Source organism: Phascolarctos cinereus, unplaced genomic scaffold, assembly GCF_003287225.1.
Source record: "Phascolarctos cinereus isolate Bilbo 61053 unplaced genomic scaffold, phaCin_HiC Scaffold_4;HRSCAF=312, whole genome shotgun sequence".
NCBI classification, from domain to species: Eukaryota; Metazoa; Chordata; class Mammalia; order Diprotodontia; family Phascolarctidae; genus Phascolarctos; species Phascolarctos cinereus.
Window position 1 is genome coordinate 450,035,045 of NW_027555847.1, and position 144,179 is coordinate 450,179,223.

At 38.6% G+C, this 144,179-nt stretch overlaps 1 long non-coding RNA gene across 2 annotated transcripts; it reads left to right on the forward strand.

The window, feature by feature from the left end:
- The first annotated feature begins 19,490 nt into the window (after positions 1–19,490).
- LOC110200820 (uncharacterized) lies at positions 19,491–100,543 on the forward strand. Of its 2 annotated transcripts, none has more exons than XR_002322313.2 (3): positions 19,491–20,091; positions 92,220–92,361; positions 98,191–100,543. It is a non-coding gene; the product is annotated as an uncharacterized LOC110200820 (long non-coding RNA). The 2 variants fall into 2 exon arrangements; XR_002322311.2 differs by lacking the exon at positions 98,191–100,543 and adding an exon at positions 94,840–96,702.
- The last annotated feature ends 43,636 nt before the right edge of the window (positions 100,544–144,179 follow it).

Below are 144,179 nucleotides of genomic sequence, written 5' to 3' on the forward strand. Positions count from 1 at the left end.
CTCAATATCTTGTAAAAATGAATGCTAAAAATTTTCTTGACATAAAATTGGGAAAAATATAAAATACTATTAAACTTAAAAAAATATATCCACATCATGTCTAAGGTAATGTTTGAATCTAATCTCTTTCAAAGACAGTGTGCAGTTGTAGTAGTATGCAAGGCTCACTGATTAATCAGTATCATTTATTAACCCCCTATTATATGCTAGACAGTGTGTCAGATACTGGGGATACAAAGACAAATATGGAAGTCTCTTCCCTCAAGGGGCTTGCATTCTGTTGGGGGGGGAGTAACACATATACGTTTACATCATAATGATAATTTTGAAGTACTTTAGGAAATGCATTCACTCTAAGAAAGATTAAGTTGTGTTTAGCATAATTTTAAAGTTGCCTATTTTTTTCTTGTATTTTCTTTCTTTGAAACTAGTACTCTTATTGTACAAAAGATAGGAAAGAATGCTAGATGTGGAGACGCAAAACTCAGCCTTGCACCATGCCCTACTCCTCACTACTTGTGTGACCTTGGGCAAGCTACCCCATTTCCCTGTGCTTTTTTCTTCCTTTGTAAAATGAGGGGATTTACTAGTTGAGTCTGTGGTCCCTTTTATCTACCTTATATGCTATTCTCCTTTATTCCTACTTTCTTCATTATTTCTCTTTAGATTTTACCTAGCCATATAAGGTATTGCATTGGTATTTTGATTGGAATAGCAGTAAACATGTAAATTAATCTAGGTAGTAGATTCATTTTATTGTATTGTACTGACCCAAGAATAATCAATGAATATTCTTTCAATTATTTAAGTCATTTTTAATTTCTTTGAAATGTATTTGGAATTATTTTTATGTAAGTCTCAAGTGTTAGTAGATTTACTCCCAGATATTTTTATGCATTTTGAAATTATTTCAAAATAGGCATTTCTACTATTTCCTCCTGATTTTGTTACTGCTATATGGAAACATCACTAATATTGGTTGATTTATTTTGTACCTTCCTATTTGATTAAAGCTATTAATTGTTTCAGTTTATTTGCTGATTCACTGGGGTTTTCTAAGAAATCTGTTCCAAGAGTTAGACCATTGCACATTTGTTCCAGCAATGGTACTATTGCTCCAGATGCTTTTAGAACTGCTTTCAGAAACTTCTACATGTAAAACAATATATCATCAGGGTTTTTTTTTCTTTCTGAATTTAACAAACACCAAATAAAATGAGCATTTCCATATATAAAACAGAGAAGAAAATGAAGATTGTACATGAAACCACATGCCTAGCTTGCTTTTTCCGTTAAGTGTATAATAAATAAAATGTAACTTTCAAAGCTTTCCTGTATGTGTCTCTTTCCTTCTGAACTTTATTCATTAAAAAAAAAATACTTCAATGACCCTCTTTCCTTTCTATCATTTTCTTCCTTCCTTTTTTTTTGGGGGGGTGAGGCAATTGGGGTTAAGTGACTTGCCCAGAGTCACACAGCTAGTAAGTATTATGTGTCTGAGGCTGGATTTGAATTCAGGACCTCCTGAGTTCAGGGCCGGTGCTCTATCCACTGCACTACCTAGCCCTCTTCTCTTCCTCCTCTTCTTCCTTCTCCTTCTCCTCCATGTTTGTATTACCTTAAGTAAGTCACTTTATTTCTCTGTTTATCTTCCCAAATTGAGGGGAAAAGAAAACAACCCTTGTAATAAATATGCATATTTAAGAAAAATATATCCAGGGGGCAGCTGGGTGGCACAATGGATAGAGCACCAGCCCTGGACTCAGGAGGACCCGAGTTCAAGTCCTGCCTCAGAAACATAACCTTCACTAGCTGTGTGACCCTGGGCAAGTCACTTAACCCCATTGCCTAGCCAAAACAAAAACAAAAACGTATCCACAGATTCACCACATCTGAAAATGATCATCTCATTCTGAACCTTGGGACCATCACTTCTCTGTCAGAAAGTGGGTCTCATGCTTCATCATTGCTCCCCTGGAGTCATAGCAGGTCTTTTTATTGATCATATTTCTTATATCTTTCAAACTTACTTTTCTTTACAATGCAGTTGTCATTACACAAATAGTTCTGGTTCTGCTCACATCACTCTGTAGCAGTAAATTACAGCTCACGTTTTCCTGAAATTGTCCATTTCACAATTTTATGGGACAGTAATATTCTAATACATTAATTTGCCATAATTTCTTGAGCCATTCTCCAACTGATAGGCACAAGCATAGTTTCCAGTTCTTTGCCACTACAAAAAGAGCTGCTATGAATATTCTTGTACATAAAGGTTACTTCTATCTTTATTTGAAGGTTTACACATTTCAGTGGTTTGGGGTATAATTCCAAATTACTTTCTAGAAAGATTAGATCATTTCCTACCTCCACTGTCAGTTTATTAGTGTGTTTGTCTTTCCATAGCCTCTCCAAACATTTTCATTTTTCTTTTTTGTCATCTTTGCCAGTCTGATGGATGTGAGGTGGAACCTCACAAATGTTTTAATTTGCATTTCTTTAATTATTAGTAATTTATTGCATTTTTTTCAGATGGCTGTAGATACCTTGAATTTCTGCCTTTGAAAACTGCTAGCTCATACCTTTGAACGTTTATCAACTGGGGAATGGCTTTCCTATGTTTAAATCAGTTCCTTATATATCTTAGATACAAGAATCTTTTTAAGAAGCACTTTCTATCACTTAACCCCAATTGCCTCACCAAAAACAAGAAAAAGAAAAAAGAAAAGAAGTACTTGCTAGACCAATTTTTCTTAGTTTCTCTTTGATTTTAACTGCATTGATATTGTTTTGCAAAATTGTTTCAATTTTATGTAATCAAAATTGTTCATTTTATTTTTCTGTGATTCTCTCATCTTGTTCCATTGATTGACCTTCTTGATTTTTTATTATTCAGTTGTTTTAGTCATTTCTGACTCTTTGTGACCCTATTTGGGTTTTTCTTGGCAAAAATACTGCCATGCTTTTCTATTTCCTTCTCCAGCTCATTTTATAGATGAAGAAATTGAGGCAAATAGGGTTAAGTGACTTGCCCAGGGTCACACAGCTAGTAAGGTTTGAGGTCAGATTTTAACTTAGATCTTCCTGACTCCATCCCTAGGGCTCTATCCACTGCACTACCTAGCTGCCCCTGCCTATTTTTTAACCACTGCCAAATAATTTTGATTATTCCTCTGTCGTATATTTTGAGATCTATAACTGGTAGGTTCCCTTCCTCCTCACTTTTCTCCCTTATTTCTTTTGAGATTCTTGTCCTTTTGTCCCTCTAGATGAATTTGATTATTATTTTTTCTAACTCTATGAAATAATCCTTTTCTGGTTTGACTAGTATGGTACTGAATAAGTAAATGAAATTAAGTAGTACTGTCACATTTATTATGTTGGCATGACATAACTGTAACCAAATAATATTTCTCCAATTATGTGTCAGTCGTAGCAGTTTGCAAACCTATTTGGCCTATCTCCCTCTTTAAGAAAAATTACTCAGCACCCTCCCTGGGGTAGGTTAACCTTTATTTTTATTCAATGCCCCCCAATTGTACCCAAGCCTACTATCACCCCCCTGAATTGTTCCAGCACACCCCCCCAGGGATGTTATTGTCTATTTTGAAAACCTATGACTGCTAGACTATGAAATATTTTATGTATTCTGTAGTTATTTTATATGGAAGTGACCCAAGCAGGAATTTGGACATAATGACTGCAGCAGCAGGATTTGGACTAGTGTGATTAGTCTTTCTACATTTATTATGATAGTGGATTTAAAAATTTTAATACCAGTTTTATAGCAAAGATCTGAGAGATTTAGAAGAGTAAGTACGGAAGAAAATGGCCTCAGTTGTTAGTTACTTGTTGGTAAGATACATAAATGGGAAAAAAAATAGCTCAAATAACTTGGAATATCTCATCAGAACTTTTAAGTATTACATGGTTTTGTTGGTAGTATAAAGAAAAGCTAATGGCTTTTGTAGATTTACTTTATATACTACTACTTTGCAGAAGTTATTTCAATAGATTTACAATTGTATCTTTAGTGTTTGCTTTTGATTTTGTTAATTCGCCTTTGATTTTCAGAACTTCTATTTTGGTGTTTAGTTGACATCTTGGGAGTATTGTTTTTCTAAGTTTTTGTTGTTGTTGTTGCATGTCTAATTCACTGATTTGTTCTATTTATCTGTTGTGCTGTTTAGAAAGGGGTTTTTTTCTTTCCCTTAAGTATTGCTTTACTATATGTTAAAAGTTTTAGGATGTCTCGTTGTTTTCATTTTCTTGGATGCAAACATCTATTTTTCCTATGATTTGTACTTTGAGCTATCAATTCTTTGGATAAAATTATTTCATCTCAAATTAATTTTTAGTCATCTCAAAGGTCCTTTACTGAATATCATTTTTATTGCACTGTGGTCAGTAAAGTATGCTATTCTGCATTTGTTTACGAGATTTTTATGCCCTAATAAATGGTGAGCTTTTGTAAAAGTGTCATGCACCAATGAGAAATATGTCCATTTCTTTCTGTTCTCATTTAGTAATTATCAGGGAACCTTCCTATCTAACTTTTCTAAAATCCCAATAAGGTCTTCAACTTCTTGATGTTTACATTTTTGTTATTTTTGTTTAAATTTGAAAAAGGCACATTATGTCCCCAACTATGATAGTTTTACTTCCTATTTCTCCCTTTAAATTGCCAAATTTTTCCTTTAAGTATTTATATACTACATCATTAGATGCAGGTATATTTACAGTTGATATTCATTCATTGTCTATGGTGCCTGTGAGACTAATGCTTCCCTGTTTATCTTACTTAATCATGTCCTTTAAAAGAAAAACAAACTATTTTCTTATCTGAACTCAGGATTGCTACCCCTATTGTTTGAGTTATTTGAAGCCTAAGTCCTGTTGTAGCTCTTTATTTTAATTCCGCATGGATTTTTTTGCTTCAAATGTTTTTTATGATAAACATACTCTTATATTTCTGCTTTCTAATCCATTCTGCTATCTTCTTCCATTTTATAGGTGAGTTCATCCCAGTCACATTCATTTTTATTGACAGTTTATTGTATATTTCCCTCCGCTCTATTCTCTTATCATTTTACCTTTCCTTAACCCCTGCCCTCTACTCTACAAAGAATAATGAAGTGAAATAAAAAAGAATATGCTCAACTCAAGTAATCAATGTGTTTCTTTTCCATTTCCCTTCTTTTCTTCCTGCCAGCAAACACAAGTTCTTACCCTTTCTTTCTGTGCTTTAGATCCCCTCTTCACAATCTACCCTCCACAGTAAGTTTGTTTTGCCTATAACTAATCTCTCACTTATTCTACCCCAACTTCTTAACCTCTCTTCCTTTTTCCATGTTCCCAGGCATTTCCCTCTTGAATTTAATGTGTTTCTACACTAAATCTAGACATATGTTTGTTCAACCTCCTTTGTCCAGTTCAGATGAAAATGAGATTCATGTGATGTCTGTGTTTCCCACCCCCTTCTCTATGGTGCTTCTCCCCCTCACACACTCTAATTATGTGAAATTGTTAAATTTCACTCTCCTTCTTGCACCATATTCCCAAATATATTCCTTTTCCACTCAAAACAGAATGAAACTACCCCCTATTTTCTCATTTGATTCCCTCAAAAAACCTTAAAGCAGCACTTCATAAACTGTGGGCCATAACTCCATATGGGATTGCGAAAATTTTGGCAACGTAAAAGGTTTCTGAATTCGGAATGACCAATAGTTAATTAAAAATCAAACACATAATGAATCTGAGGTGTTTCTGGCTATGCTTACCAGTCTTGCATCACACAACTTCACCACTGCCTAGGTTCTGAACACGAAACAAATACACTTTGCACTGTGCATTCCCTCAGGCCACACAACACCAACAAAAGCTGCTAAAAAGAGAAAAGGTGTCACCTGTGGAAAAAGTTTAAGAAGCCCTGCCTTAAGGGACCCATTAAAGTCATTAAAATTTTTTTTAAACCACACCAAGTCCTTGCCCTAGAGATATCATAGAGGGCAGAATAGGACTTACTTGTTTTTTAAAGGCATATATTTTATTTTTTGTTCAAGTAAAAATGTTTATATTTTTTTCCCAATGACATATAATAACACTTTTTTTTTAAATGTGAGTCCCAAATTTTCTCCTTCCCTCCCCTACCACCTCCTTGAGAAGGCAAACTATTTGATAAAGATTATACATGTTCAGTCTTGTAAAACATTTCCATATTTGCCATGTTGCTTAAGAAAACACAGACCCATTCCAGAGGCCTCGGGATGGAAAATGCTGTCCACATCCAAAGAAAGAACTATGGAAGTCGAATCGCTATCACTTATTTTTACCTTCTGTTGAGTTTTGTTTCATCTCTCTGATGGTTCCTCCTATTGGTTTTAATTTTTACTTACAACTTCACTAATGTGAAAATATGTTTAATGGGTATGTAAATGTAAAGCCTATATCAGATTGTGTGCCATCTTGGGGAGGGTGCGGGGGAAGGAAGGGGGAGAAAAATTTTCAACTCAAAAGCATATGGAAGTGATTGTTGATAAATCAAAATAAATGAATAAAAAAAAAGAAAACACAGACCCCCCCAAAAAAGTAAAAAAAATATATACTTCAATCTGCATTTAGACTCCATCAGTTCTTTCTCTGGAAGTGGACAGCATTTTTCATCACAAGTTCTTCAGTACTGTCTTGGATCATTATAGTGCTGAGAATAGCTAAGTCTATCAAAGTTGATCGTCATACAGTATTGTTATTTATACAATTTTCTCCTGGTTCTGCTCACTTCACTTTGGATCAGTTCATATAAATCTTCCCAGGTTTTTCTGAAACCATCCCACTCATCATTTCTTAAAGCACAATAGTATCCCATCACAATTATATGCTACAACTTGTTTAGCCATTCCCCAATTGATGGATATCACCTCAATTTCTTTGTCACCACAAAAAGAGCTGCTATAAATATTTTTGCATATATAGGTCCTTTTCCTTTTTTTTGGGGGGGGGGGTCTTATAGAGTCATTGATTTGATAATTTTAATTTTCCTGGAATGTTACTTGAGTAAGATTTGGTACCTTCTACCCTAAACTATTTATTCTCTTTCTAATTATTTTCTCTCAAGTTCTCATTTATTTAATAACATTATTGTTGTATTTCTTGTTTCACATCTTCAAGGAATTTTAATAGACTTTGTGGGCAAACCATACCTTTATCTGAGGTTCTGCCCTTTGGCACTACAGAGTCACTGTTTTCCTCAAGGCTTGTGTCCTAGACAGTTCTGGAACCATACAATTTCTTAATCATTGGTGTCTTTTCTGTTTATTCATATTTTCAGCTTTACTTCCTGAGTTGGAATTTTTTTGTGTGTGGTCAGAGTGAGACTGATTATTCCTGCATATTTGGGTAAGATTGGTCCTGGCCTGTATTGCCTGGGATCCTCCCATTTTCCCTCCCTTCTACCAATGTCCTCTGTACAAACAGAACTAGCAGGTTCTAGGCTTACTTATAGGAATAGAAGTCCTTATCAAAGGCTTTCCTAAAGTATAACACTCAGAACTAAACATCATATTCCAGATATGGTCTGACCAGAGCAGAGCATAGGGTGGGTGAGAACTGTCACCTACCCAATATTGGAGACTATTCATTGTTCAGGCAGTCCAAGGTTACATTAGCTTTTCTGGCTACCACATCACACTGTTGAATCACATGAAGTTTGTAGATTGTTTTCAGACAAGTTAATAAAGCTAGAGCTCTTACCTTTCTCATCTTATACTTATGAAGCTGATTTTTAAAAAATCCTAGTATAGGATTTTTCCTTTTTCCATATTACATTTCACCTTACTATGCTCAGAATTCTAACCAGTTGAAATCTTTTTAGATTCTGTTTGTCATCTGTTAGTTGACTATCTTGTCAAAATTGTACCATCTGCAAATCTGAGAAGCAAACCTTCTTTTCTTTTACTTAAGCTAGCAGTTTTCAAAGTTTTGGTGCCCATTTGTACTCTTAAAAATTATGAAGGAACCCAAAGAGCTTTTGTTTATGTGGGTTATATCTTGCAATATTTGCCATGTTAGAAATTAAAACTGACAAATGTTCACTTCAATATTAATTATTAAAATATTAATTCATTTGAATATAATAATATTGAATCCACTGCATGGTAACAAATGACAATTTAAATTAAAAATAACTACATTTTCAAAAAATTTAGTGAGAAGTAGCATTTTTAAACTTATTTTTAAATCTCTTTAATATCAAGATTAATAAAAAAATAGCTAGAATTTCATATTTGCTTCTTCATTTAATCTGTTATGATATATTGTTTTAGCTGAAGTATATGAAGAAAATCTGGCCTCACACAGATATGTAGTTGAAAAGGGAAGAGTATTTTAACAGTCAAATAATTCTTTAGTATTATTATAAACATAGTTTTTACTTCACAGACCCACTAAAAGAGTATCAGAGACCATCAAAGGACTTTGAGAACTGTCAATCAAACCATTGATAAAATTATTAAATACAAGGTCAAGCACAAATCCCTGAAACTAGAGTCCTCACACCAAGTTGACATTGAGCTATCAATGACCTTTCTTTGAGTCTAGACATAAATTGTTCTTCTGGTTCATACAAGTCTTTCTGTGTCTCTTTGAAACCATTTTCCCCCTCATTTCTTACAGCACAATAGTATCCTATTATATTTACATAACACATTTATTCAATACCATATTTGTTCATCCCTAGAAGTTGTGTTTGACCCTTGGGGAGAAATGACTACTCCATTTTATCACTTATGATAAAAAATGAGAGGAAAGCTGGGCATGGTCTAACATGGCCTTAGATGTCTATACACAAATACATGAAGTGTAAGTAATAACCAGGGAGTTAGAGATTGTAGTTCAAGGAGATAAATTGATTCCTTCTTTGTCTATTAATATTTTACCATCTTTTGAGGCCTAGCTCAAATGCTACTTTGTCCTTGATCCCAACCCCCTCTTCTATTAAAAAAAAAAACCCATTTTTCAACTTCAAATTATTGTGGCCTTATTTGTTTATAACTCTAATATACACCAATCACATTCCCATATCTATTCTAGTACCCTTGCTATCCTTGTTAACAGGATGGAAAGCAATAGGCTAAATGACAACACACTAAACTGGTTTCAAAACTGATTTTTTCAAACTCATCTAAAAGATAATAGCTTTTGTTTAAAATGTTTAACAGTAACTGATAAGCCATCTTCCTTCCCCCCAGGATGACCCTTTGCTAAGACTCTATTATTGATCCATGACTACATTATATGATTCCAAGGTAGATCTTAGTAAAATTAGGATAAGATAGGGACCTGGAACTCTGATTTCATTGATAGAGGGAAATCCTAAACCAGGGAGTTTCCTTTACCAGTGAGCTGAGCACTTTCTCTACAATTCATAATCTTAGAGAGCTGCCTGGTCAGAAGTGGATTTGAACTCAAAGTTTGCAATTTCTATCCCCTTGCTATCTCTAAATATTATGAACTTGTACTCTAGCAGAGAAAACAAGGCAGACATACAGAAAAAGACCCTTCCAGAATTTGAAAGTAACATTTTTGTTAGTGTTCTCTTATCTCCCTTTCTTTGAACCTTTTTCCTTCTCCATATCCTACACCTTCTTTCCTCAGACTGGCAACCAGTACCTCTGCCACCCAGCCATCTGCCTCCCTAGACACATTTGGTGGGGTGCTTCCTGCTCCAAAGTTATCCCTTTTTTCCTTCTCTCTACCCTATTCCCAACCTCACCCAAACTCCCATGGTGTTAGTGCAGTTTATCTAAACTGAGCTGGTAAGAGGAAAGCTTTCACTCAACTGACTCACGCTGAGTTATGAATGACTGATCTCCTGCGTGATGCAGTTGTATCCAGGAACCATCTTGCAGATTTACCTTCATGATTATTGTGCTTGGCTGTGGGTCACCTAAGAGGGCATATTATAGAGAGGGACTTTTCGACTGAGCTAGGATTATAACTTGGCAGTTCCTGGTCCTCTGTCTTTTGTCATACTCAACTAAACCCTACACAACTGTCTTATACCTACAAAACAAACTGGAGACAGAAAGTGGCCTATGAGGAAATTATTGCCCTTGTTTGCTCAACCGTGTTCTTGACAAAGATAAGTGATCAATGGACAGAAAAGAGGCTTCTCAATAGGATTATTTTCTTTTCATATATGGAGCAACACAGTGAAGTTTCTAATCAATCTTATTTTCCCTGAGTACTCCGATGACATACAGAACACCACCAAAGTCATATCAATGTTACATTATCTTGAAACAATAGTTATTCTATTGGCAAGGTAATTACATGTATGTACGTATATGTGTGTATATATACACATATATATGTATACACATATACATACATCCACACACACACAATTTGTGTATATAATATATAAATGCATATGTAATATATGTATATAATATACACATATATTAGAACTCTTTATAAAATTGCCTCTTAAATTAAAACCTCCTGAAAACACTATTCACCATAAAATAAACCTATCTTAGAAATAATGATAGTGATTCCCACCTCTTTTTCAAAAGAGGATGGGCTAAAGTATAGAATGAGATAGACATTTTCAGACAAGGACAATGTGTTAATTTGTTTTACCTGAATATACTTATTCATGACAGCAGAGATTATTCATTGGGGGGGGAGGTAAGAGAGTTCTAGAGGGGAAGGATAGTAATAGTGATACAGAAATAAAAGAAAGGGGAAAAGTGTCAATGAAGCATTGTTGCTGTTGTTCAGCCTTCATTCTTGAAGAGGACCACCACTAAATGAAGCATTAAAAATACACAAAATGGATTTCAAAAGGGGACACAGACGAGCAAGTTAGTTGTGATAACATCAATACCTGTCAGGGTTTCCCACTTTTCCTCACCTCGGGCTAAGCTAGATTTTCCCCAAAAGGTGACAAAACCTGGACTTGACTGGTCCTAGGGTTAAAGGCTTAAGCTGCCTCTATCTTTAGTTTGGTTTCCTGGTCAACTAAGGGCATAAAAACACCCACCTATACGGGGTATAAATCCTTCAGATTTGGTGGAAGACTACAGGACTCACCTTACCCATACCCTGCTGATCAGATTGTTTCTGGTCAGCACATGGTAAATATTTCCATATTGAGACAAGTGCTACTATATCCTTGTTGAATATCATTTCTATGTTAGGGCTAAGTGAAACTCCTTTTACTTACTTTTCAATGTCTTCATTTCTTCCCAATAATGCGCCTGAACTAATAGGGTACCAGCCTGAGTCTGGCCCTCACCTAACAATAGTGTATGTACTACTGTATTAATATATACACACATACACACACACACACACACACAACTGTATATAATAGAGACTCATGTCTTTCTATACAATCATCTATTTTTATCCTTTGTAAATTGAAACGTTCATGCTGATATTTGCCAAATATAAAATAAAAAAAGAAAGCATGATAACCTATATGTATTTACAAGATACAGGGCTTTCTGGTTACAAAGTGATTTTCTAGTCTTTATTTGATTTGATTTTTACAATAAACCAGTGTGGGTTTGGATTTTATTCTCCCCATTGTGCAGATGAGGAAACTGAGTCACAGAGATATATTGCAGTTCTCTGCAACCCACCACTGTGTCACACACATACTGGGTCACTCTTTACCCTGTGGTGAATCTCCTGGGATTTTACCTTGTGCCAGTTAGATATATAACACCTTTTGAGGCTTTTTCCCCCCCTGTATCCCAAATGCTAGAATCATTCTCTGAGGATCTTTACTAGAATTCAAAGCATTTAGGGCTCCTGGGTAGATTATTGGCTAGGAATACTTTCTCCGTGTATGCTCTCTTAATTCTCAAACTCCATTTCCTCTAAATGAAATTTCATCCAACAAAGCACCCCCAAAACCTCTAAGGACCTACCTCACTAGGTCTATAATGCACCCTTCAATTTGCCCAAGGATACGTATATGAACCCTCACACGGCTGAGCACTCCCTCAGCTCTCATACACTTATGTTAATACATTATTTGTATACATTTGTCTCTGTTTTCACAGGTCACAAACAGTAACTAGAGACCCCCTTGCTCTGTACTTGGTCACACTCTCTGACCAGCTTCCAATTTCCAGCGTCAAACATCATAGCCTGGGGTGGGGATGAGGAGTGGTAATTCCCTACTGTGTGCAGTTGTGAACCTTCTTGGCTTGTTGCACAGCTGCTACCTTTTTAAAGCTTATCACCCAGACCCAGAGAGATCGTGATTTTCCCCGGGTCACTAGTTCAACTACTATCATCTAGAAGGTGTTCCTCTGGCAGGGACCTTGAGGGAGCTTCAGAGTGTAATACATATGAAATGATTTATTTCATCACGTTCATTCAATAAGTATTCATTAAGTGCTTACCATGTATAAAGGACAATGCTTGGGACCAGGGAAGATAGATTTCAAAAAAAAATAACCAATGTAGTCACTGTCCTTACAGCAAATAATCTAGTAGGGAGAGATAAGATGCATACAGATAAATATAATACAAATTTAAAGAGACATAAGATATATGAAGGTAATATCAATAAACACACATTTATAAAGCACTCACTATGTGCCAGGCATTACATAGCCTCTGGGGAGACAAAGGGAAAAAAGACAGTGGTCCCTGCCCTGAAGAACCTTGTGTATATAAATATATACAGAATAAGTATTGTGGGAGGTGGATGTCAGTAGCTGTTGAGAGGATTAAGAGAAGGTGATGCTTGAACAGAGTTATGAAGGACATAAGGGACTATAATAAGTAAGCAGAGGTGAATTGGAAGTGAATACTAGTCATGGGGCACAGCCAGAGCAAAGATACTGAGATGGGAGATGGAGTTTTGTGTGTGAGGACCACAAAGGAGGCCAGTTTGGCTTGATTGTAGAGTGAAGGAACGGGAGCAATGTATAATATGATCAGAAAGGTAGAATGGGGCCCAGTTGTGAAGGACTTTAAAATAAATAGTCAAAAGAGCTTGAATTTGATTAGAGGCAATGGGAGCCATTGGAACTGATTGAGTAACAGGATGAGAAACATACTTTAAGAAAATCACTTTGTGAGCTTAGTGGAGTATGAATTAAAGAAGGGAGAGATTTAAAGCAGGGAGGCCAATGATAAGGGAGAGAAAATTTCCAGGGTGACCTCTTCCCTCCTTTGCTATGTTTTTTTCCATCTCCTGCCTCCTCCTCCTCTGACCCTACTGGCAAACAGTTCTTTTGTGCTGCTCTCTGCCTCCTCAGTCACCTCCACTGTGATGACTTGCCTAGTTCTATTAACCTCAGGGCACAGTCTTGTGCTTCAAAATTACTCTTCTTCCTCCTCCTTCCAAACCCTACGAAAGTTTTAGCTGCCTCGGAGCAGCTTACCCTGGGCTAGCTGTTAGGAGGAAAGCGTCCTTTAAATTGATTCACATTAGGGGCAGCGAGGTGGCTCAGTGGATAAAGCTCTGGCCTTGGAGTCAGGAAGACCTGAGTTCAAATCCGACCTCAGACACTTGACACTTAATAGCTGTGTGACCTTGGGCAAGTCACTTAACCCCGATTGCCTTGCCAAAAAAATAAAAATAAATAAATAAATAAATTGATTCACATTGCCTGGCACATAGTAGGTTCTTAATAATGCTTGTTGATTGATATGATGTAGATGACCGATAGGCTACTGTGAAGGTAGGTAAGGCCAAGTTTGCAGATTTCCCTTCATGATAGTTGTACTTGGCTTTGGATCACTTCCTCCTTGGGTCCTTCCTTGAGTCCTTTTCCCACTGGAGTTAGAGAATGAATCAGGGAAGGCTTCATTTAAATTTGGCCACGAAGGACAGACAATCAACAGGTAGATGGGGAAAAAGTGATCTCAGGCTGTACGGAATAGTATGAAGCAGGAAACTACAGGTCTTGTTTGGGGACAAGAGGTCATTTTGTTTCATAGGATTGTCAATTTGGAGCTGGAAAGGTCCTTAGATAACATTGATTCTAACGCCTCCTCATTTTATAGATGAGGAAACTGAGGTACAGAAAGATTAAGGGACATGTCCAGAACCACACAGCTAGTAAATGTCTAAAGCATTAGAAGTTAGCACCCAGGAACTCAGGGCTTTCTGACACAAAACCCAGCATTCTATGCACTGTGCCACCTACCTGCCTATGAGAAGGAGGTAAAACAAGATATGTGGAATCATCACTTAAAACTAGATTGCGAAGGACTCAAAATGCCAAGCAAAAGGAGTTTGATGTGATAGGCAATAAGAGCCACTGAAGTTTTTTGAACAGCAGAGCAACATGTTTATATCTGTGCACCTAGAAGACCAAGCTGATAGCAGTGTGCAGAATGGATTGCAAGAAGGAAAAACTGAAGACAGAGAGACTTATCATATGAGGCTATTGACATAATCCAGGTAATGAGGACTGAACTAGAGGGATGTCAGTGGAAATTATGAGGAAGACCTTGAAACTGTAAGTATAATGTGAGAGATAAAAATATCATCCTCTCTCCCCATTCACTGTCAAACTTATAACAAGGCCTCCATTTGCTGTCTCCGACTCCTTTCCATTCACTCACAGAATTACAGAATCTCTGGAAGAGTTGGAAGAGGCCTCAGAGATTATCTAATTCAACCTGGACTTGGACATGAGTCCCTTCCATAATATTTCTTGACCCTTTGCAAGTTGGGAGTGATCTCTCCCTTTTCAAAGTTCTCATGGCACTTTTTTTGAATCTCTACTTTGAATTTCTCTCAATCTGTCATGTATTATGGGTTTTTATGTACCTTTATTTCCTATCTCTGGGACTGTGCTATACACAAGAGGTGATAAAGGCTTGAATCGGGGTTGTAGTGGAAGTGGAAAGAAAGAGATAGATAGTGGATTCTGTCATCACTGCCATCACCAATGCCAACCTCTGACTCACAGCAAGAAGAAGGTAAGCCCAAGAACCCTGAAGATAATATCCTCCCCACCTCAGCACCCAGAACTACTATTGTTTCCAACCTAATCCCATAGCCATTATTTAGGGGAGCAATACTTGTGGAGAAGGGCCTCCTCATCCCTGCCATCATCACTACCACCAATAACCACCTACCATCATGGGGTAGATAAACCCCAAAGTCCTGGGAATAGCAGTGCCCCTTAGATCACCAGCTCTGCTTCCAACCAGTAGCCACTGTCCAGGGGAACATGCTCTGTGAAGAAGAGACTCTACCATCATTGATACCGCCAACCCCTGGTGAGGTCCTCGACTGTTACTAACAGGCCAAGCAAGCCAGTCTAGCTGAAATAATGAAGGAGGGACAAAGGGCTTTCTCTCCTGGTCCCTGAAACTATCCAGACAAGCATCCTCTATGGAGGCAGGTAGGTGGCACAGTGGATAGAGCGGTGGGCCTAGAGCTAGGAAGACACGTTCAAATCTAGCCTCAGACACTTACTGGGCATAACCCATGGCAAGTCACTTTACCCTATTTGCCTCAGTTTCCTCATCTGTAAAATGAGCTGGAGAAGGAAATGGCAAACCACTCCAGTATCATTATCAAGAAAACCCTAAATGGGGTCACAGAGAGTCAGACACAACTGAAACATAATATGGAAGAGTCCATTATTCCCGCCACTACCAAAATAGACTATTAATAAACAGGCACTAAAGGCCAGATAAGCCCAAGAATTCCAGAAATAGCAACGCGCGCGCGCACACACACACACACACACACACACACACACACACACACACTCCTTTCTAGCCCAATCCCTGCAACCATCATCCACAAGAATAACCCTTGAGGAGATATGAGACTTATCAGCTTCTTCTGGTGCTATAACTCCTGCTTCCTCAGCTACCAAAGACCCAAAAAAAGAAAGTTCTTCAGTCCAAATTCATTGACACAGTTAAATGGTTCAATGGATATGGTTTTTATCAATGGAAATAACAATAAATAAAATGCATTACCATCTGTTTTATCACCGCACACTAAGGACCACTGGACCTCTCCATTTGACTTGCAGTTGAAGCTTACTATATTTTGTCTCCTAATAACATTATGTGAGGTCCTCAGGAGCAGAGACTATTGCTTTTCTATTTGTATCCCTAGTGCTCGGCACATAGTAAGTGCCTAATAAATGTTTTTTTCATTCATTCATTTATTCATGGATGTGAGGTATTATGGAGGTAGCTTCAACAGGATTTAGTAACTAATTAGACATGATAAGTAAGGAGATGGAAGAATCAAAAAAGGCTGGATTTTTTTTTCTAAATGAAGAAGGTAAGGGAAAGGGTGGAAGTGTTGGGAGGAAGATGTGTTCAGAAAATGGGACCTTCAGGAGGTGATATCCAGCAGGCAATTTAATTCAACAGATATTTATTAGGCCTTACTATTTTCAAGCTCTGTGATAGGAACTAGGGATATGAAGATGAAAAAATATGGCATGGTCCCTGCTCTCAAGAAGCTCATGGCTTAGTATAGGAGATGTGACCTTTACATGGATACAAGGTAGAATATGATAGCCACAGAGGTGTCATTCTGTCAAAATTCTCCAGAAAATTTTGAGGCAGTCAGTTGAAAATATAGCACTGGAGCTCAGAAATTGATCAGGGATGAATGGAAAGATTTGAGTGTCATACACAGAGTTAATACAGAGACTATGGGAGTAGATGAGATAAAAAGGGAGTGAGTATGCAGAGAGAAGAGAGTCATGGACAGAACCTTAGGAGGAAACTCTCACCTGAGGAGTGAGAAGATGAAAAGCCAGCAAAGGAAACAGGAGCAGTCAGTGAATCAGAAGGGAATTCATGAGAGGACAGTGTCACAAAAGTCTCTAACTTATAGTGCTTTAAGATCAATGCATAGAACTGGTAGAACGTTGTACACAGTAACAGTAACATTGTGTTATGATTAACTGTGATTGACTTAGCTCTTCTCAGCACTACAATGATCCAAGACAATTCCAAAAGACTCATGGTGGAAGATGCTATCCATACCAAGAAAAAGAAATGATGTAGTCTAAATGCAGATTGCAGCATACTATTTTCATTTTTTTATGTGTGTTTTTCCCCCTTTTGTTCTGTTTCTTCTTTCACAACATGACTAATGTGGGAAAAAAGAAATGTCTATCATAAATGAAAGATCAATGCATTAATCTACACCTAAAATGTGTTAGATTACTGTGGATACCCAATTTAGAATTCTCCAGTATATGTTAAGTCCTCATCATTATATAAGGTGTGTCCTTTTGCCAGCCATGATTAAAAGCTGGGAGTGAAAGATCTCATAAGTCATAATGAGGTGAATTAATTTAATGAAACATTTTGCAGTAAACAAGAATTCCAGAGGTTGGCTGGGCAGTTCAGGCCCGTGAGGTCTTCTGATGGTGTCACACCAGGACAAATAATCAGAACCTGTATACTTTGAATATCATGATTGCAAGTTATGTTTCTAAATTGGTATCAGATAAAATGCCCAATGCTATATAGCGAAGGACATACCTTCCTTGCCTCACTTCCTGCCTTACTACAACATTCAGTGATGCTGGTTGAGATCTAGTCTAAACCATGGTAGATGGGGGCTGTGTCTAAGCAATTCTGCTCCAGCTGGAAGCATGCCTTATGGGCTGCTGTAATTGCACACTATGTTTCCTTTGGGTGTCAGGTTTTCCTCAAGTCATCAAACTCTGTAGGAGACTGTAGAGCCCCTCTGTTAATTAGCAGAACATCCAAGCAGGTGGTTAGAATACCCCACATCAAATAGCAATGTGTCCCACCAATCACCAAATAAGGAAAAAAGGAAAATAGAAGACACCTGCTTCAAAGAGCCTTCCCTAAGAATGAAGAGACCTGGATTCTATTCCTGGCTAAATGACATGTGGGCAAATGACAAATTTTCAGGGCTTCATCTGGCTCATTGTAAAATAAAACCCCTTTTTCCTTTCAATTCTAAGATCTCTGATTTCAATGTATTAATTGTATTAATTATCTTTCTATCTCCCTCAGAAGGTAACTAGCACAGTGCTTTGCACTTAGTAGGTGGTTAAGAGATGGTGGTAGTTATTGTTAATTCTGTGGCTCTGTAATTCTTAAGAATCCAAACTATTCCAGTAACCAATGACCTGAAGCAACTTACTTAGCCTTTCCAGGGTTCTGTTTCCTTGTCTGAAAAATGAAGGATTTGGACTAGATTATATGACCCTAGGTTAGAATTTCGATTAGTGATCACACTATAATGACAGACAGTCAAGCAGAGGTCCTTACCCTGGAGTTCTCGAATTTGAATGGGGGAAAATTACATACTGTATTTTCACTAACCTCAAACTGAAATTTAGCGTTTTCTTCCATTATTATTATTATTTATTAAAAAATTCTAAGAAAGGGTCCACACAGACTTCACTAGAATGCCAGAGCGGTCTCAGACACACACAAAAAGGCTAATTAAGAACCCCTCTGAATCCATTTTATTCATTCATCATGACGATACTCTTTGGAACTAAGGTGATGACGGTGAGGATGAACTGAATTTAACGTCTGATGAAGCTTTCCCCCCGCCATCATCCCTTTCACTTGCCTAACTGGCCATCCTGTAGCCTCATGCATTTGCCCATTATCTCCCTCCCCCCACTTCCCCATCTCCACACCTCCCCGGCTGGCTCGGCGGCTGCAGGCGGGCGGCATCCATCACTCCGGAGGATGCAGGGACGGTGGGAGCCGGGCCCCCGGGGGGCTCCAGGCAGCCAGCAGCTCTCCTTCCCGCGTGCTGCAGCCGCCTCCCCGGCGGGCTGGGAAGCAGAGGGGAGGGCAAGCTGTGAAAGAGCAGCTGCCGCTCGGGCCCCGGGCGGCCGTGGCCTTTGCACCCCAGCCCGCAGCTTCCCCCACACACGCTGGATCACAAGGGAGCTGAAGTTTCATTTACCGACTGAGCGACTCTGAAAAAAAGTCCCTGTTCCCAATTACTGTTGCCAGTTGTCTGGATCAATGGCGGGTTAAACTGAGCTGCCCACTCAAGTAGCGAGCCGAGCGTTTAATGAAGCGGGGGAGGAGAGATTGCAGGGGCGCTGGGGGCAAGGGGGAGGGGGAGGGGGTCCCTTCCCTTTCAAGGGGGTTCAGTTCTTTCAAGTGAGCTGCAGCGAGCTGGATTCTTGTGTGAAAAACAACTGCCACAATACTTAAGTCGTCACCTCCTCACCCCTGACGGCATGGGAAAGTGCTCTCCTCAGCTGTTAGCTATAGAGAGGCCGCCGCAGTCATGAGAAATGTTGATAAAAATGCCGTTTCGAGGCTGCCCTCCTACTCTGCACATGTCATCTTGCCTATCAAACGGCCTAATTGGAAAATTAGACTTGTCTTCATTTAGAGAACGAAAGTTCAAGTGCCAATATTTTCTCAGGAAATTCCCCTTCTTTTTTTTCCCCCTCTTCTTTTAAGGAATGTGCCTGTGGCATTTAGGACTTTTCCCCCTTCCTTAAATTAATAAATGAAGTCTGATCTCCAACTTCTGACGATCTTGGGTAGGGCCAGGGCATGGCCACTGAGACCTGCCCTGGGTGAGAAGGGTTCTTTCCCCACCCCAGCTCCTCGTCTGTTGCTTTAATGTGAACAGATCTCCCTCTGTATTTTGATCAGAATGGTCCCCACATCCTCCTCCGTCCCATTTAAAGTAATAAAAATCTCTAGTTCCATTAATAGTCTGTAGTTAGCTACTCCTCTTCACGTCACTCCCCTTCCCCCCCGGAAATCTGAAGAAGAAAAAGAAGAAGAAGCATCTTCCAAGTTCTACATATGAGCAGGACAAGATTCAGCCCCATTTTTAGTAGAGGTACAGTATCTCTTTTCTAAGCATATGGAAGGAAAAGAGTTTGATTTGCTCAAGAGGGCAATGTGTCAGGAGTAGGGAGACTTGGATTCCATTTCTAATTTGAACACAAATTCAGTTCAACAAATTTTTATTAGAATCCTGCTATGTGCAAAAGTAGTATGTTATGTTCTGGGAATACAAAGACAAAAATGAAAACCAGTACTTGCCCTCAGGAAGCTCACATTCTATTGGAGGAATAATTTATCCCTTTGAAACTTCAGGTAGGTAACCCTTCTCTGTATCTCATTCTTTCTGTTTTTGTTTGGCAATGGGGTTAAGTGACTTGCCCAAGGTCACACTGCTAGTGTTATGTGTCTACTGCCGGATTTGACCTCAGGTTCTCCTGACTCCAGGGCCAGTGCTCCATCCACTGTGCCACCTAGCTGCCCCACTCTCATTCTTTCTTTTGAGAAAGTACAAATAACACCATTGTGAAAAATGAATAGTGAGGATTGGTAAGATCCTGTATTGCTCTGGGCTAACTGGAGAAAAATACTATGTAAATACAAATTGCTGATATGATCCTAATAACAGACATCTTTGTTGTTATTCATATTAGGCAAGATCACTGGAGTTGGAGTCAGTAAGAGGTGAATTCAAATCCAGGCTCAGACACTGGCTGTATAGTCCTGGGCAAATCACTTATCCTCTCTCAGTCTTGTTTCTTCATCTGTAAAAGGAGGATAATAGTAGCACCTACCTCCCAGGCTTGTTGTGAGGATAAAATGTTATAATATTTTGTATTCAAAGTGTTGAAAGTAGTGTTACTGTGTGAACTTTAAAGCACCACATAAATGTTGGTTATTATTATATTCTATCCCCTTGCCTGCTTGTTTGGATGTACATAATGTAATTCTGTGGGGATGCATATGCATTCGATAGATCCATAGTCAGAGAAATATGCTGTGAAACTCATCAGGTTTATCGATCCTGCAAAAGGAAGCCTCTCTCAGTCCCTGTAATCAGCTGCACTGTTCAGCATTTTGTAGCCATCGATTCATTCTGTTAACGATTTTCAAAGTAATTGGCCGAATTGCACTATTTCAGGGAATAAACATACAATTCAGTTTCTCTTTCAGACTGCCATCCTGAAAAAAAAAATGGTGGTCCATAAAAGAATTCATATGGTTTTTTTAAATGTGTTTGATGGATTTCAATGGTGCATGGGCAGAGGTTTCAGAGATAGCTAATTGCACTGCTTCAAGTCAGAACTCACAACTACTTACTTATTTCTTAATAATAGTTGAGGCAAGAAGGTTAAAACAAGGAGTTAAACTAGTCTCTCTTGCCCAGCACTACAACTCAGTGTTAGTTTTGGTTAGGACTTTTGGATGTGATTATCCAGATAGCCCCTTAGGGAGAATTATTGGCAGGATATGAAGAGGTTATCTTGCTTTCAACCACCCCATCACTCTCTTTCCCCTTTCCTCCATATCACAGGGGTGAGTAGTAAGGTAGGCCCTCTGGGCTGACAATGCCTTCAGTGTACCCGCCGCTTGTGGTCTGTGTGGTTGGCTCTTACAAAGGTGTTTTGAGTACATCCTGATAAACCTGTTAGTCATAGGGATTGCTTCATTTTTGATAAAAGCTTCATGTTCCAGAGGTTGACTATGAAAAGGATCCATTTCAGATGAGGGATTTAACCTGCCTAAATCAACTCTCTCAACTTACACCTTCCTGGGTCAAGTTAAATTGAAAGTGACTGGAGCGACTTAGGCAGGTCACTGGCATTTTTTTTAATGGCCCCATATTCTAGAGCAATTTTCACTTTCAAAAGACCCAAAACACTGTCATCCCTGCTAGTAAAGTTTCCTCCACTTGTTACCTTTACATACCAGAGACTTCTGGGATGGAACAAGTCAGTTAGCCCCTTCCTGGGAATTTAATTTAACAGAGCAGATGTAACTAACTATGATTACGAGGGGAAAAGAGAGTTTCTCATATTTGTAAAGCTTACTTATGTTTTCAGTCACTCAACACATGTATTAAACACCTGCTGTGTTCGAGTCTATCACCTAGTAATTGGTTTGCTTTGGATAGCCATTAGCTGACTTCGGCTTCAGCAGGAAAAGCAGGAACATAAGACAATCACTAGACTGATAAAGCCTGGAATGCAGTCCCACCTACCCCAATTACTTACTAGCTGAGTGATCACTGGCCAATCAATTTGACACCTGATCCTCAATTTCCTCATCTGTAAAATGAGGATGTCACTCTGCTGTCTTAACAGAGTTATTATGAGAATCAAGTGAAATAATATGTGAAAATACTTTGTAATCCATAGAATGTATATGAGGGAAGTACGTCAAAAGTTTCTTTCAAAGACCTCGAAGTACTTCGTTGGATAGAAACTTTCAATATAATAACACCTCATTAATCTAGTGGTCACTTAATCAATAACCTCAACTACTTAGAACACAACTAAGGACTAGGAATGTGAGAGAATTAAGGATTTACCAAGAACTATGCTAAATGCTAGGATTATAAAGTGGAAAAGCAAAGACAGTCCCTGCCCTCAAGGAACTTACATTCTTAATAGGAGAAGACAATACCACAAAATGAAGAGTGGTTTTTGGGATTTGGAAAGTTAGACCAGCGGTAGATGGAAACTTAAGGGGAGTAGGCTAATGCCCACTTTTCAGTAGTAGTGTCCCACTGGAAAGTGGTTGATTAGGGTGGAAGAGGGAGAATGGTTGGAGAAAAGGAAGCATGGAGAGTGTGGAAGCATGTGCCATTAAGGTGGATGGCCCAGAGATGCCTGAGGAGTAAAATGAGGCATTGTCAGGAATCTGCCTGGACTGAGATAGTGGGCCGCACAAAACACTCTCTGACCAGGTTGGCAGGGCCCCAGGGTAGAAATTTTAGAGGTGAAAGGGATTAAGTCCTCTAGGGCAGGGTTTCTGATAAAGCAGGGGTAAGATAGGAGATGAATGGGGAGGAAAGGAGGAAGGAAAGGAAGCCAAAGAGACCTCTGAGTAGCCAAAACAGATGTTATGCAATACCATTTATGCGTTTTACTCAAAGGAGAATCCCTCTGGTACCTACTTTGGGACTATTTATTTATCTATCTATTTGTTTTGCTTTTTGGTGAGACAATTGGGGTTAAGTGACTTGCCCAGGGTCACACAGCTAGTAAGTGCTAAGTGTCTGAGGTCAGATTTGAATTCAGGTCCTCCCAACTCCAAGGCCAGAGCTCTATCCATTTCCCCACCTAGCTGCCCCTGGACTATTTATTTTTATTTAAATCAAATTAGATAATTGTAAAGTGCTTAGCACAGCACCTGGCACATAGTAAGAACTTTTTAAATTTTATTTTTGTTGTTATTATTTCAAACAATCCTAAGAAAATTGGTTATCTATCATTCAGCCTGCAATAAAATAGAAGGTAGAAATGGGGTTGATAGGATCAAGCACACTGACTTCAGGAAGAAACAACAGCTGTCAGTCTATCCATGAATAAGAAGGTAGAACTATAAAAAAAAATACAAGAATTCAAAAGGCGTAGTCTAGGTATAGTTCATGTAGGTGTGAGTAATCATAACTTTTTTTTGTGGCAAGTCATTCTTGTGGCCATCTGGTGAAGCCTATGGACCCTTCTTAGAATAATATCTTTAAATACATAAAATAAAAGATGTCAGCTTACAGAGGAAACCAATTATATTGAAATACAGTTATTAGAATATTAAAAAAAACACGAATTCACAGATCCCAGGTTAAGAACCTCTGCCCTAGAAGGATCACTTTTACAGTATGGTGATGGTAATTATGACTTGTTTTTATATAGACTTTAACATTTACAAAGTGTTTTTCTCATGGAACAATACTTGATATTCATAATATAAACCTGACTTATCAATAAAAGTTTAATTATATACAAGATATGAAGGTTTAAGAATGCAAGAGAACGTGCATTTCACCTTAGAAATGTTTCCATCCAAAATGGCTGAAGTAGGGAAAGGTGTAGCAATGAAAGAGATAAGCATCAGTTATCTAGAAAATTCATTCATGTGGAATGCCTAATTTTCTGACAATATCAGATTAATCCAGTTTAATTTAGTTAATGTTGTTATTATTATTATTATCATCATTATTACTTCATGGAAGTAAAAGAATAAGGTGTTAGGAGACTAATATATAGGACCAGGTAAGTAGAATGTTTGAAGGTCTGTACTAGAGGGAGACAGATAGAAAAGATATTAAGAAGTAGAACCAACAGGGCTACTTATTATTTAGATGAGAAAGGTGGAAGAGTCAAAGATAGCACTAACTTTTGAAAACAAGGTTTCAAATATCAAAGACTAGTTGAATGAGGCCACTCACAGTGGTACTTATGCTAGAAACAGGAAATCAGAAGGAATCACAGAATTATAGAATTTGACATTGGAAGGAACCTCAGAAGCCATCTAGTCTAAGAATCCCCACTCTAACATACCCAGCAAGTGGTATCTGCCTTGAAGACCTTCACAGACAAGAAAGCCCATTTCACTTTTAGACATATGTAATTGTTAGGAAGTTTTTCCTGATGCCATGCCGGAATTTGCCTCTTTGTAACTTCTACCTCTTGCTCTTGATTCTGCCTCCACAGCCAAACAGAATAAGTCCACATGGCAGACCTTCACATACTTGATCACAGCTACCATATCCCTAGTGTGTCTTTTCTTCTACAAACTCAGTTCCTTCAACTGATCCTCATGTATGTACTCAAGGCCCTTCACTGTTCTAGTCACCATCCTCTGGACATTCTACAACTTACAATGTGTTTTTTAAAAGCAGTACCCAGAAGTGAACACAACACTCCAGATGAATCCTTGTGAGGGGAAGAGTATAATGGGACTGTCACTTCTCTCTTCATGGACTCTGTGTCCCTCTTAATGAAGTCCAATAGTTTTTAGCTTTTTTGGCTGCCATGTCACAATGCTTTTGATAATATTGACTATTTGGTCAAGGAAGGCTTCCTTCTAGGTTCACTAAACTTCCTAGATCCTTTTCATAATAACTGCTATTTTCCATACACATTTCTCCATCTTACACTATTGAAGTTGATTTTGTATACCCAAGTGCACAATCCTATATTTATCCATAGTTAATTTCATCCTCTTAGATTTAGCTCAATGCTCTTGTCTATCAAGATCCTTTTGTGTCCTTACTCTATCATCCACTGAGTTACTGTGCCTTCTAGTTTTGTGTTATCTGTAGATTTGATGAATATAATACCTATTCTCCTTTCTACCTTTCTGGTCTTTTTATAACTTGTTCCTTTCCATGTATACTGCAATCCAGTGATGCTGGCCTCCTTGCCTTTCTTCATGCAAGACCTTCTATCTTCTGACTCCCTTTACTTTCACTGACTGTCTTCCATGCCTAGAATTCTCTCCGTCCATATCTCTGTTTCTTGGCTTCCTTCAAATCTCAGCTAAAATTCTACTTTCTACAAGAAGCCTGTTCTGATCCCCCTTAATGCTAGTGCCTTCCCTCTGTGATTATATACATTTAGCCTGTATATATCTCATTTGAACATCACTGTTTATGTGTCATGTTCCCCATTAGACTGTGAAGTCCTTGAGAACATATACAGTTTTTTGTACTTCTTTGTATCACTAGCTAAACGTAGTCCCTGACACATAACAGGAGTTTTATAAATGATTATTGACTTGATTTGATTTATGCCTTTGCCCAGGTAATTGATAAAAATGTTAAACAGTACAGGGCCCACCACACATCTATGGGATATTCTACTGGAGACCTCCTGCGTTATGTTGACACTGAACCATTAACAACTACTCTTGGCATCTGGTCACTCAAGTCAGTTCTGAATTTATCTGATTTATTATTGTCTAATTCATATCTCTCCATTAAGATTAATATAAGATATTTTTATTAAAAGCCCTACTAAGATTTAAATAAACTAGACTTATAGCATTTCTCTCATTAATAGTTCAAAAAATGTCAAAAAATGAACTAAGGTTAATTTGGCATCACATGTTCTTGATGAAGCCATGATGGCTCTTTGCAATCATTGCTTCCCTTTCTAAATGCTCACTAATCATAACTTTAATAATTCATCCTAGAATTTCTTCAGGAATCAAAGTCAATTTGTAGTAAAAATGAAGGAAAAGAAACAAGGAAAGGGAAAGTAGGAAGAAAAAGGAAGGGAAAAGGAAGTGAAAAGGCAAGCTCAGTTCAGCAAATGTTGAATTTAAAATGCTAATGGAACCCAGAGGTAGATGTGCCTTGTAGACATTTGAAGGTATACATCTGTGGCTCAATGAGAGCTGGAGATCTAGATTTGGGAGCAAGCTGCATAGGTTGTCCTATCTCCTGTGTCCTTTGTTCTCAAAGAGGACCAGGACGTCAAGGAGATGATGACATGACTTGCACTTGACTTTGATTTGAGTGAGGGAGAGCTATGCAAAGTCACCAGCTTCACTTTCTCCTCCAGAGCCATCTGGATCCAGTGGCCAGATATTGATCACAATGGCTGGAGATGGCCCAGGATGCAGTGAGAGACTTTGGGCTCCCCCAGGCTCAGAGTGAATATAAATAGTAACTGTTTCTCTTTTGGCCAACAACCCTAAGGTTCCCAATTTTTTATTAAAGCGGCCTTCCCTTGACTCACTTCTTAAAGAGGCCTATTCACTGAATAGGCATTGCCTAACTCAAAGTGAGAACCTGAAAAGACCTTAGCACCTGCATACAGTTAATAGTTGAAACTATGGAATGAATAAGATGACTGTCTAGATCAGGTATTCTTAATCTGATAAATTTTAAGGAGTTTATGAACTTGGGTAGGAAAAAAATAAATCTTTATTTTAATATAATTGGTTCCTTTGTATTACTACGTATTTTAAAACATTAATTTAAGAAGGGTCCATTGGTTTCATCAGAGTATCAAAAGGGATCCTTCACCCACAAAAAGATTAAGAACCCCTGCTGTGGATAGGGAACAGGACCAAGGTGGGGGGGAACATTGAGAGTAGGAGAAAAAGAACGAGCTAGCAAAGGAGACAGAGGAAGAACAGTCTCAAAATAGGAGGAGAATTATGAAGTTACTGTCATAAAGACAAGGGAAAAGATACAGAATTGGGAAGAGTAGCTGACATGTTAGCTAATAAAATCAGATCCCCAAAATGTCTGAATAAGCTAGGCTAATGTAGTAAATCTAATAAGAAAATTTATAGGGATGAATAAGAAGTACTTGGTTAAAAAAACTACACAAATAGAGGATATTTGAGGCATGGCTATGCAAGAATCTTAGTGAAAAAGACATTTCAATGGACTGCAAATTTAATATGAATCAACAATAACAGCCCAAAAAGGCTTCATTGAAAGGAAGCATAGTATCTGGAATGAAGGAGGCAATAGTTCAGCTGCACTTTGCCAAGATCTGACCACATCTGGAACACTGTGTTCGCTTCTGTATATCCCATTTCAGGAAGGATATTGACAAACTAGAATGTGCTCATAAGTAGAGTTGACCAGAATGATAAGATGAGGAAAGACCATGTCATACAAGGTTCATATAGAAGAATTGAGGATATTTAGCCTAGAAAAGAGATGCACAGAGAATTAAGGAATGCTAGCTGTGTTCAAGTATCTGATGGGCTGTTGTTATGTAGGAAAAGTGACTGAATTTGTTCTGGTTGGCTTCTGTGGGCATAATGATGGGTAAGAGGTAGAAGTTGAAGAGAAGCAGATTTCAGGTCAATACAGGGAAAAACTTCCCAACAATTACCACTCTTCAAAGATGGAATGGGTTGCCTTTATAGGTAATGTTTTCCCCATTATTGAAGGTCTCCAAACCAAGTTTGGATGATTACTTTTTGAGTATGTGTAAAGAAAGATCTTGTTCAGATAGAGATATGAACTTTGAGGTCCCTTCTACCTTTTAGGTTCTGTGATTGTGTTGTGTACAACACAATAGTACAACAGTTGTATAAAAGTTGGTAATCAATAGTATCAAATGCTACATGGAGTCCAAGCAGGAGGACTAAAAAAAAAGGCCATTGGGTTTGGTAATTAGATGGTCATTAGTAATCTTTAGAGAAATCAGTTGGAATGGAATGGCGAAGGTATTAGTACTGTAAAATATCTGTATTGGTAATAGAAGTTCACTTTTCAAATATGTGTCTTTTAGCTCTTCCTAATGCTAGGGATTAGTTGGTTCTATGCTGACTGGAGGAAAGATTACACTTTAAATTCATTTCCTCGGTTTCATTCTGATTTTTAAGATAAAAAGGACCTGGTTTCAATTAATTTGATGGCTCCCAATTCAAAATAGTATGACAATAGACCATGACTTCTGGTCATGATCAATTTCAGCTTTCAAATTTTCTGTTTCAGTCACTAAGGTTAGGACAGGGCAATCTGAGAAAAAAAAAGTTTAAGTCACTAGGAAACAATACTGAAGACCTGACCAAAGGAATTATATTAGGCAGTGACCTTGGGATTATATGAAAATTTAAAAGGCCATTATTTTTCATGCTTTAACAGAAAGAAGCAACATAGAAGAGAGAAAAGAACATCAGATCTGGAGTTATGGTCCTCAGTTTCCTCATCTGTGAGATGAGGGGTTGAATTAGATGACATCTGAGTCCCTTCCAGCTCATTTCTCTGGAATGCGTACACATAATAATAACAACAATAATAAAAACAACAATAATAAAAACAATAACAGAAGAATTTAGTTACTTCTTAAGTATGGAAAAAGAAAAGCCAAAGTTCCTATGGGTAGAAACGTATGGGCTTCAAGGTTTAAAAGTTCAGAGGATCCTAGGTTTAGAGCTGAAAAGGACTTTAGAGGGCATTCAGTCCAGCCCCTTCATTTACAGATAAGGACCCCGAGACCCAACCAAGTCAAGTGACCTACCCAAGCAGGAAGTGGCAGAGTCTGAATTTGAACCCAGAGTTCTTTTCACTCTACCACATTGCCTTTACATTATTGGATCTAGAGCTTCATAGACCATTTGTCAAGAAAAATAGATCCTAATGCTAACTCTAATACTGGAATTTACAAAGACTCAAAATAACTGTGTAACTGAGGTCTTGAACAAAACAACCAACAAGAGAAATTCAAGAAAAGAGAAGCCCCACAGATTTCTCTGGAACAAGAGAGGTTTAGATGTGGCCCGTTCATGGAAACTTATTTAAGTATATGATGATGACAAGACTCCTTCTTACATTAAGAAAAGATGATCCCAAATCACAATGTATTGTTATTAGTAACATAGCATTTATGTAATGCTTTAAGATTTACAATATGCTGTATTTCATATGTGTTATCATATAATATCAAAATGTTATCTCCTGGGGGCAGCTAGGTGGCACAGTGGATAGAGCACTGGCCCTGAAGTCAGGAGGACCTGAGTTCAAATTCGGTCTCAGACCAAACACTTGACACTTACTAGCTGTGTGGCCCTGGGCAAGTCACTTAACCCCAATTGCCTAAAAGCAAAAAAAAAAAAGTTATCTCCTTTGACTCTCACCAGTAACTGTGAGGTAGGTGCTATTATTATCCTTATTTTACAGATGAGGAAAATGAGGTTGAAAGGTTAAATAACTTGCCCAAAGTTACACAGCCAGTAAATACCAAAGGCATAATTTGAACTCAAATGTTCCTGCCTCAAAGTCTAGCACTCTATTCACTGTATCATCTATTTTCATTATACTAGAGTATAACTATCATAGAAAACAAAATCCTCCAATACCAGTTCTCTGTCCTATTTAGAATGATGCCTTCTCTAGAGACAACAGCTGACTGTTTCTGGCGTTTATTCTCCTCTGCTGTTACTCTACACTTTTGTGTACTCTACACTTTCTCTATGTCTTAAATAATGGAATTAATTTGGGAAGACCTTCTTTAGGTACTGTGTACCGAGACCTGAAGGAGAAGTGCCCATGAAATAACCTAAAATTATTCAATTTGTTCTTAGATGAGAGATACAAGATCCCAAATGAAGAATAAAAGCAATAAAAAACAAAATAAAGAAATGAACAAGATACTGCTGATATTAGAAATCTGGAATTCTTATTATTCCTTCTTTTGTTCAACAAAAAGCAGACCTTTCAAAATAAAATTCATTGGACAGTTTTGGTTGGGAGCTTGCATTGCATTTATTTTTGCTATGTGGCTTGAGAACCAGTAATAGCTGCTCAATGACTCTAAGTTAGAGTTAAGAGATGTTGATTTTATTCTTATTGCCCCATCTTGAAGGTCAAGATGAATAGCCTATGTAAATGGAATGGGAGCTGGTATTTTAATTGTCACGGAAATGAGATTTGGTCCTTTGTTCACTTATTACTCCTTTATCTGGAAGTTTGAGGAATTCCAAGAGCCACAATAAGGCTTAAGTTTGAGTTTAAGTTTGAGAACATCAGAAAGTACTTAGCTAGTGTAGTTAGATTTCTCTTAAAAAAAAAAAAGGGTGTTACAGTGGATAGAGTACTGGCCCTAAAGTCAGGAGGACCTGAGTTCATATCCAACCTCAGACCAAGTACTTGATGCTAGCTGTGTGACCCTGGGCAAGTCACTTAACCCCAATTGCCTAAAAAAAAAAAAAAAAGGACCACAGGGTATACATTTCATACTCATTTAATTTTTCCAGAAAATAGCATTTCTCCTTGAATGAGCTTATGTTTTTGTTTGTTTGTTTGTTTTTTAGGCAATTGAGGTTAAATGACTTGCCCAGGGTCACACAGCTAGTGTCAAGTATTTGGTCTGAGGCCAGATTTGAACTCAGATCCTCCTGACTTCAGGGCCAGTGCGCCATTCACTGCGTCACCTGGCTGCCCCAAATGAGCTCATGTTTTTAACAGTTCTTTCTTAGCTTCTTAAATGGATTGTCTGCTGCCAAGTTTTATCCTAGTGTAAGATATAGGGAACTCCTAGTGTGGAAACTAATTCTACCACTAAGATCAGCCATCATCTATGGCTTTGAGAGTTGCCTAGAGCACTGATAGGTCAAATTGGTTGTTGAGGATCACACAACCAGTGTGTGTCAGAGGCTGGACTTAAGCCCCAGTCTTCCTGCTTCTATGATTGGCCATCTGTCCTCTATGCCAAATTGCTTCTCTATCTTATGGTATTATAATACAAAGACCACAATACAAGGGAGCACAAAAAAACTATTAGAAAAAGTCTCTGGCTAACCTCTATTATGAATTAATGCATAGTAGGTGCTTAGTAAATGTTTTTTGACTGACTTGCCCAGGTAGGAGATGACAAAGCCAGGACTGAACCTAGGTCCTCTGTCTCCAAATCCAACACACTTTCCGCCAAACCTCATTACCACCTTAGTTGAGGGAAAAGTCTCTTCATGCTCAGCTATGATTTGGTGTATGTAGTTCGGCACACTGTGGGGCATTTCTATGTAGGATTTTTCAAAGTGATAATGCAGAAGCTGTTTTTTCACTTTGAATAATAGCTATGACCACTTTGCTTTTAAGAAGTAGCATGAAATATCAAGGGAACTAATGAAAAGAAATGCAGGGGAAGGTAGCCTAGCAATTCAGATCTTAAATTGTATTATAAAGCAGCAATCATCAAAACTGCTTGGTACTGGCTAAGAAATAGAGTGGTAGGTCAGTAGAAGAGGTTAAATATGCAAGACACAGTAGTCAATGACTATAGTAATCTATTATTTGATAAACCGAAAGACCCCAGCTTCTGGGATAAGAACCCACTCTGAAAAAAACTGCTGGGGAAACTGGAAAAGAGTATGGTATAAACTAGGCATAGACCCAAATCTCACACCATATACCAAAATAAAGTCAAAATGGGTTCATGACTTAGATATAAAGGCTGATACCATAAGCAAATTGGGAGAGCAAGGAATAATTTACCTATCAGATCTATGGAGAACAGAAGAATTCATGACCAAACAGGAGATAGAGAACATTACGAAAAGCAAAATGGATAATTTTGATTACATTAAATTGAAAAGTTTTTGCACAAACAAAGCCAATGCAACTAAGATTAGAAGGAAGGTAAAAATTGGGAAAGAATTTTTACAACCAGTCTCTCTGATGAGGCTCTCATTTCCAAAATATATAGAGAATTAAGACAAATTTATAAGAATACAAGCCATTCCCAATTGATAAATGGTCAAAGGATATGAACAGATGAAGAAATTAAAGCCATCTATAGTCATATGAAAAAATGCTCTAAAATTATTGATTAGAGAAATGCAAATCAAAACAACTCTGAGGTACATCATCACACCTATCAGATTGGCCAACATGACAAAACAGGAAAATGATAAATGTTGGAGAAGATGTGGGAAAATTGGAACACTAATGCATTGTTGGTGGAGTTGTGAAATGATCCAACCATTTTGGAGAACAATTTGGAACTATGCCCAAAGGGCTATAAAAATGTGCATACCCTTTGACCCAGCAATAGCACTTCTAGGGCTATATCCCAAAGAGATCATACAAATGGGAAAAGGACCCACATGTACAAAAATATTCATAGCAGCTCTTTTTTGTGGTGGCAAAGAATTAGAAATTGAGAGGATGCCCATCAATTGGGGAATGGCTGAAGAAGTTGTGGTATATGAATGTAATGGAATACTATTGTGCTATAAGAAATGATGAACAGGCTGACTTCAGAAAAACCTGGAAAGACTTGTATGGTCTGATGTTGAGTGCAGTGAGCAGAACCAAGAGAACGTTGTACACAATAACAGCCACATTGTGTGATGACTAATATTGATGAACTTAACCCTTCCCAGCAATACAAGGATCTAAGACACCTCCAAAGGCCTCGTAATGGAAAATGCTATCCACATCCAAAGAAAGAACTATGGAAGTTGAATTGCTATTTTTTCCCTTCTGTTGAGTTTTGTTTCCTCTTTCTGATGGTTCCTCCTATTGGTTTTAATTTTTACTTACTGCATAACTAATGTGAAAATATGTTTAATAGGAATGTAAATGTATAGCCTATATCAGATTGTGCGCCGTCTTGCGAAGGGTGGTGGGGAGGAAGCAGGAGAAAAATTTTAAACTCAAAAGCATATGGAAGTGATTATTGATAAATCAAAATAAATTAATAAAATAAAAAAAAGATTTTGCCACAGCCACTAACTACATGTATGGCTTTGGACAGGTCAATTAATTTCTCTCAGCTTCGATTTCATCATCTATAAAATTTTTAAAAAGTTGGACTAAATAAAAAAAAAAAAGAAGCAGCATGGGAAAGAGCTCTGGACTTAGAATCAGAATGCTTAGGTTGAATCCCAGCTATACCATATACTATGGAACATAGTAGATGTGTAACATTGACAAGGTCTTATAACCTTTCAGAATCTCAATTTCCTCATCTGCAAAAGAAGGATAATGATACCTTTTCGACTTGCCTCACAGGGTTTGGGGGAGGATCAAATAAAATGATTTACATTAAAGCACTTTATTAGTCAGATAGCCTGTTGCTGTTATTGTTATTATAAAGTAACAGTCTGGATGAAGAATAAACTAGAAGAATCAAAGGTTCATGAAACTATGTTAGGCAAATTCATACTATGCTGATTGATGAGAAGCCATAAAGATCAAGGAAGAAATGTGAAACACTATAGTGAGCCCACAATAAAATATAAAGGGTTTATAAAAGCTTGTGTTCACTCAGGTTGTGATGGAAAGAAAGATGTGTAAAACCTTCCTTGGAGGACCCGTAGCAAATGAGGAACTCCACAGAAGATCAGAGGAAACAGAAGTTTTGGAGGAGGTCTGATGCTAACAGACAATGAGTGGTTCAGGCAACAAGGATGATGGAAAATGGATAGAATCATAGGATGTACAAGTAAAAGCAGAGATCATTTGGTCCAACTCCCTTATTTTACAGAAGAAAGAAACTGAGCCTCTGAAAGGTTAAGGGAATTGTTTAAGATCACCCAAAAATAAATTTCAGAGTGTTTCAAATTCAGGTCCTTTGATTTGAAATCCAAATCCCCTTTCCATCATATAATGGTCACTCCAGGGTTTCCTACAGGATGAAAATAACCTCCATTTTCCTTGTCACTAAAACATCCTTTACATGATTACCAGATTTACTTTCCATATGCATGGATCTACTCATGTCATTTCATAGTTCAAAACCTTCAACAGATCCCCATTTGCCTAGAATTCAAAGTCCAGCTGCCTCTGGCACCATCTACCTCTTCCAGCCTGATATTATACTACTCACTTCCACTATGTTCTACATTCCAGCTAAATTAGACCACATATCATCTCCAAATTTTCCTCTGCCTTTGCTCATGTTGCCTGTAGAATCTTGATCTTTTCCCTCTACCTGTTTAATTTCTGTATATCTGTATATTTCTGTGTATCTTTAAAGGTCAACCTCAAATCTCAAATACCATCCCCTTTAGGAAATTCTGTCTAACCTCCCCATTGAGTAATTGCTCCTTAAACTTTTATTTAAACCTCTTTTATGCTCTTATCATTTATTAGTTTGTTTTATATATATGTCATATTTCTCTACTAGAATACAAGCTTCAGGGCTCATATGCACATATCTCCTTCCATGCCTAACATTATGCTATGAACAAACTATGAGCTTGCCTACTACTTCCTGAATTAAATTAATTTGAATGAGAATCTGAACTCTCAGTGACAAAATTTAGCCCTCCATCTATTAAGACAAAACATGTAATTATCAGTTCTGGTGTTCAATGGATCTATATTCTCATCATGAAATATAACAACAGATTACATAATATTATTACTAATACCTTCCACAAAATCCTATTCAGGTACCTCATGGTGTTGTGGAGGTGACTTAGGGTTCTTGAAGGCTAAACCATTTGAACACAAGTTTTGCCAAATTCTACCATCGTGGAAAGGCTTCAAGTATAGTAAATCCCATCAGCAGGCAATATCTGTTTTCTGAAAGTCATTGTAGCTAAATATGGAGAAGCTCATTATTAGTAGGCTAGCTGACCCTGGCAACCCATGAAACAAAGAAAAAATACAAATTGACTCCCATTCCTCCACAGAGAGACCATGTAGAGACAAGTAGCATTTCTTCCAATTCTGCACTGATAGTAGTACAGGAAACAAAAGGCAGCAGAGGGTTCTACAAAGCATGTAGTTTTTAGACCATTCATATATAAAAATTTAACTATTGATACTAAATGTGGGATGTTTGCATAGTAACCAACAAGTAGATGTATTAATGGCAGAACCAATCATAACAATCTTGATATTCTTGCCATAAATGAAACCAGAAAACAAAGGAAGGAAGAATGACAAGTTTGGACAACTGACTGGAAATATAGGATGAGTGAGAGTGAAGAGTCAAAGATGACACCATGGTTACAAATATGGGAAACTGGAAGGATATTGATTCACTAGACAATAATAAGGAATCTCAGAAAAAGGGTAGGTTTTTGTGGAAACATAGTGAAGTCTGTTTTCAATATATTTTTGCTGTTCTCTCCTCTTCCATACCCACCTTTTCATTGATGTCACAGAGACAATTTAGTTTTTAATAAAATTTCTCTGGAGTGTATGGAATGTCAAGAAGTACTAGGACCTCTGGTGTGACAGCTTGCTAAGCCCTTTTCAGGGCTGTTCATCCACCTTTGATGTCCACCTGGCACTCAACTCTCACCTGTGGCTCCAAGAAACTGTAGCATGTACAGCGCAATACCCTGGTAAAACGATCACAAACAGATGAGCTAAGTCAGTTTGAGAGTAACTGACAAGCTTCAAATCTGTCATTGAGTTAGGGGAGGTCTACTTCAAGCATATGAAGACTTCCTCTGGTGGAATGGGTAGATAAGAACAATGTGTTCCAACAACCATGAAGGTGACTGAAGCAGGTGCTGTGAAGTGCCTAGCGCTTGATCAGACATAGAAGATGCCAAGGTCATCTGCTGCATCCTGGGTCATTACTAATCATCTTGACTTTTGTCTTGCCACCAGACCTTGATGACTCTGGAAGACAGAGGGAAGCTAATGATTTTGTGCAACCCTACCTCACTTAAATCCAATTTACACACAAGTTAAGACATCACCTGTGATGTCACTGGTCTTCTTAACATGAAGGACAAACAACAACAACAACAACAACAACAGAATTTCTCTACCTTCTCTCCATAAAATGTTTGACTTGGAGGCTGCAATCATCCTTATGATGGTCTTTTTGCAGATGGTTAGCAAGAGCCCTGCTATATGATCTGACCAGGTATCCCATGAAATGATATTTGTTGTTGCCTTTGAATGAGTCTCACAGAAAGTATTCTAAATTCAGGAATCCTTCATTGAGGCAAATATTTATTGGTCCAATAAGCAGAACCCTCTCCATCTTGTGGATCCCAGGGCTATCTCTGAGGGGGTTTGGCATTGGCCAAATCCCAACATTTTAAAATAATTGTAATTTGGTTGGAAGGGACATTGGTGGTAGTCTTGAATGGGAAAATAAATTTCAAAGCTTGCAGCTTGAGGTGAGTATGAAATATGAAGAGGAGCGGTCCCTATTGATGCATTATTCAATTCAATTCAACAAGCATATATTAAACATCTGCTATGTGTCTGGCACTGTGCTTGACTTTGAAGCTACAAAGATAAAAACAAGATTGTCTCCATCTTCATTAATCTTACATTCTTTTGGGGGTAGGGAAGAAAATGCCACATGTACACAGATAAATAAATACAAGATACAAAGACAATATGAAATAATTTTGGGGGGAGTTGAACACTAACAGCTTGGGGAATCTGTACAGGCCTCTTTTAGGAGCTGGCTTGAGAGGCTGGGATCTCTAGAGGCAGAGGTGAGGAGGCAGAGCATTACAAGCATGGGGACAGACAGCCTCTGCAAAGGTATAGAGGCAGGACCATACAGGGAAGAGCAAGAAGACTAGTTTGGCTTGATGGAGAATGCTGAATGAGTAAGACTGTGTCATGAGAGAGACTACTTCAGATTGGTTTTAGATGCTGAAAGAAATATTCAAATATTATCTTTTAGGCAATAGGGAGCCACCACAGTATCTTGAGAAAAGTGACATGGCAAGACCTCGACAGTAACAGGGTAGGGAGGTGATGTTTTTCTGTTCTGAGCTGTAGTTTCATTTCTGTAGGAAATGTCTAGGAAGGAAACTCTCTCTGGCAATAAAGATGGGCAACTATTCTGCCATTTATAGTCTTAGTAAGTTGGTTGGGAGGTTAAAGTTGCCCAGCATGTGTCAAGGCAGGACTTGAACCCAGATCTCCTTGCTTTGAGATTGGTTCTCCATCTACCATACAGCATAGTTTCTACTGAACCGATTTTATACATGTGTATGTATACATGTATGTACTTTCATGTTCTGTCTGCATAAAGCTTGGGTTTTTTGTTTTTTTGGGTTTTTCCCCCCATAAAGGACCAGTTCTTGCTAAGATATGATTTTGTGTAAAAGAGGCATAGCTAGTTTGTAAATAAGTTTGACAATTTAACAAAACTGGAGAAAAGAGGCAGAAGACCATGAGGCATAGCAGGAAGAGCCCTGGATTTGGAGTCAGAATTCTGTTTTCAGCCTCTTTGAGCTTCTATTTCTAGTTTGTAAAACAGAGACTATCTACTCAGCAGTGTTGTTATGGGGACTAACTAAAATCATGTATATAAGGAGATTTATAATTCTGTAGTGCTATGTACATAGAATTTACTATCTTAATGAAAAAGGAGCTCTTCAAAGAAAAACATTTTAACGTAATACGTTTGTGGGGAAAACTAAAAGAACTGTTGCAGAAAGTATCTTTTCTCCTGCATGTCTGATTGCACTCAAAGGATATGGTGTAGGACCAAAAGAATTTTTGGCCTATATGCTCTGCCTCTCTATCTTCTGTGTGTCTCTCTCTCTCTGTCACTCTGTCTCATTCTCTGGCTGTCTGTGTTTTTCTGGCTGTTTCTGTCTCTGTTTCTCTCCACAGATATATAATATATATGTATACACACATGCATATATATTACATATTATTCATAATTAGTACCTCATGAGTCTTAGGACATTTTGGTTGAGTGAGTAATTAGATTTCCATATTGGAAACAAGATAACTGCATTAGGAAGGAAAATGATATAACTGATTATCATGAATTATTTACTTCCTTTCTTTTCCTTCTCTTGAGCTCTAGTCCTGCAATACCATTTGCCTGCTGGACAGCTCCAGCAAGATGTTCCAATGGGCATCTCAAACTTAACACTGCTAAATGGAATTCGTTATTTTTCTACCTAAAACTACTCCCTTTTCCAAACGTTCCCCTTTCTGATATGGATATCATTATCTTTCCAGGTCCTCAAGTTCACGAATACCTCTCGTTCACACTCTTATGACTTCTCCCGTAGACAATTGTAATAACCTCTTAATTGTTCTCCCTTGTTTTCATTCTTATTCCTCTCCAATCCATCTTTCACACAGCTGTCAAAATAATCTTCATAAAGCATAAGTATGAAGGTAATATCAAAACAAGTGAAGATAAAGTAAAACAAACTATCAGAAACTATTTTGTCCAATTATCTGCTAACAAAACTAGTAGCATGAAAAGGATGGATATTTACAAAAATATAAAATGTCCACTTTAACAGAAGATGAAATAGATTATTTAAGTAACAGTTTCGGAAAAAGAAATTGAAAAAGGGATTTTTGTTGTTCAGTCACTTTTTATTTTTTTTTTGTTAAGGTAGTTGGGGTTAAGTGACTTGCCCTGGGTCACACAGATAGTAAAGTGCCAAGTGTTTGGTCTGAGGTTGGATTTGAACTCAGGTCCTCCTAACTTCAAGGCCGGTGCTGTATCCACTACACCACCTACCTGCCCCTGTTCAGTCACTTTTTAGTCAGGTCCAACTCTTTGTGATGCAATTTGGAATTTTCTTGGCAAAAGTACTGGAATAGTTTCCTACTCCAGCTCACTTTACAGATGAGGAAACTGAGGTGAAAAAGGTTAAGTGACTTGCCCAGAGTCACACAGCTAGTCAGTGTCTGAGGCATGACTTGAACTCATCAGGTCTCCCTGACTCCAGGCCTGGTGCTCTGTCCATTGTACCTGCCACCTAGCTACAAAAGAGGGATAAATGATCCCAAAGGAAAAAAAGACACGGAGATCCAATAGAATTACAAGTGGAGCCCACATGTAAATGGAAGTACAGAGTTTCAGAGCTAGAAGGGACTTCAGTAATCACCTCCCCCTCTCATTAATGCCCCTGATAAATAGTCAGCCATCCTCTTTGGAAGACCTCTAATGAAGGGGAATACACTGGGAGAGATAACAGAGATTTTGTAGAGTTAACAAGACTTGGTAGCTTATTCCAAAATAATGCAAGCTGTAAATGTAGGGACGGAAGTGATTCTTCCAAACTCTTTCAATGATGCAAATATGGTCTTGATTCCTAAACCAAGGAGAGATGAATCAGAAAAATTATAGACCAATACACCAAATGAATATCAACACGAATATAGTAAATAAAATATTATAGAAGAAGTTATAAAAAGATTATACACTAGGATGATGATGGGTTTATAGTAGGAATACTGGATTGGTTTAATATTAATAAAATATAGATATTAATAACAAAATAATAAAGACCGTATAGCAATAGATGCTGGAAAAGCTTTTGACAAAACTCAACATCCATTTGTGTTGAAAATACTGGAAAGCATAAAGAAAAATATATCTTTCCTTAACATGGAAATATTAGTATTTTTATATTAGTATTAATATCTAACTAAAACTAACAGAAGACTTTATATGTAATGAATAAAGGCTGTAGAACTTTCCAATAAGATTTGGGGTAAAGCAAGTTGTCTGTTATCACTACTATTATTTAACACAGTGCTAACAATGCTTGCCTTAGAAAGAAGAGAAGAAAAAGAAATGAAGGAATGAAACAAACACGAAGAGGAAACAAAACTGTCTCTTTTTATATGTGATATGATTGTCTATCTCAAGAACAAAAGAATCAACTGAAATTAATAATTTTCATAAAAGTTGTAAGATCTGAAATAAATCCACAAGAAATCACCAGCATTGCTGTCTACCACCAATAACATCTAGCAGGAAGAGATAAAAAGAGAATTCTATTCAAAATAACGTATAAAACATTTGGGAATTCTATCTGTCATCATACATATGCTAATATACACAGGAACTCTATGAATACAACTGCAGAATATCCTTCACAAAATTGAAGATATATCTAAATAATTGGAGAAATAGTAATTGCTTATGGGTAGGAGGGTATTGTTGTTTGTCCTTCATTTTAAAAATGCCAGTTAGGTAGAGGCAGCTAGGTGGCTCAGTGGATAGAGCCCTGGCCTGGAATCAGGAAGACCTGAGTTCAAATCCAGCCTCAGACTTATTAGCTGTGTGACCACTGGGCGTTTAATCATTTAACCTCTGTTTGTCTTAATCCACTGGAGAAGGTTTTAGCAACCCACTCCAGTATCTTTGTCAAGAAAACCCGTGGTATGGTCCACTGGGTCATGAAGAGTCAGACATGAATGAATGACTGAATAACAATAAGGCTGAGTCAAAATAATAAAAATAGCATTCAGACTACCAAGAAATTATTCTATAGAGTTAGAAAAAAATAATAAGGAAAAAAGCACAGGTCTGACCAAGTCACTCCCTTTCTTAAGAAGCTTCATTGTCTCTATATGGCCCCTCTGTAAATTCTTTCTTACTTATTCTGTTTGTAGCTTGCTTTGTATTTGCATTTATTTGCATGTTATCTACTCCATTAGATTGTAAGCTCCTTGAGGGGAGGACTATCTTCTGCCTTTTGTTTTTGGTATGCTTACTGCTTAGTACAGTGCCTGGTATACAGTAGGTGCTCAATAAATGTTTATTCACGATTTATTGATGCTGATTGCAACCTATCCCTGTTTGACTGTCCTGTGTATCTCAATTCTTCTCCGTGTCATAGATATATAATTATAAGGGACCTTAGCAATTGTGGTAAAAACAACATCTATTAGGTCTCCTATTCTAAAGGCTGGGCTAGTTCCTCCCCTCCCCCAATAAGGCAGAGAAGTCACACATGAGACTTCACTAGTCCAAGGGATTAGGACTCAGGGCCATTAATGTGGCTTCCTATAAGAAACTTTAGAGAATGAAAAGCCCCACATGTGAGTTGGTGCCCTTCAGATTACAGTTGTCCCACTGCTGTGTGAGGCAACATATCTCCTGATCATATACATTTCCATATGGAGATGAGAAGGGCTGCATCTTCCTGAACCAGTGCTGTATCTTTGCCAGTGCTTTTTACATTTCCTTGTTGCTAAATGACAATGTTTCATTTTCTTCCAATACCAAGCTGTAACAACTGGACCAGCCCAAGTCAATCCTGATGCACAACAGGTGTCATCTAATCAAATCCATTTTACAGATATGGAAACTGAGGTTCAGGACAGTTTAAAAAAAACCCAACAACTTTCCTAAAATCATGCAAATAGGATAAATAGCAGAGTCAGAATTAGAACTGAAGTCCTCATTCCAAGTGATGTGGGACTAGACCTCAGGATTGAGATAAAGGTTGGTTAGGAAGGTAGGGAATAATCTACATAAGACAATTATTTGGAGCCATGTGAACTGATGAGATCACCAAGGGAATGTAGCAAAAGAAGGAGGCCCAGGATACCTAAGATATTGAGGGGTGCCTAAGGGGCAAGGCATGAATCTAGCAAAGAGGAGTGACAAGGTTAGATAAGTAGATGGAGAACAAGGAGAGATGCTACTGCTTTCTTTATGCCAAAAGAAAAGAGCTGGAGAGCAAAAAATATCTCCTCAACAAATCTCCAAAGGAGCAGCCATCCATTGCACCCCCATCATGATGTTACCTTCACCATAGAATGTTAGAGCCAGAAGGGGCTTTATCCTTCCTCTTATTTGACCCTGGCATTTAATAGATGATGAGAAAATGAAGTCCAGAGAAGTTAGATGACTTGCTCAGAGTTACACAGCTAATTAGAGGGAACCCAAGTCCTCTGGTCCAAAGGACAGTGCTCTTTTCACTACACTGGATCTTAGAGTTCTATGGCCAGGTCTTGGCTTTAGGTTCCTTAATGATAAAAGGACAAGTATTTTTTGTCATTTCAGTCAAGATGACTCACTGGGAATTGATGTCTCAAGACTAGACTTGGCAGCTGGCTGTGGACCTGTCATGTCTTGACTTTTTAAACGCAATAGGAAGTGTTCTTTCTTGGGACCTGGGGTTGAGGGGAGGGAGAGAGGCAGATGATGTGCCTTTCACATTTCGTTTTTTAAAAGGCAGAAGAAAGAGCTTAAGTGTCCTGTGCCTTTTGGCTGCTTTTAGGTGTTAAGCCTATCACCCTGAGTAAACAGCTACAGTAAGTGAAAGGGGATTAAAATAAATCTCCAAGCTGCGCACTTTCAGTGACTGAAAAGAAAAGCACAAGGGAAAACACATTGTCTAATGAAGAATTATCTGCCTGATGCCTTATCTATACCAAATCTTATCTCTTCATCTAAATTCTGAGATAATCTCCAAACCCTAAGTACAATTTGTCCTTAGGTACTCAAAGGCCTTCTATTGTTAGAGATTATGTAAAACTGCTTGTCTGTGGACCCCAAACAGCAAATCACAGAGCTCTGTTTGTTCATATTGTCAAACACAGATATCAGCTAGGAAAAGGCGGAAGGAAGGAATAAAACCATGACAGATTACACAGGAGTATATGTATGGCCAAAGACTGCTGTTCTTTTAAATGCCACACGTCAGAGGATCATCCGTGCTTCTGATTTTGGTTGTGAATTTTCTCACATGAGGCCCTATTTTCTAAGTTGAAAAGGAATGGTATTCAGAATCTAATTGGGGAATTTTGAGCCCCTCAGATTGATATAATCACTGCTTGGGTTAAGGAAGGAGGTTCTGTAGAGTTGAGAAGGAAGATTCTCACCCCCACCCCAGTTTCCCCCCAGGATATCATCTCCTAGGGAAAACAGAGGAGATGAATCTGAGAGGCCTGAAGGAGCAGCAGATACTTGGGGAGGGCCTCTGATGGGAGGGTGGATCTTTGAGATGGGACTCTGAGGTCAGCTGCGAATGGCAGCTGCCGCGTTTTGCGGAAGGAAGGAGGGCTTAGCCAGGGCCAAGAACTAATGATAAATTATTTTTAAAAATGTTTTAGTGTCCATGTTCTAGAATGGACACTTCCTTCTTACCTTGAAGTGGTCGGATCTCCTTGTACAGCTGTAATTGTTCAGTCTTTCCGACTCTTTATGACCTCATTTTTGGGGTTTTCTTGGCAAAGATACTGGAGTAGTTTGCCATTTCCTTCTCTAGCTCCTTTTACAGATGAGGAACTGAGGCAAACAGGGTTTAGTGACTTGTCCAGCTAGTCAGTGTCTGAGGCCAGATTTAAACTCAAGGAGATGAGTCTTCCTGATTGCAACTCCAGTGCTCCAGCCACTGAATCACCTAACTGCCCACTTACATAGTATTAAGCTGAAAAATGTCTTCACTTACTGAAGACTCTCCTGTAGAGTATCAAATCTAACTGAAGACAATCACTCATAATGGGCTTGTTTCAGAGTCAGGCATATCTCCTTTGTGAGATGAAACAGCTCACATCTTAATTGAGATTCCATGTGTCATGTGTAACATCTTTTTCTAGAGTAGAGAAAAATGACCTAGACCTGTATTAGATTGCTTATATTGGAAATTCAGGCTCATCTCCTGAAGAAAGAAAATATGCTATGTCATTCTATGTCATATGGATTTTATCTCAATACTTATTCATGAATGATGGGACTGGAAAGGAGTGTGGGAAAGGAGAAGAAAGGAAAATGCATAGACTTCCTCCAGCAGCCCAGGAACACTATGGAGGGACCTGTGAGGTGGGATCTGGTATGTTGGTTTGAATAATGCCAGAGATATGGCATTTCTCTTTCCAGTCCACCAGAAAAGGAAGGCAAGATGAGGGTGTCAGTCAAAGATATAGACTACTCCAATCGAAGGTAACCAATGTCAAATGGAATCATTCCTATCCACTGCCCCTTTGGCTGAGTATAACTGGTATCTATTTCCATGTGGTCTTTTATCCTTTATAAATTATGTGGTTACCCCTCATAAACTCCCGTGGTCAACCCAGTCATGTGTATATTTTTGTGTCCATTGGTTGAAGGCATGAGGGTACAAGGACATTTTTGAGAGCAACAGAGGAATAAGTGAGTGACCTTTCCTAGCTTAGGGCTAGGATCCTGACTTCAGCCCATTGTTAGAAAATAATCACAAGCCACTCGAATGTTTTATAACTAAATCACCAATGAAAGAATTAATACAAATTTGAGCCTTTTAGTTTGCTCCATCAGCTATGAGCCCAACTTACTTTACCCTGTAACTCAGGTACCTGCTGACTAAAGGTGGGGTGGGTGTGGGGGAATGGGCCTTGAAGCTTCATTATGACACCCCACTTTACTATGGATTGGGCAGTGGGAAAAGAGGAGAGAAAAACAGTTTACTTCCCTTACTTTTACCATACATCCCTCTATCTCCCATCCCTTTCTCTTCTCCCCTTTCTTCATATTGCCTACTGTTTTCTTGGAACAAGTACATGGGATGGTATAACCTCAGAAAAGGAGTAGGTCACACTGAATTTAACCAGCAAGAGGTGAGGGGGGATTATTCCTGGCATCAAGAAAGGACCAGATACCCTGGGGACAAGGGTGGATAGAGAACTATTTCATTTTTTTCTCCTTCTTACCAGTTAAATATGGAGCAGGGATCTCTCACAGTTATTCCCAAAGTCTCAAGATTATTGTTGTTGTTTTTAATAACAACAAAGAAAAGTAGAAGGAATGAACATATTCCCTTATTTATTTTAAGTTGTCAAGGGAAGAGTTTTGTGTGCTACCGTGGTAAGAGCATTGGATTTAGAGTCAGCTCACATGGGTTCAAATCTGAGCTCTACTGCTTACTATTGGGGTGACCTTAGGCTTCCCCATTTGTCAAGTGAGGGGCTTAAATGTGATGATAGTCTTAGGGTTCTTTCAGTTTTAAATTTATGATCCCAAGACCCTAAGTCTGACTTCTAAAACTATCCTGCCGAGGAGGATTTTGCAGTGGGAGAATTCAGATTAATAATTGTATGCAATCACGTGCATGTTACCATGGTAACACTCATTCAACCTGAATCTGTCAGCTTCAGTTACTTAAATATGTCTGCCTCAATTTTTTAGCTCTGTATTTTGTTTGCAGAGTGTGTTGCTAATGGAGCAATTAGTGTAGTTGGGGGAAGGGGCTGTAGGTGAGAATGCCTGGTAAGTAAGGTCGAAGAGGAGGCTGTTACAAAGTAATGCAGCTGATGCTCACAAAACATTTTTTCATCTTCTGTTGACTCCCTATCACTTCCCCCTCAGTGACTATTCCAAACATTTCCCAAATACTGCATATGCTCAACCTCGCTCTCATTTCTCTTAGTCTCAGTAGATGGCTTCAGCTCCTACAATACTGAGGACAGGGAGGTTATCCCATGTGAACTTCCAGAGCTAAGGGCAGCATGGCGTTACATAAAGAGCACTGGGTTAAAAGCTAGGACACCAGGACTTGTATTCCAGGTTCCAAAACTTACTGTGTGATTAAGGATAAGTTTCTGAGCCTTAGTTGCTTGATGATAAAACAGACACTACTTATGCCAGAGTCCTTGAGAGGAAAGTCCTTAAAGTGCCCTATAAACATGGTGGAGAATAATTAGGTGACGGTCAATGGTGATTGAAACAGAATTGATATTATTATAGTATTTATTATAAAACAACCAGACAAGATGCAGAATGAAATGAGGAATTTGGGAAACAGACCACACACATGACATGGAAACATATTTTAGTGGTAGAAGATGTAAATTATTAGCTGTAAAAAGCAGAGCAGCTGATAAATTCATAACTTGCCATAATGATAATTTCAAACTTCTAAAGGTGGAGGAAGTAAAAAGGGAAACTATTATTCTGAATTTGATTCTCAGAAAAAAGAAGAAATTGGTTCCTGTGGTAGAAATGATGAGAGCTATTGGAGGTGGGTTGGGATATGAACATTTAAAATTTAAAACATTTTGATAAAGTTAGGGTTGATGTGATGTACAACCTAAAATTGGAAAAACATTTCAAAAGGTTCAGAGAAATTATGGGTGTGAATAATTGCTTAATATTTTTCAAGGGAAGTCATTCTAAGAAGGATGGAAAGTTTCCATGAGTGAAATTCTAAAAACATGGGTAGAAATAATTCTGGTGAGGAGGAAAAGCTGCCCAATGGATGCTTTATTCAACTTAAATTTTTAAAAAGATGCATAGCATCTTTTTAAAAAGTAGCCAATAAAAGAATGAAGTCTCATTTTCTTTCAATATTTCAGTCAATTTTGTGATGGTAAAAATGTTGTCTCCTGTATAATCTCATCTAATATACTTACTGAGGATGCCTTCAGTATGTGTGTAGATTATTATCATAGCAATTCTCTTATTCTAACTAAGGGGGTAAGGAAAGCCTATGGTCCAGGATGTGGTATATGGTTATATGGACCGCCAGTGGTGTATGTACCTTGTACAGATACCATTATGTAGACAATAAATTGGAACCAGAGATGAGCAGGCAGAAGCAACTGGACAAAGTTTAATGGCCCCAAGCTCCATGAAGTAAAGGTCCATCTCTTTAACATTATCAAAGCTATCACAAAGTGAAATGGATTGCCTTCAGGGGTAGTGACTCCCTTTTCCCTAGGGGTTTATAAGCAAAGGTTGAATGATTACTTGTTAATGATATTGAAGATGGGATTCTTGATCAGGATCAGATTGGACCCTGTGGCCTCTAAACTCCCAACTTTGAGATTCTGATATACAACTTATTGATTATTACTAATTCTCTCCTCAACAATGTAAAAATTTTCAGTATCTTTGCCTAGTTTTTCTTCCTCCTTCTTGTATCATAGAAAGTAGCCTTTTCCCTCTAGCTTGTCGATCCATCTGTGTTCCTTTTCTTATCATTTCCTTTTTCAGACCTTCTCCATCAATTATCTCCTCTCTAGCCCATTTCCCTCTGACTACAAATAGGCTCTAGTCTAGTTTTACAAACAAAAACACATACACACACATCAGTTGTTGTTGTTGTCCAGTCTTTTCTGACTCTTCATGACCCCGTGTGGGGTTTTCTTGACAAAGATATTAGAGTGGTTTGCCATTTCCTTCTCTAGCTCATTTTACAAAGAAGGAAACTGAGGCAAACGGGGTTAAGTCCCAGGATCACATAGCTAATAAGTGTCTTAACGCAGGAGATGAATCTTCTTGACCCCAGGTGTGGCATTCTATCCACTGTGCCACCCAGCTGCACTTGTGTTTGTGCATATACATTCCTTCTCTTGACTATGCTACCTTTTAAAACTACTATCTTATATTTCTTCTTCCTTTAACTGTCAACCTTCTGAGAATAGTCTTTAATTGATACTTCTACTTCCTCACCACTCATTCACTCTCTTAACCTCTTATAGCCTGGCTTCTACTCTCACCATTCTATTAAAACTGCTAAGATTATGAGTGACATCATAATTATCAAACCCAAGTTAAATTTTTTTATTAATCTCAGGCCTTATGGTTATGAACTACTGTAACATTTGACACTGGACCACATCCTCCTTCTTAAAAACACTCTGCTTCTTTACTTTCATATTTACTTTCCTACTTCTCCTCCTGCCTTTCTGTTTACTCCTCTCTTACTTTTACTCATTCCCTTTTCTCCTTTCAGCTCATAAACATTGATATAACATTTATATGTTTTGGAGCATTTATCTTAATTTCAACTCACATTGATGAGTTAGGTTTCCCAGAACAAGGCTAACTACATCTCTCCCACCTCAAGGTTTTAAGGGAAAAGAGAACCTCAAGGTTTTGAGAGGCAATGGGGTTGTCTACTTAGTGCTCAACTCCCATTCCGGAGTATTCTTCCCAATATTCTAGTATATTCTCTCCAATATTAATGGCCATTAATGGTTAGTGCCTATAGTGATTAGTGTTCCACTTTCATTTTTCCCTAATTAACATTAATTAGGTTTTATAAGGGGATATTTACAGAGATTTGGCAAGAACAGAAGTATTAACATGTTCCTCTCTCTCTCTCTCTCTCTCTCTCTCTCTCTCTCTCTCTCTCTCTCTCTCTCTCTCTCTCTCTCTCTCTCTCTCCCCCCCCCCCAGAAGGGGCACACTTTCTCCATTATCACTCGTAGGTCCCTGGGGAGAGTAGGTTCAAACAATATAGTTGCTATAAAGCATTCACTCCACTAAATTCACTTCCAAATATGGCATAGCTGACAGATAAATTGCTGTCAATACCTCTTGGCTCCCTTAAATAAAGTGGATTATACTTCTGTGCTAGATCAAGAAGGTCCCTTGGAACTTTGCTACTTATTGGGCTTGGATGTCAGCAAAATATGGCATGGACTACACCTCCTAGGCCTCTAGTGTTCACTCTCTCAACTTTTCTGAACTGATTAGTTCGTAGACAAACTGATACTCCTTCACCTAAATTCAGGTAAAAACAAAGGCAAAGAGGCAAAGATAGAGGCACATATTGAGATCATGTGTGAGCTGGAGCTGGGAGATTAAAGCCCGAAGCCTTTATCACCTCACAATGGATTACAGCTTGTCTTTCCCAGATGGTAGGAGGAAACAGGAAACATCTTGGCTTATTAGTGTCTTAAAAATTTTTTTTTATTGATATCTTCTGTTTCTTACATCATCATGGTTATCTCAGGTATCCCTCCTCCTCTCTCCCTCTCCCAAAGATCCATTCCATATAACAAATAGTATTTTTTATTTTTGGAGATGAAAAAAATCAGCACAACTGATTAATACATTTTTTAAAAAGTCTGAAAACATGTGCAATATGTAACATTTGTGAGCCTTCCCTTTCTACAAAAGGGTGGCTTGGGGGTGTCTTCTCATATCTCTTCATTGTGTCTTGCTTGCTTTTTATAATTTTATTACATTTACTTTTGGTATGTACTCCTTTTCATTTACATTGTTGTAATTATTGTGTATATTGTTTTCTTGGCTCTGCTTACTTCTTTGCATCAGTTTATATAAATCTTTCCATTAATTTTGACTGTGAAGAATCTTTTCAGTTTCACATAATCAAAATTATTTGTTTCATCTTTTGTAATTTCCTTCCTGTCTTATTTGGTTAAGAATACATCTTTTACCCATGTAAGAATTATAGATTGGCTTCTCTTCTAACTTTTTTTTAGTAGTATGATCTTTAATATCAAGAGTGCATATCCATTTAGAATCTATTATATAAGATGCTATAAAGTTCTGCTTAAAAACCGATTTCTACCACTCTGCTTTCCAGTTTTAACAGCAGTGTTTTTAACCAAATAAGGAGGTTTTTTCCCTAGGTAATTTATATTTTCCATGTTACTAAACATTGGGTTATTGTGTTCTATTATTTCTGATTCTCCCTAGTCTAGTCTAGTCTAGTCTATTAATCTATCTTTTTTTTTAACCAATACTAGATGGTTTTGATGACTACTGTTTTATAAAATATTTTGAGATCTGGAAATGCTATTATTCCCCCTTCATCCCTATTTTTTTTCCAATAATTTCCTTTGATATTCTAGATCTTTTGTTTTTCCAAGTGAATTTTGTTATTATTTAATCAAGCTCTAGAAAATAATCCCATAGTAATTTGAATGGTAAAGCATTAAAAATGTACATTGTTTTTGGTAGTATTGTTTTTATACTGGCATGTCCTAGCCATGAGCACCAAATATTCCTCCAACTATATAAGTTGCTCTTTAATTCTTTCAGGAGCACATTATAATTGAATCTGTACAAGTTTTTTTTGTATGCTTTAGTAGGTCAATCCCTGGGTATTTTATGCACTTGGTAGTTATTTGGAATGGGGTTTCCCTTTCTATGATTACTTCTTGGGTTTTATTATTATTTTATAGAAATGCTGTTGATTTGGGGGGATTTGTTTTGTAGCCTGCAACTTTACTGAAACTATTGCTTCAATGAATAGTTTTGTTGATTCCCCTAGGATTTTTTAAGTAAACTATCATATCATCAGCACATAGGGATAGTTTTATCTCTTTTTTACCCATCTTTATTCCTTTGAATTCTTTCTCTTGTGTTATTGCTATTGCTAGCATTTCTAGAACTGTAACAAATAATAGTGGGGAAAGTGGGCATCCTTGATTCACTTCCATATTTATGGGAGAATATTCTAGTGTATCACCATTGCACATGATGCTTGCTTTTGCTTTTAAATAGATGATTTTTATGATGTAAAGAAAGGCCCCTCTATACCTAAAGTTTGTAGGGTTTTTAATATAAAAGAGTGTTGCATTTGTCAAAGGCTTTCTCTAAATCTATCAAGACAATCATGGGGCAGATAGGTAACACAATGGATAGAGCACTGACCCTGGAGTCAGGAGGACCTGAGTTCAAATCTGGCCTCAGACACATTACACTCACTAGCTGTGTGACTCTGGGCAAGTCACTTAACCCCAATTGTCTAACCAAAAAAACCAAAACAAACAAAAAAAGATAATCACATAATTTGGGATGTTTTAGTTTTTAATATGATTACTTATATTTATTGTTCTCCCAGTGTCGAAGGATCCTTGCATCCCTGGTATAAATTCCACTTGATCATAATGAATGACTTCTTAGATAAATTGCTGTAGGTTGTTTGACAGGATTTTGTTTAAAATTGTTGAATTAATGTTCATTAATGATATCGGCTTATAGTTTTCTTTCTGTGTTTTGTTAAAAAAAATCTTTTGCTGGTTTAGGTATTAAGAAAGGATTCTGGAAGTATACATTTCTCAGTTTTTGAGAACAATTTATGAAGTGTGGGTACTAACTGTTCTTTAAAAATTTGATTTCTCCTGGTCCACTAGGACTGGGAGTTTTTTTCTTTGGCAGTAGCTTTACAGTTAAATCTATTTCATTTTCTGAGACTGGATTATTTATTGTCTCTATCTGGTCTTTAGATAGTTTGGGTATTTTATATTTGTGTTGTCAGTTTTGTTTCTGCTTATTTTTTTCCTTCTGGATTAGCAGTAATTTGACCTTGCCCATTTGCTAGTTTATTGATTTGATTTTCTGCTGTCTTCTTTTTAATCAGATTAGCTAAGGGTTTATCAATTTTCTTAGTCTTTTCAAAGAACCAGCTTTTAGTTTTATTTATCTTTTCTATTTTTCTGTTTCCAATGTATTTATTTCCCCTTTAATTTTTAGTATCTCTTCTTTTGCACTTACTTTAGGTTTATTTGTTGGCCTTCTAATTTTTCAAAATGCATCTTAAGTTCATTAATCTTCTCATTTTCTTTTTGTTAAGGTATATGTGCAAGGGTACTAAAGCTTACTGCTTTAGCTGCATCTCAGAAATTTTGGTTTCTTGTTGCATCATTATAATTTTCTTTTACATAGTTAGTGTTTCTATGATTTGCTCTTTCACTGACATTATTTAGGATTTGACTGTTATATCTCCATTTCGGTCTATATCTTTTGTTCATGGCACCTAAAGCAATATTTTTATTACATCATGGTGTATGAAGGAGGTATTAACAATTTCTGCCATTTTACATTTGATTGAAATATCTCTGTGACCTAGTACATGGTCTATTTTTGTAAAAGTTCTATGTGTTGCTTAAACATGTTTATTACTGTCCCGTTTAGAAAATATCATACATCTTTTAACTCTTGTTTCTCCAGGAATTTGTTCAGTTCCAATTTTTCTCTTTTGTTTATCTTTCTGTTAGTCTTATCCAAAACTGAGAAAGGGATATTGAAGCCTCCTATCGCTACTGTGTTCCTGTTTGTATCTTCTTATAGCTTTTATAATGCTTCCTTTATGAAGTTGGATGCTAAGACATTTGGAACAAATAAGTTTATTATAGATATTGGTTTATTTTCTATAATTCCTTTCAGCATAATACAGTTTCCTTGTTTACCCTTTTTTATTTTTTAAATGTTTGGTTTTGCTTGTCAAATATACTAGTTGCAACTCCTGCACTTTTGGATTCACTTGATACATAGCAAATTTTTTCCCCATCCCTTCAGTTTTGTTTTGTGTATGTCTTTGTTTTTTAAAATGTGTTTCTTGTAAGCAACAGATTATAGGGTTTTGTTTTCTTATCCAATCTGTCAGTCTTTTTCATTTTATTGCATTGCTTAATCCATTTACATGAAAGTTATGAGTTAGGTTTATATCATACTCCATCTCTTTTTTAGTTTTTTTAAAAGTTATTATTTCCCTGCCTCTTTTGTTGTAAATACAATGCTATGTTCCCTTAGTTAGTTTACCTTAATCTGTTTTTTTAAAGGTGGTGCTATTCCCTCTGGCTCTCTTCTCATCACCCCTTTCACCCCTAATCCCCTCCTCTCATCTTTACCCCTTTTCCTCTGGGGTTTTGCTTATTAAATATTCTTTTATCTGTTCTACTTTTGTCTGGTGATATGATTCTTCTCCCCTTTTTCCACACAGGTAGATTCCCCTTTTCACTCCTCTCCTTCAACTAGTCCTTCAGTTTGTTGTTTAGTTTGTCCCCCTTTCCAAAAAAGGACTTATCTCACTTTCTTCATTATCCATCATCTCTTTCTGTCTACCCTAAACCTTCATTCTCTTATTTATGACCTTTATAATTATTTGGTCTCTTTCTATTCCCTATATTACTCATGCAATCAAAACTTCCAAAGTATCCATTCTAGGTTCTCCCCTCTTTGTTGTTTCTGCCATTGCATTGTAGAGCTTGCCTCCCACACTCCCCTTTTCCATTGTGCCTCATTCCCAGAACAATGCCAAGTATTACAGATGTCAGAGAGGACATTGCCCCATGGTAGAATCCATCCCCCACCATAACCTTGATTATGCAGCCGACCACTAACCCCCCCCCCAGTCCTCCAACATCCACCCATTTGCCTAAAACTCTCTTTGGGTCTGTGTTTGGGTCACTCACTCAGGTTCCATTCCAGTTGCCCCAGGAGTTTCAACTTCTCCCCTCCTGAAGTAGGATGAATGGAAGCACCAAATCCCCTAGATCACAGCGAAGGTAAGGTCCTCATCTACCTTCACAGACCATCTCTCTTTACCCATAGGAGTATTTATTGGTGCAACCTGCTCCAACCACCAAAGCAAGTCTTCCTTTCCCCTTCCTCCTTGCCCACTCCCTTCAGGCTCTTTTCTTTCTGAGACCACAGAGGTCACATTCCCCTCAATTTGACTTCAGCTTATCATGCATTCTTCTCTATCCCTCTATACCCTTTTCATGTGTTCTCTCATTTTGCATCATAGTCCCACAAAAAGGATTGATTTACTTGTAAGCAAGATGTGGCCAGGCTCTGTCCATAATGCCCCAGGCCTGCCTCTTACTGTTACCTCCACTGGACTTCCACCTTTACTCCTGTCTCCTTGTGTGCATTTGGAAAGACATCTCATTGTTTTCTCTGCTGTCATTCTCTTGCTTTTGTTGTCCCTGGCTGTTGCATTTATTCACTCCTGCATTTCTGTTGTTTGGGGTATTTGAGAAGCAAATAATCTCTTCATTTCTGATTTTCTTTATAAAAAATGTTTCAAACTTCTTTATTATTGAATGCCCATCTTTTTTCATAGATAGTTAAGCTCAGCTTTCTAGGGTAGATCATGCTGGGCTGCATCCTGAGCTCCATTGCTCTTCAGAACACATAATTCCATTCTCTCCTACATTTTATGATGGGTACAGAATAGTCTTGCATTATTCATATTTCCTTTCCTTTGTATTTGAAGGTCTTTTTCCTGGTGGTTTGCAGAACTTGTTTCCAAATTGATTTGTTAAATTCAACCACTATGTGTCTGGGAGTTTGCAGCCTTGGGTTTTTTGTTTGTTGGGGTGTGTGTGTGTGTGTGTGTGTGTGTGTGTGTGTGTGTGTGTGTGTATGATCTATGAGTTTTTTCAGTTGGTTTTTCACTTTCTATGTGCAGAAGTTCTGGGTAGTTTCATTATTTCTTGCATCATGGTGTTAAGTTTTTTATATTGTCATATTCTCTTGGGAGACCTATGATTTAGGATGTCTCTACACCTCCTGTCTTCAAGATCAGTATTTTTTGCTTGTGTAGTGAACAATTTTTTTCTTTTAGTGCTATTGTGCTTTGCTTCTCTCCTTTTAGATTGTCCTTCACTCCTGCATACTTGTACTCTCAATCTACTGCTCTCACTTTTACATCTTTGATGAGAGTTGCCATCTCAGATGCCAGTTTTCTATTCTGCTCATTATTTTTGCTGGTCAGACCCTAAGTTTTGCTCTCATAATTCTCATTTCTCTTTTGAACCACTCAGGAACAGTGTGTTGTCATTCCATGTTCTCATCACATTCTACAGGGTCCTCTCCCTCATTGTTTTGATTCATTTTCCTTTGTTTTGCAGTATTTATTCTTGTTGAGGAGCAAACTTCTACAGTTTGGCCCTGGGTCTGCATGGCAGTAGAAAGAGGGGTGGAGGAGATGAAGTGGGAGGTTGGGTTATGTTGCAAGTCCTTGGGTCAGCTAGTGCAGCTTTGCTGCCAGTTGCTTGGGATGTTGGGCAGGCATGCTGAGTGAGCTCAGAGTCACTGAGGGTCAATTCATGGATTAAAAAAAAACACCTTTCTTTTGGATTCTGAATGTCTAAGACCATGGAGACAGCTGAAGTTGCTTTAACTTTGGCTCATAATTTCTCTTTTAGAGAGGTTTGAGAAGTCATGGGGACCAGAGAAAATGTCTAGTTCTCTATCTTCTTGTTCATGTTATCCAAAAGTCCTGGTCAGTGTCTTTTGTAAGCATTTTCAGCTCTGTCTTGGCAGCCAGTTGGGAGGCTCTTCTTCACATAGCAAGCAGACTGGAAGCAAAATCTGCACATGCTTTTAAGTCCATTTGGGAATTATGAACGCAGAGCATGCTTTGATTGCTCTTAAGGATTGGGCTAATTGGCCAGAAGCTTTTTATACTGGAATTCCTTAAGTTTCTATTTTTATCCCTCTTTTCTGTCTATAGTTTCTCCTTTGGTGATCTCATCTCTCTGAAGATTTCAACTATCATTTTTATACAGATGATTTCTAACTATATATTTTTATCCATGACCTCTCTCTTGACCACCAGTTTCTAATTTCCAATTGTTTATCACCTGTATGTCCAGTTAGCATTTCAAACTCAATATACTCTGAACCCAAACTCCATCTTCTCCCCAATGCCCCCCCACTCCCTGGCTCCCTATTTCTTATGCTACAGCTATTTTTCCAGCCATCTGGACTTAAAAACCTTGCAGTAATCTTTGAATCCTCCTTTTTCCTCAGCCCTGCTCCTAATCCAATTAATTGCCAAGTACTATGAATTCTTCCTCTTTCTGGCCTGTCCTTATTAGCTTTCAATTGGACTATTGTAATAACCACCTAACATCTCTCTTCTTTCCATTTCATCCTACAAAGGGCTGCCAGAGTAACCATTCCGAAGCATGTCTGGCATAGTGGAAAGAACATTGGTTTTGAGGTCACAAGACATGAATTTGCGTCTGGGCTCTGATATGTGATTCTGGGCAAGTCATTTAACCTTTTTGAGCCTCAGTTTCCTCATCTGGGGGCTCTTAAAGTAGGTTTTTGAAATAATCTTTCTCCTTTTTTTTTTGGAAAAAGCTATCTGGACAACAACAACAACAATAAATGCTTTCCTATTGTCTAGACATTTTTTTAAACACATTATTTAACAAGATTTTCTCTCATCTAGTCCCAACCTCCCTCCACTTTCATGAGCGCTTCCTTGATTCCTGCAGTGGAAGTGAAGGGTTTTTTTTTCCTTTTCTGAACTCATAGCATTTTGTTTAGACTTTTCTTGTGAACCTTATAATGCTTGATCTTATATTATAATTATTTGTCAGCCATTTTACCTGCCTTCTTTGAGGACAGTTTGCTTTTTTTATGTATCTTGGTTTCTACCCCAGTGACTAGTATGTAGTAGGGACTCAGTACATGTTGATTGAATAAGTTAATAGATAAATCTTGCCTTCTCCCTTTCCTCCTCCTTAATCTCTGCCTTTCAGAATCTGACCACTCCTTCAAGGCTTGCTGTAAAACGAAAGGGATGTCATAAGCTAGGTTTTCAAATAGCGCTCCCCCCCCTTACTGCTTGCCCAGGTGCATTGGATGTGAAAATGACAAATTCCTGCCAAGAGTACACAAATAAGAACATGCTCTGATGTTGTTTGTGAAGACCTCCAGTTTCCAGACATTTCTTGTTTCTCATTTGCTTGCTCTTTAGATTTCTTCCTCTTCCTTTCTCACCAGAGGTGAGAAAGAAGTCCTCTTGTTCCTTTACCATGCTGTTTTCGTTCCCCACAGCCCTTGAGGGAGGTTTAGTTGTTGTTTCTTAATTGGGGACTTTTTCCAGGTGTAAATTAGCAGATTCCTGCCAGCCCTAATGCAAACAGTGGCTGTCTGCCACCCTTGTCTGTGGGGTCTTCTGAAGATGTCCAACTTACAGCTAATTTTCACTCAAATGCTACCTCTTCTAGGAAGTTTTTCTTGATCACCTCCAGCTCAAAATGAGCAATGATCTCTCCCCTCCTTTAAAATTCCTCAGTTATATTGTCTGAAACTGCCCCTAGGTCTTATCTCCCACTAGTTTATAAAATGCTTGAGGTCTGAGACCTTATAGTGCCATAACTAAAGTCAGTTTCTTGAATGAATTGACTTCACTTAATGGAATCTCTGAAGAATCAGTATTGAGAAGCAATGTAAAAAAAAAAATTTGGTCAGGATTAATGATTCATTGGGAGTGGGATGGGGAATTTCTTCATCCTAAATAAGCAATACATTTTTATTTTATGCCCTTGGAGAGTTGCCTGGGGCACTGAGAGGTTAATTCATCTTCCCAGGGCTTAGCAGGTAGTACAGTTATCCCCTCCACATTAGTCTAGAAAATCTGTGTAAAAATTTTTGGCTCTCCCTTCATATCAGAGAAGTCTGAATTATTATGGTATTAAAAGATAAAATATGTTGTTATTATACAATACTATACATATATTTAATGCATTTCTGAGTTTCTAAACTTTTTATATGTCATCTGATGGCCTTTGCTTGACATTGGTGGCTTTCGCAAAACTTCCAAGAAATTCTCATTTAATTTCTTATGCTGACCTGTGATATATCAAAATCTCGATAGGGAATGTCATGATGTGAAAGGGATAATTGTATGTGTCTGAGGCAAGGCTTGAACCATTATCTCCTGTCTTCAAAGCTTGCTGTCTGTCTACCACCTATGCTGCCTCTCAGTGGAAATAATAACAATAATGGCTCATGCTTCAAGGTATTGAAATGTGCTTTAGATAATCGCTGAACATTTATTAAGTGTCTACTGTGTGCCAAGCATTGAGGTAGATACTTGGGATAAAAAGGCAATAATTAAATAGTCTTTGTTCTCAAAAAGCTTTTAGGGAGTTCAAAATCAGGGAGACAAAATGTTCAGATGTTAAGTGTATACAGAATAAATAAAAGATAAATACTAGGTAATTTAGAGAGGGTACTAGTTGTTGGGAAGATCAGGAAAGGCTTCATGTGAAAATTAGTGCTTGAGGAGAGTCTTGAAGGAAGTGAGAGATCGTAGGAGATAGAGGTGAGGAGGGAGTGTATTTCAGGTATAAGGAGGACCAGGGCAAAGGCATAGAGAGGAGTACTGTGAGGAACACCAAGGAGGCCCGGTTTTGGCTGGATTAGACCATAGAGTGGTCCTCACAACAATCTTGTGAAATAGGGTGCTATAACTATCCTCATTCCACTCATGAAGATCTTGAAGTTCAGAAACTTGTATGGGGTCATGTAGCTAGTAAATATCTGAGACAGCCTAGGTCTTCTTGACTCCACAGAATATTTTAAAAATAATGAATTATAAAACAGCCATTGGCTAATATCCTTGTAAGGATAATAATCCTTAGCTAGTCTCAGTTCTGAAAGAAAGGAATTGGTTTCAGTTTCTCTCAGAACAGATATATTCTTCCTTCACTAAAATGCCTATTGGGTGGTGTAGCGCTCTTGCCTCTGTAACAAAGCTTGTCCAGAGCACTACACATCCTTTGGAGGCGAGGAAAGGGGAAGTAATGGTAGTTTCAGACATCTTTTTGCTGAAGGGAGTCTAACTGGCTGAACACTCTAGGCTACAAATTGGACTGACTTCCTGTTCTGAATAGGGTTCAAAAATGGGAGAGAGGTCTCCAGTGTAGGTACCTAGCAGCCTGGTTAAGTAGGATGACTACTGGTCTCTGATGGAAAGCACAGTAATTATTCCAGGTGATTGACAATCACATCATTTCTTACCTTTTAATCCCATTGAGGTCTACTGGCTGTCTGGGGTGTACAGAAGCTAAAGGTTGTCTGAGGATGCTCCTCTTTATGAACTATCTCCATCTGCTGGGTGCTACTTAATCTGGCCCTAAATGAAGGAGAAACAATGTGGCCTAACAGGTCTTCTCCCTCTCTAGTTTCCATGTACTTGCTTATAAAATGAATCATTTTGTATACTCTGTCCCCTCCTCCATGTCTCAACCTCCCCCATTCCTCCCTCTTTTTAGCCTGTTGACAGAGAGAAGGGGAACAATATTCCACTTGTGAGTGAAAAGAGGACACAAGATAGAATGGTTTAGAAACTGAAACAATGGCCCCCCCGAATAAAGGGCTTGCTCTTGGCTTCTTGTGCCCTGCACCCCACAGTGCTTTTCTGAACTACGTCAAGACTCCTTCATCCATTTATCCAGGGAGTCAGGGGCAGAATCTGTTGAATGCTTTTTAAATTTCTACAGACCTCACTATCAATTAGAACATCACAGATTGAAAAAAAAAAAAGGCTTGCCCCAGGAAACAGAGAGGTAAAACATCCATAACAGTAACATGGAAAAAAGAAAAAGGAAAAAGAATGTGCTGGCTGTTAAATTCACTTCTCTGATCTAAAAGTCAAGAGTAGAAGGAGGCATTGTTAGTAATATTTTGAATACTAGAGTACCAGTCATATTAAAAATAAAAAAATGAAACATTGCTTGAGAGTTGAGAGTTCTAATCTCTGAAGAGGATATAAAGAAGATGAGGTCCCAGCCTTGGGCTGGCAGTAAAAGATAAGCAAAACAAAACAATGGACAGAGGAGATGGTTGAGACTGCAGGAGTGGGAAGAATTTCATAACCTCAGGCTGCATCAGCTGGGAGAAAAAAGGTCCACTTCACAGCCACCTGCCAACTTCCTTTCAAATTCTTTTCTAATTCCCACTGGGTGGAATGGGGGAAGGGAAAGAGGAAAAGGTCCTTTACTTATTAAAAGCCTCCACCAGATCACACAGCTTACTGGCTTCTCAGGAGGGGACTTCAGATTTATAATTTGAATGGGCCATGTTCCATAAATACTCCTTCATTTGAGTTTTATTGCAGCCAGATCATAAATGGGATCCCCCAACTAGACTGCATACCCTACCAGGGCAGGAACCAGATTTCTGTTTCTTTTATGTCTCACTCTGATGATGTTTAATGCATGCAACACTTCATACTGCCTTGTATTTGCATACTGTTTCATGCTTTCCAAAGTGCTCTTAAACACACACACATACATACACACACACACACACACACACACACACACACATCTTTGTACATATGTCTATGTGCATATCTATCTATATGGTTTATTGGTTCCTCACTATTAGTTGATACAGACGGGCAGAAACAATGTGGTCCTGGAGACTTGTCTTAAAGCAAGTCATCATAGCCATGCCATTTTGTTTGTTGTTGCTTTATCTCTAACCACTGTCCAGAAACTCTGAATGAATAGCTAAGGGAGGCCTGAAGAGAAGTCTCAGAGTTTTTTTTTCCTTTCAGGCGGAGTGAAAACTATGAACTAATAAAAGAAGAGATTGCCGCTCTAGCTGTCCTGATTTTATAGGTGTTGAAAATAAGGCAAGGGAATGGGAAGAAATTTGCTCAGGGATCACACAATCAGTTAGTGACAGAATTAGCACTAGATTTCAAGTCTCCCTACACCTGATCACTGTGCTCTTTCCTGGACTTCATACTACATAGCTATTATTCTATAAACCTATTCAACAAAAGAAGTTAATGCACCTACCTCTGTGTTTAATTTGGTATAGGTGACAGACTATGTCAATAGCAAAATACTGATTTAAAAGTTTCCAACAAAAACATTTGTGATGCTTATTTTTATTAAAAATATTTTAAAGATGATCAATATTCTGAGAGTTAAAACCAAGAGGATTAATTTCTTGAGATCTAAGTAATTTGACAAATTAAATTCATCCAGCATTCATTAAGCATGTTCTATATGTGCTCATACAAATATGAAACACAACGTAGACCCCACCCTCACCCCAAAGATTACAATCTGAGAAGTGGAGTATAAGAAATGTGCACAAGTATGAAACATGATAGGATGTAATCAAAGGAAAAGAGCAATCTAGAGAAAGTGCTGTGAAAAGGGAGAAATCATTTTCAGTTGAGAGCTGGGGAGGGTGGCTCTAGGAAGCCTTTGTGGAAGAAGTGGCTTCAGACAAGTTGTGGTATATGATTGTGATTGAATACTATTGTACTATAAGAAATGATGCGAAGGATGGTTCCAGAAAAACCTGGGAAGACTTACATGAACTTGTGCAAAGTGAAGTGAGCAGAATCAGAAGAACATTGCACACAGTAACAGCAATGTCATAAGGATGGTCCACTGTGAAATACATAGCTACTCTGATCAAGACAATGGTCTAAGACAATTTCAAAGGACTCATGATGAAAAATGCCATCCACTTTCCAGAGAGGGGACTGATGAACTCTGAGTACAGATTGAAGCATACTTTTTCATTTTATTTTTCTTGCTTTTTTTGTAACATGGCTAATATGGAAATATGTTTTGTGTTATTTTGCACATATAATTGATATATATTGCTTGCCTTCTCAATGGTAGTGGAAGGAATGGAGGGAGGGAGAGAATTCAGAACTCCATCTTAAAAAATGAAGAAATACTACATTTTAAAAAAAAGTGACTTCAGAATTGTGCCTAAAAGTGGAACAGTAAAGGGGAGTGCCTTCTGGACATAGGGGATGGTGAATACATAGAAGGTAGAGAAAAGTGGCAGAGATCTAAAGAAGACTCATAAGCCAGTTTGACTGATCTATAAAGTGCTGTGAAGAGGAACAGAGTTAAGAGTAAGTTGGAGACCCCAAGAGCTTGGGCAGCTTAAGGTTAACCAGTATCTTTACATTGCCATCAATTTATAAAAAAGCTCTCTTTACACAGAGGTACCCTAGTGGAACTTTTCATATCTGTTAACCAGTTCTAGCAACTCATAAATTACGGCAAACACTGAAGCCAGGAATAGCGCAAAGGAAATAAACCTGGAAATAGGAAGGAGCAAAATAATGTTTGAATTTCTTAAAGTATTTGGATCTTGAGTTCTAGAGATAAAGGGTGGGGAGACATGTTAATAATCACTGAAGCCATATTTTTGTCATATCCAAATGTTTCTAGGCCATATAAACTTTGGACTTTGTAGAAAAGCTTGGTCAGATTCCTATTCCATGTTCTCTCTCTGATTCTGGGAGACAAATTAGATCCCAGAGAACTTGGGAGGCATTATCCTACCCCAGCAGAATCTGTCTTTTGTATAACAGAATCACAGAATTTGGAATTGGAAGGGACCTCAGTAACCATCTAATCCAACCCATATCTAAAAGAAATCCCCACTATATAACATTCTTGACAAGTGGTCATTTTGCCTCTGCTTAAAGACTTTCAATTAGAGGAAATATGCCACCTTGAGCACTACAAGAACTGGAATTTTAGGATACCTTGAAGAACCAAGCTACATTAATTAATGCAGTGCATTACTTCATGAGGCAAAGTTAATAGAGATAGTAGTTTGAGAAATTTTACTTCTGAGTAAATTATAATATTATCTTGTAATTATTTGTAATTAAAGTGAATTTGCATAGATACTAGGAAGAAAATATTTATTATCAAATACTTTTTGTTGTAATTACTTATTTAGGAATCACATTTTGCAAAAAATTTTTGTCATGCATTTGTCACAAAGAGGTCCCCCCCACCCCATACAGCATTCATCTGTGCTGTATGTAGTCCATCTGTAGTTCCAGAATTTCAAGATGTCACAAATCTGATGTGGTTGAAGGAACATCTATGTCTTCAACCATGTGTGCTTTAATTTCAGATATGCCACTTGGAAAATTCTCTAGTCAGGTCCTGACTTACCTTTTGGATGTTGTCTCTATGATTAATGATTGAATGACAAACTTTTAAATATATTATGTATATATTGATGAAGGCCATATCTAGAACATTATAGAAAACATGTATAGATCATCTCCTACTTGCTGCTTTCACTCAGGAAATCCTTGTCATTTGGTCAAGAAAGTATAGTCCTCCCTTATTCTTATAAAATAAGATAGTATCAGCTTCTGCTTTGTGTTGTTCTCTGCTAGACCATCAACATTTAGATAATGGGCACTCATAATTGTTACTGACTTGTATCTCATGCTGGTATGAAGGCAGCATCACAGTAGGCTTTGTAGATTTCAAAGCCAGAGTTTCATGTAGTGACCTACATGTCTTTATTAAATCTAAAAGTTCTCTACAATTCTAAGGAATGGTTTCAACTATATTGTACCTTTGCTTCATAAGTCTCAAGGAAAGCTCAAGAGACACAAATTAATTGCTACAGGTTACATTGTGACCTCTGTTAAATAGTGGTTTCATGAATTCCAATACTATATCTGTAGATACACTAGTATCATTCCTTCTAGTATGGTCTTTTCCCAAGTGAGGGAATCCGTTGAACAAATATTTGTTTTCCGTGTCTACTGATAATTAAAATTTCAGGCCAAATTTATCTGACTGTTTGACATATATTGAATAAATTTACAGCTTTCCTTGCATGCAAGGCAGCAATTGCTCATTGATTGTTAGATGGACATCAGGAATAAACAACTTCTGACAATTTTCAATAATAGGGTTCCACAGTAAGAATTCTAGACAAAACCTGTCCTGAGATAGATTTTGCTTTGTTTCAGTTTTCAGATCAAAGCAAAGGTGCTTCATTTTATTTTATTTTATTTTGGGCAGTTGGGGTTAAGTGACTTGCCCAGGGTCACACAGCTAGTAAGTGTCAAGTATTTCATCTGAGGCCAGATTTGAACTCAGGTCCTCCTGACTTCAGGGCCAGTGCTCTATCCACTATGCCACCTAGCTGCTCCACATGCTTCATTTTATCTAGGAATTGAATACATGGCAAAGGACACTCCTAGTAGCTATTTAATATAGGTTTCTTCCACCTATGATGCCATGAGCAACAGTAAGACAAATGGACTTTTCTGATTCATCTAATATAACGGACCAGTTAGTATTGCCTGTTACTTGCTGGGTCCTGTACATTTCTGAATGTTTTAAAGCATCGTTTCACTAAATAAAATCAAAGAGAAGAAAAGGGACTTTCCTCTATGACATGGATTGTTGAATATGTGGTGGGGCCAGACTGAAGTGTAATAATATTTAGGCATTGCAATCATCTTTACCCTGCTTGAGAAGCATCAGCCCATTGCCAAGAAGAATCATCTTTACCTTTCAGATGTTGTGGCTCTTCATCTCTTTTGTCATGAACTTGGGTCAGGTGAGAACTATGTTGTTCATTACCTTTGTCAGCTGCAGAAGGGACTTCGCTGTTAGAAAGACGCACTGCTGCAGTCAGATGAGAAATACTCTTTCTGTGTCTCCTGCACTGCAATTGCAGCATTTATGTCATTGAATTCAGTAGCTAAAGTTCACCCTCTGATGAGTCAACTGAGCTATTTCTTATCTGTTCTAAAATCTGTCAATCAGAGAGTCCTCTCCATCATTTTATTAGTAAGTATGCAAGGTAAGCTATATTGTTATAACAACCAAACTATAAATTCTGAAAATCCGAAAAACTAGGAAAATTTTTAAATGAACAAAATGGTGGAAACCACATGCAAAATAAAATTTTATTTTACTCTATAAATACATCATCCACAAAGGTTTGTAAACATTTGATGATTCTACTGATGCTCCAAGGAGAAAAGACTAAAATGGACAAATAAATGACCCAATAGAAATATATTTAGGAGCATTTCCTTCTATTCAGAACAAAAGTATAAAGTGTTTAAGCATATTGTTATTTAACACATCTGGTTCTTATGGGTCACTTAAGATATTTTATTTCTTTTTGTTATTTGAAAAGTCTCTAGAATGCTAATGAACCTTGATAACAAAGTCATGAAGGATGAAATAGAACTACCTAGGCTTTTCAAGTTTCAAGTGTCTAAAATTTTGTGTGTGTCCATTAAAAATTCCTTGTCCTTTAAGGCAGCCTAGTCTCCTTTTGGACAGCTCTAATTTGGTAGAAGCTTTTCCTGACATCAAGCCTTGTGCAGTGGACCTAGGTAACAGTCTCATTCTAGAGCATTTGTTCATTCCCTTTACCCAGTTCTTGTCCATTCATACCCTATGTCCATGAAAAATGATTTTCCTTTGGTAAATATATTTGTTCATTTTAAAAACATTTTTTGTTACATATTTACTAAATGGTATAGTTACATGACTTTGGTCAAATAGCAGAATGCTGAATCTATTGCTCAGCATTTAATAATTTATTATAGTGACTATCTTAGTACATCCTATCACAGTAATTTTTAAAAATATTTTTTACATTTTGTACTTACAGCATTATTGTTATGTCAGCAACCTGACTAGTGGTGCCGTTCAAAGACAGGGTGGGGAACTGGGACCAAGACATAACCAAGCACATGATCAGACTAGACATGGAAAATACTGAGAAATTGGTAGTCAAGGTAGATTTGAGGATCTGAAACCATGTAAGCAGTCAGGGTAGGGCCAGATTTTAAGGCAAGATAGGGAGTCAAGATCTATATAAGTCAAAAGGCAGACCTCAAAACTGAAGCAGCTTATGTCTCAACCAGGAAGCTTCTTAAATCTTTCTTGCTAGTGCAGAAACAAATCCTAGAGTACGACCAACAGATGTTAAAGAAATGATAAATGGGTAAGCCTGACCAATGTGGGGAATGTGAAGTCAAAGAAAAAGATAGGGATTGACATTTATGTTCATCAAGATAATCTTCCACATTTAAGGACTAATTGCTGATTCATAAATTAAGTTACATTATCATGTTTGTTGGTATAATCCACAGTTGACTACATTGGTGAGTGGCAGATAGTCCATTTAACAAAGTAAGACATCTCTGATTTGGACTAAGGTGGGTGAGGGAGGGAGTCGAAATGGAGTCTGGATTCAAAACAAGTCTGAATAATAGGATTTTTTTATTTTTTTACAAAGAAATGCTGTATTTTTTTCTTTTATCTCCAGGTATACTCAGTAACTCCAAATAGGTTAACAGAATGCCATCCATTAGAAATCCTTAAAGAATCTGTTTAACTAGATTAAAGATTAATTATAATTAACTCAGTTGTTTATATGTAAATGCATGCTTCTAAAATGTTTCAGATAAAGAAAACATTTATTCTAGTCAGTTTAAACATTTCCTCTTTATCATATTAATTTCCTGAAAAGCTATTTTCTTCAAAGTATAAAGTAAATAGGTTTTCCGCTTCACAAATGATCACAAAATTTAAATTAAGGAAGTTTTACTTTATATTAAATTGTTTCCTAGTCCTCTTCTGCACCTATAATTAGCCACACTTATTTGCTATGGCCCATCCTAAATCATACCCACAGGCTCTTAAGTCTCACCCAATAACATGATTACTTTTGCAAAAAATAGATTTATGTCTCTTGCCTCCCTCTCCCCTCCCCATCTTGGTTCTGCAAATGTTGTGATGTTTTTGTCGTTCTGTATCTGAATTTGTTGTTGCTTGTGGAATTTTCAACTTCTATTTGGTCACCTCACATTGCTCATTGGATTTCCTCTGGTCTGATACATTACTCACTGACCTGCAGAGATTTATTCTTTCAACACTAGGTGCTTCTTTGCATTTAACAACTGTGCCTCAAGAGGAGACACAAAAGAAGAGTTCAACTTTGCTTCTAGGGCTGAAACACTGGATTAGACATGTTCCCCCAAAGAAGAGAGAAAGAGAGACAGAGACAGAAAGACAAAGAGACAGAGAGACAGAGACATAGAGATGAAGGAAGGAAGAGAGAAAGAAAGAAAGGAAGAAAGAAAGAAAGAAAGAAAGAAAGAAAGAAAGAAAGAAAGAAAGAAAGAAAGGGAGGGAGGAGGAAGGAAGGAAGGAAGGAAGGAAGAAAGAAAGAAAGAAAGAAAGAAAGAAAGAAAGAAAGAAAGAAAGAAAGAAAGAAAGAAAGAAAGAAAGAAAGGAGAGTAGGTGGGAGGGAGGGAAAGAAGGAAGGAAGAAAGGAAGGAAGGAAGGAAGGAAGGAAGGAAGGAAGGAAGGAAGGAAGGAAGGTAGAAAGAAGGGAGGGAATGTGGGAGGGAAGGAGAGAAAGAAGGAGGGAAGGAGGGAAAGAAGGAGGGAATGAAGGAAAGAAGGAAGGAAGGAAGGAAGGAGGGGAGGAAGGAAGGAGGGGAGGAAGGAAGGAGGGGAGGAAGGAAGGAAGGAAGGAAGGAAGGAAAGAAGGAAGGAAGGAAGGAAGGAAGGAAGGAAGGAAGGAAGGAAGGAAGGAAGGAAGGAAGGAAGGATGGATGGAAGCTGGGAGGGAAAGAAAGTAAGAATCAACAAAAGTTAGCCTGCCCAAGAGAAAAGCGAAAGGTGGAATTGGGACTCTGAGGGCTCATCTGGGTTCCTGAGGCAAAATTGCTCCTAAGAAGGCCTGGCTTTGTGATAGGAGGAGCCACACAAATGGTGCAGGCCACAAAAGCCTCCCTCTCTAAAGCCTCCAATTAAACCACAAAGAACAACTAATTTACCTATCAGCAGATTGCTTTGTATTTTCCTAAGGAAGCAGCATATGGGAGCTGCTGGGTGAGCCCTTCCAGTTCAATTAAAAGCAAACAGATAAACTAGACTTCAGGGCAGGGTTTGGAAAGATGGGTCTTCTGTAGCTGTCTGATCTCTTGCCTATGACTTCTCTGAAGTGCAACTGACAGCGCTAACTAGCAATTACAATGCAGGAGCTGGGACAGTCGGAGTAGGAGTTCAAACAGAGAGGGGAGGTCCCACTATTTGCATTCAATGAATTATTAAGGGCTGTCAGATGTCAGGATGGGAATCGGTGATATTGTGGTTAAACGCTCGCCACATGTCTAATTTGAGCTGTGCCCACTCGCTCCAGCATCAGTGCAAATTAAGACGACATTAGTGCCGGGTGATTCACAGCTGTGCCATACATAAACCTATGAGCTCTTAGGGAGGAGATTTGCATACAAGATGCCAGACAGTGATTATAAGAGGTGCTTATGTATCTGAAAGAAAGGCACTATATAAATCTAAGTCATTGCTATTATGTGTATCTTTGTGCTTCAAGATAATTTGTGAGGTTGGCCTCCTATTTAGGGGAATTCAGCTTGAGAAAGGTCATAGGAAGACACCTTAGAGACCATCTAGTAGAAAATCTTCCCCCCCCCATCTTACAGATGAGAAAAGTTAAGTGAGCTGGTCACATAGGTTGTAAGTGGCAGTCAGATAATTCCAACAGAATCTACATTTACCTCTATGTGAACAAATAAAAATTTCAAAATAAATTTTCTAACTTCAGTTCTGAGATAGATCTGTAGTCTTTTCAATGTGGTTATTCCCTCCAGCAGTGCAACTCACAACCATCCACGCCTTTTCATCTTATGTGACAATTTTCCATATCCTCAATATTCCTATCTATAAAATGTGAATAGTTATAGTACCCCACATCGTGGTGCTTTTATGAGACACTACTTTGTAAACTTGAAAGTGCCATGAAAAGGTGACATTGTTACTATTATTAGAGGATCATCATTGGAGAGATTTCTGTTCTTGAAGAAAGTAGTCACGATATGTAGAAATGAAGCTTTTGCATTGCCTAAAAGCTTTTATTTTCTCTTATTCTTTCTCCTACTACATTTTCTAGAAGTCTTTTGCCATTTTACACTATACCCACTTTTGCACTGAAGTCACTGTATGCAGTAGATTTAATTTGGAAGTATATGTAAATTTAATTTGGAAGGACCTATCAAGTCCTTTTTAGAATTTTTCTATCACTCTTTCCTCTCTAAGAGATGGTGTGTAAGATACAATTAACTTCAGAGTGATCTTTTTGAGAATGTTTATCCTGAGCATTATAAGGCAGGATTACCAGATATCTCAGCAAATTTTTTTTTATGCCTTTGGACCTATTGTAAAGCTATTCTACCAAATCTTATTTATGTCTCCGATGAGAACTGGTGGGCCAGTCTTCCATTTAGTTCCCTTTTTCCTTCTGGATTTATTTATAAAGAGAAAGTCCAGACTTATAGGATTCATTTTTTTTGGTCATTGGAGAAGGATATCACATTTAATAAGGGATAATATTAATGTTCATAGGTGTGAAAATGATGTGATTTTTGGCACTCTTTGCTTCCTTTTCCACCACTTCTGACATTGTCATTGCAGAAGTAGAAGTGAGTCAAACTTGACTGAGGGTTATTTTGTGCAGTCTCTATGTCATGGGCTGTCATAACCAAATAATTTATTACCACGTGGTCAGCCTACTGGTGATAGACCTCTGACCTTAGCCAGGCTGGTCCTCAGAAAGCAGACATAATCTATTACCAGAGCAATATTTGAAGATTTTCTAGTGTGGTAGAACCTTCTAGAATTTGGGCTTTATGGAAGTTGCCTTTGAGAATCCAGAGTCCCCTGCATACCACTGTGAGAAGTCAGAGTAGGATGTGTGGAACCGCTGGACATTGTGAGTAGGGAGATGTGTGTTTGCAGGATGACAGTCAGCTTGGATATTGAAGCCCCTGAGGATGATAGTAAAAGAAGGAGGAGAGAAAAAGATGATATCTTTCTCAATAATATCTATCCAATAATATCTATCACTTTCTAGTAAACAAGAGGTCTAAGTAAGTGTTGAATCTTCATACAGGAATGTTGTGGCTTAGGCATCCAATGATAGTGATATACAGCAAAAGCAACCATTAATAAATGGAGGCAAACACATTTTTATGGAATTGCTATTCCCCAACCCCCCTTCCCCCCCCCAGGCTGAGCTAAAGGGAGCAAAGCTATAACAGCTAGTTAATCTGTGACAGATTTCCCAAGAAGTGTAAGTAGTTCATAGAAGAAAAAGAACAAGAATTCTTCATTTTAAAGGAACAAATTGTGGAAAAGATGAAATTTATTTCATGTGGCATTATAAGCAAATAAACATAAAGACCCTTCCTAAATACTAACTTAGGAGACAGTTTTTTCTTTAATGTTACTTTCGTCACTGCGTGTAAAGTCTGAGCTAGGCTTGGAGGGAAGCATTTCCCCCTTCCCCCTTTGTATCACTAGCCCTTATAGTGCCTGGCAAATAGTAGGTGCTTAAAAATACTTGTTGACTATTGACTGGCATAAAGTGAATTGAGTACTCAGGGGAACTGGTAGGTAGTGATAGTGATTTTTAAAAAAGGAAGAAAAGAGCATCAATTAAACATTAAAAATATATAAAAGCAGAAGGAAGTTTGGAAGGAAGGGGTCCCAGACAAACAGAGCAGTTTGTTCACTGTTGAATGAAATTTAATATATGGTTAAAACTGAGGTATATATGTCACATAAGTTCACAGTTACACATACAACTCTCTTCTTCATTACATATTCAAATTCTCACATTTGTTGCATTCCTAATAAAAAAGAAAAATAGTACTTAGTTCCTTTCCTCAAGGAGCTTATAGCAGTTGGGGGCGGGGAGAAAGAGAAGACAAGATTTCAATTGTCTACAATTACGGTCCCTTTTTAGTTCTCATCCTTTTTGATCTTTCTGCGGCACATTCCACCGTTCACTATCTGAATACTCTTTCGTCTTTTGAGTTTTCAAGACTCTACTCACTTTTGGTTGTCCTACCTGTCCACCTGTTGCTTCTTAGCCTCCTTTGTTGGCTCATCATCTGTGTCACTCTCTCTAACTGTGGAATGTTTCTCAAGGCACTGTCCTGGATCCTCTTCTCATTCCTCTCTCACTTGGTGACCATGTCAGCTTCTTCAGGTTTAAAAATCTTCTCTACGCAGATGACTGCAAGATGTAAATATTCAGTCCCAGTCTCTTGAACTCATTTGGCTCCACTTGCCTTTTTGGACATTTTGAATTGCGTGTCCTGGGATGATCTCAAACCCAGCATATTACAACTGAACTCACTATCTTTACCCTTTTGAGAGCACCGCTATCCTTCTAGTCTCTCAAGTTCATGACGTCATCCAATCAGTTGACAAATCTTACTGTTCTTACCCTTATATCTTTCCTATCTGTCTCCTCACTATTCAAATAATTAGTACCTTAGTTCAGGTCCATATTACCTCTTATATGGACTATTGCCTCTTGATTGGTGTCCCTATCTCAAGTCTTTCCCCATTCCAATCCTTCTCCCACAAACTTGCCAAAGTAATTTTCTTTAATCACAGGTGTGATCATTTTATTCCCCTACTTTTTCTCTGTCCTCCCTGGAGTTGGTCTCAAAGAGAGTCTAGAACTAGGAGCATCTCTTTATTAAAGCAGAAATGAAGGATGCATTTCTTCTCCAAAGCTCTCATGCCATCTCTGCATTCTATACTGCAATGTAGCGTTATCATCATTCCCTCTACCAATTAGAAAAGTCTTAGGCAAAATGCTCTAGGTTTGGCTAGAAACTCAGGTTACCTATATGCATATATAATATTGACATCTTATGTATGCATATAATACATACACACACCCAGAGTCTTCACTAATGAAATAGAAACTCTTTGAGAGACCATTTCACTTTTGTCTTTGTTTCTCCAGCCTAGCACAGTGCCTGTGACATAGTAGCTAGTCTAAAAAATAGATGGATCTGTAATATTATTTATATGGGTATTCCCTTTAATGGCACAGATCATGATCACTTTAGGCTCTCTTGCCTTGTAGAATTTTTGTCTACATATTTGTATAAAAATCTTACTAGAAGACTTAGCAAACATAGTGAAGATCTTTCTCTAAATCTTTTAATGTATTTTGGATGTCAATGCAACGTTCAAAATGTCTGCCTGTTATCCTTCATTCTTGCTTTATTGCCCTTACTTCTTTCTGTGTTTTCTATGTCCTGATGTAAGTTTTTGCTGGCAATATGTGACAGCCCACTTTGGATTCTTTGGAGAGCATGGCATTCCATAACTCTCAGCTTTATGACTTTAATAGGAGAATAGTTATTGAAAAGATGGACTCTTCAACAGGAAAGACGTTGGAATTGTTGGAAGCACTGCATAGAATCCCAAATACCATCTAGTAGTCCTCCTTCAATTCTGGTAAACATCATTGTTCATCTACAATGAATATATCTGTTAGTATTCTATCTCCATTCAGGGCATAGTCTGGGTAATGTTCATTATTCATCCACTTGGTTTTTCTTTTGTAGTTTGCTAAGTCTTTTTTTGACTGAATGTGGATCTCTTTGAAGAGGATTTATAGCACCCTGGGGCTTGCTATGTTCAGAACAATTTCAACCAAAACAAACTCTCTTAGAATCTATAGGGAGTTCATCTTCTTTTTGAACCCTGATAAAAAATATGGAAAACAAGATAGAACTTAATAAGGAGATTGAGGTATTTAAGTTAGATGACTTCCAAGGTTCCTCCCAGCTCTGGATATGCAATTACATTCAACAAGCATTTATTAAGCACCTGCTACATATCAGGATACAAAAACAAAAATGAACCAGTTTTATTCCCTCAAGGAGCTTACATTCTACTGAATTTTTATCTAAGAGCATTAGGGAGGTATACAATATTATTCAAGTCCCTTATTAAGGTGAATGAAGGAAGACTACTTGAACTTTGCCTTAAAGGATCATTAGTATTTCATAGCAGAGAGGTATGATGGTGAGGGTGGGAGACATGAAATTCTATATCTAAGGAACAGCACGAGCAGCAGGACTGAAGGAAAGTATCTTTTTCTCATGCTGCTATGGTAAGTTAGAAGTACTTTCCCCGCTAAGAAGAAGCAATGAAAAAAATGATATGCCAAAACAACAACAAAAAGAAAAAAAAAAACACCCAAACATTGGTTAGATTAAAGTATTTCCAACATTGACAGAAGTATTTAGCGAATGGAAGTAGATATAAACTCAGAGGAGGAGTTATTGGAGTGGAAATCAAGTTCAGGACCGAAAGACTGACTGTTTCCACTGAAGTACCTAGAAAAAAGCACATGGGACAAGGGCAGAATTCTACTGGAACAGGACAGGCGAACTGTGGGCCAAAATGATCACATTCTGGTTTGCATTTTCTTTATGTTCTCCAGTGGGTGATTAGGAAGTCCAAACCAACTGCTATGGACATATCTCCCAGTGCCTGCCATTTGCAGAGGCTGTGGCCGACACAGATTTGACAAGAGCCACGGCTCTGAGGGCCACTCAGCAGGTTATAGCTGTGCTTTGTTCTCTGAGAAAGCGCCGGAACTATTGAATATAATGTATAATGCATGGCACAAGGTACCTCTTGTCATCAGGCTTTTGTGTCTGGGCTGGTTTAGACTGGAGGCTCTCTGTTCATCACTTATTTAAAGCAATGCTCTTTTGCTGTATGTGTGCCCAGAGACTTGGACCTGGCTGGAGAAGCTTAAGTGCTGCATGAACAATTATCAAACCCCATTACAGCACCAGAACAGGATTCTCTCAGATAATCGAGCTGGACGGAATTATGTCTTGGTAGCATCTGAAATCAGCATGGGAAATTATGTCACTCTCATATAGATCCATTGGTGTTCTTTTTCCTCTGTTGGATGACGGTTTCTTCCATGGCTGTATTTTGGGTTGCCTCTGCCTTTGGGTTGCCTCTTTATTCAGAAACAAAGATGATTTCTGCCTTTCTGCTTTATGAAGCTTTTGGCTACAATTTTTTTTGTGTGTGTGAAGCTGTTAAATGACTTGCCCAGGGTCACACAGCTAGGAAGTGTTATGTGACTGAGGCTGGATTTGAACTCACATCCTCCTGACTCCAAGGCCTGAAGCTCTATCCACTGTGCCATCTTGGCTACAATTTATGACATCTCTGTTAAATAGAATTATTTATGCTGGCTTCCATGGTGGTATGTACCAGAGAAATATTGGTGCGGAAAAATATAGATGGCTTTCCATTGTCTCCCAGATCTCAGCACAGTCTTCATCTTGGGAAGGGCTCAACATTGTTACCTAGATTACAAATGTTGAGTCTGTTTTCACTTATTAGTGAAAAGATAGTTGCTAAAGCTGCAGGGTGGCAGCTCAGACTTGACTTATGCTCAATAGACATAAGTACGGGGGTTAGTCAGTCAATGAGAATTTATTAAGTGTCTTCTAGGTGCCAGGCTTTGTGTTAATAATTGCAGATAAAAAAGAGGCAAATGACAGTTCCTGCTCTCAAGGTGCTCACAGTCTAATGGAGGCAACAACAAGCAAATAAATATGTACAGAAAAGCTATATGTGGGATAAATAGGAAATAATTAACAGAGGGAATTAAGAAGGGTTGGAAAAGGCTTCCTGTAGAGGGAAAGATTTTCATTGGTACTTGAAGGAAGCCAGGGAAGCCAGGAGGTGAAGATGAAGAGGAAGAGCATCCCAGACATGGGGTGGGGGGCAGTCAGAGAAAGTACCCAGAGCTAAGAGATGGTTGTCTTGATCATGAAACAAAAAGAAAGATAGTGTCACTGGATTAAACGGTACATTCGAGGAATAAGGTATAAAAAGACTAGAAAGGTGGAGGGGATGCTAGGTTCTAAAAGGCTTTGAATGCCAAACAGAGGATTTTGTATCTGATCCTGCAGGTGACAGAACCACTGGATTTTATTGAGTAGGGGAGTTACATGATTGGACCTGAGCTTGTAGAAAATCACTTCAATAGCTGAGTGGAGGGTAGACTGGAATGGGGAGAGACATGTGGCAAGCAACAATAGTCCAGGTGTGAGGTGACAAGGGCTGCATCAGAGTAGTGACAATATCAGAGGAGAGAAGGAGACTTATTGAAGAGATTTTGCAAAGAGAAAATTGGCAGGCTTTGGCAATAGGTTAGCTATAGGGGCTAAGAAGAGATAGTGAGGAGTTGAGGATTACATCTAGTTTTTAAGTCTAGGGGATAGGGAGTATGGTGGTGACCTTGACAGTAATAAGGAAATTTGGAAGACGGGAACTTTTAAGGATAAAGATAATGAATTCTGCTTTGTACATGTTGAGTTTAGAATATCTACTGCATATCCAGTTCGAGATGTTTGAAAAGCAGTTGGATGTGCAAGACTAGAGGTCAACAGAGAGATTTGGGGCAATCCACTTAACTTGTCTAGACCTCAGTTTCTCTATCTGTAAAAAAGAGATGGTTAGGCTAGGATAATTTAAGTTTTAAGAGAGAATAGGCAGATTTGAAAATCATCAGCACAGGGATAATAAATAAATCCATGAAAATTGATGAGATCATTAAGTAAAGTATAGAGGGCGAAGAGAAGAGAGCCCAGGACAGAGTCCTGTGGGACACCTAAGGTTACTGGGAGTGACCTGGATCAGGATTCAGTGAAGGAGAGTGAGAAAGAGCAGTCTGATAGGTCAGAGGAGAACCAGGAGAGAGTGGTGTCCTGGAAAGCTAGAGAGAAGAGAGTATCAAGGAGAAGATTGTGATCAGATATCAATTGTTAGGCTGGAGTAGCTGGTTTTTTGAGTCTTAGTGATGGTGGCTAAAATCTGTCCTTGACCTCACCACTTCAGACTTTTCTAGATGCCTCATGGCCACCATTATGCCTCAACAATAATACCAGACCTTACTTCTTTATCATGCTGTATAGCTTACGAAGTCCCTTATAAGTGTCCTTCCTAAAAAACACTTCCAAGTGCTATCCTTTTCATCCTTATGACAATCCTAAGAAACAAAGGACAAGTCTTATTAGAGGCAGCTTGAATAGTGCAAAGGGTGTGGAGTCTGAAAGACCTAAATTCAAAATCAGCTTCAGATACTTACTAACCAAGTGACCCCTGGGCAAATCACTTAACCTCTGCCTGCCTCAGTTTCCTCATCTGTGAAATAGAGTAATAGTAGGACCCACCTTCCAGGATTGTTTTGAGGATAAAATTAGATATTTGTAAAGTGCTTAGCACAGTGCCCGACACAAAGTAGGTGCTTTATAAATATTTATTTCTTGAAAAGAGCACTGAAATTGAAGTCAGGGAATTGGCTGTGAGAGCTTTTTAGTTCTCTAGTCCAGAGTATGTTACCTAGCCTCTGTGAACCTTAGTCACTTAAATTTATAAAGCAGAGACAATAGTTTTCATTACTTACCTCATAGACATGATTGTAAACAAAATGCTTTATGAAACTTAAAACAATAAATAAAATTGACAGGATGAAGTTGATGATGATGATGATGATGATGGTGATGATGATGATAATGAGGAGACAGAGGCAAGAGAGGTTGGCTGACTTGCTTGAGTCTAAGTGGTAGACCAGAACAAAAGCCTAAGTCTTCAGATGCATCATCAGGCATTCTTTCTACTCTATTATCTCTCTAACCCACTTCTCCCCCTACTCCACTTCGGTTTTTCCTATTTCTACCCTTCATTACTTAGCTTTCTATCCTTCTATTGAAAGAACAACTTGATTTTGTTGCCATGCTCTTACACAGTTTTCTTATCACTGCTAGTCTACTGCTGGGAGTGGGGTGGGGATAGGAGAGAACAAGTGTGGATAGGCTAGTAAAAATTCTCCAGGTTTTTGAATTTTATGGTAGACTAATAGTCCCCCAAAATATTCAATGATTTGGGCTTTGTTATTAACCTGTGAGGTTTGGGTTAAGTCACCTAACTTCTCTAGACCTCAGTTTCCCAACTGTAAAAAGAGAAGATCAAGTTAGGATAATTTTAAAGGTTATTTCCAGCTCTAAATCCTATGATACGATTTAATGATCAACAAAAAGTAGGCCTATACTTTATATAGGCCTTTAATACATAAAGCCTCTTCTGGTACTCTCTTCCAAACCTTCGGTTTGAAAATATTCAACTAAAAATTGTTTCTGCTTGTAATTGAGGGAAAAATACTAAATTAAGAGAGAGAGGAAGGAGAGAGAATTCAACTCAATGCATAAATAGTCCAGTCTCTACATTGTCCTCCTTGTAGCTCTAGCATGTGGAGTTGAAAATGACAAGATCTAAATATGCTATTAGGAGAGAACTTATACCATATGTTTCCTCCACCCCCAACAGTCTACTTTCCAATTAAAATAAAAAATTGCAGCTTTTGACACAAACACTTTCTCCAAAAGCAAACAGATAGGCAGTGCAAATCATTTGAACAGGGCTTTAGAAAGACTTGTTGGTTTTCTTAGGCTGTCCTCTTCTTGCTTTCAACTGAAGGGGGAGAGAAAGTGGTCTCTGCTACCTCACCTTGCCATATGAAATGCACATCGGTCTGACATAAGCAATTAGCTGTCAGGTGCTAGGCTTTGCAATCAGAGGCCAATTTTCAGATTAGTGCTAATTGCAGGGTGGGCTGACTGCCTTAGCTCCCAATCCCCTAGTTGGCCTTCAACAGTGGGAGCATGGGAGGGTGAGGGCTCCCGGTCTCCAGCTTGCTGGCAGTTTGACTGTAGGCTAAAGTAATGGAGCTGGCAGGGTGGAATCAATTACTGGCCAATGAAGATTTTCCCACAGGTTGGGGCTTGGGAAAAAGGGCCTTTCCTGCTGCCTAGACAGCTGGCATAGACTGTCCACTGGGAAAGGAGCCTGCAGAATGAGAGAAAGAGGGACAGTTCTCAGTGATAAACTGGTGACAGACTATAAATTATGAAAGGGGGATTTGGCAGAGGATTAAGTTTGCTACCTCTGCTTTCCCTCTTGTGCTGTCCTTGTTTTATGCCTTTCCGAGTTACCCAGTTCTCTGAAGATCCAGCTTCCCAACTAAAAGCAGCATGGGAAGAGAAAAAGCCCAAAGCCAAGGTTTTTTGTTTGTTTTGTTTTGTTTTAAATGGGTCTTGACCCAAAAGGAAGAAGAAAATTGAAATTGTAATGCTGAAGCTTGTTTGAAACTTTGGGACATAAGTTAAATTGCAATTAGTGTAAGGAATTAATTGTTCTTAGATTCCTTTTGGTTCAGTAGGTGTTACTTGCTTATAATGACATGACATTGTGGGATCCACTTACATTTCAGTAGTGGTGCTTCAAAAAGCTTAAGGCATTTTATTTAGACCCTAATTAGTATAGGGCTAAATTTTGAGGATGCATTGTCAAAACACTCCATTTGGGTCTTTTCTGTTCAAGAAAAAGAATCCAAATGGCACAAAGCTGTTTTTGTTCTCACTTTACCGCTACAGAGCATGGCTTGAGTATGACTTTTGGCAAGAAACTCATAAAGGGAGGCTGTCCCTCACGTGGGGTATGGGGATGTCGTGTGACTCAAAGGGAGGTACAGTACACATCTCTAGCCTCTTGTTCCCCAGCCTTTCTCCAAGGGAGACTTTAATTCCTGCCAAGAAAGAAGCAGAAGGTTGGGGCCAGAAGCTTAGCCACCCTGATCTTCAGAGAGAGTGGGGGTACCAACCAGAACTATATCTGTCTGTTGCCCTAAACATTATTTGTCTAGTTTCTGGGGTTTTCAGGTTCAAGCTAAACTTCTGATTGATGTTCATTAATGGAGGAAGGAGGACCCAAACTATATCCAAAGCTCAGCCTTCTTCCTGCCAAATACCAGTTCTACAATGAACATACACATAGCCAATAGGAAAAAAAACACTGTTTATCGGAGTCGATAGCAAAAGAGAATTCATAGGAAGTGTAGATAGGAGAATATATACCAGACAATACAGAGTGAGAGTTCTCCCATTGGGAATAAAGTAACTCAGCCTTGAAGAAAGGCCCAGATTTCACCAAAAGTGAAAGAAATTCCCCAAAATCTCAAGTGTAGCAAGCTGAGGATAGGGACATGATGGAGACTGCTAGCTCCTCTCATGTGAGCTTCTTCTCAGTCTTATTTTCCCTTCAGCAACCTTAAATGGAGTTGGCTTTTTCCGTCTCCTCTCTCTCAAAGCTAGAAGCCAGAAGCACCCGAAGGCCAGAGACTTGAGAATCAGGAGAAGGTTGAGAGACTGAATCTCTCTTCTTTCCAACTCCACCTCTCTCCTCATATGGGCACAGGGCATTGATTTCCACCAATGAGGAGAATCTCATACCAATGGCATTTAGGATGGAGTTATATTCCTCCTCTGGGCTGAAACTCATTGTAGTCCCTTGCAAAGATCAGCTGGGGTGAGTCCAAAACAGGATAAACACAAGCAATAGCACTTTAAAAACAACAAGGTTGATTTTCTTGTCATCCTGGGCAACCAACCTTCAGTACCACTGAAACTAAAATAAGACAAATGCATATTAACACATGCAGTAGGCACGGCACATACAGTGCATCACCTGGGAGGGTCTCACAGTGATGACATGCCTAACTACATGCAGAACATACCATATACACATTTCAAAAGTACATGTATACCCCTTGTACGTAGCAATCAATCAAAAGCAATAAGCATGGCCAACTAACAAAGTCAAGCTAGCTAGTTGCAAGACCACTACCAGGAGAGCTATATATAAAATACAACTTAACTATAAGCAATAATGCGTACACAAAGCAATTAACAGGTATTGCTGTAGCATGACCATAGCACAAAACATAGAGGACCCCAACAGCGACATCATTGAAAAAAAAAGACAAGACTGCTCAAACGTGCAGTAATTCATATATACAGCGGTAAACTATGCAAATACACACAAGGCACATTTCACCTGGGCAATCACTAGTATTATTGCTTAGATTTGTAACTATATCATCAGGTTTACCTGTAACATCATAATTTAGCTCTAAAGGCTCTAAAAGGCTTAGTTCTTTTGTATAAGAGCTTGTACTGAGCTCTCAGTTCCTATACCAGAGCTAGTAGTATGGGCTAAATATGTCAGATTCATTATTGGCTTGTTTGTCTGTACCTAGACTGGCAGCTGTATCAGGCTGACTGTAACTGTGTTCTGCTCTGTGGGTTGAATCTATACCCTACTAGTCTCTGTAGCAGTTTTGGACGGAAAAGGAGTTGCTTTGGGTTCAGTTTTTCTGCCCTATCATAATGCAGTTTCCTTCACTTTCAGCATCCCTATCTGGGTTAGAAAGTCTTTGTGTAGCTACTGGACAATCTGTTTTTCCTAGATGAGTGTCCAGCAGTTCTTTCTATCTTCTCATTAGAAAGTCCAACTAATTCTCCTATGGGCAATAATAAGTAGTTGCAGTGAATAGTCCTGATGGTGCCCTCTCCTTTCTCTCATTTTGTAAATGAGACAAGATGCCCAATGACTTTGTATGTGTGAGTTTTCCGTTGGTCAACTAACTCACTTGTGAACCCCTTGAATGCCAGGTTTCTCAGCAGAACTCTGCCTCCTTGTTGAAGGTCTTGACACCATACTTTGGCATCATAATTTCCTTTGTTTCTGTCCCAGAGCTGAAGCTGTGGCTTGTTGGTGGGCATCTGAACTTCCCCTATAATTTAGAGACATATTGAGGGTGAGTAGCTACATCACTTCTTTCATCTAAGGTACCAAAACATAAAGCAATAGGCAGGCATGGTTCTTGCTCAGACATAAGCAAGTATGGAGTAGCATCATTCCTGGTGGTATTGTATGGATATACTAGAAATGATACATGTTGACTCAACTGAGCTTTTTGTTCTGGTCTCAAAATCCCAGTGTGTTCAATAGTGTGTGGCTCTCCTTGAGTATGGAGTGTATGTAGTCTTTTAGCCTATCTGATACCTGCAAAGTGCAACAGTTCCTTGAGTAGCCCTGCTCTCAAAATCTCTACCTTAGTCAGAGTGGATCCTGGTAGGGAGTCCATATACTGAAAAATACTTTCCTAATAACACTTAACAACAGCTGATGCTTTTTTGGTTTCTGAATGACTGTGCTTGTACATACCTAGTGAAATGGTCGGTCACCATCAAAATATAACTCATATTTTTACTATCTCCTTCCAGGGATAGAAAGTCAATACAGAAAAATTCCAAAGGCTTGCTGGTACTTATGTGCTTCAAGTACACAGAATGAGTTGGTAATGTTTTCCTTTGTACGCATCTGGCACATTTTACACTTCTTGATAACATTTGCAGCCATATTAGGCCAGTAAAATCAGTTTCTTGCTAGCTCTACAGTCCTTTCTTGACACATATGTCCAAAGTCATCATGTGAGGCATGGAAGGTTATTGAGTGATATGCTTTGGGTAGCACCAGCTGCTTCCTGCTTCCATGTGTGGGATCAATCACAGTCTGATGACAATACTCCATTGCGGTCTGTTTGTTGAGAAATAGTACCTGACCCTTCCCATTCTGCCTCTTATGTTTGTTTTGTGAGTCATTTCCAACAAAGAGTTCAGGATTGTGTAAACAGAAGCAAAGAGTCCACATTAGATAACATGTTAAAATTAATTCAGCCATGAAATAAACATTTCAGAGGAAATTTGGCAGGTTTTTGGGATGGAATGTTCAACTATTTAACTTTCCATGGGATGCCATTAAAACAAGATAGGAAATTCAAACCTAAAGAATTAAGCTTCATATAAAAATTCAAATAAATGCCAGGCCAAAGAAATATTAAGTATTTATAAATAAAAATATTTTCTCAATGGCATTCTTGTCTGTTTTCTTCTGTTCCTTCCTATAGGAAACTAAAATTAGCACTTAAGTGCTACCAATTTTTTTCTTTGTCCTCTTTTTCACACATCCAGCTCCCATTAATCTTGTTGAGAGTTTTCTTTGTATAATTAAAGGTAGAATTTGATTCGACAATAGTGGAAAAATTAACATGGGCTATACAATGAATGGAACAAGTGGGAAGTCTGAGACTAACTGTGAGACCAATTTTTCATTCCTCCTGCTTATAAAGGTCTCTTAGAAACTTCATGATGTAGAAATAGGAGAAGGGAAGAAGGTGAGATCCACCTGTGCCTACCCCCTACAATCATAGGGGGTACAGTCATATATGAACACTCTCTCCCCCTCACCCATCTGATGTTCCTTGCTCCTGAAGAAGGTTAAAATAAATCTTACAGGACCTTCCCCATATGCCCTATTTAGGGGGAGTGTACTTGGACTGGTGTTTCTTCTCAACCCCTTAATTTTAGGTATCTGCTTCCAAATTGCACCTGTGACAATGGGGACCAAATATTATGTGAATGCCCCGGCCAACCCTCACAATGAAGGTTTTGTGATGAAAGTCACATTGTGTGGTATGCTGGGGAAAACGACATGGAATCCTGAATTATGTTCAATGGAGTGAGGAATGATGTCAACAGCTGCTTTTTAATAGGCTTTCCCACTATGCTGAAATGCGGGGTTGCTAAAGCTAAAATCTGAATTCTAGTGTTGGAGATTCCCTGTAGCTTGCATTAGCAGGGGTAATTTAGCTTTGGGAAAGGCAGAGTAGAATCGTGTAAAGAATGTTGAACCTTGGGTCACAAACCCTGAGTTTGAACCCTAGCTCTGCCATCACCAGTTTGATCTTGGGCAAATTATTTCACCTCTCAGGGTCTCAGTTTCCTAATTTATAAAATGTGGGGTTTTGTAAAATAGATATGAGAGAAGAAAGGAGTGATAATGAAATTCAGGAATGACTTGCTCAAAGTGAAAGACCGAGTAGAAAATATTGCAAGTGGAATTTAGGAAACATGGTACCCAGTATATTTTCCTTATCTCTTACTTCCATAGCCTACATTTGGAGACTAGGTTATCTTCAAATTCATTTCTAGCTTTCCATGTGCTTTTGGATCTGCAACTGTGGTGAGTAAGGACTTAATAATTGATGCAACTGACAATTACCATAAACTAAAATCCATGTTGCATTAATGAATATAACAAGGCACAAGACATTGTGAAAGCTGCCTTATGCAACTGTAGTAGTGTATTACTAATGGGACAATCAGCTTCATAAGTATAAGATGAGGTGGCATGACTAGACAGCTTTGGGTGTGAAAAAGATCTAAGGCTCTTAGTGGACTTCACTTTCTATGAGTCAACAATTAGATATGACATCCAAAAAAAAGTTAAAGAGGTTTTTGGCTGCATTAAGAGTCCTAGCTTCCAGGAACAGAGGTCATCCTTTTCTGCTCTCCCTGGTTGGAATGCATCTCAAACAACATGTTCAGTTCTGAGGACCACAGTTTAGGAAAGACATTGATTTATTGGGAGCAACCAGAGGAGAGTGAATAGGATTGTAAAAAGCTGCAAGATCATGCCATGTAAAGATCAGTTGCATGAACTGGGGTTCTTTAGCCTGGGAAAGAAAGATAAGATGCCATAACTGTCTGCAAGTATTTGAGAGCTGTTAGGTGGAAATGGGGTCAGTCTTGTTCTGCTTGGCCTCAGAGGGTAAAACTGGAAGGAATGGGTAGAAGTTGTAATGAGGTAGATTCAGGCTTGTAATAAGGGAAAACTTACAATTACAGTTATCCAAAAGGGTATTCTCCCAAAGATGATTGCTTGTCTGATATATTGTAAAAGGGGTGTTTGTTCAGGTACTGTCTTGATTAGAAAGCCACTGAAGTCCTTTCCAATTCTAAAATTCTATGATTCTTTGTGATAATTGCAAAAGTAAAGCCTGATTTTGTTCTATGAAGGTAAATTTTAAAAAATAGGTAGTATATGTGAATGCGTTGTTGATGGTTTTATAATAATAGTAGTAACAGCTAGCACTTATATAGTGTTTGAAGATTTGCAAAGTGCTTTACGTTTGTTAACTCATTTTATCCTTACAACAATCCATGAGGTGAGGACCATTGTTACCTTCATTTTAAAGGTGAAGAAGCTGAGACACACAAGAATTTATGTAACTTGTCCAGGGTCACACAGCTAATAAATTTCTGAAGAAGGATTTGAACTCAGGTCTTCCTGACTGTAAGTCCTGTACTCTATCTGCTACATTGCTACCTAGCTGCCTTTTTGAAGAAAGATTATCTGAGAAAATTCACTACTTGAATAATTATCTAGTTTAATCAAGTCATCAAGAAGTGAAATCAATAACCATTTATTGAATGTGTACTAGACACTATTAGAAGTACTGAGAATACAAATTCAAACAGAAAAAAAACAGTTACCGCTCTCAAGGAGTTTACATTCTAATGGGGGAAGAGACTTGCATGGGGGCATGGTGGAGAAAATCTGCAGAATCAAGAGTGGAACCCAGAGAGGTGTGAAGACTTGCCTTGACTTGATATTTTGCTTAAAAGAGGTTCTGGAGGAGTTGGCCAATCAGAAGAAGACGATATAGGCTGGTGTAAACTCCAGGATGAGAATCCTTCTGGGGGACATGTTCTGGAGAGTCAGGAGCAGAATACAAAGAGAAGTAAAGACTAGTTCAATCAATATTCATTTATTATGCACCTTCTGTGTGAGACCCAATGTTTTATATTGCCAAGATCTTTTTGGGTCTTAGGTACTGAGAATACAAAAAACAATGAAAGAGTACCTGTCCTAAAGGAACTTATATTCTATATGGCGAAACGATATATAAATACGTAAATGTATGCAAAAGAAATGCAAGGTAATTAAGGAAAAGAGACACTAGTAGCTAGGGGTGGAGGGCAATGTTGAGAAAGGCCTCATTGAGGAGGCATTTGTTGAGCTGAGCTAGGAAGGAAACTCAAGATTCTATCAGATGGAGGTAAAGAGGGGGGTACATTTGAAACATGGGCGACAGCCCATGCAAATGCATGAAGACAAAGGATGGAATGGTGTGTGTAAAGGAGAGCAATAAGGCCAATTGCCAAAAAATAGATAAACATGATAAAACTTAACACAATCATCAGCTTCACAACATTGTCAGGAAGGGGGAAGAGGGGAGGTTAGATAGCAGTAATCTGAAAAGAAAAGACTCGATATGAGACAACAGGATGACATGGCAGCCGAAAATCTAATGCATTTTACATATTACACTGTCCAAGGCTAGAGAGAGGAGGAGGTCATAGTCAAATCATATTTTGTCTAATCAGACTACACCTAGAATACTGCATTCTGTTCTGGTCTGGTCATCACATTTTGGGAAGGATCTTGAATAATTTGGATAGCATCAAACTTGTTAATTAACAACTGACATGAACTCTCCAGTTCGAATCTGAGCTCTGCTATATGACCTTGGGCAAGTCATTTCATTTCTCTGGGCCTCAGTTTTCTCATCCGTAAAATGAGGTTTAGGGACTAGATGACCTGTAAGATTCCTTCCACTTCTAAATATATGATTCTATTATAATTCTTTTGGTGGCCAGGTGGCACAGTAGATACAGTGCTGGACCTGGAGGTAGTTCTCTTCCTGTGTTCAAATCTGGTTTCAGACACTTAGTAGCTATGTGACCCTGGGCAAGTCACTTACCCTTTTTTGCCTCAGTTTCCTGAGCTGGAAAAGGAAATGGCAATTCTGTAGCTGTTGAAAATGTGGACTAAATTGTTCCTTTCTCTAGATTCAACACCGTTGCCAGGTTTGGGGTATTATTAAGCACATTTTCGATTGGGTCTAAAGCTTAGCTCAGAAGGAACTAATATGTTACTCAAGCTGTTAACTGAGCTGTTTTTCCTTTCCAAACCTCCACTAACTAGTTATAAACTAGGATCAAAGAAAACCTATTAGTCACTTTAGAGAACATTGGTTTCCAGAAATGCCAAAATTATTCTATTGATTGTGAAGAATTTTCAGGCACAGTAATTGCTTAATAATAATTGTATGTAGGTAATTTACTTGAAGCTCCCTTTTGGTTCATGTTTAAGAAGTGTAAAGACACCCCTAGAAGCAAATAAGCTCCTTGAGGGCAGGAACTGTTTTATTTTTGTTCATCAGTCAATAAGGATACACCAATCATTCACTATGTGCCAGGCACTGTGTTAAGTGCTGGGGATACAAAGAAAGGCAAACACAGTCCCTTCCCTCCAACAACTTACAGACTAAGAAGGGAGACAACCTAGGGACATATTAGATAAATTCAGAGTAAATGGAAGCCACTGGCAGCGGTGAGGGCAGGATGAGAAAGATCTCTAGCAGTGAGATTTGAGTGGCAGTGTTATAAACATCCCAGAGAGCAAAGAGAATTCCTGATCTTTCCCAAACCCCCTTAATGTTAGTGCCTTCTCTCTGTTGCATATCTCCAATTTATCCTGAATATATATATATATATATGTGTGTGTGTATACATATTTGTGCAAAGCTGTTTGCATGCTATCTCTTCTATTAGACTGTGAATTCTTGAGAGCAGGGAGTGTCTTTTGTAATAAATGCTAGTTGACTGATTTAGTATCCACGAGAAGACGTTCAACAGTGGCAAATGCTGCAGAGAGATCAAGGAAAAAAGAGACTGAGAAGAGACCATTAATTTGTCACTTAATAGATCTTTGATAACTTTGGTGGGACCAGTTTCAATTGAGTGATAAGATTGGAAGCTAGATTTCAGAGGGTGAAAGACAGCAGGAGAGGAGAAGAAATGGAGGCACTGAGGGTAGAAGGGTGTTTGGTTGAAGAAGGCACTGTGCAGAGGTGGGAGAAGTTATATGAGATAAACTAAACACAAAATAAAACTAAATACCCAACCTTTGCTGGCATAGAGTGGGGTGAGAAATTTTTGCCTCTTTTTGTATCTCCAGCACTTAGCATAGTGCCTGGCACATTGTAAGTGCTTAATAAATATCTATTGACTGATTGACATGTGGCTATACAAACTCTGTTAGAACAACCATACACAAAAGGAAAATCGCTACCACCTGGGTTGGCCCATTGCATTTTTGGATGGTCTCATTGTTAGGTTATCCCTGCTTAGAATGAGGAATAGTTTACCTTCCTGTAACTTTTCCCCCATTCGTCTTGGTTTTGCCTTTGGGGAGTTTACCCAGGTCAACTCTTAAACTACTTGAAGACCATTTTTGCAGCTTCTAAATTTCTTCTTTTCCAGACCAAACATCCTTTGATGTTTCAGTTGATCCCCATGAGATACAATTTTGAGTCTATTGGAAAATGATTCTAATTTGCTTCAAAATAAGGGGAGATTATACGTAGAATTCCCCATATTACTGGAATACTTGAAGGGTCCATCACTTGGCAGTATCACCATTCCTTTCACTGATGCCAATCGCAAGTCCTCTGTCTGGACTTAGGCCGGCTCTTGGGCATTAAATATATATTCTATTGCTGCCCTAGAACATTACTCTAACTCTAATCATTTTTCTTTAACTTTGGGTTTGCACTAAGAGACAACTTAGCAGGACATACTAACCAGAACTTATACTCTAGTGTCAGAGCTTCATAATTTTGAAAAGCCCCAGTATCTCAACATGACCACAAGGTATCAGAGGAGGATTTTGGTGAATAATTACTGGCTTAAGATTTAATATAGCATAGTATAGAAGAAAGAGAACTGACTCTAGAGTCAGAGAACCTTGCTTCAGATGGCATTGCTGATACTTAGTACCTGTGTCAATTTGCTCAGTCTCTTAACCACCCTGGGCCTTTCAGTCAGTTTCCTTGACTGTAATGTGAAGTTATAAGTCTAGTTCAGGGATCAGCAAACTTTGCCCACAGTCTGGTTTTGTAGGACTGGTGAGCCAAGAATGATTTTTATATTTTTAAATGAAGTTTTATTGCATTAAAAATGTAAAAAAAACCCCTATTGTTTGCTCTTGCGGCAGTACAAAAACAGGCAGTGGGCAGGATTTGGCCATCAGGCTGTGGTTTGCTTACTCCCAGACTAGATGGCTTCCGAGGTAAATGTTCAGCTTCAGTTCTAGATCAATGTGTGTGTTAAACACTTATATCAAGGATCAAAATATACATTGGATTTAACTGAAAAGAAATGTGATAAAATAGATAAACAGATTAGAAAAATAAATAGCTACAATCTTTGGAAATTTTCTATTTGAGAGCAATAAGAACAACATGTCAAATTTAAATTCTCTCAAAAACTGCTTATATCTTTTCCTGGGGGACTCTGACTTTTAGCTATTTGGGAAAAATAAATATGCTATATTTAAGGTAAAAAAATGACAATTACTTAGGTCAAAATATCCACCCTTTATCTATCCCCCTAAAATTCATTTTGCTTTAATCAGTCACCCATCAACATTCAGTAAATGAATACATTGTGCTTATGTTGACAATTCTGTTTTCAAGCTGTTTAATTTACAAAGTGACAACCTTTCAGATATAGATGAGGATGGGTAATTTGTCTTGTTCTTATCACCCCCAAATCTAAGTACTGTGTTATGAAGTGGCTCTGTTGAGTCTGCTTTAGAAGCGCAGTCAGGGACATTCTGGGAGGGATGCTCTTTTAACTGTTCCTGGCAGATCTGAATAAGGGAAAGAATTTTTTTGTCCTAGGATCCTCTTATAAAATGCAGGAAGCTCTGAAAGGGACTCTACCCTGTAGGATCTTAGGATCATAGTTTCGGAGCTTGAAGAGACTTCAGAGGGTATTTAGTCCAATATTTAGTCCACTTTCACATATGACAAAAAATGAAGTCTAGTGAATTTGTGACTTCCCAAAGGCCACACAGGTGGTGTTAGAGGTGGGATAGAAATCTTGACCTTTGACTCTTGATTCAGTGCTCTGTCCATTCTATCATGCTACTTCCTTAAATTTTTTCAACTTTCTTGTTCAAGAAGCTTTGCTATTCCATTGCCTTCTGGATATAATACAAATTTTGGAATTCAAGGTCCTTTGCAGCCTTTCAATACTGATTCACATTACTCCCCATCACACATTCTATGTTCTTGCCAAATGATCTGACTTGCTGTTCTCCATACAACATTCCATCCTCTTTCAGCATGATTTTCAGTTCTAGATCAACTTGTGTCCCATGAGCCTGAAATATATTCCCTCCTTACATCTAACGCTTGCAACTCCCAGGCTCCCTTCAAGGCTCCCTTCAAAGGCCACCTCCTACAAGAGGCCTTTTCTCATAACCCAGGTATTAGTCCTTCCCATGTACTCTGAAAATGACTTGGTATCCATTCTGTACATATTTTACATTTATTTATTTATTTGTGTACATACTATTTAACTGCAGTAGAATACAAGTTCCTAGAGGGTAGGGACCACTTAGTTTTTTGCTTTTGTAACTAGCAAAATGGTGTGTGGTAAGTCCTAAAATATTGACAAATGTTTTTGTATTTATTCTAATTTTCTAATGAATAATTTTCTTTTAAACATCCACTTCATGTGCAAATCATGCCCTGCCCCATGTAGACAATAAGTGTTTTTCTAAGACCCAAGAACTTTTAATCAAACAATACAAGTGTCAATGTAGATATAATTTATGAATTTGCTTATCTTTACTATTTTTAGTTACGGTGTAGCTATCAATTTATCTTACTGTTCTTGGTTTAATGTTTTCCTTCTATTGATGATTTATTTGGTAAATATGTGTCCATGTCAGAACTTTTCATCTTAGACTGAAAATTTTCATAGAGCCAAGTCTTTGAGTAGATAACTACTAACCACCTGGAACAAGATTGGGAAATTGACTTCTAACATGAAATAGGCACTTAACCTTCCACACTGTGAACCTTTGTATACCATTTTGTAGCTAAAGAACGGTGATGTAGTTCACTATGTGGAGGCCACTTAATGCTGTTGAAGGTTAGCCAACTACCTGTAATGCATTTTGTTTTAATTTTGATCTCTGGAAAATATCAAGAACAAGAAAACTTCCTTCCGACCCCTACCCCACCAATCACGGTCTCCATCATAAACACAGTATTGAAATAATACAAACATCTTAGATAGACCCTCTTTTGAAAATAAGAAACTTGCCTCACCCTCCTAACAGGACTGAAGTCTGAACAGTTTGTTCGCCAAGAGAGTGGGATTTGGCAGCACTCCTTGTAAACTACAGCCCCAGGAGGCTTCACTGTGAATTGAAATTGTTTCCTCTGGTCAAACTTTTGTTGGTGGTGCACCACCCCCCTCCACCCCAGGATATGAATTCATCATGTTTGTTTTGGGGGGTCAGTCTCAGGGGCAGCCTAGGTGGTGGTGGCAGCAGTTTGTGTGTGTGCGTGTGTGCGTGCGTGTGTGTGTGCATGTGTGTGTGTGTGTGTGTGAGAATACTTGGGTATTTCTGTAGAGATTTACCAGAATCTTGTATGACTACACTCCTCCTCATTCGTTTGCAATCCCTTGGAAAGTGATTGGTATTTAACCAGCAAAATCAAGGCCAGTAAAGAGGAAATGGTAAAGTGGAAAAGGTAGATGTAGCAGCAGGTCTCTCATGACCTAAGTCCACATCCCAGGTCAGCTCTCATGGACTCTGCCCCTATTGCATCCTGGGACATCTCTAGTTGTCCTGATCTATATATTGCCACTGGACCCAGATGGCTCCAGAGGAGAAAGTGAGGCTGGTGACTTCACACAGCCCTCCCTCACGTAAATCCAATTCACTTGCATGTCATGGCATCACTTCCCTGATGTTATAGTCTTCTTTGAGAACATATAACAAACAGTAACCTCATGCACTCTGCAATCTTCAAAGAATCAGCAACATTCAAAGGGGTGACATCCATGTGATTTGGATTTCATGGAAAGTGGCCTGGCTTAGTAATGGTTTTCCATTTAGAGCTTTTGCTGCTCAGTACTCTTTTTTGTGACCCCTAAAGATTCATAAAGACTGTCACAAACTACCTAGAAGACACCAAAGAAGAATCCTTCTTGATTTGAATCTATTTTGGATATGTGTTTAATAAAAAATGAAGATTCTCCTAAGCTACATGTTGTGAACAGTCAAAGGCCTGGAGTGAAGGTGTTTTATGGTGTGGGGAGGCAGGGAGTAGGAATGAGAGTCACTAACTATGTCACTTCAGTTTCTGCATTGAAAAAAATCATAAGCACTTAGTTGTGATGGCTTTATAAGTGAAAGGATTTAAAACAAAATGTTCTTTCAGAAGATGATCAGTAGGGATAGTCATGGAACCCCATGTAACAAATAAGCCCAGCTAAGCACAACAAATGTTCACATTGGCCATGACTGAAAAATTGTGTCAGACTCTGTCATCTCTCTGTCAAACATGGGAAGCATGCTTCATCACTGGTCCTCTGGAGTCATGGTTGGTCATTATATTGACTATAGTTCTTAAGTTTTTCAAGGTTAATTTTCTTTACTATGTCTGCATCCATTGTATAAATTGTTTTGGTTCTGGCTCAGCATTAGTTCATACAAGTCTTTCCAAGTTTTTCTGAATCCAATCCCTTTAGTCATTTCTTATATTAATAATATTGTGTTACATTTATATACATTAATTTTTTTGGCTATTCCTCAATTGGTGAGTACTTCTTTAGTTTTCAATTTTTTCTTCCAGCAGAGAATCTTCCAACATTTGAATCCTTTCCTTCTTTCTTTGATTTCACTGAGGTGTATGCCTAGTAGTATTGCTGGATCAAAGGGTGTATACAATTTAGGACTTTCGCAGTATAGCATCAACTTCCCCTAATGTCCAGACCAATTCACAACTCCACCTACAATGCATTAAAATGTGCCTGTCCTCCTTCATCCCCTCCAGCAATTGTCTTTTATCTTTTTTGTAATCATTTTTGCCAACGTCGTAAGTGTAAGGTAGAACTTCAGAGTTGTTTTAATTTGTAATAACAAAATAGTTCACTACAAATGTGATTAGGGTTAGAGTGATTCTAACAGATGGGGCAGGGTGTGAAAGGAGAGAGGAAAGGATGGAGGGAACTCATAGGTTTTCCTGAGACCATTGTGGCAGGTCAGTGATGTGTAAAGATATAGGGAATTTGCAAAGAATGCAGACTACTCCAAAGGCCTTCGGGCAAATGATTTACTCTTCTTACACTTACATCATCCTTTAGAATTTTCAAAGAGCTTTTATATGCATTAGATCATTGCATTCTTACCACAATTCTGTCAAGTAGTAAGTGCAGTTATTTTTATCCACGTTTTTCCAGAAGCCAGAAACTGAGTCTCAGGGGTTTTGAGAAACTTGCCCTTGCTCATATGGCTAGAAAGTGGCTGCTGGAGGCAGAAGCCAGGTTTTCAGTCCAGTGTTCTTTCTGCTATGTCATAAACTCTAGTGCTGCATGGGTGGATATAGGAAGAATTCTGGTGTAAAGAACAGTCTCGTCTCTTGCCAAGGATGTCATCAAAAAGAAGCTTGATCTATGGGTGCCCTGAAGCAGAGGAACTCTATGTCTCTGGAGGCAAAATTTGACAGATTTCACAAGGTTGGGATATCCTCAGAAAAACACAAGAAATGTTTAGTCCACAGAAGGCTTATCCCATCATGCCTGTCACTCACTATAAGCACAGATTCTCTCACTGAGGATCCTCTAAGTGATCAAAAAATAGCCAGCATGATTTTTGACTTGGAATATTCCAAATCCACAACTATAGCACTAAGATCTTTTTTTTTTAACTGAACCTGTGATTTCATCAATGTGGGAGCTCCCAGTAAAGAACCTCCTTTACCAATACATATTGTAAACCTCTCTACAACTTATAGACTTGGAGCCAAGGTGGTTAACCTGGGACTCACAGATCACCCTGGCTGCACCCCACCCCACCCCAAGGGGGCTGAGTCTGCATAGATTTGAGGGGCTCTGTGAACTTGGATCAGAAACAAGTTAAATTTTTATTTTCATTAACCTCTAACTAAGAATTAGCATTTCCTTCAATTATTTAAAAATGGCATTCTGAGAGGGAGTACATAGACCTCACTAGCCTTTCAAAAGGATCCTTGACACAAAGTAGGTTAAGAATCCCTGTGTTAGGGAGTTGTTCTGGACCCTGAGAGATTAAGTGAATTGCCTAGTATGTGTTAGAGTTGGGAGTTGAACTCAGATGTTCTGAGGCAGAACAGTACACCATCATTACACCAATGCTGCTTCTCTACGTCCATGCTAAGCATCTTCTAGCTCTTCCTTGGAAAGAACAGTTGGTGTGCTTATTCAGATTTAGTGTGTCAGTACAGCAGGGAAAGAAAAATAGTCGGTCATAGAAACAGACAAGACTTTTAAGTGGGGTACAGGCAGCAATTAGTAGGATATCCCCAAGAGATTGCCCTACTACTATCTTGTGGCTATGAAAGGCCAGTTGTTGGGCTGTCTGTCCATGAATGATGCAATGGTCAAATGTAGCTTGAATCAGTGGCGTGTGTGTGTGTGTGTGTGTGTGTGTGTGTGTTCGATAATGGCTACTTTATCCTCATGGTATTTCTTTTTTCTCTTACACAAATACCCATCTGAAGTATGTATTTACAAGAGGAAATAAAGTAGAAGAACCCCACGGGGAAGGTAACAATACTTCATACCAGATGGTTGAAACTATCTCTTGGAGTTTCCTGGATCATTTCCCAGTGATATGTTGACCAAGTTGCTTCTTTAAAACTGGTAAGTTCCCAGTGTTTAGTGTTTGCTGTTATTTAATAAGTTTGGCTTTACAAAATTACCCCTTCAGAAGTTGGTAATTTCCTCTTGTGTATTATATTTCCAATTTAGGCTGTTGTCACTGGTTTAGTGCCTAAGTATGCCTGTGTAGGACAATAGGTTAGGTTTCTCATAGACATGAATTTTAGAATCAGATTATACCATATAATATATCCAATTATGTATTTTACATTAAATAAATTCCATTTAAATAAACACAGCTATTATCAAATCACTCATTACTAAAATTCATTACCTTAAAAAATAACCCAAATTAGAAATAAATTTAGAGAAAAACTAACACATAGGAATAATTTGGTACTTTTCCTAAACTATATTGCTTAATCTATTTTTAATAACTTAAGAGCTTAAATTACTATTAAATTAAATTAGACAGCTTAATATCGCTGTCTAATTGGACTCACAATCTGTCTCGAAGGTTGAGTAAACAACACACCCTGAGGCAGTCCAAAGACCCTCTTATTGTAAATATTGGGAAAAGCATAGAAGAAGGCATAGCATGCTTGTTAAGGGTGTTCACCATTGTGATGAAGGCAGTGCAGTGCAAAGCTCTAGTTGAAGAGGGATTCTCTGTGGATGGCAAGGTTCTCCAGATGATCCAGTTTGCAGATGACATTGTGCTGATTGCATCAAGCTCTGGAATACTGAAAAGGTTCCTAGATAAGATCCACAACCACTCAAAAAAATTTGGTCTGGCTGTTTATGCTGGGAAGACCAAGCTAATGAGTTTCCATTGCCCAAATTATGACATGGAATTGGATGGACAACCTAGGGACTTATTCGTAAGTTTGTATATCTAGGACCAACGGTATGAATAAATAATGAATTGCGCTTAGAACTAAACAGAAGAAAGAATATTATAAATACCCAAATTAGCTGTAATGGACATATGAAGAAAGATGCTATCTGCAGCCAGAGAAAGAACTGATAAATAGGAGTATGTATAGAATAAGTTTATATATGTGTGTGTGTGTGTGTGTGTGTGTGTGTGTGTGTGTGTGTGTGTGTGTGTGTGTGTATATGTCTAATGGTAGCCACCTCTAGGGTAGGAAGATGGAAAAAAAGGAAAAAAAAGAAATTTACATGATAACTTTATTATATATTTAAAAGGAATAGCAAGTTGTATGTAATAGATTTGCAGTTTTACATGCAATCATCCTTTTTTAATTATACTGCTAAGGAAAAGCATGCTTTATCCCATAAATTAAAATAATTAATTAATTAATTTTTAAAAAGAAAGAAAAAGAGCAGGATGGATTTCCTCCATGAAACTTTAAAGCTCCTTTAAGGACTCTAAGCTTCTCTTGGAAAGAAAGCCTCATAATGCCAATATTCCACTAGTGTTGTCATTTGGTTGTGAGACATAGAGCACAACAGTCTCCAAAGAATTGTAAATGAATATGTCATAGAGGACAATTGAAAGGTGTAGTGGGTGTGGGCAGGTTGAAACATATAATCATGAAGAATTTCAAAGAACAGGAGTAAGATGTCATCATGGCAACATATCATATAAAGAGAAGATGGGTTGATCACATGGCAAGAGTGAGGGATGACTGCTGAACAGCCTGAGTTCTCCACCGGTCTCTTCAGTATGTCAAGAAAAAGTAGGAAGGGCTACTTCGATGAAATTATGGGAGAGCATAGGCAAGAGTAACACAGGATGGGCCAGTATTGATGGGTTGCAATGTGCATTGTTGGGAGGATATCCAAAGCAATGAGATCATAAATCCATTTGAGGATATATATGCACATGCTGTCTCAATTGAGCAAGGACTGTTTCAATTTTGTCTTTGTATTATCAATGTCTAGGACACAATAGGTGCAGCTAAATGGTACTTGGAGTTAGGAAGACTAATTCTGCCATGGAGTAGCTATGTGACCCTGGGTAAATCATTTAAACTCATCTCAGTTTTCTCACTTGTAAAATGGGGATAATAATAGCACTTACCTCATAAAGTTGTTGTAAGGATCAAGTGGATTAACATGTAAAGTGCTTTGTAAACCTTAAAGCACTATATAAATGCTAGCTATTATTATTAATACATGTTTTGGTGCTGAATTGATTGATTATTCATACTATGATATAAATCTTTAAAAGCTTCATGCATTACTTATCCTATGGACACTTGTATTTTAGCAGGTATTAAAACATTGTATTAAAGAGATGAAGTTTTGATATGGGCTTTCAGGAAAGTCATCAAATGCAAGATTTCTTAGGGGATCAGGTCTTTCTAAGCAACAAAATCATTATGCACAGTTATTCTCCTACTCAACACATTGGTAAGGCTGACCTTCATATCTTTCATAGAATCAGAGAATATTAGAACCACAAGAATATTTAGAGATCGTCTAATCCAAGTGGAGAAACTAAAACCTTTCTGCTTTTGCAAGACCAAATCAACATCAATTAATTCTTTTTAGTTTTCTAGATGCCTTTGTGATGCTTTGGAAGAACTTGTGCTACTGACTGAAACTGTGTTGTGGTATTTGTCCTGATTGAATCCATGGATCTGCTCAAGCTGGGGCCATTTGTTTGTAAAGTTCTCTCTCTGTCTCTCTATCTCTACTTGTCTCTTTCTCTTTCTGTCTCTCTGTGTTTCTCTCCATCTCTCTCTTTCTCTCTCTCCATTCTTACTGGCTTGATTACATTTTCAAGTCTTCTGCATATTGTTTGTACTATTTTGTTTTATATCCTTAGAAGTAGTAGTACCTTTATATCTTTGAGAGAAATATGAACTGTGGCTTCTCAACCTGTTAGGGAGGTTTCCTGCTAAGAGCAGTAATAAATATATTAAAATTGGTTTGACCAAGAAGGAAACTCAAGTCCAGAAAGCATTCATGGTAAAATGAAGAAAATGCCCATCTCATCTTCTCAATCTTTGATTGATAGAGATAAATGGCCAAAGAAGTTTCCTGTGTTATTTTTACCACATGGGCTATTTTTCCTTCACCCCATGAAGGAAATGAGGGTGGGAAGTTGTGGGGAGGTCTTCTAAAGACCATACCCTAAGGCATTTCCCTTCCACCTTTGCAGTGTCGCCTCCCAGAGGAGCTTTTTCAGTACAACAGATACAAAGGCAACTGTTTACCAAGGCATATGGAGGGCTCAGTGACTAGACAATGCAGAAACAGGTAGTTTCAAATACGGTCCCGTTACTCACATTTATTTGGCACAGATTACTATGGTAACAGGATTGGCATAGCTGTTTCCTCTTTCACTTCTTAGTCCACATATCAGCCAACTCTTCCAGGGTACTATCTTGATCCCTGGGTCACTCTGTCCTTTTTTTTTTTTTTAAATCAATCCATAGGGTACTTCATGAACTTCTGAATTCACTGAAGGCATTCAACCAGAAGCTAGATGATTGAAAACTTCTGGGAAAGTTGTAAAGTTGATTCTTACATTCAGTAGAGGTTTAAGCAAAATGATTCTAAATATCTGTAATTTTAAATGTCATAGAAAATTTCTTTTGGTTTGCATGTAGTTATTACCTCAATTAGGATTATACATTCAAACCTGGAAGGGACCTTGGAAGTCATATAGTTCAACATCCTCATTTTATAGATGAGGAAACAACCACAAAGGTGGTTGAGTGACTTGTCCAAGATCATAAAGGTAGTCAGTGATAGAGCTAGGATTTGAACCCAGGCCCTCTGACTCTAGATTCATCACTCTTTCCATAGTACCAATCTGTGCCCAATTTTTAATTATTAAAAATTGATCCATATTATTTTGTGTTTATTCATTCATATGAAGAGTCCAGAAAGGGAAGGAAGCAAAGAGCTACAAATGTAATTGTAACGGACCTTTGGCAAAATAGATTGGGTTCGTTTTTAGGCTCTCCTCAAGAATATTCTCCATGGCTTATTTTGCTTCTACTCAGGGAATTCTATCCTAGGAAACTTCAGAATTTGGTTCATGCCTCCCATAGGCCATTGGCTTCCCTGTAAACATTCAAGTATGCTATGACAGATTCTATTTAGCCTGACAAAATGCAGAATGGGTTCATATGTGAACCCCTCAGTAGTTAAGAAAATTCTCTTAAGCAAACCTCTCCTCTTTTTGTATCCCATTTTCCACCTGGACCTAGGGGATCCATATGGATAGTTTGAGTTCTTTCTCAGCGCAAATTAGTCTCTGATGTGCCTTTTCTTACGCCTTTGGGCTGTGTAGATGGTGTAGGTTATGTTAGATGTCTATTCTCCTTTTCTACTGAATCTTTTCTAAGCTCTAAATTCTTTTTCAGTCTCCCCTTTACACACCTCTATCCAGATGTGTCATCTCCACAGAATACAGTTTCTACCTATTTGTTGGGTCCTTTGTTAACATTCCCTGAGGGCAGCTGCGTGGACCTCTTTCCAGATCCTCATGTAGCCCAACATTTGTCTGGTAGTACAATAAGTCCTAAGGACAAGGAGAGTCCATACTTTGTCTGGAGAATTCCTACCTAGTTTAAGAGGTAGTACAGTAGAAAGGAACTTACTTATTCCTCTGTGCACCTGCCTGGCCATGTCTACTATGTGGAATTAAATTCATTAAGTTTATACAATTTCCATGGTGTTCTGAGACAAGTTTGGATGTGATTCTTTCCCTATTATTTCCTTATTGGGTATGATTCTTTTTCTTTATTAGAGAAAGGGGTGGGAGGCAGAAAGAGATGAGGATGAAGGTGAGAAAAAGAAGAAAGGAAAAAACAAAGTCATGATTAATGTTGAAAGTTAAGGATCTGGCATCAGAGAGAAGACTAGTAAAATTAGAAGTTTGGGTTGCCAGCACGAGTGAAATGTTCTGTTCTTGGTATCTTGACCATTTTGAAAATAAGGTAAATACCAGTCCAATATTTCACAAAAGACAATGACAGTCCAGTTGGGGTACAGGAATTCTGAAGAGGAAACCTCCACTATCCCAGAATCTTAGAATGGGAAAGGACCTCTGAGGCTATCTACTCCATACCATTCCTAAAGAAAAATTTCTTCTATAACATATTGGACAAATTATCATGCAGCCTGTTCTTGAAACATCCAATGAGAGGAAATCCACTACTATCTAAGGCAGTCCATTCCACTTTTGGCTAACTCTAATTGCTAGAGAGTTTTTTTGATACATCAAGTCTAAATTCATTCCTCTGAAGCTTCATTCCATTGCTTCTAAATCCCAGTCCCTCTGGGACCAAGAAGAAAAAAATTTCATCCTTCACCCATAGTGAAGTGTTCAAATGTAGAAAGCTATCATGTCCCTGAAGAAGTGTTCTTTCCAGGCTAAACATCCCAATTCCTTTAGCAGATCCCCACATGGCATGATCTTGAGTCCCTTTAGCATTCTTTTAGCCATCCTCTGGATTCTCTTTATCGTATCAATTTCCTTAATAAAATGTAGCACTCAGAACTGAACATAATACTCAAGATGTGTTCTGACTGGAATAGAATAGAGAGGGACAATCATCTTCCTAGTTCTGGACACTATGCTTCTCTTAATTTAACCTAAAATTGCCTGCCATATCCTCTGGGCCTAGGTCCATGCCCATGACCTCACTCCATACCTATAGCCCTTTTTCTCGCTATAATATGCAACTTAGCAATTTTGAAATTGGCAATAAGACACCCACAACTACTTGAAAAGGAAACCATAGTCTCTTATTAGTATCAATTTGCTTTTAGAGGAATGAGGCAGATTATAGCATTTATAAAAGAGGAAAGCTCAAATTAAAGTGTCTTTGTTATTACATGCCGACTATGTGGTGATATAATTGTTTCATGTCTTTTTCTCCCCAGATATAAAGACATTAATACTCAAAAGAACTTGGAATGACAATATGGAAATTGCATACATATGAAAGTCTCTGCTCTATTATAAATGATAGTTTCTGAATATTGAATACTTCAGCAGACCAGTGATATCAAGGCCTTCCCTGCATAGGTGGAATGTGTAGCTGTGAAAGGATGGGTACCCAGCCTACTTTATCCTATTTTCAGTTGAATCAATGAGCAATCGCCTCCCTGCCTTGTAGAGTCCTGAGACACATTTTTGCACAAGTATAGACAGAATCCAGGGTATAGTGGACTCAGACTTAGAGAATACATGTAGTAAGAAGGTGACTCACAGCTCCTGGTTGGATAGAAGTCCTTTACTCGCTTCCTTGGCCTCTATGGTCCCTTTCAGCTCTAAATCTATGGTCCTATGATTGATCCATCAATCAACAAGCATTTATTAAGTATGTACCATGTGCCAGTCACTCTGCTAAGCACTGATGACAAAGACAAAAAATGAAACAGTTTCTGATCTCAAGGAGTTTACATTTTGATGGGGAATATAATATGAAAAAATATTTTAAGACACATGCAAGTAAATAGGAGGTGGTTTGGGGAGAGATTGCCCTGGCAGCTGGGTGGCTCAAGGAAGCCTTCGTAGGGGGACTTCTCACCTGGATGGAAGCAGGCAGTGTAGCTTACCCAAAAATATTCCAGCAAAACCCCAAAAGTCACGCTACACTAAATAATAATCAAGTAATCCGATGAGAAATTAGAGTACATGCCTTCTTCTTCCCCAGGTCTGCACTAAAAGTCAGCCAGAAGCCGACTTAGGGAAGGGGACTACCTTCAGAGTCAGTGCCGATGCAGGCAAGCCAGGTGGCAGCTTCCCAGCATGATCAGAAAGAGGGGTTTGTATGGCTCTGTATCTGGAAATAGCAAAAGTAGAGGGAAAACCCTGAGAAAGACCTACAGTGTTTAGAAACTCATAATGGGGACCTTAGAAGCAGTCTGGTCACCACAGATCTCAGACTAGGACACTTGAGGCCTAGGTCCCTAGCATTCTGTCCAGAGACACCATAGATGGCCCTGAAGATCCAGTGCTCTGCACCTCAAAGATCCAGAGGGTCTACTCCTGGGAGGTGAAGATCAATGCAGTAACCAGTGTGAACCACTTTGAGATCAACCAGAACTGACCACCCCACCCAAAAGGACAGCAGGAATGTGGACCTGGCACAAAGCCCCATTTTAGGAACTAAAGCCAGAGAGATGAGCAAGTAGAAGATATAGACCACTTTAAAGGATCATAATAGATTCAAACATACCCCAAAAATCCAATCTGGAAGGAAAGAATAACTCTATAACAACTACAAGCAGAGGCTCAAAAGAAAAACTGGATTTTCAATAAAGACTATATAAATACCTAGCAGAAATTAAGTAAGAGATAAAGAACATTAAACAAAAATTCTGAAGGCAAGGATTGGAAAGAGAATATATAGTGGAGAACGAAATGTGATAAACCTTATCTAATAATGAACTTCCTGAAAATTAGAAAATTAGACCAAACAAAAATCAATGACCTCATGAGATAATGAGAAAGATTAGAACAAAATGAAAAGTTTGAAAAAAAATTGAAGAAAATTTAAGGTATCAGCTGTAAACACACACACACACACACACACACACACAACCCCACAAAAACAGATGACCACAAGAACAAATGAAAGCGAGATAATCTAAGTATCACTGAACTCTGTGGGGGAAAAAAAAAGATTAAAACACCTGGAGACTATGTTTCAGGAAATCATAAATTAAAACTACCCAGATCTATTAGAACCAGAGAACAAGGTATAAATATAAAGAATCCACCCCCTGAAAGGACTACAAAAGGAAAAGCCCTGAAATGTCATCGCCAAAATTGATAGTTCCCACATCAAAGAAAAAAATCTGCAAGCATTGAAAAAGTGGTAGTTCAAATAACAAGAAACCAAAGTCAAGATCACACAAGGCCTGGCAGCTTCTGCTATAAAAGAGAATATATTGTTACAAATGGCCAAAGATATATACTTATGACCGTGCATAACTTACCCTGCAAAGCTGAGTATAGTCTTATGGGGGAGGGAGTACGGGAAGAGGAATGGATCTTTTACTCAAACAGAATACTTTGAAGAATTCATGTTGAAAAGGACAGAGCTGAATTGTAACTTTGAAACACAAACACAAGAGACAAGAGGGAAAGATAAATTTATCTGAGCAATTGATTGTAAGGAGCTGTCTGATGATGAAGGTCTAACATTCTAATATGGAGAGAAGACACAAGTGTTCCTTTGGAGCATTCATGTATTGAAAGGGTATTAAAGGAGTTAAATAAGAAAAATCAGAGGGTCTGGAGGGTAAATTGTTTCTGTTTCGAGAGTTTTAATAGGAGAAAGAAAAGAACAGATGAAAGAACTATACTTTTTCTACACTAGTGTAGAAAAGAAGAATGAGATAGAACTTGATATTTCTTATCATTGCTATGTGTCAGAAAAGAAGTACACAAACATGGAGGGAAGAGTGGGGGAAGTAGGCATCAGATGAACCTCAACGTTATCTGAAACAGACAAGGAATGTTGAACACATACATTTACATACATACACATATTCACACACATACAAAAAGAGCAAAAATACATAAAAGTCAATAGGTAAACAGAAAGAGATAGGGAGAGGAGAGGTTAAAAAGAAGGAAAATGCTGGGAAGGGAACAGTCACAAGCAAAGTAAATTTCCTGATCCTGAAGGTGGGGGGAGATTACAAGAGAAAAAAAAAGAAAGGGAAAGAGAAAAGAAAAGAAAAAACCTAGAATCTAAGGTGCTGCCCATCAATTGGGGAATGGCTGAACAAATTGTGGTATATAAATGTGATGGAATATTATTGCACTGTAATAAATGATGAAAGAGATGATTTCAGAGAGTCTTCTGAATAGGAACTGATGCGTAGCAAAGAAAGCAGAACTAGGAGAACAATTTATACAATAACACGGAAAAAAAAAACCAAACAAGAAACTCTAAAATTTTGAAAGACTTAAGAACTCTGATCAAAACAATGACCAACCATGCATCTAGAGGACTAATTGTGAAGTATGTTGCATGTCTCTTGACAGAAAGATGATGGGCTGAAGGTGCAGAAAGAAACATACATTTGGGGGCATGGCTATTGCATGTGTTTATTTTGTTTGATTGTGCTTGTGTGTTACAAGGATTTTTTTTCTTTATGTTTTTAAGTGGGGTGGGGAAGATGTAGAGAAAAAGGGAGAAGTGATAGTGATAAAAGAAGAAAAGAAAAAAGAGGAGGGACATTGAAATATATATATATATATGTATATATATATATGTATATATATATACATATATATATAAATATATATATATGTATATATATGTATATATATATATACATATATATATATATATAAAACACACAGAAAAGTACAGAATGTAGATCAGAAGGAAGCATAGGAAAGCAGGAGAGTTTTGAAAGCAGAAAGTTGAATTTATTATATACTTTTTTAAAAGCAGGTGGTTTCAAATGGAGATCCATGGTGTCCAATACCATATTCTTTTTGTGTTTGACTTTCTATGTGGAAATACCTTTTTTTTGAGGGGATAATAATAACAGGCCTCTTTTCCCTAGCAAGGCAGTTTCCTGAGGGACAGTCCTATGAAACTGAGTGCTGGTACCCAGATGGGAGATGTGATTCCTTGCTGGCTGAGTGATGTTTGGACCAGGATGAGTAAGTGCAGAGAGACTTCAGATCCTGAGAGACGCCTAGTTCAAGAGAGAGGAGTAGAGAAAGCACAAACTTTTCAATGGATGACAAGAGCCCCCAGAGCTTCTGTCTCAAGTATTGGGAGGACAGGGTGTGGAAGAGCTTTAAATGTCAAGCAGAGGAGTTTTTAATTTTATTCTAGAGGCAATAAGGAGCCACTGGAGCTTATTGAGCAAGTGTCAGGGTAGGAAAGGAATGTATGACGTGATCAGATATGTGTTTTTGCAAAAATCACTTTTCAGCAGTGTGGAGATGTGGGGAGAGGCTAGAGACAGGGAAACCAGAAAAGGATCTTACTGCAATAGTCCAGGTAAGGGGGGAATGTCCATGAACTTGGGACTCATGAAGTGCCAAGACAGCTCTGAGGCCCTCAGATTATGTCCCCTATTTACTGACTTGTGCTTGAAATTCTGATGATAGAGCGTTATCCTTTCCAAGCACAGATCTTTACTAAAATTCAAACACCTCTTTGAGACTGCATCTCTTTTAACTTATTAGTTGGTACATTATGAGCTGTGCCAGAGGATGAAAATTATCAGGACTTAGGAAAAGATTGTGTGTAGAGAGACAATGGCTCACTGTTTAAACTAGCATGACAGTTTTTAAACCACTGGATTCCATTAAAAGTTGGCAAATGGTTTCATGAAGGGAAGTAAAGTAATAATACAAGAGGGATAGAGTAGTGCAGTGGATAGCTATGTTGAAATTGCAGTCAAGAAAACTTGGGTTCAAGTCACACTTCTGACCTATCTGGTTGTGTGACTGTGGCCAATTTATATAACCTTTCACTGCCTCTGGAATCTTTCCAATACTATAAGTTATGGATGACAGAGAGTGGACTAGATTGCATCTAGAAAATTGCATGGTATTACTTTCAGTGATCCTAAATCCCACCAGAGAACACCATTGGGTATCCTCCTTACCCTCCATACCATTTCATCCTGTATAATTTGATCTCTGTTGTTTGTGCATGGGAAAGCAAGTGGGTGGAGTGGATAGAGCTTCAGGCCAGGTGTTAGGAAGACTCACCTTTTTGAATTCAAATCTAGCCTCAGACACTTAGCTGTGTGACCCTGGGCAAGTCATTTAACTCTGTTTGCCTCATTCTTTTCATTTGTAAAATGAGCTAGAGAAGGACATGGCAAACCCTTCTAGCATCTCTGCCGAGCAAACCCCAAATGGGGTCATGAAGAGTCAGGGCTAAAAACAACTGAGCAACAACAAATCCAGTCAGAGGACATGATTGAGTATCTTTTATACCATCTTTGGGCCCTTCTCCAGTGGCCACAGCCTGAAACTTAATCAGCCAGATCCCACTAGGATCTCCCCGTTGCCACATTGTGCAGTAAGAACCACCAGGTCTTTCCATCGCCCTACTGTTGAATTGTCTTATAGTTGCTATCTCCCCCGGTTGGAATATGAGCTCTTTGAAGCAAAGATCATCTCATTTCTCTTTTCATTCCCAGTGGTTAGCGAAGTGTTTGGTACATAATAAGTCCTTAATAAATGCTTTTCCATTCCATTCCATGAACAGAAACCTATCTTTTAAACACCAACATTTTCCTGCTGATGCTATATGACTAGGAACCATAGAACAGCACAGACTCTGAAGAATAAAAATTCCATGTGACCCCAAGGGCAACGGAGAAGCATATGAACTGTGGTCTAGCCCTACCTCCCTCATTTTATACTTGTGAAATAATTTTTTAAAAATCACAAGTGTAGGACTTTACCTTATTTTCTATTGCATGTTATTTTTATATTATATTATACTTTAGGATCAAATACAAAGTTTTCTGTTTGGCTTTTAAAGCCCTTCACAACCTTGGCTTTTAACCTATTTTTCCAGGCTTATTATACGTTACTACTCTCATACATTCTTTGGTCCAGCCAAACCGGCCTTCCTGGTGCTCCTCAGAGAGGACGCTCTGTTTATGTTTCTCATCTCTGTGCCTTTGCACAAGCTCTCTGTCTGCAAGTGTACTCCATTCCTGGAGGACAGCTTTACTTCTGTCTCTCAGAATCCCTAGCTTCTTCCAAAACTCAGTCCCCTTACTTGGTCCTTATTTAGTATATTCTTATATGTGTACCTGTTATTTCCCTTAATTATGTATCAACTCCTGGAGAGCAGGGCCCATTTTGTACAAAGTCCGGCTTGTCTTTGTGTCTCCAGAACCTAGCACAGTTCAGTCATTTTTTAGTTGGGCCCAACTCTTCAGGACCCCATTTGGAGTTTTCTTGGCAAAGATGCTGAAGTGATTTGCATTTCCTTCTCCAGCTCATTTTGCAGATGAGGATTCTGATGCAAACAGGGTTAAGTGACTTGCCCAGGGTCACAGAACTAGGAAGTGTCTGAGGTGGGGCCAGATTTAACTCATAAAGAGGAGTCTTCTTGATTCCAAGCCCAGTGTTCTATCTGCTATGCCACCTAGCTGTCCCTTCTTGCTTTTTCAGGTATATACAAATCAAACTAAACCAAACTAAAATGTTATATGAAACTTTTGAGAATTTTGGAACCAAAGTGAAGCTTACTGACTTATAGTTTGCCAACTCCCCTGTACCTATCCCCTTTTTAAAATGAAAGATTTGCCCTTCTTTAGTCTAGCTCAGGAGTGGGGACGCTGTGGCCTTGAGGCCCCATGTGACCTTCTAGGTCCTCAGGTGCAGCCTTTGGACTGAGTCCAAGTTTTACAGAACAAATCCTTTTATTAAGGGGATTTGTTCTGTGAAGTTTGGATTCAGTCAAAGGGCTGCACTTGAGGACCTAGAGGGCCACATGGGGCCTCAAGGGCACAGGTTCCTCATCCCTATCTAAACTTTCGTACTCCTGACATCATTCTTGCAAGACTGTGCCATGCTTTTGTATGCATCTTGTCATTCATTTGACAATAAATTTTCTTAAGCAGTAACTATATGCAAGGCACTAAGCTTGGCATTGGATATAAAAAGCCAAAACCAAACAATCAATATTTATTAAGCATCTAGCATTTTCCAGAAGCTGTGCCAGGCCCTGGGAATACAGACAAAAAAAAAAAAAAAGAGACCCTGTCCTTAAGTAGCCTAGAGTCTGCAAGTGAAGATAACTTATACACATATAAGTGTATATGTGGCAAATACTCTTGACTTACTTTCTCAACTTCCAACTACGTGCAATTTGGAACTTTGGTGTTTGGGAGAATGGGCTTCCATTGAACTTCTCCTTCGGGTGTGCTGGAACTCTTTGATTGAGGGAACAAGGTGTTAGGCTCTGTACTTTTGAAGGAAATATGCCAAATCTGCTATGTACCCTTTATTTTCAGATATCAGGAAGGATCCTACAAGTGAAAATGCTTCAGGAAGGATTGTAGATGTTCAAGAATGAAATTCTTGAATGTCAGGTGTGAGAAACAGAAGACCAGTTTGACCAGACCATTCCCCAACTGATCAATGGTCAAAGGACATGAACAGGCAGTTTTCAGATTAATAAATTAAAGCTATTTATAGTCATATGAAAAAATGCTCTAAATCACTATTGATTAGAGAGAGTTAAGTCTATCAAAGTTAGTCATCACACAATTTTGCTGTTACTGTGTACAATGTTCTCCCAGTTCTGCTCACTTCATTCAGCATTAGTTCATTTAAGTCTTTCCAGGTTTTTATGAAGTCTTCCTGTTCATTATTTCTTATGGAACAATAGTATTCCATTACATTTACACACTACAGCTTGTTCAGACATTCCCCAATTGATGGACATCTCCTCAATTTCCAATTCTTGGCCAACACAAAAAGAGCTGCTGTAAATATTTTTGCATGTGTGGGTCCTTTTCCCATTTTTATGATCTGTTGGGAAACAGAAGTAAAAGTGGTATTGCTGGGTCAAAAGGTAGGCACAGCTTTTTTTTAAATTTTATTAATTTATTTTGATTTATCAACAATCACTTCCATATTAGGCGCAGTTTTGTAGCCCTTTGGGCATAGTTCCAGACTACTCTCCAGAATGGTTGGAAAAATTCACAACTCCACCAACGATGCATTAATATTCCAATTTTACCGTGTCTTCTCCAACATTTATCATTTTTCTGTTTTGTCCTGTTAGCCAATCTGATAGGTGTGATGTGGTACCTCAGAGTTGTTTTGATTTGAATTTCTCTAATCAATAGATTCAGAGCATTTTTTTCATGTGACTATAGATAGCTTTAATTTCTTCATCTGAAAACTGCCTGTTCATATCCTTTGACCATTTATCAATTGTGGAATGACCTGTATTCTTATAAATTTGACTCAGTTCCCTGTATATTTTAGAGAAATGAGGCCTTTATCAGAGACACTGTCTATAAAAGTTGTTTCCCCATTTTCTGCTTCACTTCTCATTTTGGTTGCATCGGCTTTGTTTGTTCAAAAACATTTTAATTTAATCTTCTTAAAGTATAGATGAAGCTAGGTGACCTCTGAAGTTCCTTCCAACTCTGAGATTGCATGACTCAATCTCTGTTCTACTTCATTTAGAGCAGGAAGCCTCAATCAGTGGAGTACTTATCAGGAGACCTCCAAATCTTACTTGAGGGGCATGTGGCTGGTGTGATCCACTTGCTTCTGTCCTGGCCAGGCCTTTACTATCTGAAGGGTTCTCACTCCTAGTCTTTCTCAGGCAGCAGAAGTGATCTAAAGAAAAATGGCAACTAGCTCTTTTCTAAAGAAAGGTGTAGGTGCTTGACTGAGAGGGATGACATAAAGCTTAGCTTGGCAGGTCCCACAAAACTCTGTTGACCCCTGCAGTATAGACAAGTCGACAAACATTTATGAAGTGTTTAGTGTATGCCAGGCATTGTGCTAAGTGCCAAGGATATAAATAAAGGCAAAAACAATTCCTGTCCCCCAGGAGCTTAGAATCCAATGGAGAAGGGAATAGAGAAAAGGGAATTGTCATTGTTCTTATATTTTATATTTTCTATCTAAAAAGCTTGTGCCTTTCCTGGTAACTCTGACATTTTGCCTTTAGTGAGTTATTCCAAAATGGAAGTGCCTCCCCTCCCTCTCCTTGTGTCTTCTCCTGATCCCTCTGCTTAGCATTGGTCAGTGCCAAAGATACCTATTCATAAGCCCTTTCTCCTACATATTCCTGAGGCAATGCATTATCACAAAACTATAGGATTCTTCTTCTTCATTCAGTGCTTCCATATATACCTTCCTTACCTTCACAATGATCGTTGGCTGTGTCACTGACATATTTCTTGGGTTGTCATATAACTGGTTTTCTTTCTCCTCTCCTTCTTCATCTCTGCACCTTGGTCAAATGCTAACTACAGCAAAGCCTTGTCAACTGAGACTCTGGGAAAGGAAAAGAAAACCCAACATGAATCTAGATAGCCAGGTTTTCCACTCTGAGTGTACAAACATTATTATTTTAGCCATTTTGGATGAAAATCTTTCTGAAACATATTATACATTTCCCTGCATTCTTAAACACAGTCTATAGAGGGATTCACTATCATATAACTGTTTCATTATCTGACCTGCAGGCATGAGGCTGCATTTTGTTTTGGTCAGGAATTGTGATTTAACTGGTATAAGGAACTCATGGTATAAGCATGAACAAAAGCAAAACTGCACCTTTTCTGACACATAATTTTACAGTTTCCTGAGGGCACTGAGAGATTAAATAACTACCTCCAGCATGTGTCACAGCAATGACTTGAATACAGGTCTTTCTGGCTCCAAGACAAGCTGTCTATGCACTATACAAGAATATTCTCTTTGAGGTTATGTGGGGAGGCAAAAATCAACATAACATGAAAATATAAATTAGCCAACTGGCCACTTATGAAACTACTCTTCATTCCAACATCACTTAATACTAGTGCATATCTCCACCCATCCCATCAATGTCTTTGTTGGTCAACCTCTTAATGAGTGTCACAGACACTTTAAAAGATAATTATTTGACTATTAAAGAATTGAGAGATCTTTGAAAAAATTGATGAAGCCCTCAGGTACTTTTTCACAGTGATCTTCTTTATGATTATTCTGGGATAGTCAAATGCAAAGTGAAGGATGTCATATACAATCACACAATTTTGTTGAGCAAATTATGTACCCTCAAATCAAAATGACTATAATTTTAATTCAAAAAGTAGCTAATAAATGCAATTATAAACATTTTTAAATATAAAAAATAAACTTGTTTTCATGTCTTTGTTAATTTTTTCAAAATAAAGGTAGCATCAAACTTTTTTTTTTATTATTTACTACAAAATATTGATGTTTGTTTTAAGTGGATTCATTTTAAATATTTTTTTTCCTTTCTCAGTCCTGTTTCTTACTTTCTGGATTTCAAAACCATGCCCCTACACTGGACTTTAAACCTTTCTCCCTCCCTTTTCAGATGCCTATTTATTATTAAATAGTTATCTTGTCCTATTGGAATGTAAGTTTCTTAAGGGCAGAGACTGCCTGTCTTTTTTCTTGTATTTGTATTCCTAGCACTTAGCCCAGTGTCTGCCACATAGTAAGCATTTATTATTTCCTTATTCTTTCCTCTTTCCTTTCCTTTCCTTTCCTTTCCTTTCCTTTCCTTTCCTTTCCTTTCCTTTCCTTTCCTTTCCTTTCCTTTCCTTTCCTTTCCTTTCCTTTCCTTTCCTTTCCTTTCCTTTCCTTTCCTTTCCTTTCCTTTCCTTCTCTTCTTTCTTTCCTTCCTCCTTTCCTTTCTTCCTCTCTTCCTTCCTGCCTCCTTTCCTTCTTTTCTCCCTTTTCCTTGAATAAAGAACACCTATACCATATACTCAATATAGTTAATGTTTTCTTGATATCTCAGAGCTAATGTTATGCATATTGATTAGAGTATGTTAAGATGTGTAGATATGTTACCCCAACCTAAAAGATACACAGGTAATTACATTTTTGAGGGATTCTTATTTCTATTATTAAAATTTAGTTACAGTATTTGTTTATTGTTTATCTCCTTTGTTGTGACAGTTGTCAGTTAAAAAAAGTTTTATTGATGTCTCTTGTCTTTATTTAACCATTATTTCCACATATATCCTCCCTCATAACCGAGAAAAACAGTTAAGTGACAATAAAGTATGTAATATCCCTGTCTCACAATATATATAACGTTCATACGTTCTGCCCAAATAGTGTTCCCCACATACCAGAACAAGGGATTTTATGTTTCATTATCTATTCTCAAGGACCATTGTTGGTTTTTCAATTATTTGCAGTTTTACTTCCTTTTAGTGATCTTTTCGTTTACCTCGTAGCAGTTATGTATATTGTTATCGCAGTTGGTATTTGTTTACTCTGCATTTATTGATATAAATCTTCGCATATGTTTCTGAATTATCATGTCTTTTTTTTTTTTTTGGTGAGGCAATTGGGGTTAAGTGACTTGCCCAGAGTCACACAGCTAGTTAATATTATGTGTCTGAGGTCAGATTTGAACTCAAGTCCTCCTAACTCCAGGGCCGGTGCTCTATCCACTGCGCAGCCTAGCTGCCCCTTCTCACGTTATTTTTAATTACACAATGATATTCCATTACATCAATCATATGCCGTGATTTGTTTAGCTATTCTTCAACTAATAGGTTATCAAATTATTTCTAGTTTTTCACTTGTGCAGAAGTGTTGCCAAGAATAGCGGCTGTCACTTCTTATAAAAATCTCTTCATTTCAGTTCTCTGCTCAAAAGTTACCTAGTCCAATTGATAACTGAACAGATATCTTCTCATTTCAAGTGCTTTATGATATAATGCAATATGGCTTCACATTAGATTCTTAGCTTTTGGTTACTCTATTCCACTTTGCGTTTTCTGTAACAAAGCCAAACCAGACTGATTAGGTGTTTTATTCTAAGTACATAGGTCTTGGTTCACACAGTTCCTGTGCCTAAGTACCCATTCTTCCAAACCCAATTCAAATGGAATCATTTTTCAAAAAGCCTTTCCTTAACTTGGTAGTTACTAATGACCTTTTCAGACACCTCTCTTATACTCTGGATGTATATAGTTTTGTTATTGTATGTGTGGAATATGTTCTTACTAAACTGTAAGCAAGGCTTATGTCTTTTTAAACTTTATATCTATCCAAGTGCCAAGTATAGTGTTCTTAACACAGAAGATACTTAACCAAATGTTTGTAAAATTGAATTATTGAATTAAATTGCTATCATTGGTGTATTTGTGCCTCGAGCTATCCTTCTTCCCTACTAATTTCTGATCAATTTTTAGTTTCTAAGCCAAATAACTAACTTTGTTAGGATTGTGTGTAAACAGGCTGTGACTGAGGATCTAAAGAGCTCTTCAGTGGATAAAATGCATGAGCTTTAGTACATGAATTTTATAATATCAATTTTACTTATTCAAAGATTGCATTGCATTCCTTTCTGGGTTCTTAGTTATTTCCTCCTTAGGCAAGTTATTAATATTTCACTATGCCTGTTATCTAGTTACTTTTTCCAGCAAAGGAGACTTTTTTTCCTCATTTGCTTTTTCATCTCTCGGTGTCATTGCCGTAATTGTTCTCTGTTCCATCTTTGTACTCAACTCATTTCGCAGTTATTGCTTGCTCACCATTAAAACTTTTAACTGCCCCCCCAAACTATGAACTAACTTTTTTTTAGTCACAGATGCAAAAATAAACAAAACTTTAGATACTGAATCCAAGGCTTTGGGAGGGGGGCATAGGGAGGGAATGGTTCTCATTGCAAAGTCCTAAGGATAATCTAACAAATGAACAGGTTCATTCGAAAGACTGTGTAACCAATACTTGTCCCATGGTGTAATGCCCTTAACAATTCCTTCTTAACTAAGCACAGGTATGTTTACATTTATGTTGTTCACTTTGCCCCTACTGCTTAGCAAAATAATGCTTGTGCAACATTTTCTGGATCAATTTATCAGCTCTTCAGGTCAGCCAGGCATTTTCTCATCATTAAGGAGTAACCAAAGCTATGCACATCATCCCTGTCCCACTATGCTGTTTGATAGTCCTTCAAGCAGCTGATTCCTAGCGACTAATGAAGGGCAGTGAACTTGTGTTTTCCATTGTCCCACCCTGCCCAGCTGGAAGAAGAGAAGAAGGGATCAAGGAGTGAGGAGCAGAGGAGTAGCAAAAAGAATTAACTGTACAATACTGACATCATAATATAGCCTTCAAGCTGTACAGCACTTTAAACTTTTCAAAATGCTTTTATATCTGTTCTTTCCCATTTTATCTTCATGAAAACAATCTTGGGTAGAATAGGCAGGTGATCCGGAGGTGAAGGAACTGAGGTCCTAGGAAGTTAAATAATGTGCCTGAGCTCAAGAAGTAAGTTATTTTTAGAGTTGAGACTGATGCCCATCTCTTCTAGCCTGACATCTTTTCATTATGCCACAATGTATTTCTGGATCTAGGAAACAAAAAAAAAGCCCCCAAACTAGGAACCCCGATTGAACTATAGGTATTGGAATAGAAATCCAATCTTGACTCTGCAGCTGGTTAGCCGTGTGGCCACAGGCAATTAGATTCACCTCTCTGGGCTCCAGTTTCTTCTTTTTAAAATTGGGGCAAGACTAAATAGCCTCCAAATTTTCTTGTAGCTCTTAAATCTATGTTCTCTATGACTGAATCTGTGTAGTACTGATCATGATGTGAACGTGTAACATGAAGGGTATAGGACAAGCTAATCCAAGCCCTTCATTTTACAGATGAGGAAATTGAGGCCCAGAGAGGCAAAATAACTCATGGCTTGTTAATGGCAAGATCATCCCAGGCACAGAGTTCATTCCACCACTCTAATATCATAAAACAAAGGATTATAAAATCTAGATTGAGAGGGAACTTTAAAATGATAATCTTTTACAATCTAATTCAGCGGATATTTATTAAGCACTTGACATGGGGCACATTATTGTGCTAGGTGCTGGGGATATGAATATATATATATGTGTGTGTGTGTGTGTGTGTATATATATATATATATATAATATATATGCATATATAAAAAATATATATGCATATATAGGTAATATATAATATATATGCATATATATAAAATGTATATATATGCATATATATATAATATATATGTATATATAATATATATATGCATTTAAAATCCCTGCCCTCAAGAAGCTTATATTTTGAGTCTAGCCCCCTCATCTTACAGATTGGTAAACTGAGGTAAAGAGAGGTTGTTTCAGGCCATACAACACAAAAATAAATGGCAGAGCTGAGATTTGAGCCTAAGCTGTGACTCTAGGTCTAGCCTTCCAACTGCTGTGCCATGCTGTCAATCATGAAACAGATGAAGTAGCATTCCAGCTGGTACCAGAACATGCAAAGAATCTATAATTTCCTGGTCTGGGAATTCTCTCCCTAATGGACATGGACATCCACCTTAACAGATAAGTCCCAAGGAGAAACTTAAGGCATATCGATATTGTGACTTGCCTAACTTAAAAGGTAAGAGTTGAACCCAGATCTCCCTGACTCCAAGACCAGCAATCTATCTATCCACTTGGGTAGGAATTGTGGGTATGAAAGGGAGAATGGAAAACTTAAAACAACAACAACACCTGACCATCTCATTACTCTTGTATTCATCTCCCAGTTCCTGATTAGTTTCTTCCACTCCCTTTTTTGTAAAGACTCAAACTCTGGAATAATTACATGAAATTAAGTCAGTAAATGGGGCAGATAGGTGGTGCAGTGGGTAGAGTGCTGACCCTGGAATCAGGAAGACTCCTTTTCCTGAGTTCAAATGTGGCCTCATACACTAACTAGCTATGTGACCCTGGACAAGTCATTTAACCCTGTTTGCCTCAGTTTCCTCATCTGTAAAGTGAACTGGAGAAGGAAATGACAAACCACTCTAGTATCTCTGTCAAGAAAACCCTAAATGGGGTCACAAAGAGTCAAACCACTCTAGTATCTCTGTCAAGAAAACCCTAAATGGGGTCACAAAGAGTCAGAAACGACTGCAAAACAACTGAATGTCCACAAAAGCTGGACTTGATTGCTTGCGATGGATGTGCTAACACTTTGGATTTCTTTTCAGGACTCACGGAGGTCATTACCCTGTGCTTGGCTGTAGAAATCTCACTTTCCAGGCTGACTCCCTCCTTCCCTCCTGTCTTCTAACAGCTGCCCCAGCATTTTACATGTCCATGGGTAACTGACAAAGTTAAACGGTATTTTATTTTACTACTAGAGACTTTTCTATTCTTACCTCTGGTCCCAACCACCTACTGTCAGAAGAAGAAACAGGGACAGGACTCTCTCTGAACCCTCTCTGCAGGACAAAACCAAAACAGAGCATTTCCTCACACTCACCCTGTTGGATGTAAAAGTTTGATGTTCTAGGAAAGCATTATCCAGAATCCAGGGGAAGTCTGAATGCATGAATGAATGAATTGAATAAAGGACTTAAGCTCTTACTATATGCAAAGCACTGGGGAATATAAATAGAAAATTAATAAAATAGTTCCTGTAGGACGATCTGTAGTGTTTTAATGATTATGCCAGTATACCATCTAGGGCTTTCCTCAAAACAATCTGGTGGGGTAGAGGATACAATTATTTTTCCCTTTTTTATACGTGAGGAAAATGAAGTGCAGAAGAGTTAAGTGATTCAGTCATTGTCACACAGGTAGTAAGTATGGCTGCCAGGCCTTGAACCTAATTCTTCTGACTAAATCTGATGCTCTTATCACAGAACCCCCTAAATCTCAAAAAAAACCCCTTACATTTATAGAGCTCTCTGTAAAAATGCTTTCATCACAATAAACATGTGAACTAGACAGAATTGGTAACTAGGAATTCTTTCATCTGGTGCAATAATAGGTGAGTAGAAGCACACAGAAGGATGACCCTCTTCCCTGTCTTCTACCAACTGCCACAGTCTCTAGGGGCAGGTGTGTGTGTGTGTGTGTGTGTGTGTGTGTGTGTGTGTGTGTGTGTGTGTGTGTGTATGTGTGTGTGTGTAATATCAGGGAAGGGTAGTTGAAGGGTCAATACAGGAGGCAACCTAACTGGGTACAATTGTACCAGGAAAGGGATTCTCATCCCTGAGAAAGTCTGATCCTTGATCCCTAGAGCACTGGGGTCAGGGTCAGGGAGATGGGCCACAGGAAAAGGACAGCACTACGTTAAAGTTCCTGAGGGCAGCAACTCAGGGGTGCTGTAGACTGAAACCTGGAGGACTCTGAGAGAAGACATGGAGACCACCATCACCAATTCAATTCATTAACCAACAAGTATTTATTAAGCATCTGGGGTACCAGGCACTGGGTATACAACTTGATGGAGTCACCCTGGGAGACAACTCAATTTAGTCCCTGCAAGATATAGCTCTGAAAGTAGGAAATATAAATTTTATCTTCCCCATTTTACTGATGAGTAAAGTGAGAGTTAACAAAATTAAGTGGCTTGTCCAAGGTCACATAGCTCATATTAAAAGAGAGATTGTAAGAACTTCAGTGGCTGTCAATATAAAAGCCTCTTTCCATGGAGTGTTCATGGAGCTCTCCCCCTTAAAAAAAGAAAAAGGTGCTAATTTTCTATTTTCCCGCTGTATGTCATTAAAAAAATGAGTAAAAGATGATGCTTCTCTGCTTCTGGAAATGACTGGGTACGTTCAGCCCTGGGTGCCAACTTTGTGGACTTTTCCTAGTTTCATTGCCAGCCACCTGCCTGAGGAGAGAAGCATCAGCAACACTAGCTTAGGGTGGTAGTATGTGTGTAACCACAGGAGTGACTGCTTGCCTGTCCTGACACATCTTTCCTAATAATGAGAACCTCTGGAAATCTCTTCCATGCTGCTTCATTAGTGCCTCATAAAAGGCATCCATCTTCGTCAAGCCTCTTCCCTTCCTGCCATAGCTCTCTGACCCTGGGAAGGTGGCCCTGCTCACCCCCTTTCCTCCAGGATGCAGGAAATGCAAAGTTCAAAGCTTTCTCTGTCAAAAGAGAGCCCTCCTAATCCAGTATAACATGATTATGTGACAGGCCGAGAAATACCAGGAACACTCGATTGTGGGTTACTGCTCCCTCCTCTCAATGCTTGTCTTTCTAAAAAACCGGTTTACCATTTCCTTGTTCAGCTTAAGGATGCTAACCCAAGTTTAAAGCTATTAAAGGGTCAAAGGGCCATTGGCAACTTTTGGATATTGGAAGGATGGGAGGGGGGTTATAATGAGAATGTAGTGGGGTATCTGACAGCTGGATTGGGAAGGTGGGGGTGTGAGACAAAAGGAAGAAGAAGCCAGAGTGTATCTACCTGCGTGCATTCTCCTGGGTGAATTTCTGTATAATCATCAGGCTTGTTTCATTGCTATAAAATAAACCCAATTTCACCGATGTTAAAGCAGGGTTAAAAGGGGCCATAAATCTTTATGGAGGTAGAGGATTCACAGGAGGGCAAGGCTGATGTCTTTTACATCTGTTTCGGGTTCTCAGCCTCATCTAGTTCAGCTGCCTTGTCTCTTTGTGGCTGTACACAAATACCATTCCACAAAAAGTCCTTTTGCCGTTGCTGAGTGGCAGGTATAGGGTATCTATGCTATATAAGCGTTGAGGATGAGGGGGTGAGGAGAGGGTTATGTGAGAGTCCAAGCAGCAGACAAGCCCCCAAAGCCTGGCTGACTGACATTGTAAATCTATACAGAGGGGTTGTTTGAGGGAAGTCTGTCAAATTGACAGTGTAAATGTGTCACACACACAGTCTGTGAGAGAGGAGCCTGGCGGCGGGTGGGAGAACGCTGGCTGAGTGTTGGTCACACGGAGATTGAATTACAGCTGAATTAGATCAGAGCTGTGGGAAACAGCACCTCCTAAACACACACACACACACACACACACACACACACACACACACAGAGTCTCATAGGAAGATGTGTGCAGAGGGGTGGGCGGATGGGGAAGAGGGGGGCTGGAGAGATGGAGGCGGGCAGCTGGGCAGCAGCTCTGAGAGGAGAGAACAGAAGCTAGCCACTAACTTAATTACTGTAGACTGCTCTACAACATGCTTGTCAGAGCTGGTAGACTCCAGGGTTTGAAAATGAAAGACTTCATGGTATCAGACTCAAGATGGGGTGGTCAACAGATAGTCTACTGTCATCTGGGGATGTGTACATGGGTGTTTAACGGGTCCCAAAGCATTATTAAGAGAGGATGGGAAAGACATGGAGCTTTCAGACCCACAGCTGTGGAGGGCAAACTCCAGAAGGGATTTTGGTAGGCTTAACTGGTACCTTTAAGTTTTGATGTTTTATAGCATTTCATTAATGTGCAATGTGAGATCTTAATGCCAAAACCATGCTTTCTCTGGGAGCCATCACCTTAATCCTCTTTCTTTTGCCTGATGCCATGTGGGGGGACCCAGAATGCCAGTTTTTCTTGGGGAGGTATGGCAAGAGTGGAGAAGTGGGAGAAAGTCTTAGAATTAAAACAGAAACACTTGCAGTCCTATTAAAAAAGGGCAAGAAGTCTGCTGGCTTTGAAATGAACTTGCTCAGCAGGGGTGAGGGAGGCTTTTCCAGGAGACAGCGGGAAAGTGTTTGTTTTCTAAGCTGGCACCAGAGTGGCTCACAGCAAAGCAGCATACAGTGTTTGGCATTCTGTGTGGAGGAGGGTCACTCAGCTCCTGGAGCCATCAACTGATCCCTTTTCTCTCTGTCACTCAGCAAGATTCTGGGAGTGGGAGGGTGGAGGGGGTGGCAATCCTTAAAGTGGCTTTCACTGGACCAGGCAGGAAACAACCCTCAAAACTCTGCATGGTTTCTCTTTCTGGAATCTTTGGGGTTTGCACACCCCTTCGGGAGCCAGGGCAACTGGGATGAGGAAATGACCTATAAAGAACAACACAAAGAATATGAGATTTTCATTATATGCCATCCACTCTCTACATGTCTCCTTTATTTAGCCTTGCACTTTCTGTAGCTTTACCTAACCTCTAGGTCTAGTCCAGTCTAGAGACTGGCCGGGACGACCTTAGCAAAAGGAATTACCAGAGTTTGTTCTGTAATGAAAGTCTAGAACGCACTGAGGAGAATTCTGTGTAAGTAATTCTTAAGGCTCACAGTGTTAGACTTGTCATACCTAACAGACACAATTATCATCTTGACAAGCATCAGAATGTTTTGTTTGGATTTACTATTGATGCTACAAAGATCCCCAAAGGCAAACTTCCTTTAGTCATGGAAGCTGGAAACTAAAATGTCCTTGGCTCAAGTAGACTGTCTGAATAACAAAGCACAAGGAGAACAGGGACCAATAGAGAACCACAAAAAAGTTGATCTCTTGTCAAAGCAGAATCTCAAGTCCAGGCCACTCCATGGAAAGAGGTCTCCCAGACAGAGAGCCATTGATTTATGACTTAATCTGCACAACGGCAGTTGATAGGATACTAAAAGAAGATACAATTAGAAGACCCAAAGAAGACAGTGCCCATCCTCAGGGAGCTGATAACTTAGTTGAGAAAAGATAAACATCTGAATGGATATTTAAATGTAAAGGGAGAGGCAGTGATTTCATTGGTAGAGGGAACTCCAGGGTGATGAAGCTCCTACTGATGCAGGTCAGAACCTTTTCAGCAACTTTGATCTTAGAGAGCTGCCTAGATTGGTGAGAGTTTAAGTGGTTTGTCTGAGGTCACAAAGCCAGTATGTGTCAGAAGTGGGACTTGAATCTAACTTTTCCTGGCTTTCAGGATTAACTCTGTTTTTACTGGGCTGCTAAGTGGCACAGTGGAGAGAGCGCTGGCCCTGGAGTCAGGAAGACTCATCTTTCTGAAGTCAAATCAAGTCTCAGACTAGCTGTGTGACCTTAGGCAAGTCACTTAACCCTGTTTGCCTCAGTTTCCTCATCTGTCAAATGTGCTGGAAGAGGAAATAGCAAATCACTGCAGTATCTCTGCCAAGAGAACCCCAAATGGGGTCACAAAGAGTCAGACGTGAATGAACAGCAATGACAATGAAAATGACGTTTCCTACATCATCTGGACCCATCATGTGGGAAGAGCAAAGATTCATCTGGTTAGATATATGTGATTTCTGCCTATGTAGGTATGGACTCTTGGAGAAGATGGTCTCTACCCTATGGCTCTAAAAATTGAGAATGGTAAAGGTTGCCTCATCTCTCCTAGGGGCTCTTCTTGAGCTAACATTCTCAGTTGAAAAATTGCAACACTTTTTGTAGCTGCGGAAAACCTGAAAACAGAATAGATATACATTGACTAGGTAATGGCTGAGCAAATTGTGGTGTGTAAATGTAACCGAATATTACTGTGCCATAAGAAACAGTGAATATGAAGGATTCATCGAAGTGTAGGAAGATAAATGACCTGATGTAATCAGAGCCATTAAACCATTATACAGAATGGTTACAATTGTTGTTGTTGGTTGTCCTTTGTTCCAGCAGAGGACCGTAACATCAGGAAGGTGATGCTATGACTTGCAATTGAATTGGATTTAAGTGAGGCAGGGCTGTGCAAAGTCACCAGCCTCACTTTTTCCTCTATCTGGGTCTAGTGGTAAGATAGAAATCAGGATGATTCCTGGAGATGACCCCAGTGGCTACAATAATGCAAATAAAAAGAACATCAACCCCCAAATTCCAAACCGAATGCTTTGTAATTATAATAGCCAAGCTTGTCCCTGAAAAAAAGAAGAGACAATGCACTCCCTCCTTTCTTTCCAGAGGTGGCCTTGAGAGAAGGAGAAATGATGGATCAACTCAGTCTCTTTCTCTCCTCTTTTCCTCTCTCTCTCTCAATAGGGATGGCTCTCTGGGTAGATAGGGGGAAGGATATATTTGGAAATGAAGATGATATCCAAACAAAAGTTGTCACTTAAAAAGAATCAGAAAAAATGGACTTAAATTGCTGGGGAAAAAAAAGAGTTAGAGGTTCTGGGTTTTCATCCAGACTGCAGCTTACTCCCTGCGTGACTCCAAACAAATGACAATATTTCTGGCCTTCACTTTTGTCATCTGTAAAGGAAGAAGGGTGGACTAGACTAGATCCATCTCTAAGCCCTAAAAATCCTGTGGCAAAAGGAAGAATTTTTTAAGTCTCAGGGTATACGGAAGCAAGCTGCCAACTGTGAACTCTCCAAACTCTAAGTACATTGTTGTATCCAGAGGGGCATCAGCAAACGGGAGCTTGTTCTACCAATGGAGGGGGACCAGGAGGGTGAGGGAACTTGAAACCCTGTCATGTGAAAGACAATTGAAGGAACTGTGAATGTTTAACCTGAAAAAAGGTGACTTAGGTAGGAAAGGAGAGTTGTCTTTAAATATTTGAAGGGCTATCATGTGGAAGAGGGATTAGATTTATTCTGTGTACAAAGGAGAGGTAGATTTCATTTGAATAGAAGAAAGAATCCTTTAAAATGTAGAGCTCTCTAACATTGGAACAGGCAAGTTTATGAGGTATAGTGTCCTTCACTAGTAGTGTCCAACAAGAGTCTGCTTCATTATTTGTGGAGGATTTTGCAGAGGGGAGGCCAGCTTGGGGTGAGAGGTTAGACCTCTGGGATACTTTCCATCTCAATGTTTTTATGAATCTATGTTTAATTTAGGATGGACCGCTATTCAACTTGGGTGCTCTATTACAATATTTCCCCATGTCAGAGGACTTTGGGTTAACCTAGGTGACCCTGAAGAATCCTTCCAGTTCCACGGTACTCTTAATTCTATCTCTACCTGTCCTTGGAGACAACAAGGTGATACAATTAGACAGAACACTGGGCCTGGAGTCCAGAAGGCCTGACATCAAGTCCAGCCTCAGACACTTACTGGTTGTGGGACCGTGAGCAAGTGACTTAAGTCCGTTAGCCTCAGATTCTCCAACTGTAAAATGGGGGTAAAAATAGTACCTACGCCTCCGGGTTGTTGTAAGGATCAAATGATATAATATTTACACAGTACACCATGCGTAGTAGGTGCTTAGTAAGTAATTGTAGCAAGGGAAGGGTAGGGCAATGCATTTTGCAAAGCTACCTAATAACTCAGGGAAGTTCCTACAAATCCATCTAGTTTTAGATCACATGTCTATAAGCAATAAGCATGTTATTAAGCAGAAGGGTACTCTGAAGTCAGGCTCCTTGGCCATCTCCTGGCCAGGCAGGGTGCCATTTCTTCTATGGAAACACTGGAATTGTTCATATGTGCAAGAGGACTCCCGCAAGAAAGACACTGATTATATCTTTTATTAGGTTTAGGGGATGTGAAATCAGATAACCTCTAGTCAGAGATATGCCAGAGCCAGCTTGTACATACATGAGTTCTGAAAACCGATTGTTAAATTTTCAATGGGAACATTTACACTTCAGAAATTGGCAAATGCTATAAATCAGGGCTTGCTTACGTTGTTTTGATTATTGTTTAGACTTAGAAAGTGATGGAAAAATGACAATAATGCAGCTCAAACTTAAAATTATATCATAAGTACTTTTTACCCCCAAAGAGTCAGTTGTCAAACATTTGCTAGTACACCCTTATGTTAGCACAAATTGTGATCCCACAGTTGAGATGCGTATAAATTGAATTATCGGTATTGAATTTACTAAATAATTCTATATATCTATATCTATATATACGTATATGCATACATAACTCCACATATATACACATATATATGAATATCTATCTATATGAATATCTATGAAACTTTTAGCTACAAACCAAGGCTTAAGAACAAATTAAGCAAAACATTTAAAAAATTTATATAACAAATGGAACGTGTGTGTGTGTGTGTGTGAATGTGAATGTATGTATGTATATGTGCAAGTGTGTGTAAGAGATGGTTCAAATTTCAGTTATGATACTTACCACACAACCATGAGAAAGGTTCCCTGAGCCATTGCCAACGTTACATGGTTGTTGTGAAGAAAATAATTTATCATCCTCGGACTACTATAGAAATGGTATACATACACATGTACATGCATGTATGCTCACACAGACACACAGACACATTTAGTATAGTGGGAAAAGCACTAGAAATTGAATGAGAAGGGCTAGGTTTGGTTCCTAGCTACAGCATTTACTAGCTACGTGACCCTGGACAAGCCAATCATGGGAATCTGGAAATGATGGGATAAGAACTTGTCATTCAGGTGATCACGAACCAATCAATCAACAAATATTTACTAAACAATTAACAAAAATATTGATGATCATTTATGAACTTTTTATATACTCTACATAATGTAGTACATTTATATACTTTTTATTTATATACTTTAAGTTTTGAGAGCACTTTACAAATATTATCTTCATTTATCTTTACAGCGACTCTGAAAAGTAGGTGCAATTATTCCACCCATTTTACAAATAAGGAAACTGAGGCAGGCATAAGTGAAGTAACTTGCCCAGTATCACACGGTTATTAAGTGTCTGAGACCAGACTTGAACTCAGGCCTTCCTGACTCCAAGTCCAGTGTTCTATGTACTACACCACCAAGCTGCCCCCTTCTGTGACAGACTCTGTGCTAGGCACTGAGAATTCAGAGGAAAAAAGTGAAAGAGTCCCTGCTCCTTGTAAGGAGCTTACATTCCATTTGGGGGAAACAACATATACCTATATAAATATATGCAAAATGTATGTAAAATAAATTCAAGGTAATTTAGGGGAGACAACATCAGCAGCTGGAATAACCAGGACACACATTACATAGCAGATTTCCCCTTGAGCTAAATCTCAATGGAAATGAAGTATATTGTGTCTTAATATCTGGAATGTCCTTGCTGTTCATCAGCTGGCTTGCTGAGAGATCAAGAATTAGCCACGGCTGCTCCCACTGTGAATGAGATGTCTGCTCGAAGCAGGGAGAAAAGCAACCACATTAAGTCCCAAGTTAGGCAAAGGGGCAAAATTCATGTCTGAACGATGACTGCTCACTTCACATTAAAAAAAATCAGAATCTTGGGGGGAAGGTAAATCCGTAATGTCTCAAACCCAATAGGGCGTGCATGACAAGATATGGCACAGAAATACTGAATTTCAGTAGACATTTTTTTCCTTTCATTGTTTCCTTCTTCCTTTTCAAAACTCTCACCTCTCTGTCTTAACCTTCCTATTTTTTTTTCTCTTTTCAGTACTAAGGAGACTTTCTATCAGCTTGACTGGCCAATTACATGATAGGTGGGCACCAAAAGTTGCTCATTAATACCAGCATAGTAAAGAGAAACCTGTGCATGTATGTCTTTAGACTGTTCCTTATAGGTAACATGGAGAAGACAATACTAAAACTTCACAAGGTCATTGTAAGGAAAGTCTGTGTGAACATGAAAGGACTTTATATAAATGTAAGCCATTCAGCTCACTTGTGAGGTAGTGGTGGTGCAGTGGACAGAGTGCTTGGCCTGGGGTCAGGAAGACTCATTTTCCTGAGTTCTAGCTGGCTTCAGACACTTCCTAGCCGTTTGACCTTGGGCAAGTCACTTAACTCTGTTTACCTCAGTTTCCTCATCTGCAAAATGAGCTGGAGAAGGAAATGGCAAAACACACCTGTTATCTTTGCCAAGAAAACCCCAAATGGGGTCACAAAGAGTTGAACATGACTGAAAAAAAGAGGACTGGATAAGCCATTCAGCTCACTTGTAAGTATCTAACGTGAACACTTTCCCATTTTCAGATTTCCCGGGTTTCCTTTGTTGTTGTTGTTGTTGTTGTTGTTGTTGTTGTTGTTAAAACCATCTAGTGGTTAGAAGGAAATTCTGAAATGCAGATGGCTTTCAAATATCTGGGCCGTCTTTTAAGGATGGTCAAACATTGACTGCATGACATCCCCATAATTCACAGGAACTGGAAAAGAACAGGAGAATTTGGTTACATCGAGGCCGAGCTCTGTTAAGACAGACATGGAATCTGAACCTGTGTTATCAGTAACTCCTTCTTTTCTGTCTGATTATTTCCTCTGTACTTTAGTGTTACAAACCAAACCGTTTGCTTCCTTCCTTTGCAAGCAGAAAGAGATACTGCTGAAATAGAGACGTGTGTCTTATGTTTGTTCCCTGTGGTCTGGCAGGAGTTTTCTTGAGTACTCTGTCCATCAACACAGACAGGCTGGTGACATCAGGAAGCTCTGAGGATGCCCAGCTGCTTCATCCATCTCAGATCACATAGCTCCTTCTCCTTTCAGGAAGCCAAGATTAGGGGTGGAGGGAATCCTTCTTCTCACAAGGAAGGGTATAGGGTGGGTAACATGAACCGGACAGTTGACCAAGATTTGCATTTCCTCCCAATCAGAGTTACACAAGTCTCAGAAGCCTCTGCTTTTGATATGTAAAATGACTCCATTCCCTAAACTGCTTCTTTATAAACCAAAGTCTACTTGTGTCCCTATTTTGCTGAAGATGGGCCCCTGTCAGAACTACAAAATGCATCCCAGGATTGGACAGATTTTTCTGGAGAAAATGAGCACTCTTTCTTTTCTATAGAAATCAAAACCAAGATGATCGTCTTTATTCTTTAACCATCCCTCTGTATTTCTAGTGAATTTGCAGTTAATGAGAATGTTGAATAAACCCTGAATGATATTTTTGAGACAAGAAAGAAACAGTATGGATGAGGGGAAGGAGTACTGGAATTAGAATCATTAGAGCCTGGTTCCACTTTTGGCTCTGTCAACCTAGTTGCTGTCTGACCAGGAGGGAGGCAGTTAAGGGTTCTTAGCCTCAGTTTCTTTATTTCTAATGGGAGTGAGATCAAATAAGACAGTATATGTAAAAGTGCTTTGTAACCTATAAAAAGCTATACAAATGTAAGGTGAATTAATGCTGGGTGAACAAAAGACTGCAATGCAAGTTGTACAGGATGGGAGTTAATTACTGCGATTTCCAAGTACCTAGGCATCTATTTTATGGGAACTTTCAGCTAACAGGACCCCAAAGAAGCACACAGAAGCCTTATCTATATAGCACAAAAACAATGGTCAATGCTTTGAAAGAAAGTGGTCAAACCTGTTTAACATCATAAAGGAAAAAAACAACAACTGTATGATGGAGTGATCTTATTTTCACTTTTCAGCCAGTTGTGTTGGCATGGCAACTGTACATTTAGTTTTATCCCTGCAGATGCACAAAACCACCAGCCTTATAACCTATAAATTCTTAGGAGTATGACCTATTTGGCTGGTTATTGCACTTCTTGGTGGATGGCATTAAGTATCACACATAGCTCCCTTTATTGCCTGGCAAAGAAGACAGCTTTGTCTATGTGTAACTGTTTAAATAGCCCCTTACTCTTTGCAGTGTGATGCAGCAAACATGGGAAACTTCTAGCTCATTCAAACTACGTATGTTGAATTCTCAAGATCAAGCCAGGCTTAAGTTCTCAGAAGTTTATTTATAAGATTTGGGTGTGGTGTACTTGGGAAGGGGGAAGGGGGCAGTTTCAGGATATACATACATACATACATATATACATATATATGTGTGTATATATATATATATATATATATATATATATATACACACACATACACACACACACATATATACACACACACATACATACATAATATATGTGTGTATATATACATATATATATATATATATATATATATATATATATATATACATGTATATGTATATATGTATATCCTTTGCAGGATGGTCCCAGGGGATCAATAGCTGTATCTTTGCCATGCAGTCTACAAACAGACCTTCCCCTCAATAATGTAAACAATGCATAGCAGGATATTCTTTCTGATAAAGCAAATGTTGATAAAGCACAATGACAGCAAGAAAAAGACATTCCAGATTTTTTGTCTTTTGCCATTCTCTCCCTGGGAGCTCTGAGCATGGGAGAGACTGGCTTAAGGAGATTCTGAATAATAAGATTTAAGATTTATGATGGGAGACTGGGCCTAGAGATGGTAAACATCTACTGGGTTGTCTAGAATTGCCTGTCTCTCTCTTGACAGGCTATGTCCCCTTGTAGTAAAATCTTCTCAATACCAGTTCCCATTCTGCTTCCCAAAACCTTGATTATTAATAAATGAAAATAATTTAAAAATATTTTTAAGAGTATTGTCCCAAGTATTCCAGGTAATCTCAAAAATAAGGGATAGCATGTCAGGTGATTTTGGGGAGAATGAGTTAACTTTGGGATTGAAATTTATTAACCTTAGAGTTTTAGGAACTGCCGAAAACCAAGTTTGTTTCAGTGGGAATGTTTTCTTTTGTAGTTAATTTCATCAGAATATCCTATTGGGACAGATCTCTTAAGATAATGGAAGCCTCCTTCATAATAGAAGTGGGTAATTATCCTGTCCTGGCCAGCCAGAGGGTCTCTATTTACTCAACCCTATAGCTCTATTTCTTTGATTTCTAAGGTTACTAAGGGACTTCTCTCTTGTTTCTTTTCTCTAGTGCTTCTTCCCAGCTATAGGAACAGGGAAGGCAAAGCACAAGTCACTGAAACTTCCAACATCTTAGCTGTATGACTATGGGCAAGTCATTTATCTTTTTTCCCCCTCAGTTTCCTCATCCTTAAAATGAGGATAATATTAGCACCTACCTCCCAGGATTCTTGTGAGGATCAAATGTAAAGTCCACACTACTGTCAGCCATTCATTAGGTGCTCTATTGCACGCATCCATCCATACAGCCATCCAGCCAAAGGTAGACCTATTACGAATTACCTAGACTTGGTTGGAAAAGGAAGGTTAGGAGGTTTTCTAACCCCAGGAAATATTGTACTCAATGTCATACACCATCATATTTTCTTCTTTATTAAGAGGGTCTCCCTTTCATAAAATCACAGACAGTTCCTAATCTAGCTTGCCTTTCTTGTCCTCTCAGGGCGGTGAGAATTAGCTAGAGAAATAGGAGTTGCTGGCTCTTGGCCTGAAAGTCTGGGCACAGTCTGCTTCAGTTGAAGCCTTGTGGTATCATCCTTGTTCGGAAGGAAATAAAGCTCTGATTCAAGCATGCTTGTTCCAGCTGGATCCTCCACTGGCTTGAAGTTAATATTGGCTGGCCTGTGTCAGAAAGCTAACTACATCAGGTTCCCATTAGCTAGGCCAGAGGCACTAGTTGGTTTGCACCATGACATGGTAACAATTAAGCCATTTGCTACCGGTTCTTACCCTGGGGTACTACTTACTCTCTTCCTTACTGATGTGAGTCAAACCCCCCTGATTTCCTCAGAGCTTGATTTCCTGCAGATTCCCATTATTTCATGTTTAATCTTCTGGGACTGCCCATTAGACCACACAAATTGTAACAATCTCTCTAACAGACTGAGTTCCAGATCTCTGAAGTGTTGAGTCAAAAGAACGTAGCCCCTCGAAACAGGAGAATCCCTCTGTCTTTAACTGACTGTCCAACACATAATGAAAAGTCTGCTCAGAGAAAACTGAAGCTATGCAAATTAGAAATAAAACAAATTTCTAATATTGTAAAAGAACTGTACTCTTCCTGAAACACTCCCTTTTCTTCTTTTTACGAGTTCATTTCAGTGGGAGAGAGTAGTCAAGAATTTAATACATTTTATGGGAGTTTTACCATACGTTACCCTGCAGAAAATGGTAAGACGTGACACTTGCACAGAACATTAATTTAGCCCCATGTGTCAAACAAATGAGCTACCCATGTGCCTTCCACAGGGACTTCTCTCCCGTTTCTTTTCTCTACTGCTTCTTCCCGGCTATAGGAACAGGGAAGGGAGAGCACAAGTCACTGAAACTTCCAGCATCCTAGCTGTGTGACTATGGGCAAGTCATTTATCTTTTTTTCCCCTCAGTTTCCTCATCTGTAAAATGTGGATAATATTAGCACCTACCTCCCAGGATTCTTGTGAGGATCAAATGTAAAGCACTTAGCACAGTGCCTGGCATATCATAAGCTACATGAATGTTATTGTTATTATTATTGTTATTTTCCCCTGTGCTAGTGTCTAGCCAAGTGGGTCACTGATTTCAATTTGACATTCATTTATTAAGTAAGACTACCTGCCATAGACTGTGATAAAGCTCTGGTGAAATAATGATAAAGAAAAAAAAATCAGTTCTTGCCTCAAGGAGCTTACATTTTAGTGAGGAGGAGAGAATATCCTGCCCTAAGGGATTATGACACTATAGCAGAAGTACTTCAAAACGGCAGAAGTAAGATGGACAGTAATAACATAGTACGCATACATTCTATGTTGCTGTTGTGGTTATTTTCATACAGAGGCAGCTTAGGTGAGTGGTTCAAAGCTTGGACTTGAGATCAGGCCTGGGTTCATATCCTGCCTCTGGTATATACTGGCTGTGTGACCTTGGGCAAGTTAATTAACTTCTATGTGCCTCGGGTAATTGCCAGGACTGACATCCTAAGTAACAGTGGATTATTGTTGATGGAGGAATTTCCCACATGGAAATTTCTTGGCTTTCCATATACGGTTTTCAAAGCTCTTTCACATACTTTTTATATCAACTGAGTGCTATACTGTTATTAAATGTTAAAAGAGCCAGAGGAAAGTCTAAATTGTTCTGGGCCTCATGGAAATATTAAGGAAAGCTGTGAACAAAGATTATGTAGGATGTGAAAGAATGAATGGGTTGAAACCTGCAATCTTGGAGGGATTTACCACATTGGTGAGCCTATAGATTTATAGAAATGTATATTTGACATATAATATTCCTTTTGGCCTCTTCCACGAGGGCAGTCACTTGGGAACCTTAAGGAACTCAGATTCCTCCCCTGCTGGCCCAGTGGGAGGCACTTGCTTAGCATCTGTCCAAGTTCCAAGATCCTCCCTGAACCTGACCTTGAAGTTGGAGGGGCTGGCTTTTGAGAGAATGAAAGAGAAAGATGCTGGAGATCACCTATCAGAGGTGACTGTAAAAAGAGTCACTGAAGCTGACAGAGGTTGTGCCAGTGTTACTAGCTCAATGATTCCTGAAGGAAATGAAGGGGATTATCTGAGCATCATTTCCCACCTGGCTGCACTCCTCTGGACATCATCAGTGCTCTGAAGAATCTTATCATCTGCAAGATTACATCAACCCTAAAACAACACCTCTTCAGTACTCCCTGTCCTGGTGCCCTTCCCTCTCTCTGATTGGGGAGTGGAGGGTGGGCAGTGATGGGCTTCTCCCAGATTCTCCATCTAAGAGGGCACCTGGGACAGCCATTTCACCATTTCCCACCTGGCTGTACTCCGTGGACTTCATCATGCCCCACAGAGGGTACCTTCTCCCCCTTTTCAATTTCTTTTTATGTGTGGCCTTTCTCTATTAAATCTTGAACTTCTTGAGGGTAGGGACAATCTTTTGCCTTTTTTTGTATCCCCAGTGCTTAGCATAGTGCCTGGCACATAGTAAGCACTCAATAAAAGTTTACTGAGCTTGAGCTATGGACTAGATGAAATCTGCACTGCTGATCAAGCAGGAATAGAGGGCAGAAGATGACATCCTTTCCCTTGTCATCCTTCCTCTCCAAGAAAAAGCCTCATTTCTTGACTTGGGACCTTGTGCCAGGTCAGGCTCTGACCCATTCTGCATTCTTGGATGGAGATAGGAGCTGTTCTTGAGTATCACAGAGAATAAGTTGAATCCCCTTTTCCTCATAACATTCCTTCAAACATTTTAAGGCAGGGTCCAAGAACTCTGGAATTTTCTCTTTTCCTGGTTAAACCTCAGTTTTTTCAACCATTCTTCACATAAAATGTTGCATTTCCTCACCATCTTGATTGCTTTCCCTTGGCTGTGCTCAGTTTTGTCAATATGATACTCCCAACAGTCTGACTAATAATAATAACAGACATTTATACAGAGCTTTACAGTGACTACTGCAGAATGCAGTGGGAGGAACTTTCAGCAATTTGCCAACCAATAGGATAATAGGATGGAGAGCAGAAAGATACAGGTCACCTTGTCCCCCATTTTACAGGTAAGGAGGCCCAAGTCTAGAGTGCTGGAGTGACTTACCCCAGGTTCCACAGATTACTGGTAAGTAAATATGTGACAGAGCTGGAACTCAAGCCCAGGTTCTTTTGACCCCAGACCCAGTAATCTTTTCACTAGACCACATTGCCTTAAATCATTTGGTTAAAAGTGGCTTGAAGAGAGAGACTTCTGGCTAAGATGGTGATTTGAAACATCACAGGGCACCCCAGTTCTCTCATCTAAGCTCCTATAAAGATATAAAAAGGCTACCATGTTAAATAATGACAAAGTCAAAAGTGAGATGACAGTGAACTCTGTTATCTCATCCAGAAGTACACAAAAAGAAAGCTAGAAGCTTATAGGCCTTGAGAAAGGCATTGTCAAGGAAAGCTTCAGGAATGGAGGTTAGCAAGCTGGGGGCCCACCAGCACTCTGACTAGAGATGATCTAGGGCACCTGAAACTTGCCAAACTATTCCTAGGGGTTCAAGAAGCCTGGAGTGCTGGGAGGGGCAAGTTGAGGGGTTAGAGAGCCACAGGGCTCTGGTTGTTCTCAGATGCAGGGTCCAGACTGGCATTGCTCTGGCCGGGATGTCCCAGGGAAGCCAGAGGTCCACAATACTCTGACCCCGGGTAATCTGAGAGGCCTGAAACGTGCTGATTTCCTGAGTGCAGATACATGGGGAGAGGAAGCCAGAGGTGGAGCCCAGGAAATTGAAGTCAAAACCAAAAAGGGACTATGAACAGGAGACATTCCTCAATAGACAATTAAATTTTTAAAAAAATTTTACAGAGAACTGATCCAACCATTCTAGAGAGCAATTTGGAACTATGCTCAAAGGGCTATATAATTGTGCATATCCATTGACCCAGCAATAGAACTTATAGGCCTGTATCCCAAAGTGATCATGAAAGTGGGAAAAGGACCCACATGTACAAAAATATTTATGGCAGTTCTTTTTGTGGTGGCCAAGAATTGGAAATTGAGGGGATGACCATCAATTGGGGAATGGTTGAACAAGTTGTGGTATATGAATGTAATGCAATACTATTGTTCCATAAGAAATGGCAAGCAGGCAGATTTCAGAAAAATCTGGAAAGCCTTGCATGAACTGATGCTGAGTGAAGTGAGCAGAACCAGGAGAACATTGTACACAGTGATAGCAACATGGTGTGATAACTGACTTTAGTAGACTTAGCTCTTCTCAGCAATGCAATGATCTATGAGAATTCCAAAAGACTCGTGATGGAAAATGCTATCCACATTCAGAAGAAGAACTATGGAGTCTGAATGCAGATCAAAACATACTATTTTCTCTCTTTTTTTCTTTGTCATGGTTTTTCCCTTTTGTTCTGATTCTTCTTTCACCACATGACTAATGTGGAAATATGTTTAATATGATTATACATGTATAGCTTATATCAGATTTCATGCTGTCTTGGGAAGGGGAGGGGAGGGAAGGGGGAAAAATTAAGAACTCAAGATCTTATAAAAGTGAATGTTGAAAACTAATAATAAATAAATAAAATATTAAAAATAAAATTATTTTAATAAAACAAATATATAATAAATAATAAAATAAAATAAACAATACAATATTATTAAGATAATAAATTATTAATTAAGATATAGTTAATGTAGTACAGTTGATAATATAATGAAATTATTATCTTAATAAGACAGAGACTAGGGCAAATATTTTCTTAAGATTTCAAATGTAATAATCAAATTTTAAAGTGCAAAAAAATAAAGATAGAACTATATTTCTTTTAAAACAGAAACTGGGAGGAACTTGAATGCCTATGATTCAAATATATGATACTGTGTAGAATCTGATACAATAGCCTTTATCATAGCTCTCCTTATAATGAAAATATGCATTATATGGGGTTTACTAGAAAGCAGGTCACAGCCTCTTGAATGATCTCTACTTTCCCACTCTTAGAGAATGAGAAAGTTAGTGCAGGTGAACATGAGAACAGAACTTGGGAGTCATAGCAGTATGTATGTGACTTGGCCAGGGATGGAATTCATTGGATGAAGGCCAGTAAAATATATACTTTCCTGGATACTTTTGAATATAATCCAAAGGAGAGAGAGGGTAAAAATTGCCCACGCAGATTAGTCAAGCCAGATACTACGTGAAGTAGTTGATATGTGGAAGAATGTGAGTAACTCCTTACCATTAGCTTAAAAGAAGAAATGCTCATGAATAGGGCAGTAACAAAACTTATGGCCTCAATTATTTCTGGTCAAAAAGCAAGGTAAGCTAGAGACCTTAATGCAAGGAAATAAGTTTGGCTTAATTGGAGATAAATTTGGCTTCATCAATCACACTTGGTAGGATATGACTTATAGCTATAATATGTCAAGAAAAGGATGCAAATTATTCTAAAGGATCAGATTAAAAGTCCAGTGAAGCAGCATCACACATCAAGAAGATATGTTCATCTAAGGAAATCCATGAACTGATAGAAAGAAGTGTGGTGGAATGCATATATGAGAATTACATTTGAGTGAGGGTCAATGAAGAGAAAAACAATTAATATTATGGTGGGAGTATATAACCAAGCAATCTGAGGAGGTCGAGTGGTACAGGGGATAGAGGGCCAGACCTGAAGTAAATAAGATTAGAGTTTGAATCCTGCCTAGGATATTTGCCACCTGTGTGATTTTGGGCAAACCCCCAAAACTGCCCCCACCTCAGTGTCCTCATCTGTAAAATGGGATTCATTCATAATTGGAATTAATTCACCTATCTCTCAGGGTTTTTGTGAGGATCAAATGAAAGAATATATGTAAATTGCTTTGCTAAACATAAAGTTTCATATACCTGCAAACCTTTATTATTATTATTCTCTAGATAATAAGAGAAAATATATGACAAGTCTGGGAAATAGATCATGGAGGGAAATCATAGTCTCCATATTTGTTGATTTCATAATCCACAATGCTTGGAACTGGAGAGAGCCTAGATTATTGGGGGGAGAGTCTCTAAACTACATTAAAAATTTTTTTCAATGAATAAAAATTTTCTCCAATGCATCCCCCTAATCAATGAAAAGAAAAGTATCTCCTTCTCTCCCAAAGCCATTGCTTTAGTTCAGGCTTTCGAACCCTCTAGGCTGGACTATTTCAATAGACTCCTAATTGGTCTCTCAGCTTTCCTTTATTCAGTTATCCAATACAATTGCTAAGTGGATATTCCTAATATATACATCTTTCCATATCATTCCCTTTCTCAAAAATCTTCGGCTTTCTGTTGCCTCTAGGAGTAAATGCAAAATGTTCAGCTTAGCTTTTAAAATCATCTGCAGTCTGACACCCACCTACCTTTCCATACCCATTACGCATTATTCCTCTTTGCGTAATTTAAACTCCAGTCAAATGACCGACTCTCTATTCCCTGAACTTGGAATTCCACCTCTATCTCCTTGTGGGGCCCCTAGGACTTAAATCCATTCCCCCTTCACTTTCACCTCTAGGAAGCCCTAGCTTTCTTCAAGAATTAGCTCTGGTATCACATCCTGAATGAAACCCGTCTTGATCCTCTTAGTTATTAATGTTGTCCATCCCTAACAACTAGTTGAAATTAGGGGTTTCCACTTTTATGGTAGCATATTATTCATAATAATATGCAGGCACTATTCTTTCTTGAGTCTGTATCCAGGTTATTATATCTTGGCTGTAAATATAATGTTTCCTTATTATCATCTTTTTCCTCCTCATTCCTTTATCCCATCCCATCATCAATCCTTAGTGTCCCATGAGGAACACCACATCTGATGCAGTGGATGAGTCAGTCAGAGCCTAAGGGTTCAGACAAAGAAGGACTCTAATAAAAATGTGGTTTGTAATCTGCCACTCCTCCCCTCCAAAAGCAGCCTGAAGGAGGTAAAAATAGCCCCGAATGGAAGCTTCTTAGTTGTCATATTGAGCGGTCCTTGAACATTCTATGTTCAAAGGGGGCATAGCTGGGCCCAAGATCAAGCCACACAGGGGTGAAGTCAACTCAAAATACATTGAGGCTACTCTACAGTCTCCTGGCCCTCAGAGGAGAGATGTTTGTCTGAATTTTTAGGCTCAAACTGACCTGCTGTATCAGCTGTGGTATGCCAGGAAATAGAAGCAGATTTAGGCTTAACAATGAGAACTGTTCAAAACTTACATTGATTTCTGTGTATAACGGTAAATTTCCCATTATTGGAAATATTTATTAGGAGATTGGCTGACCACTTGGCAGATATGTTGTTGACCCTTGTCAGACATAGGTTGGACCACATGGCCTCTAAGGTCCCAAGACTTTAAGATTCTGTAATTCTTCAGTAAATGAAAACCATTTATGTTAAAAGCAACTTTACACAACCCCAATATCTAGAAAATCTCAGGCACTGAAGAATACAGCATTGTGCATATGGGCCTATCCATAGTATCCTAATGTTAAAATGACACTGTCTCTTTTGTCTTTTGTCTGCTCAGGATTTTTGCCTCATGCCAATATTTTCCAAATATTTAGGATGGCTTTTGATCTCTGTGGGTAAATTATGAGATGAAGCATTCTAGAGGGATTTTTAAAGATCAAAGTATGTGGTGGTTAATTAAAAACAGCAATGATGATAATAATAATGTTATAACTACTACTAAAGATAATGAGAGACAACATGGCATAGTAAAGAGAGAGCTAGCCTCAAGGCCAGGGAAACTTGTGTTCAAGTCTTGCGTCTGAAACATTACTGACTATGTGACCCTGGGCAAGACATTTAACTTCCCAGTGTCCCAAGCTATTCACTAATATACTTCACAGTTACTGATATTGAATGTAAAGAGAGTCTTCTGGGTATTCCTTGTATTACAATTTGAGATCCTAAAAATCCAAAGCTGTTACCGGCCAAGTATTTCTTGAGAGCCTATCATGTACCAGACACTATGCTAGGCCCTGCCAATACAAATACCAAGAGTGAAACAATCCCAATGGCAAAGAGCTTACATTTTAATGGATCCTTCTCCAGCTCATTTTATAGATGAAGAAATTAAGATAATGAGGGTGAAGTGACTTGTCCAGAATCACACAACTGGTAAGTGTCTGAGGCCAGATTTAAACTCAGGAAGTTGCATCTTCCTATCTCCAGGCCCAGTTCTCTATGCACTGTGCCACCTAGCCACCAGAGTAAAACTAAGGATACTAATAGGTAAGGTGAGGTCCAGAGGAGCAATGAATGACAATAGAAAATAAACTCCTCATACTGCTCCCTCTTACCCAGTCTAGAATGCCTTTCCATTCTCTCCTCACCATTGGAAGTTTCGCCTTTTTATTCAGGCCCACCTTGGAGCCCTTCTTTTCCATGAAACTTTTGCAAAAAACTAATTAATTAATTAATTAATTAATTAAATTTTAATTTTCAACTTACACTTTTATAAGATTTTGAGTTCTGAATCTGCCGCCCCTCAACTCCCCAAGATGGCATGCAATCTGATATAAGCTATAGATGTGTGATCATATTAAATATATTTACACATTAGTCATGTTGTGAAAGAAGAATCAGAACAAAAGGGAAAAAAACCATGAGAAAGAAAAAACAAAAAATGACAAAAAGAGAGAAAATAGGATGCTTCAATTCGCATTCAGACTCCATAGTTCTTTCCCTGGATATGGATAGCATTTTCCATCATGAGTCTTTTGGAATTGTCTTAGATCATTGCATTGCTGAGAAGAGCCAAGTCTAACAAAGTCGGTCATCACACAATGTTGCTGTTACTGTGTACAGTGTTCTCCTGATTCTGCTCACTTAGCATCAGTTCAAGCAAGTCTTTCTGATCATTTCAGTTGAAATGAATCTTTCCCTCTCAACTCCTGTAACATTTATTGTCTGCAGTCATGGAGCATTTAACACAATCTGTCTTGTGGCATAGCTATTTTTACCTCTTCAACTTGACTGTGTACTCTGGGTGGGTAGCAATCCTATCTTACCCTTGGCAGTGCCTCACAATACCTAGAACAGTGCCTGGCATAAAATTAGCACCCAATAAATGGTTGTTGAGTGAAATAATAAAGTCATTAATTTACCCCATGAGGCTAGGTGTTGCAGTAGACAGAATGGAGAACTTGAAGTAGGAAACCTGAGTTTGAATTTCGCCTCAGTCACTAGTTGTGACCCTGGGCCAGTTACTTAAACTCTTACAGTTTCAGTTTTGGCCCCCAATAGCACATGGATTTTTTATGAAGATCAAATGAATTAACATATGTAAAGTGTTTTGCAAATGTTAAAGCACTAAATAAATGCTAGCTATTGTTTATTATTATTTTTATGCACTGCTTTTAGAGTTAAAAGGGAATTTATTTGCATTATCTTCTCTGATCCTCGAAAAACCTATGGGAATTAGGCAGTGCAAATATCATTATTATCATGTTACAAATAAGGAAACTGAGGCTCTAAAGAGTACCTAATGTCACAGAGCCAGTAAGTGGCAAAGCTATGATTTGAACACATGCCTTTTGACTCCAAATCCATTCCTCCACTCCACCTCCACCCTCTACTAAAGACAGGAGGTGAGAAAAGATTGTTACAGATGGGATATTTGGGAAACAACTAAATATACCTTTAAAAAAGCAAAAGAAATGATGGCCCAGATCTCTTGCTACTTCACTATGTAACTTTAAAGAAGTCATTTGACCTTTTTGGGCCTCAGACTCCTCATGTGTCCATTAGAGGAGTCACACTCAGATTTCTTCCATCGTATTCTAGGATTCTTAGTTATTCCCTACACGTGATTATAAGCCAAGCTATAAATGACATTCCCTAAGAGTTTGAGAGGTGGGTTACTAGGATGAATCTTATTTCATGATTCAGGGAAGGTGAGGGCCTTGTCCAAGGCCACAGTGATTGATTAAGATGATTTCAGAAGTTCTTTCTGGCCACCTGTTCAGCCCATTGAATTATGTTAGCCCCTTTTCAGAGCCAGGGTTAGCAGTAGGCAAAAACAATGGATGCTTTTTAATATTATTTTTTAAAAATAAATGCATATTTTTAATGCCTAAAAAGTCTGCTTTCTACAGTCGGTGGATATTTTATGATGTCACATTGCATGTGTTTGAGGGAAGGCTCCAAACCTCTGGTGGACAGTCACCCAAGAGGATACATTTTTTCTGTCCTTGCCTCGGGCACACAAATGCCTCTTCCCTGCTCTGATCCTGTCCAGCTCTCCAGCTCCTTATGAGATCCATCTGGCATGCTAGATGTAGCCTTGGGCATTTCATTGGCAAAAGCCCATGGGTGAAAGGGAGAGAGTTCTAAAAACAGCCATTAAAGTGCTGGGGAAATGGAGACACTGATTTATGAGGAAAGATTTAAAGGCATTAAATATATAGAGCTTGGTTAGGTGATGACTAAAGAAAGGACATGACATCAGGTTACAAATATTTGAAGGGCAGGAACACCTGGAAGGAGAAGAACAATTTACCATGGGATGTGGGGTAGATTAGGGCAAATACAATAGCACAGAGAAAGTCAAAACATAAAATACAAACAGAAATTATTTCTTCCTATTCTCTCATATTTATTTCTATAAGGATGAGAAGCCCATCTGGTCTCTTGGTGTCTCATATAACCCTAGAAAGACATTTTTTAAGACAATTCTGCAATGTGATAGAGTGAAACAAATGAACTAACAGTTTCAATCTGAGTTTTTCACTATATCCTATTTTCAATGGATTTTACCTTATCATTCATTATTATGAATCTATTTTAAAATGGACTGCCCTGCACACATCTCCAAGATGCTCAATGTGAGGCCTCATTGGGCTTTAATATAAAACTCTGCCAAAAAAAAGCAATATATATGTTAATATATGTTAAGTCAACCAGCACTTACTGAGTACCTACTTACTAAGGCAATGGAGCTAAGTACTGAGGTTCCAAAGAAAGGCCAAAAACCAGTTCCTGCTCTCAAGGAGTTCATAGTCTTTTGCAGGAAACAACTACGTACAAACAAGGTAAATACAGGATACACTGAAGTTAATCTCAGAGGGAGAGCCCTAAGATTAAGAAGGACTGGGCAAGGCTTCTTTCAGAAGGAGAATTTTAGTTAAGAGTTGAAGGAAACCAGGGAATCCAGGACATGGAAATAAGGATGGAGAGGGTCCCAGTCATAGGGGATGGCCAGTGAAAATGTTCAGTGAGGAGATGGAGTGTCTAGTTGGAGGAACAACAGAAGGCCTGTGTCACTGGATCACAGAGCAAGTGGAGGTGAGTAAGGTGTAAGAAGACTGGCAGGGAAGGAGAAGGAAATGTTATAAAGGGCTTTTAAATCCAAGAAAAGGATTTCAGGCTCCTTACTAAAATGCAAATACCCCTGGGAGAGAGGACACTTTAAGAGGTAATGTGCTATCTGGGAGCATTTCGAGGGAATTAGTTGATAGCAACAAAGACATACTAAGGAGTGAGACAGACACTGCAGTAGGTGCCAAGAATACAAAGAGAAAAAAACTGACAGTCTTTGCCCTGGAGGAGCTTCCATTCTAGTAAAGGAAATAGGCTATGCAGATAGATGAGTATAATACAAGGTACAGTGTGACATGAGGGGTTGGGGGTGGGTGAGTGGGAAGAGGGCTCTAGATCAGGTGCGGAGTGATTTTAGTTAAGGGGTAGCTCTTCTGACTTGGGGATCAGTGAAGCTTTGAAGAAGTGGAGTCTGGGACCCACCTTGAAAGAAGAGAAGGATTGTGAAATGCAGAGATGATGAGAAAGCACAGCCCCAAGCTTGATAGAAGTCACGTCAAATTCATGAAGCAACACCTTGCCTATCCCAGGATGGCTAGAATTACAGTATGATGTGGAGGGCAGTAATGGGAAATGGAACTGAAAAGGTAGGTTGGAGCCCAAATGTGGAAAGCCTTTAAATGTAGCCTGAGGGGTTTCCTGGTACAGTGATAGGAATGGCCATTCCCTTTGGGAAGAACAATTCTCTAGTTAGTTTGCTAAGTAAAATCACCTGGATGAATACTCAATCAAGTTCCAGAACGTTTATTAAATACTTTGTTTTGAGTGTGGCTGATAACTCTAAAAAACAGGGGACTGGGTATTGAAAGATGGTACAGAAACAGTAGTCCAGCTGTCCACTTGGAAGATGTCTTCAGGGAGAGGACAACGTAATAGAAAGAGGAAGCTGAGTGGTAGAATGCTAGAAGAAAAGAGTAAGTGTGGTTGTGTTAGATTCATGCCCCAGGATTGGCTCTGGAGGTGATGCTTTGATCTGCATTCAGATTTCATCAGTTCTTTCTCTGGAGGTGAATAGCATTTTTCATCAAAAGTCCTTTGGGATTGTCTTGGATCGTTGTATTGCTGAGAATAGCGAAGTCATTCGCAGTTGATCATCATATGATATTGCTGTTACTGTGTACAAAGTTCTCCTGGCTGTGCTCACTTCACTTTGCATCAGTTCATGTAAGTCTTTCCAGGTTTTTCTTATAACACAATAGTATTCCATTATAATCATATAGCTCAACTTGTTCAGCCACTCCCCAACTGATGGGCATCTCCTCAATTTCCAATTTTTTGCCACCACAAAAAGAGCTGCTATAAATATTTTTGTGCAAATAGGTTCCCTCACCCCTTTTTAAGAAAATCTCTTTGGGATACAGACTTAGTGCCACTAAATATTTTTGAGCAAGAAACTTACATGATTACAAAGGTTATTTTAACCAAATAAAGAATGGATTAGAGATGGAGGAAATTGGAGGCAAGGAGATGAGTTAGTTAGCTATTACAGATGTATATGAGGTAATGAAGCCTGAATGAAGGTTATGGCCCATGAGTGAAGGAAGAAAAATAGAAACAAAAGATGCTGTTAAAGTGATTTTAACAAGAGTTTGGAACTGATTGAATGGTACGGGAAAGTGCTGAGTCAACACTGAGGTTTCTATACTGGATGGCTGGGACAATGATGGGGCCTTCAACCGAAACTGGGAAGTTGGGAGTAAGGAAAGCTTTAGGGGACTAGCTCACAATCAGACAATTAGGTCAGGGTAATTTTTTATCAGGAATGATTAACAGGATGGATTCCTGGAGGTATTGAGAACAATGGAGGAAGGTATCAAAGATAAGTTTTGTCTTCATATTTCACACAAGGAAAGTACCATCTTACATCAATCATGATTTAAAAAACAAAAACAAAAAGTAGATGTGGGGGAGAGAAATACAATCATTTGGCTAAATTGAGAATGGGTCTAAATCAACTGTATTTGGCCAAACTCATTTAATAATCACATTATATTCTGCTGTTTAATTTTTATGCATTTAAATAACTCAGAAGATACTATGATCATTGAAATGCATCATTCACAAGGAGCAAAGGTCTTATCTTAAAATCAGGAAAAAAAAGCAGATGTATTAGTTTCCCTTTATTACATTAACTACATTAATTAGGTAGCCTCCAAATTATAGGGACCTCAGTTCATCTCTACATCAGATTCTATTTCTAAATCCATCAGAAAAGGGCCAGGGCAAGGACATCAGATATATTCAAATCTAACTAGTGACGCAACTTTTATGTACAAGGGTATTCTCAAATATGTCCTCCTGAATCACTTCAGGGCCATGCTCAAATGAGATAATGTATATGTGAAATACTTGCGATAGTTACCATCACTCAGTAACTTTAGGTTTACAGATTAAACCTTTGATGATTTTTTTTTGTTTTAACTTTCAGAATGTTCCACCTATGATTTAATTTTGTCTGTTCTATTTATGCTGCCATCTGGTGGTAGCAATGTGTCATAGCCACTGAAATCTGATCAGTGAGACTTAAACCACAAGCCATTTGCTTGAGATAGAGATAATTATTCATTTTTGGTTTTCACCTTAAAAGATTTTAAAAAACCCACACACTTTAATAAAAATCAGTCTAGAGCTAGTCAGCAAAGTTATTTTTAACAGCAATTTTTTTTAATAGAAAATAAATATCAAGGTACAAGTCTTTACTTTTCTCATTAGTTCTTAACTTTTCCTTTAGCAATTTGTGACAACCTTTGGCAAGGAGCTGGCTGAACACAAAGATCCTGGGATTTATATTCTTCCCAACTTCAAAAGAGCAGAAATTAACCCAGCTTCAGAGGTCAGGGCAGAGGTCTTTCAAGTACAGTATAGTGGGGGAGTTTTGAGGAACCTGAGGAGAGGAGAAGGGCTAGGTAGAGGTTGTCTCATGGAAGCACTGCTGCCATGGCAGCAGGTGGCTACCACATCTGCAGTTCCCTTCTTCAAGGCCCATGAGAGGTGACTTCTAAACCGACAAGTGGAAAAATTTGTGACTTTATTGCCAGTGCTCCTGGAGCATTGATGTGGGGGGAGGGAGAAGAGGAAGCCAAAAGGAAAGAGCAGCTTCTTTCCCACCCCTGCCTTACTCCCGCTTGTTTTTAAAAGTATATTAAATATGTGTTACATGATTGCACATATGCTTACTGTTTTGGGGGGGGGGAAAGGAGAAAGGAAGGGAGGAAAATTTGGAACTCAAAAAATTTTTTAAATGAAAAAAATGTTTTTACTTATAATTGGAAAAAATAAAATACTATTTAAAACTATGTTAAAGAAAATGTTTGCTGATTTAATTTTATTTCTCACAAAGACCTGTGGTTAACACTGTCCTTATGTTGCCCAGTGTTCCTTTGTTTGTGGCATTAGGGCGCTATTGGAGCCATGTGGAGGGTTGCATTGTTAGACACTTCCAAGTACAGAATTGTTATGAATGATGGCAATATTATATAAATCTGCCATGTAGACATGATCCTAAGAGTAACTGAATTAGTTACAAATTCATTATAAGCCTAATCTCATGTAAACTTCGAATTTTCTTTTTAACTCATTCTACCTATTTTAAGAGCCTTTCCTGATGAGTTTGTTCTTAATCTTTAGAGTTACTCAGCGATGAAGTTATCTCTGGGTTGCTTCTATCTTGGCATCTAGTTCTGAGTTTTCTTTCTGAGTTTCAGCTAACCTATACTCCTTGCCTTGGCTGTTAGAGTCAGTTAACAGGAAAACCTTTGCCTTTCTAGCATCTTCATCTAAGATGGCTTGCTTTCCCTCTCCCATTATAGAAGCAAGAAGAATGGAGCTTAAAAGGTCCTGCATTTGGGGGGGCCTCCATCAGGGGTCAGTTAGAAGGTTACTTCTCCTTAAATCTGGTATTTGTCCGGAGGAAGAATGAATTTACAAACAGTAGCAATTAACTTGCCTCATGGACAACTACACATGCATTGTTTCTGTTAAATTTTAAAAAAGACATACAAAGTCCCTTATAATGGAGGAAAATACTTTTAATACCAAGATTGAGTAGAAATGTTTAGAGGGAGAATAATACGTTTCAGCACCGTGCTGAATGTCAGGTGCTGGTTGTCATGTCCTTCTTAGCCCTTGTCCCCAGGCGCACTATAGGGCATCATATCTAGGAACACAAGATATAGTGGCATTGTATGGAATTGATCTGTGAGAAGAAAGGAAATCCCATTCCCCTTCTCTGCTCCCTTCAGTACACACATGCTCCCATTGCTTCACCAGCATTTATTTTCCCTGAAGTGCTGTGAAGAATTGTGCCCCTCAAACTCTGTTCTTCCCTGTAAGAAAGGAGAAATGTCCTTCTGGGTGCTGCCAGGGAGTGATGCCATTCTGTTCCCCACTCTGCAGCTCTGTTTGGACTGCTGTGGTGAGAAAAACCTCTCATTCTCTTTGAATCAAGACATGCTGCTTATCGCTTTGCAGAGTTACATGGCAGAGCAGGTAGGTGTCTGATGGCAGGTGCTGGAGAAATGGAATAAATGTCAAAAACCTATTTTACCTTAATCCCCCAAACCTACTGTCGTTTTTTCCAACTCTCAGATCCAACATCTTATCTTTCCCCTCTCCACCCCACCTCCCATGTCTTCTCCATTCTTTTTTCATTGTAGATCATCTAAGGTTATCCTTCCTTGTGCCAGCTGCTTCCCCCACAGTCAGTGGAATCGTCTAATAGTTTCAAAATGGGGGCTTCTCTTATAAGAACCAAACCAATCAGAGGCTCACGTGTGGCCAAAATTATTTTTGTGTAAATCCGTCTCTTTATTCAAGATTCCTAATGCATTTTGTTTATTTTCTGTTTAAACTGACTGGCCTAAACCTTCCCTAAGTGACTTAACTGCAAAAAAAAGATAAGAATGGAGCCCATTGGGTCCAACACAAGGACAAATAAATGAGTTTAATGTCATGACTCAATTCATTTAGTTGTTTCCTTTCTCCTTTGCACGCTGAGGCATGAGCAGGCTTTCTACTCAGTGGGAAAAACAGATTTTTTAAAAAATGAATGACTAAAATACCTTATGTTACTTTCTCCTATTATTTTTCCTACAATAAAGATCCACTGAAGGAAACATTTTGGAAGTCATTCTTGCAAGTTTTTCCAAACCTGTCAGAAAGTTAATCAAGAGTTTCTTGTTTTTTCTCCCCCACTCCTAAGGGATATTTTGTGAGCATCATTTCCATTCCCTGGTATTTGCTGGAAAATCGCCACTTCTTTCCTTTCCCTAGGCACTCCCACCCCCCTGGGAAGGCAGCAAAGGAGGGAGTTAAGGGAATGGTGGAAAGAAAAACCCTAGAGAATTCTTCAGCCTGCCTGGATCCCTACAGGAAGTGATCTTTTTGCTTTTCGGCCAGACACACGCCTCCCAGCGAGCCAGCAGTTCTAACTAATTAGCACACGTGATGGGAATTGGAAACAAAGTAGCAAACAATAGTAGCGTGGGAACACAGTATAAACTGCAATTACAGCAGTTCCCTCTTTCCCTCTCCTCCCTGCCCCCCCTTCAAAAATCAATGAAAAAATCATCAACAAGCAGACCTCGAGCAGCATGGGAAACTACACAAACTGCACACTGTTTAGGGGTGAACATCAGGTCCAGCCTGCCAAGCTAAGCCCTTATTTTCAGTCCCATCCCTCAAGTATGTCGGAGAAGCTTCTTTCCTTTATGTTAAGCATCGGGACACAATGGGGGGAAAAATGTGTTTAGGGAATCTCAGCACTTGCCAGGTCACAGGGGAGGTCAGCAATCTTTTGTTGGGGGAGAGGAAGAGAAGAAAGAGGACAATCAAACCTCCAACTTGAGACAGCTTACAAGCACATGTCCCATGCTGTCAGGACGATAGGCCCCAGTGTGACATTTGCAGCTTCTTGTCCCGATGCCAAGCTGAATACACTTGGTTTACATTATATATGTGAGAAGTGGTCACCTCCCTCCCTGAAGAACCCTGCTTTCAGTGGGCTACTGGAACGGAGCTATTGTAGGGGATGAAATACACTGGCAGTAGTCTCTCAACAAGAACTACTAGCTTAAATTCAATCGTCACTAAGCTGGACTAATGATAGCCCAGCTTGAGCTATATTGATATTCATTCATAAGAGTAGCATTTTAGTTTAAAAGGATAATTCAAGATTGCAGGCTGAAATCATAAGAAAGTCTTTACTGAGTTTTAAGAACGGCCTGCTGTTTGTTCCCTTCTGGTGGCTCCTTAAGGGAAGTTATGTAGTTTAAGATGTATGTTAAGAATAAGTTGGGTTTTTGGTTTTTTTGGGGTTTTTTTTTGCCCCACAGCTAATAGTTTTTCCTACCTGTTACAGTGCTGGTATATGCAGTGTTTATTTTTAAACGGTGATCTACCACAACCAAAAAATTGTGCAAGTCAAAAGCAATTTTAACATTTTGTCACTATTTTAAATGAGCTTTTAAAAGTCCTGGTTATTTGCTTTTTAAAATATATTCTAAAATAGTCTTGGAAATCCAGGTTTTGTTCCTTACTACTTGTTTGGCCTTTGGTAAGTCATCCTACTTCTCTGGGCCTCAGTTTCCTCAAATGGAAATTTCAGGGGGTTGGACTCAGTGTCCTCTAAGGTCATTTATAGCTTTAAATCTAGGATCCTATGTCTATATTGCTAATTTAAAAAATCTTATTTTTATTGATGTATTTTAGTTTTTCATTATTTTAAATTCAAAATATATCACCCTCCTCTCACCTTGTGAGTTGTCCTTGATAACAAAGATTTTTAAAAGTAGGGAAGTTCAGTAAAATCCATCAACACATTTTGCTGGTATATGCAAATCACACAGCTACTAAGCTGTCAAGTGTCTGAGGCCAGATTTGAACTCGAGTCCTCCTGACTCCAAGGCCCTAGCTCTATCCACTGTACCACTTAGCTGCACCCTCACCCCCCCCCCATTATACCAAGAATGGATGTAGACACATTTTTTTTTAAAACTTCACATAAGGTCAAGCTTGGACAGTATAATTACAGTGTTCCAGGTTGGGTTTCTTTTTGTTCTTTTCATTAAAAGTGTTGTGGTCATCATGTAC